The 144,179-nt window shown below is 39.1% G+C and overlaps 1 pseudogene and 7 gene segments (V, D, J or C); all 8 read right to left on the bottom strand.

Annotated features, from left to right (window-relative positions):
• Positions 1–3,191: 3,191 nt before the first annotated feature.
• LOC130884671 (T cell receptor alpha variable 9-2-like) lies at positions 3,192–5,905 on the bottom strand (annotated as a pseudogene).
• Positions 5,906–10,826: 4,921 nt separating this feature from the next.
• LOC130885277 (T-cell receptor alpha chain V region CTL-F3-like) lies at positions 10,827–11,370 on the bottom strand. The segment is given in 2 exon segments: positions 10,827–11,173; positions 11,325–11,370. Coding segments are annotated over 2 exon segments (393 nt in total).
• A 55,555-nt stretch (positions 11,371–66,925) lies between these two features.
• Positions 66,926–67,511, bottom strand: LOC130884670 (T cell receptor delta variable 1-like). The segment is given in 2 exon segments: positions 66,926–67,242; positions 67,463–67,511. Coding segments are annotated over 2 exon segments (366 nt in total).
• Positions 67,512–74,464: 6,953 nt separating this feature from the next.
• Positions 74,465–74,982, bottom strand: LOC130885300 (T cell receptor alpha variable 23/delta variable 6-like). The segment is given in 2 exon segments: positions 74,465–74,781; positions 74,929–74,982. Coding segments are annotated over 2 exon segments (369 nt in total).
• A 467-nt stretch (positions 74,983–75,449) lies between these two features.
• Positions 75,450–107,299, bottom strand: LOC130884669 (T-cell receptor alpha chain V region 2B4-like). The segment is given in 3 exon segments: positions 75,450–75,587; positions 106,637–107,055; positions 107,251–107,299. Coding segments are annotated over 3 exon segments (606 nt in total).
• An 8,797-nt stretch (positions 107,300–116,096) lies between these two features.
• Positions 116,097–116,627, bottom strand: LOC130884668 (T cell receptor alpha variable 9-2-like). The segment is given in 2 exon segments: positions 116,097–116,443; positions 116,570–116,627. Coding segments are annotated over 2 exon segments (405 nt in total).
• A 3,171-nt stretch (positions 116,628–119,798) lies between these two features.
• On the bottom strand, positions 119,799–120,459 carry LOC130884667 (T cell receptor alpha variable 13-1-like). The segment is given in 2 exon segments: positions 119,799–120,244; positions 120,408–120,459. Coding segments are annotated over 2 exon segments (498 nt in total).
• Positions 120,460–127,909: 7,450 nt separating this feature from the next.
• On the bottom strand, positions 127,910–128,746 carry LOC130884666 (T cell receptor alpha variable 26-2-like). The segment is given in 2 exon segments: positions 127,910–128,292; positions 128,707–128,746. Coding segments are annotated over 2 exon segments (423 nt in total).
• Positions 128,747–144,179: the final 15,433 nt, after the last annotated feature.

Genomic DNA, 144,179 nt, shown 5'->3' with positions numbered 1-144,179 from the left:
TAGTTAGCCAATAAGAAGCTAGAGCTAATGGGCTAAGCAGTGATTTAATGAATACAGTTTCTGTGCGATTATTTTGGTTCTGGGCAGCCAGGACAAAAAAGCAGCTCCCTGCAAAAGGTAGATTCATAGCTTTTTGAGAATCCTAGATACTGTGTTTTTAGCAATAGGGCCTCAACCCTGAGAAGCAATCAAGGGATAAATCAATAATCTATAATGTTTTGGGAGTCACTTAGCCTAACTACTGTGATCATTCATTGTAAAGGAGGTTCTTCATGCATGGTACTGTTGTTTTTGATAGACTATGGTTTTTGTGGAAAACATTGTTAGTCCAAGTAGCTTAACTTTCTTCAAGATAAGGATATGTTTATATTTAAAAGAATATATATCATGTTCTTTTATTGAGATTTATATATTTTTATATTAAGATAGATATTCTTATTGCTATATATCTTATTAAGATAATATGTATTCTTACAAGATAAATGTATCTTAAAATGTATATATAATAAATATAACACATGTGTATACATAAACATTATAATATATAATTTATACATACAATTTTAGATAATATGGAATGATATAATTACTTGCGCCATTATCAAGCAACCCTAGTATTCATCATTTCTAGTTCATTTTTGAATTAAGTTTTTATATTCTGAATAGTCCACATTACTTTGTTAAGCCATTTATTTATGTCTTCTTGGATAAAAAAGGATTTAATTTTTGTTCATTATTAGCTTTTTTGGTGAGTTTTTGGGGATTCATGAATTCTTTTGCCATATTCATAGTTATTTTTTGGTCTAAATTTTATGGTTTCAATTAAATTGCCTCACTGGGAACCACTACAACATGTTGGATTTTTTGGAGAGGGTTTTGTACTGTCTTGGGTTTTGTTATTAATCTGTTTTTCCTAGGAGACCTTCCATGTAGAGTTAGGTCATTCATTGTATCTTTGATATGAGATTTTAATCCACTGATCCTGCGTCCCATGTTGAAGCTTAAAGGCAATGGGCTGGAGGGATTCAGAAGGAGCAGAGTCACACTGGAGCTGGGCTAATTTTTTGAGTGAGACCATGGGGACTGAGACCTTGCAGATGGGGTTTCTGGAGGGGGGGAAGTAGTAGACTTGTGTGGAGTTTGACTTTCTTATACTGAGTCCAACCCAAAGGGTTGGGCCCTGGCAGAAAAGGTTCAGTGGCTTGAGCAGGAAGACACATCAGGAACTTTGAATTGCTATTGAAAGAGTTAGAATTTACAAAAGTGGTCTGTTTGGTCTTTTCATGAACCTTAGAAAATGTATTTATTTATGGGCATTAATTACTTCTATTGGCACACATGAACAAGTCTATGATGTACTTCAACAGTAATAACCTTCATGAAATTGGTCTTGCACACCCAGATGACTAGTGAGTGTGGGAAGAACCTTACAGTCACAGCAGAAAGAGTAATGTGAAGATGGTTTTACTGGTCCACTAGTCACTGCAGTAACCTTCAGCCATACATTTTTAAAATAAAATCTTCCAAGTGAGGTTTTCTCTCATCTCTAGGAGACACAATTTCACAGCAACTTTCCTTATTCTCTGTCTCCTTCACTCTTCCCACTCTCTCTTCCTTCTTGTTCTCTGAGCCTTAACTGATTAAGACCCTACTGGGGCTGGGTACCTAACTTGTTCTCTGTATATAAACAAGACCTGAAGAAGTACACTGATAGACTTGCTAACATGGAAATGGAAAATCTCATGAGGCAATACCTGCAGAGAAACAACTATAGTAAACCAGGAAATGCTGAGACTAGGAACAGTCCTTCACAGGTAGAACCTCCTAACTGGTTACCAAGGCCAAATGACCAGTTCTGAAACTATACCTATGAGTGACACTCAACAGACTGAGAAGACTATATTTATATATTTAGGCAAGAGTGTGTATGTAAGCACTCATGTGTGTGTCTGTGTTTGTCTGTTTGTGTAATAATGTCAGATAAAAAGACACCATGATTTTAGGGGAGCAAAGGGACATCCATGACAGGGGTTTGAAGAAGGAAAAGAAAGGGGGAAGTGAAGTAATTATGTTTAGTGTTTAAAATAAAATAAATAAATATAATATAAAAAGAAGGAATCAAATATCCTATAAAATTTCTCCTCTTGTCATTACTTTAATTCTCTATTCTTATATTTAATTCTCAATACTTTGGTTTGTAGTAAAATTAAAACGTGCTCATCGTTTCCCACCTTAGAGCTATTTTATAGTTTCTCGCATCTTTTAATCATGTCTTCTTTTACTTTACGAGGTTTCTACATTGGGTTACTTCTAGGAGGACTATGATAGGAGGACTTTGACAGAGTCAGGGGCATGCAACTTTACATGGCAAGGCCAGGATGATCTGTGGGTTTCCCTACAAAAGTTACACGTGAGCTGACACTTAAGGATAGATGGTACAGAGTCTGGTTCATGAAGTTTTGGATGGAGCGAGTTTCCTGTTTAGAAAGGCTAGTAAGCACATCTGGGATGTTCAGCAAATTGAACGGAGACCAGCATTGCTATGCAGAGAGCTGCGACCTCCCCCCCCCCAACGCTGATGCTGAACAGTTTAGGTCTGCACAAATCCTGTGGAACATTGTATACCACAGTCTGAACTTTGTATTGTATTCCAGAAGTAACAGAAAATGATTTAAACGTTTTGGGAGAGTGTAGACAGTGCATGGTTTATGCTGCATGTATTTTATTTGACAGGCTTTAAGTTGTATGTTTGCCCTCTCACAAGCACTGAAACTACTCTTTCGAGAACTGCTATGGAGGTACTTGGAGTTCTCAAAAGTTCCACCTTGGCCCTCAACTTTGTGTTTTAGAGTTAACCTGATCTTACTAACTGCACAAGTTTTCCTTTTTTTTTTTTTTTTCTCCATGCAGTTGAAGTCCCTTTCCGCCTCTGTGTTTGTCTGACAGCCCTGGCTCTGTTCTCCTCTCTTTCCCTTCGTTCTCTAGAGGAATCCTATGATTGGAGACTCTGAACTACCCTGTCACCTCTCTCTATACTTTCAGAAGACTTTATGCTGAGGTCCCTTTTCCCGGAGCGCCCTGTTCCCTGCAATTATATAATTCAGCTAGCTCTACCAGAGAGCTGTGGAAGAAAATGTGGAGGACAGACTCCATCTCCTATGACAGGCAGAAAACTTCCTAACCACATGACTTTACTGGGGCATCTCATTCTCTGTACGGGGCACGTTTGCATCAGATTTTGCTTTAGTCTCAGTCAGGAGCTGAGAATGGAAGACTCTACTTCTTGTTGTACCCAGAAGCAGGAGCTCAGCAGTCAGGTCGCTGGTACTGAGTTTGTGCTCAGCTTCCCCTATGGTTTTCCCTACTGTGTCAGTCAGAGCACAGTAGTACACAGCCGAGTCTGACTCCTGGACCGAGGCTTTCTGCAAGTGGAAGGAGCTGGATCCTTTATCATACGTACCTTCAAAACCTCTGCCACTTTTCTTCTCGTTGTTCTTCGAGGCTCTGAAGAGGAGCTGTAGACCTTCTCCGGGGTACTGCATGAACCAGAACAGGGCTGGGTACCCTGAGACTGAATAGGTGCAGTGTATACTAAGAAAGTCCTCTTCTGAGAGGGTCACTTGACCTTCTGTCTGTGTCACTGATTCCCCATGGGTCCTTGCTAGAGGAAAAAACAAAAATGAAACAGATATGTATGACACCTTAAAGACAAAGCTCTTGGATGAATTCAGGGTTCAAATTTTTTTGACATAAAAGTGTGAAAATTTTAAATTACTTTACTTACCGAGTACAAGGAGTATAGCAGTCACGAAGCCTGGAGAAGAGTCCATCCTTCACGCCACCTAGATAAAAAATCTGGTACAATTTTGAGATCTCTAATGTATACTATCACATCATGTGCAAATATGGATAGTTTGACTTCTTCTTTCCCTTTTTGTATTCCTTAAATTTCTTTCTTTTGATTTATTGCTTCAACTAGTACTTCAAGATCAATGTGGAAAGGAATGGGGCTAGTGGAAATCCCTCTCTCATTCCTGACACCGAAGGGAATTATTCAAGCTTTTCTCCATCTATGATGATATTGGCTGTGGGTTTCTCATGTATAGTTTTTATTGTGTTGAGGTATGTTCCTTCTAGCCCTACATTCTCCAGGACTTTTATCATGAGGACATGTTGGATTTTGTTAAAGTCTTTTCTGTGTTTATCAGATGATTAAGTATTTTTTTTGTCTTTAAGTCCATTTGTGTATTGACTTGTCTATTTTGAACCATACCTGCATCCAGAGATACAGCCAGTGTGGTCATAGTTTCAAGTATACTGGCAGTGTCACTGGGATTTATCTCTACTGCATGTACTGGCTTCTTGGGATCCTATTCTCTTTGGATGTATACTTTGCTCAGTCTAGATGTAGTAAGGGGGCCTTGGACCTTCCACAAGGCAATGTGCCTTACCCTCTCTTAGGTTTACAGGGCGTGGGGTGGGAGGGTGTATGGAGGGAATGGGAGGAGAGGGAGGAGTGGGAATTTGGATAGTATTTTTTAAAGAATCTAATAAATAAAAAATGTAATTTTAAGCCTATCTTCATCAGGGATATTGTCTTGTAGTTTTATTTTTTACTGTTGTATCTTTGCCTAATTTGGGTATCAGAAAAATAGTGGCTTCAAGAAAGGAGTTTAAGAATGCTTTTTTTTCATTGTATTTTCCTTAGTTGTTTAATAAAGATCAGCTATAGATCTTCTTTGATTGTCCGATGGAATTCTGCTATCAGTATATCTGTTCTGAAGATCTTTTTAAAGCTTAACAGTATAAGTATTTAAAATATTCCCTCATAATATTTTTAATTTCTTTGGTATCTGTTGTCATGTTTTCCTGTTCACTTTTGATACTGATAAATTGGGTCGCCTCTTTTTTTTCTTTTGTTGAGTTGGGCTAGAGATTATGTTCATCTGTCAGTCTTCTTAAAGAACAAACTTTTAGATACATTGACTCTTTTTTTGTTTGCTTTGTTTCTATCTCATTGATTTCTGCTCTTGTTTTTTATTATTTATTGTCATCAACTGGTTGTGGATTTTCCTTATTCTTTTCAAAATTTTTGAGTTTAATAATTAAGCCATTTATTTATGCTTTTTCTTAATTTTAATGTAGGTAAATAGAGCTGTAAATTCTCTCTTAGTACTACTTTCAATGTGTCTCAAAATGTTTTGTTGTATTTTTTGTAGTTTTATTTAGCTCAAAGAAATTTTTTGTTTCTTAATTTCTTCTCTGATTTCTTCATTATTTAATAATGAGTTGCTTAATATCCATGTATTTGTCTATTTACTGGAGTATTTTATTTTGTGGGGTGAATTGGATTGAAACTTAACAGTTTATTTACTTATTTATTTTAGTTTTTACTTAATTATATTTTTACTCATATAAAAACAAAGATTATAAAATACATTTTTATATTGTTCTATTCCATTGAACATATATGTATCTCCTCAAATATTTCTCATCTCTTTATGGTAAAAAAATTAAAAATCCTTTCTTCTGTACTTTTGAAGTACGTAAAACATGCTTGACAACTTTAGTCATCTTACAGTGCAGTGGCTCACCAGAACTCCTTACTCTAGTGCTCACAGCTGTACTCTGTCTGCCTCATCTCCTCATCCTTCTGCTCTCTCAGGACTCTGGTAACTACCATTCTATTTTCAACTTCAGTAATATCAATATTCTATTCTACTTATGAAAGAGATTATGCAGTATTGTCTTTTTGTGATTGGCTTATTTCATTTAACATAATGTCTGTAGTTCATGCTGCTGCCAGAAGTCTGTGATCTGTGCTGCCGCTGGCTGTTACCGGCAAGGAAGCTTCTTTTGCTGTAGTTTCTACAGCTACTGAATCATAATTGAGAATGAGAGACATTGATGGCTTCTGTGACAATCTCTCCCTACCCTCTACCCTAAAAAGAAAGAAGGAAGCTTTTGAAGAGAGTTCTTAATAATTGCGATAAAGATGTTGAAGTTATCTCTTCACAGTTGATAGTTTCTGGAGGTTGGAGGCAGAACTCAACTATCATTAAGGGGCTGGTCAGTGGGAGATTGACCATGCTGCAATGAGTATATGAGCAACACAATTTAAATTTGGTGTATTTTTTACTTTTGGGAGCAGGATACAGGGTGAGAGGGTGAATTTGGAAGGAATGGGTATCAGGTGTGATTGGGGTGCATTGTATGGGGGAAAAAGAAGTAGAAGAAATATACACAATAGGACTCTCTTCAGATATAAAAAATAATGAAATTCTGTCATATATAAAGACATACATATTTTATATATATTATATGTATATATATATATATATATTTGTATGTGTTATTGAATTGTTGTCAGATAGAATACAAGGAATGATTTAAGATTTTTTTAAGTCCCAGAATGTGGTCCATTCTAGAATGAATAGATTACGCATTCTCTGTCATTTGGGTAGAGTATTTGCTAGTATTTATTCAGTCCACTTGGTGTAGAATTTCAATTTATTCTGATGTTTTCTCTTTTAATATTTTGTCCAGGTGAACTCTTTACCCAAGAAAGTAGGGTAATGAAATTGCCAGTTATTAATAGATTAATATTAATTTCTGTTTTTAAATGTGACCTATGATTTTTTTCTTGGCCAGTTTCCATTATACTTTCTGTTCTATGTATAATTAATGTTTTAATTATTATATGCTGTGTAGCATTTCTCTTTTGGTCTTGTCTATTTCACGTTCTGAGTGTTTTTGTATGGATATAGGTGTTTTATTTCTTATTTCTGTGAAGGATGTTGTGGGGTTCAATTGGAAATGAACTAAATCTTTAAATCACTTTCAAAGATTTAAATTTCCACAACATTAATTCTATTAATTCATGAACAGGAGAGAATTTTCCATTTTCTAGTGTTTCTTCAGCCTTTCTCTTCAGAGATTTAAAGTTTTTCTTGTAGAAGTATTAAAATTCCCTTATTAGATTTATCCCTAGATATTTTAATATGAAGCTGTAGTGAATGGGTATCAGTGGATGATCTCTTTCTCAGCATGTTTACTGGTAACATACAGAAAGTCTCCTGATGTTTGTAAGTGTATTTGGTATCCTACTATGTAGCAGAACTCATTGATAATTTCTAGAAAATTTCTGGTAGAGTGTATGGGATCCCTTAGCTAGAATATCATATCACCTGATAATAATTTGATTTATTTTTCCTATTTGTATCCCTTTGATATTCATCTCCTATCTTGCTGCTTAAGTCTCATGGTGGCCCAATTTCTAGACAAAAACTACACACAATTTATGGAAAGAGAATTTTTCATCCCTGAGGATAATCCCCCTAATTGGCTATTCAATATCAAGTTGTCAGTTCTAAAATTATATACATACAAACAACAATAAACAAATACAGCTAATTACATTTGCACACACACATAATAATAGTTAAAAAGATAAGTTAATTTTAAAATAATAACTTAATATAAAATTAATAGTAGTTAAAAAGACTATGCATTTTAGAGGGGTTGAGGAGAGGGATATATAGAAGGGGCTGGAGGGAAGAAAGGGAAAGGAAGATCATAACACTGCAACTGAATTTTTTTTAATTAAAAATGAAAGGAGAAAACTCTTCTAAATTGTTTTGAGTGACCTGAAGCTAACTTTATTATTTGGGGTTTTTAATATCTATACTGCAGTTGTCGCTTACAAACTAACAACTGGCACGTGCTGCACTGGAAGGCCTGTTACACAGGATGTGGATGGGGCTCCAGGCCTGTGGCAGGTTTTAGAACAGGCTGCAAGTGCCTGGGGAGCAGTGTGCACTTGCAGCACAGAAGTACATGGCAGAGTCTCCAGGCTGGGTGTCTGTGATGTGCAGAGAAAATTGTTTGGTTTTCTTATCATGTGAAATGATCAATCTTTGGTCCTGCTTTCTTTCCACATTTGAACGAATGTCAATAATCTGCTTAGGATGCTTTCCAGGTTCTTGCTTATACCAAGGGAAGTAAGACGAGGCACTGTCTACATATGTGCAGTTGATGACAGCTCTGGCTCCCTCCTGGACTCTCAGGGTGGAAGGACGCTGCTCCACCTGCTCACCTTGGCTCACCCCTAGGCAGAAAGATGGAGAGAAAGGAGAACGGTTGTCAGGTCATCACTTTCCAGAATTCTCTTTTTCTACACTCAGTAGAGAAATGTTGAACAAAATATAGTTCCTCCTGGATATCTGAGAAATACCCACTGAGTATTCAGAGGTCTTAAAATCTTAACTCACCATCTAGTTGCAGCCACAAGAATATGAATAAAGTACGGACATATGTCTTCATTGTTCTTCTAATTAAATTAAGATCCAGGGTATAATTGTGATGTCTAGGAGGTCAACTACAGCTATTGGGGTATTGTTCTTTCTTAAGAACAATTTTACCTCTTGAGTCATCAACTCAGTCACTGAGAAAAAGGCTGTGCTTCTGCCCTAAGCCTGCACAATAAGCATACAAGGAAGTGAGTCCTCTGCATGCGCCCCAGATGTTGAGATCTACTCCCACCTTGTGGTTGCACTCTTAACCAGAGAAGCCTCTGCTTTAGTGTTCTCTGACCTATGAGGGACTCAGACACACAAAACAGAAATTTCTTTTCAAATCAGTTTTAATAAATTCTTCTAAAGATTGAAATCTGTCACCACTTTCTGTAGGGTCTGAACCTCCTGAACAGTGAATAATTCCAGTGATTTCACTAGACAACCAGTTTCTTGTTTTCATCATTCACATATGATTTTAACTATTTCATTTTATCCTTTAATGATACCTTTTCGTCCTTAGAGATTATCTCTATTACATGCAGATTTCCTTCTGAAAGCAATGTTCTATCTGCCTGTTTTTCATAACCATTTGACATGGAATGAATTTTGTCTGCTAATTTATCATTTCCATGGTCCATGGAATGAATTTTGCCTATGAATTTATTATTATCAAATCAATGAAATGAATCCTTCACCTAATCTCTCATTTCCACCTATACAGTCTCTATCATTTCAATAAATTTCTTATTCTTGGCACTGTTATCAAACCATTTTTCTAATGATAAGATATGAATTATCAGACTCAGAGTAACTATACCTAAAAGTGTGTAAGTTCCATCCTTCACCTAATCTCTCATTTCCACTCTGTAAAGTCTGTATCATTTCAATTAGTTTTTCATTTTTGAAATTGTTATCAAACCATTTTCTTTTTTATTTCTTATTGCTTTATAAATAACACCATTCAAAAGTTCCACTTTCTCCCTTCCTCCCATTTCCTTCCTCCTCCTCCCCTTCCAGTCCAAATAGAGGGCAGGGTACCCTGCCCTGTGGGAAGTACAAGGCCCTCCCCCTCCATCCAGGCTTAGGAAGCTACACATCCAAATAGACTAGGATCCCAAAAAGCCAGTATATGAAGCAGAGAAAATCCCAGTGCCATTATCATTGGCTTCTCAGTCTGCCCAATTGTGTGCAGCCACTTTGGAAATAAGTGTGGCAGTTTATCAGAAAATTGGGAGTCAACCTACCTCAGGATTCAACAATACCACTCTTGGGAATATACCCAAGAGTTGACCAATCATACTACAAAAGCATTTGTTCAACTATGTTCATAGCAGCATTATTTGTAATAGCCGGAACCTGGAAACAACCCAGATGCCCCTCAATAGAAGAATGGATAAAGAAAGTGTGGCACACCTACACATTAGAGTACTACTCAGTGGGTAAAAAGCAATGACATCTTGAATTTTGCATGCAAATGGATGGAAATAGAAAACACTATCCGGAATGAGATAACCCAGAGCCCCCAAATGAATAAGGTATGTACTCACTCATTAATGGACTCTAGCCATAAACAAAAGACATTGAGCCTATAGTTCATGAGCCTAGAGAAGCCAAATAATAAGGTGAACCCAAAGAAAAACATATATAGATCCTCCTGGAAACTGGAAGCAGACAAGATCACCAGGCAAGCCAGGCGGTGGTGGCGCACACCTTTAATCCCAGCACTTGGGAGGCAGAGGCAGGCGGATCTCTGTGACTCATATATCTTTACATTTGGTTCCAGTTTGTGGATTGTTTAGGAAGGTGAGGAAGTGTGACCTTGTCAGAGGAGGTGTGTCATTACTGGTGGTCTTTGGAATCCCAAAGCCAAAGCCAGTCCCAGGCTCTCCCTCTCTCTGGCCTTCCTTGTGATTAGATGTAAGACTTCAGCTAGTTCTCCAGGGACATGCCTGCCAGTCTGCTGCTCTGCTCCCCACAATGATGGTAAAGGGCACACCCTCTGAAACTTAGTCAAGCCCCCAATTAAATGCTTTCTTTTATAAGTTCTCTTGGTTATGGTTTCTCTTCACAGTGATAAAACAGCAGCTGAGACCGGAAGTCCGCCTGAACTTTCTGTTATGTGGACCAATGAGCAGAAGAATCTGAAATACGTATGAAGTGAGACTGAAGGTTATTTTTAAAGACTAGAGTCTATGTTCCTCTTTTGGTCGTAAATTTGTAGGGGTAATAACAGAAGATGCTGGAGAATTTAAATCACTAAATTTTGTAAGACATCTTGGTAAAGATAAATTCTGTCAGGGTTTTTTTCTGGAGATGTTTTCTATAAGAGGTGCTCTAATTTTGGAGAGAACAGTATTTCGGGGATAAAAGTGTCGGTTGTTTCCAGCAATGACTTCCATCCTGTCCTGTCAGAAAAATCCACAGATTCCTAGGTCTTTAGGACTTTGATTTGAAATTTGTTGCTGTATTTCAGGAGGCTGAGCAAAACCCACTTAGAGACATACACAGCTCTCCCTCACAGGGCCACTCCCCTCAGCCCTCCTGCCTCCTTGGTTTGTGTGCAGCTTCCCCTGCAGTCTCCTTCACTGTGTCACTCACAGCACAGTAGTACAGGGCAGAGTCCCACAGCTGCACTGAGGACTTCTGCAGGTGGAAGGAGCTGTTGGTCTTATGGAGAGTGGCGTGGAACCCTTGGTGCTCTGTCCTCTTGTCTGTGGAGCCCTTCAGGAGTAGTTGAGGGGCTTTGTTGACATATTGCACATACCAGAAAGCAAAAGCTGAATAAGTAGTCTGATAGGTGCAGTTCAGCATCACAGGTGACCCCTCTGTGACAGTAACCAGGCCTTCTGTCTGGTTCACTGAGTCTCCATTGCTCCTCCCTGAAAATAAATAAATAAACAAATGAATGAGAAAATGAATGAATAAACAGATAAATAAGGAGGAATTACATTACTATGTGAGACTGTAAGTTAAGACTTTCTTAACTGTAAGAAAATGACATCATCACTACTTAGGGTAAATGTAACTTACTGAACATTAAGAGGAACAGCAGAACTGAACAGGTGTCAGGAAGCATGACTGTAGAAGTAAATGACACTTGGTTCTTGAGTTCACCAAACTTACAGGGCAAGTCTCACAGGGACCTTAGTGAAACTCATAAATAAGAACCTCCTTCCGCACAGTGACAGTCTGACATGCGAAGCCACCACCTAGATGAGATGTTAACCACATCTGAAGAGGCAGCGCCCTCCATTGTTTTCTGTTCAAAGTACCAGAGATGTCTGCACAATACATTGTGAACAATTTGAAACCTCACCCCAAGGAGGCAGGTCTCAAGTCCCCAGTGGGTGGCTGAAACCACCAGTGTTACTGAACTGTATGTAGCCTGTGGTATTGAATTTCATTATACTAACCTGCTCCCTCCTCTCCTGCCAGATCCATCCACTCTTCCTTACCAACACAGTTTTGTGTCCCCTGACCCTGACATAAAATAAAAATCCATCAAGGCTCACACTACAGTTGGTCCTGTGCGTATACTCTTTGATGTGTAGCCTTCAGTGAAAAGCAGTCTATGCCCTTGGGGCTGCATCAATAAGGCAATCTAATTCTCTCTCCCAGCAGCTACCAACTGTCCAAAACTCCTTATCTAAGTGTGGGAATGCCCACCTTTTCTCTGCTTGCTGGGATTGTATCCTATCTGATCCTTTGAAAGTCTTATGTGTGCTGTAAACCTCTGTGAGTTCATGTGTGCAGCTACCCTGCTGTATCCAGATAACACTGTCTCCTTGTAGTCACCCACCATCTATAGCTCTGACATTCTTTTCACCCTTTCTTAGTGACCTCTTACGTCCAAGGAGGGTTGGGATGGAGAAGTGCCTCCTGGGGCTGAATGTCTTGCACTCTTTTCATCTGTACAGCACAGTGAGTTCTGGTTCTCTGTGACAATTACCATGTACTGCAAACAGGGAAAGGGAAAGATGAAATAGTACTTCAATGTTTATAATTATTTTTAAAAGTTAAGCAAGGAGAAAACTATCCAATAAGATTTTGAGTGATTTGAAGCTCACTTTCTTATCCTGTGTTTTTAATGTCTATACTATAGTTGGCACTTGCAAACTATCAACTATAAATTAGTTTAGTACAGAGAGATATATTAATTCTGCAGGTTATTAAGCTAAACCAAAATATATACTTTAAAGGTATCTTGACATCAAAATTTGGGTCTAAGGATATGTTGCTTTGGAAATGAGTTTCTGCTCTTGTTTCCATAGAGGAACCTTCTAGACTAACATGGTTTTATGGATCAAGACCCCCCAAAGTCTCCATAAACCCCAGAAAATACTTCACCCAACAACAACAAAAAAAGGTTAAGAAAAACTAGGCCCAAATTTACAAATATCGTTTATCAGTGTTTGTTTACATTTAAAGGCGGAATATGATAGAGAGATTAATACTTTACATTTTTGTTGATCTTGGTCTATTGATTTAAATTTAAGGTCAATTTTGTTATATGTATTTCTGCTCTTATTTAAGGTATTTGGTTTGTGCAGCTCATTTAAAAATGTAATGTATAGTTAATAGATACAGATCAATAAATAGTCATTTATAATAGTCAAACTTGTAGTCGTGTTAATTAGGTTTTCATAATGTACAGAGATATATTTCAGACAGATAGGTATTCTTCAAATTTTTCAAAGATGTACAGAATATTGCATTTGAAATATCTTAAAAACTTGGGAAGTTTCATGACAGTAAGACATGTCTGAATCTGGCAGTACCAATTACTTCAGAGAGGTTGATGGGCATTAAAAAAGCTCATTATAAAATTTTCCTTCAGTGTGACAAGGCTAGTCATTTGGACAAGAAATTGCCCTTTCCCAAACCCTCCTATCCCTCTGCAACCTCAGTTGAACACTGAAACATAGTCTGATACTATACAGAGAGGACCAAGAGGTAAGTGACCAACCACCTGGGGGGACACCCCACTCTCTAGACCTCCATACCATAGGCAAAACCTTGGGCCCCTCCCTTATCCACCTTGACTTCTCTAGCCACCCAGCAGGTGTGCTTTCTGCAGGTAGGCTGCTCCAATACTTCCATCCCATCTATTAGACCCTGCAAGCTACAAGTCTCTCTCTGCCCCCAAACCCTCCTATCCTTCCCCTGTAAACTCAGTGAAACTCCAAAAGACAGCCTGCTACTATGCAGGGAGGACCAAGAGGAGAGAGATTGCCCACCTGGTGGGACACCTCACTCTCTAGGCCCTATATATCGGGACAAAACTCTGGGCCCCTCCCCCACATGCCTCATCTTCTCTAACCAGCCAGCAGGAAAGTTCCCAGCAGGTAGGCTGCTCCAACACTGACATCCCATTCATCAGACCCTGAAAGCTGTAAGTCTCAATCTTCCCCCAACCCTCCTTTCCCACCACTTGCAACCTCAGAGGAATGTTGAAACACAAGCTGCAACTACAGAGAGAGGACCAAGAGAGAAGACCAAGAGAGAAACTCTGAAGCACAAGCTATGAAGCACAGAGTGGACCAAGAAAGCAAACCAAGAGAGCAGATCACAAGAGCAGGCCAAGAGAGAGGGCTGAGTGAGACCTCAGTGACTCCCTGTGACACAGACAGAGTACAGAACATACCAAGAACAGTTCCCAAAGACACAGACAGTAACTGAAAGGATTGGACCAAGAGACAAAGACATTGTAGGCAACAATTGAAGGTAGAGATAAGTATGCAAGAATTCATTCAACAACCTAAATATCAACATGATAACAACAGAATCTAGTGCTCATCTGACAGGAAGACTTGATCATCCTAACCCAAAAGACGCAGAAGAAAATGATTTTAAATGTAACTTTATGAGGATGATTGATAACTTTAAAGAGGAATTGAGAAATTCCCATAAAAAATGGAAGAAAAAAAGTTGGAAGAAATAAATTATTCTCTCAATGAAAACCAGGAGAAAACAATCAAACAGGGGAAGCAAACAGTTCAAACAGTTCAAGACTTGAAGAATGAAATAGAGGCAATAAAGAAAACACAAACTGAGGGAATTCTGAATATAGAAAATCTGAGTAAGTGGACAGGAGCTACAGAGACAAGCCTAACCAACAGAATACAAGAGATTGAAGAGAGAATCTCAGGTGCTAAAGATATTATAGATGAAATAGAGTCATTGGTCAAAGAAAGCATTAAAACTAACAAATTCTTAACATAAAACATCTAAGAAATCTGAGTCACTATGAAAAGACCATATCTAAAAATAAAAGGGTTAAAAGAAGGAGAAGTCCAGCTAATGGCACAGAGAATATATTCAACAAAATCATAGAAGAAAACTTTCACAATCTAAAGAAGCATATTCTTATGGAGGTATAAGAAACTTACAGAACACCAAATAGACTGGATCAAAAGATGTACTCTCACAATATAACAGTTAAATAGCAAAACATACAGAATAAAGAAAGAATATTAAGAACTGCAAAGGAAAAAGGTTAAGGAACGTATAAAGGCAAACCTATCAGAATAACACCTGACTTCTCAATGAAAACCATGAAAACCAGAAGGTCCTGGAGAGATGTGTTGTAGACACTATGGTATCATGGATGCAAGCCCAGACTACTATACCTTGTAAGGCTTTCAATCACCATCAATGGAGAAGACAAGATATTCCAAGGCAAAATCAGAGTTAAACAATACCTATCCAGAAATACAGCCCTACAGAATGTACTAGAAGGAAAACTCCAACCAAAGGAAGCTAACTACACCAACCAAACAACAGGCAATAGATAAGCATCTTCAACAAATGGTGCTGTCATAACTGGATACCAACATATACAAGGATGCAAAGAGATCCATGTCTGTTCCCATGCACAAAATATAAGTCCAGATGGATTAAATACCTCAGTATAAATTTGACCACACTGAACCTGATAAAAAGAGAAAGTGGGAAGTAGCCTTCAAAGTATGGGCACAGGAGACCATTTCCTAAATATAACACCAGTAGCACAGACACTGAGAGCAATAATAAATAAATGGGACCTCCTGAAACAGAAACTTTTGTAAAGCAAAGGACACAGTCAATAAGACAAAACAGCAGCCTACTGAATGTTTAAAAAAATGTTAACAAACCCCACATCAGACAGTAGACTGATCTCCAAAATATATAAAGATCTCAAGAAATTAGACATCAGAATTCCAAATTAAAACATGGGGTACAGAACTAAACAGAGAAGTCTCAACAGAAGAATCTCAAATGGCTGAAAGAACCTGAAGGGAATGTTCAACATCCTTAGCCATCAGGGGAATGCAAATCAAAATGACTCTGAGATATCATCTCAAAACGACTAAGATCAAAAATACTAACGATAACTTATGCCTGGTAGGATGTGGAGTAAGGGGAACACTCCTCCATTGCTGGTGGGAATGCAAAATTGTGCAACCACTCTGGAAATCAGTATTGCAGTTTCTCAGAAAATTGAGACTCAAACTACCTCAGAATCCAGCAAGATCACTCTTGGGCATATAACCAAAAGATGGCTAAACATACTACAAGGATATTTGTTCAACTATGTTCAAAGCATCATTTGTAAAGCCAGAACCTGGAAACTACCTACATGCCCGTCAACCAAAGAATGGATAAAGGAAATTTTTACATTGAAATACTACTCCGTGGTAAAGAAAGCAATGGTATCTTGAAATTTGCATGCAAATGGATGGAACTAGAAAAAAAAAACATCATGAGTGAGGTATCCAGAAAGAACCAGACCCAGAAAGATGAACATGGTATATACTCACTCATAAGTGGATTCTAGTTGTAAAGCAAAGGCTATCGAGCCTATAGTTCATTATCCAAGAGAAGCTAAATAGCAAGGTGAAACCTAAGAAAACAATACATAGATACACCAGCAAAGGGGGAATAGACAAGACCTCCTGACAAAATTGGGAGTATGGGGGTGGGGGAAAAGGATGGGTGGAAGTGGAAGAAAAGGGGAGAAGGGGAAGGTTGAGCAGAACTTGAAGGAATGGAATAGTGAAGATGGAGGAAGAACAGAGATGAGAGCAAGGAAAGAGTTATTTTGATTGTGGGAAACATTATAAGGTTAGCAAGAATTTGGACACTAGAAAAATTCCCAGGAATCCACAAGGATGTCACCAGCTAAGACCCTAAGCAATAGAGGATATGTTGCCCAAACTGGCCTTGCCCTGTAGTCATACTGATAAATATGTTAAATGTCAGCACAGAAACTTCATTCAGCAAATGATGGAAATGGAGGTAGAAACCACCAGCAGACCACTGGACTGGGCTCCCAAAGTCCAGCTGAAGAGTGGGAGGTGTGAGAATATGCACAAAGAGGTCAAGACCATGATGGGTACACCCATTGAAACAGTTTACCTGAGCTAATGGGAACTCACCAACTCCAGCTGGACAGGGAAGGGACCAGCTTAGGTCCAAACTAGTTCCTCTGAATGTGGGTGAAAGTTTTATGGCTGGGGCAGAATGCAGGGCCACTGGCAGTGGCAACAGGATTTATACCTACTGCTACTGGCTTTTTGAAACCCATTCTCTTTGGAGGGATACCTTGCTTAGCCTAGAAAAGGGCCTTGGATATTCCCCAAAGCATGGTGCCTTACTCTCTCTGAGAAATGGATGGGGAGTCAGGTAGGCAAAAGGAATTTGAGGAGAAAAGGGAGTGGGAACTGGGATTGGTTTATATAATTTAAAAAGTTAGTTTGTTTTCTTTTTTAAAATAAATAACATAAATTAAATTAAAAAAAGAAACTGTTCTTACTTGAACTACATGATGATATGCTGTATAAAATAGACAGGGAAGACCTACAAAAAATGACTACGAAAGTTGCCTAAAAAAGGTGAGATAGTCCTTCAGGGTTCTTGCTTCATCAAAGAGTCTGCTAGACATTCTGCATGACACAGTAGAAAGTGACTGACAAACTGCTGATGTTGGCAAAATTGTTTTTATAATTTCATGCTTCATGGAAAAGTCTGATAGATACTATGGACCTATAGGCTAAATATGAATGCCTCAATGTTACAAAAGTATTTTGGGTGACTGTCCAGGCAACTAGATGTCGCTGTCAATTCTAAAGTTTTGGAAGTTGCTTACAATGCAACTTACTGTTTGTTTAGGTAATATTATATCCTCTGATGTCTTTGATGGAGTTGAAGAAGAATAGTTATACTTACATAAATAGATTAAATATAAAACCTTAGACTCACAAATATAAGATAGACGATAGAATATTTTCCTTAATTTGCCAAATGTAGTTGGACTAAATATTTTAACTATAATTCTTGCTTAATAACTGTTTTGTTGTATATAATCTTGCTGTGTTAAAGTTAAAACCTTCCTTTTATTTAGACAGAAAAGGGGAGTTGATATGAGATTCACCCCTGTATGTTGTGAATTTGTTTTATTACCATTGGTTAATAAAGAAGCTGCTTTAGGCCTATGGCAGTGCAAAATATAGCAAGGGGAAATTCCAAGCAGAGATAGAGGAGAAAAGTAGGCAGAGTCGAAGAATCTGAAGGATAAAGATGCTGGATGGAAACTTACCAGTAGACCACAGCAATTTGGCAATAAACAGGTTAATAAAGATGGGTTAATTTAAGATAAAAGAGTCAAACCAAAGCCTCAGAAGCAAACTTCACCAGTAAAACCCAAGACATAGAAGACAGAATTTCAGGTACTACAGACAAGGTAAAAGAAAGGGACACGTCATGGAAAAAAAACCCTACTAAATCTAAAAAGACCAGAAAGAGTTAGGGAAACACCTATCACAATAATCTCAAAAATAACAAAATATCTTGGATAAGCTCTGACCATGCAAGTGAAAAACTTATGTATTAGCACTTTTAAAACACCAAAGAAAGAAACAGAAGGTATCAAACAATGCAAACCCCTCCCATGGGGGAATGGTAGAATTAATGTGGTGAAAGCAACCGTCCTACCTAAAGCAATTAACAGATTCAATGCAATCTCTGTCAAAATTCCAACATGATTCTTCACTTAAATAGAAAATAAAACAGTTTTCTGCTTCATGTGAAAGCACAAATCTCAGGATAACTAAAATAACTACAAATAAAAGAACTGCTTCAAGTATTACCGTGCTAGATTTCAAGTTGTACTACATAGTGGTAGTCAGAAAAAGAATGTGGTATTAGCAAGAAAAGGGACATGCTGAACAATGGAAAGGAACTAAAGACCCAAACATAAGTTGACACACTTAGGAACACCTCATTTGATAAGAAAGCTAAAAAATGCAAACCAGAAAAATACAGAATCTTCAACAAGTAGTGTTAGTCAAACTGAACGGCTGTTGTGAAAAAATACAGAAGGAATAACTTTCATCACCCTGTAGAGAACTCAGATACAAACGGATCAAGGACCTGAACACGTACTCTGAATCTAATAGAAGAAAAGTGTGAAACAGTATTGAACTTATTTGCACAGGAAAAACCTTTCTGAACAGGACACTAATAACACTGTCACTGGAAACAATAACTGATAAGTGGAACTTCATGAAACTGAAAAGCTTATGAATGGGCAAAGGACATCGTCATTGGAACAAAGTTGTAGTTTTCAGAAAGGGAAAATTTAACTACTATCTATATATCTGATAAAGGGCTTATTTCTAAAATATATAAAGAACTAAAATAACTAAACTTCAAGAAAAGGAATAACTCAATTAAAAGGGGGTACAGATCTCAGCAGAGAGTTCTTAAAAGATTAAACACAAATGGCTGAGAAACACTTAAACTATATTCAACATCCTTAATCAACAGTTAAATGTAAATTAAAACCATTATGAGATTTTATTTTATGCCTGTCAGAATGACCATAATCAATAAAACTAAAGATATTCTAGGCTGCTGAGGATATTGTGTAAGGGGAAAACTCATTCTTTGCTGTTGTGAGTGAAAACTTTAATAGCCACCATGGAAGTGAGTGTTGTGACTCTTCAGGATGATGGGAATAGATTTATCTAAAGATTCAGCTATACCAGTTTTGGCCTTATACTCATGTGGCTCTGTACCCTTCTACAGAGAAACTTGCTCATTGATTTTCATTGAAGTTCTATTCATAACAGCAAGAAACTATAAACAGCCTAGATTCTCATCAAGATATAGAAAGATAATAAAAAGTGGTAATTTATATAATTACTCAGCTATTAAGTCATGAAATTCCCAGGTAAATTGATGGAACTAAGAAAAAAAATCCTGAGTGAGATAGCCAAGACCCAAAAAGACAAATATAGTATTTATTCTCTTATATATAGATATTAGCTTTTAAGCCTTAAAAGGGATTTCCACAATCTGTATTTCTATTCAAGTTAAAAATAGAGTAGTAGGTGAAGGGATAGGTAAGGACTTCCTGAATAGGGGAAAGTAGAAGAGATAGTAAAAGAGAGAAGGTGGCCTGTGTAACGGGAGGGTTAAACAGAGAAGAGAAGGGAAGAGAGGATAAGGAAGGGAATATAGGAGAGACAGCTAAAACTCAACTCCATCTTAGATCAATGAAAAACTCCTGCAGTAAAAGCTTATTTTTTATATGTACATGTATATATGTGTATATGATATGTACATGTATATGTATATATGTATACACAAATGAGAGAAATCTAGATGAGATTACCAAATAATAGGGAGAAAGTTATCAGCTAGATGTCTTGTATCAAAATTGAACCCATCAGTGCCAAGAATGGATGTCATCTAACTGAGCTGTTGGTAAAAGGGTCCCCATGTAAATAAACAAATCAGGCTATTGCCAAGAATGTTGGTTGCTCTCCATAAATTGATGGAACGCCACTGTTGAGGAAGACAACACCAGCATGTCTCATTGAACATAGAGAAGTAAAGCTGGCTAACTAGAACTCTCATCCCTATGGACTAGTGTTCTTGATATAGGAAGGTTTTCTGAGAGCTACCAGAGGAGAAAAGTAAACACCAACCCAACTATAAATACTGGTGTGAAAATGTCACAAATGGTACGCTGTAAACCTCAAATTACCTCAAATGTATTTTTAGAGTTTTTTTTGTCTCATAATGTTTTATCTTGGCATTATTTAACACATTGTTGTTTGCTTATATACATGGTTACCAATATTGTGGTTTTATGATTTTTTTGTGTGTACATGTGGCTTTCCATGTACATGTGCTTCTCATGATTTTTGTTTTTTCTATTTATTCATCTTATTCTAATTTGTTTACTTATTTATTTGCTTATTTTTTAAAAAGAGAGAGAAGAAGGTGTAGAATTAGATATGTGGGGATGTGGAGACGAGCTGGAAGGAGATGTAGGAAAGAAAACAATGATCAGAATATATTCCATGAAAAAAAATCTATTTTCAAGTAGAAAAAAAAAGAATAGCAATGGATCAACCAAGCCTTTCTTGCTCCAAGTTGCCTAGGTTTAAAACTATTGTTTCTTGTTGTAGAGAGATTGGACCATATCCTTTCGTGATCCAACATGCAGAGCTGAAAATGGTTGATTTTCAACGAGTCAAATATTCCTGCATGGATAAGATGGAGACATAATGTTAAGGGAGAAATGTGTAAGCAGCCAGTGTTCTTAACCACTGAGCCGTCTTCTGAGCTCCTCATCTAATCATTTTATAATGGCATTTTGTACATAGTTTATGGCTTGTAATGGGATTGGATAAAGGACTTTCTGCATTCTTCTGACTTTGAAATTCTTTCATGCAACTGAACACAGAAAATACTTGTAGAGAGCAGTGTCAGGTATATAGTGTTAAGGGGCTGGGGAGAAATAGTCTCATAGTATGACAACCTAAGGGCATCCACATTCTCAGGCATCTAACATGTGTGCCATTTACCTGACAGGTCCCTGAAAAATAAGATAAGGTCCTATCTGGGTTTCCGACCTCCTACATCATAAATGTATTGATAGTAAAACATGGGGAGATTAAATTTATATTCAAATAAAATAAAATCAGACTTTGTTAAATACAATGATCATATGTGGTATGATAAGGTGGTGGACTGGATATCTAATACATAGATAAGCATGATGCTTCTTTATAAGGTTCTGTTTTTCATTAAATCTAATACACCTTTCTTGTAAAAACACATACATCCTGTAACTTGGAGAACCTGAGAATGACAGATAGTTTATTAATATGTGAAGCAAAAGTCACATTGACAGCCTCATCTTGATGACTTTCTGGAGTTAAGTTCCCTATTTCCAGAGATACCTGGAAAACTCAAATTCTCAACAGAGGTACTGATACAGTTTTTGGGACTTGATGTAACACAGAAAATTGTTTTCTCTTTCCAGATGCAGAAAAGTGACTTATATTATTATAATACATGATAAAATTTATATTGAGGTAAAACTAGTCTACAGTGTGTTGTAATTTATATAAAAATATCAGGCAGGGCATGGTATCACCCAACAGCTACTGTACCTTGTCTAGTTCAGGTAGAGTTGGTGGAACCTGAGAATGCAAGTCTGGCTCTAGGAAGAGAGAGGTTTGGCCATCACTGAACCAGGAGTGGTGGTGGCTATAGATAAGTGATTGCCCCTGGATGCAAGGTTTGGTTTAGGAAGGAAAGACAGTGAAAGAATTCAAGACATTACCTAATATTAACTGGAAAGAATTAGTCAGTGTTGATCCAGATGACCTGCTACTGCAAGAAGAGTTGGTAGATAATTCATCGATCACCTCGGTGAAGGTAGAAGTAAATGAACTAAAAGATGAAGATGACGCAAATGTGACATATCTATTCAGATCTGCTCAGTCACTGATGAAGGCGACATCTCAATAAGCAGAGTTGACTTTGGAGATGTTAAACAGGCTAGAGAAGGACAAGCAAAATTTGAAATCAACTAATGATAAAGAAATGAAATTGAAAAATGAACTGGAGATGGCTCAGCAGTCTGCAAATGGCCATGATACTCAGTTTTTATGTGATAAAGTTCATCAACTTGAAAAAAGATAGAAAGTTAAAGAATGGGGAAAGAGAATTGGCTAAAGAAAAAATTTAGTGAACCATTGGCACTCTGAAATGAAGAGGCAGAAAATGGAAATAATAAATTATGATAAGAGAATGAACAGCTACTCAGGATATCACTGATGACCAGAAACAAATAGATTCACAAAAGGAATCCTTTTGATCAGGAAGAAGAGAGAACAGTGGCAACTGATCACAGTCATCTATAAGTAAATAAATAAGTAAATAGATAGATAGATTGATGAATAAATAAATCTGTGAACTTGTTTAGTATCTGGGTGAAATTTATGCCTTGGTGGATGCTAATGAGAAAATTGAAGTTCAGAACAAAGAAAGGAGGAAAAATCTCGAGGAGTCAGTACAGGAAAAGGAGATGATGAAAGACTCTAACAGGATGGAAGCTCTTGGGCATCAGGCAGACACTACTGAGGACCAGATAGAAGACAGAATGGGCACTGTCAACTGCAAGTGCAAGAGATCACAGGTCTTCTGAGAGCATGGAATGAACAGGATGGATGATACAGTCGTGATGCCATCGGTGCAAACATAGAAGAATGGAAGGTGCCTTTCTCAACTGATACAATTTTTCTCATTTTATGTCTTGATTTTACTTTAATTTTGATTTTAAGGATTTACAATAGAAAATAATGTTTATATTGCTTTTTAAAAAGTTTATTGTAGGTCTTGTCTAGAAAACTTCTAGAATTTTTGTCTTTAGTCCTCAAGCACCTTTGTTTATTATGCTTTCAAGTCATGATTAATCAGGAATGAGATTAGGAAAAAGGTCTATCAAGGTCAGTTGGAAAGCCTTTTCCGAGCATCCTCTTTCTGTGCCTGATTACCATATTCTAATCTCACCTAACTCTGTACCATACACTATCAAGAAACTAGGATTATAATGGTTGCTATTTGTGAACTCTCTGAGGTGACTGAATTGTTAATTCTAATTGTAGAAGCTGTCGCTTGTAGTGTCACCACTTCTAGCCATGCTCACACAACCTTATTGACAATTGGGAATTGTTTGTTATCTGGGAAGATCGGGTAATCTATATATGAAACAAATGTAGCTGCAATGGGGATGAAGGTGAATGAATCACAAGGGAGGGTTCAGTTAATTTGTGCAGCTGTGGAAAGTAAATGTTTTAGCCAATCTAGTTGCTGTTGTAACTACTCAGCTGCTGTTCCAACATGAACACAGCAATGGAGAGACAGTTGGGGAATGAATGAGTATGCCTGCTTTCCAGTTCCTTACAGAGACAGTGGCAGGCCAGAGTTTTTCAACTGTGGAATATAAGCTGCCAACCCTTGGCAATCAGCAGCGTTTGGATTACATTTAATTATTGTATAATGATTTATTCCCCTACTGCGTGACCTTTAGTAATTTTCCAGTTTTTCTTTTGAAAGCAGTGTTTTAATGAGAAGTATTGCATGTATATCACATTGCAGATATGTAAATATTTTGTAGAATCAATTGTTGCAAGTATTATTGTGATTATAGATTGCAAATATATCTCTTCAGTTTTTCATTTATCTTTTGGCTCTCATAATTTTTGACGTGAAATGTTCATTTTATATTGCATAATTAAATGTATTATATATTTCAAAATATCAAGATGTATTGAAACCATGTCGTGATTTAATAATCTGATTTGTTTACTTATTATGTATAGAGTGTTCTCACTACATGTATGCCTGCAGGCTACAAAAGAATACCAAATCTCATTACAGATGGTTGTGAGCCACCAAGCAATTGCTGGGAACTAAACTCAGGACATCTTGAAAAACAGCCAGTGCTCTTAACCACTGAGATATCTCTACAATCCCATGAGGAGTGAATTGGTGGTGGGGTTCGGGAGCGAAGGTAGAGGGTACAGGAGGAGGGTAGGGAGTGGGAACTGGGATTGGTATGTAAAATGAGAAAAGAGACAGCTTTTTAAATAAAATAAAATTAATAAGATTTGTTTGTCATGCCTTTCTACCACTTAATTTATTAGATCTTCAAAATTAATTCTTTTTTCAACTTCCTATTTAACAGATTAGTGGGAAATTTCCCATGCACTCTAAACACAGGATGGAAACGGTTGCTCTTACTTTTCAATTTTGAGAAAAGACTGAAATAATTCTGGAGTGTAAGATGGGTTTATATTTTATGACATTATCACAAGAATTTAATAAAATAAAGTATAAGTTTTGGCCATGTTGGCTGATATTTCTGAGCTTTTATCTTTCCACAAGATAGTATCATATCAGTCTAGTTAAAGTGTGAACTACTGCAGTGGTATTTTTCTGTTTCCTCACACCATCTTTGTAATTGGTGGAGATCTGATAAAGCCACAGCTGGGCAAATTCTCCTGCAGAGTCTGCCTGTGGCAGGGCTGTGAGCTGCACACCCACAGTTTGGGGCCAGGCTGCAGGCTTGCTGGAAGCACTGTGCCATTGGTGCACAGAGATAGGTGCCAGAGTCCTCCAGCTGGGCACCCCTGATGTGAAGGGTGCTCTTGCCCTCCTTATTATTGAAGGTTGAGTTTAACCTCCCATTCTGCTTTGTTCCCGGAGACAGATAGAAAAGATTGATGAGGCTGCCCCTGGAATTCTGCCGTAACCACTGCACATTTCTCATGATTATAGAAAAGTTGCATGTGAGAACATAACTGGTTCCCTCTTGGAGACTCAGGGCTGAAGGATTCTGCTCCACCTCAACTCCTCTCACCCCTGCTTGGAAAGAGAAAAGTAATACAGAATTAATGAAGGTTTTTATCAAATATCCCAGGAGACATCATGAGGATGAGTGCAGGGAGCTCTGTGTTGACTCATTTCCCCTCCTCCACTGATAACTCTGCAGAATCCCTAAAGCAACATAGGTGAGCACAACTCACAGCAAATCCACACCGACAGAATCCCCAGCACAGCTCCCAGTTTCCTCTCCATGGCCCCTGTCCAATTGCTGGGGTGTCTTCTCTCCAGCTGTGAGGGTGTCAAGTCTTGTGCGCAGACACCCTTGTGTTTACACACAACAGTTCTCTCTTAATCACTGAGTTTCCTCTTTCATCTGAACAAGAAACTCCACCCACCTCCACTGAAGGATTGTGGAGGACAATGATTAGAGCCCAGGACACTCTATTTCTAATGTAACACTTCTTTTACAGGAGCTTGGGGAAAGATTGTGAGGAAGAGGAATTCATAAATGCAGAATATTGGTGTGAGAACTAATAGCTCCAATGGGTTAGTAGAGCCATGCAGAATCCTAACATGAGTTTTTGACTTTTTTTTGGAAATTTTCAACAGTATAGACTGCTCAGTGTCTCCCCTCCTCCATCATCTCCAAGAGCTTCTATCCATTCTCCCCCACTGAACTCCATGATTCTTCTTTTCCTCTCTTTGTAGAAAGCAAAGAGGCAGAAAAAAAATCCAAACATAACAAGTTAAAAAAAGAAGAAACTCACACACTCTTATAAGAACAAAATACATAAACAGACAAAGAACCCAACAAGGAAGTCCTGGCAGGACTCTTAAATTACACTGTCATATCAGCATGCAATGCACTGAACAGAATAAAAGGAATTTCTTGCTATTAAGATCATCATGTACATAGAAAGTGTTTTCAGCAGAGATTTGGTGGTTATATGAAAAACAAGGCATACCCGCCCATGTTACTACCCTAATTTATTTTCCATCTCTTGGCTTTTGTCAACTCTTCCACTGTGCTGTGTTTAGCTCAGTTGTGCCTGCTCCAGTTTAGCAAGACCCTGCTCCTCTATTCTTTTATACCTTGTAAGTTTTTCTTCTCAAGTAATTATTTCTCTTCTTTCTAGTTTAAAGTCTGTGTGTATACATACATATGTGCATGCATGTATTATACTTATATTATATGTGATATGATGGTATTGGACTAATTTCTATTTCTTTGGAGAAAATTTGAGCATAAAACTAAAGAAGGAAAGCAGTGGAGATGTTTTCTCTTGAATGTCCATTCTCACAATGCCCAGAGAGATTTTATTTTGCTTACATCTGTTCAGAGAATTGTTCTTAAAATAGATTGATAGAATGTGGATCCATTCAACAGATTCTAGATGTTTGTGATTTTTTTACAGAGTGATTGAGAGATAAAGATTCGGGTGATCTCTACAGCATCGCCTCTACTCTTCGCTTTGTGAGTGGATTGTCCTATGTCCTTATGTCTGTTCTCAGGTCTTCAAATCTCTAGGCAACTTAAGAAAAAGTAATTTTTAGGAATCCTGCAGCGCCCCCTAGTGTATGAACATCACCAACAAAAATGACTTCAGGCTGTCTCCACAAGTCTCATTAAAACAGCTCTTTTCACCCCATCCCTTCCTGGTGAAGGAAAAGCAGGTAGTCAGAAGACAAAACTGTCTACATGGAGTTCTCAATAATAATAATAATAATGGCCAAGTAATATCTCAATATTGCTCAGCATCCTTATCAATTAAGTGAAATGCAAATTAAAATATCTTTGATATTTCATCTCACACTAGTTAGAGTATCTAAAATCAACAAAACAACTAACAACAAATATTGGTGGGGGTTAGTGGAGTAAAAGGTACCTGCATTCACTGTTGGGGGAATAAAAATTGGTACAGTTACTCTGGAAATAGATATGGAGAGTTATCAAAAGACTAAAGATAAATCTACCAAACAACCCAATTATTCCACTTCATGATATATGTCTAAAGAACTCTTTATCCTACTGCACAGATAATCACTTAGCCATATTCATTGCTTCTCTATTCACAGTAACTAAGAAATGGAAATAATTTAAATGTCCTTCAACTTATGAATGAGTAATAAAAATGTGGCACCTATGTATTATGACTTAGTCTTCTCTTTAAAGAAAAATGGCATCATAAATTTGCCTATAGATGGATATAACTAGAAAAGAAGGTTGTTTTAAATGATTTGACAGAGACCCTGAAAGACAAATGCCACATGTTCTGCCACTGAACTCCAAATCCAATGGAAATTGTGGAAGCTCCTAGCTCCAAATCTTCAGATGGAAATATATAACTTGGAGTAGCCATAGACGTCAGGAATATCCAAAAGGGAACACATGGTTGACGAGAAGCACCAGAAATGGGAATAGCAAGGTAAACATAATTTGGGGCATAGAGGTTCATGAATTAAGATGTCATCTTGGTGGATTTTTCCTTTGATGTGTATGAAGTATCTTTGCCCCTCTCTTTTGATTAATTTTGGTTGGAATTCTATTTTGCTAAAATTTGAATGGGCACACTATTTTGCTTCATAAATCAATTCGCTTGGAAAATCTTTTTCAAATCCTTTAATATGAATTAATATCTGTCTTTTTTTTTCAATTTAGAAAAGGATTTATTTGTTTTTCCCCCCAACATAATTTTTTTATTAATTATTTGGAATTTCATACAATGCACCCTGGTCATATTTGCTTCCCATTCCTCCAAAGTCCACCCTCCCACCCCACCCCTAACCTCCACCAAAAAAGAAAAAGAAAAAAAAAACTGTTGCCCATATACTCAATGAAACATGGTCAAACTTCCAGTGGTCAGTTCCTTAATAAAAACTGAGTGCTTCCCCATCCCCACCCCTGCCTGAAGCCATTACCTGTGAAGAATTACACTTCAGCATCCCAATCACATTTTTAAAGGACTCTTGCCAATAATTTCCTGCCCAGACTGTTCCTTTTTTGGGGTCGGAGGGTGAGGAGAGGTTGTCATAGAAGCCGTCAGGGTCTCTCATTCTCTCAGTCATTGACGCCACTGCTAAATAAGCCAGAGCAACATGGATCATGGAATCCCACATGGGGAAGTAGAGTTTCTTCGCGGACCCCAAGGACTGACCGGAGGTTCTCTCTGTACCCCAAGGGCTCTAGTCTGTAAAGTGGAGGTTGTATGACATGCAGTGTCACCCCTGTATTCTGGTGTTCAGAGGTGGCCCAGCTCAAGGGGATATCTGTCTTTGATGTTGAGATGTGTTGCTTGTATGCAGCAAAAGGATGAATCTTGTTTTCACATCCATTCTGTTAGCCTGTGTCTTTTATTAGGAATTGAGTCCATTGATATTGAGAGATGTTAATCACCAATGATGGTTAATTACTGTTATTTTAGTGGTGGTGATGGTGGTGTGTGCATTCCTTTTTGGGGGGGTTTTAGTGGTATGAAATTATTCACTTGCTGTGTTTTCTTCACAGTTTTCCTTCTTGTACCTTCTGTCCATGTGGATTTGTGGATATCTAAGGATTAAATTTGACTTTGTCATAAAATATCTTCTTTTCTCCATCTATGATGATTGAGAGCTTTGCTGGGGGTAGTAGTCTGGGCTGGCATCTATAACCTCTTAGAGCCACAGTGTCTCTGGATTAATACTTGAGGAGCAGTTGCAGTCCCTGCCCTGGGTGCTAGACATACCAGAGCAGGTAAGATGCCACACTGCAGGAATAGTTGCATCTCAGCTGCATAGAGGATTCTTCAGAGACAGTGACATTCATTTCACATTGAGTCGCTGACTGTGCTCTGGGGTCTCCTAGAAGGGAATCTTAGGTCAGTAACTGCAGTGCAGATTTTACTGAGGACAGTCATAATCTCAGGATATGGAGACCGTGAGGAAGCTATACTCACTCAAGAGAAAGTGTACCCCCAGCACTAGGAGCAGCACAAGGAGCATGACTGAATACTGGGAAGGCTGTAGCTCTGTGTTGGGAGAAGTCTCTTGAACAGGACAGGCAGGAAGTGGTTTAAGAAAATAGGAGTTTGAAAATAGGTGTGAGGAAGGGTCTGCTGGAGAAGTGTCCTATTCAGCTAAAAACAGTGACACTGTTGACACGAGGCTGGAAGAATCTTATTCTTGTCACACATCTTGGCTAAAAACAACCAGCTGCAAGAGGGATGAGGTGTGAGCGGGTGGGGAAGCTCTCAACTGAAGTAAAAACGCTGGTGAGTGCAGCAGCGCCCTCTGGAGGTCAAATGAGAGGTCAAATGTCCTGAGGCTCCAGCTCTGTCCCTTTTTCAGAGACAAAGCAAAACTTTCAAAGTACAGCTGCTTATTTTCTAATCTGTGATGAGGTATTAGTTCTGGCATCCACTGGAAGTGGAATGGATTGTTAATATTCACAATGAAAGCAGATTACGAAATAACCCAGACTTGAGATACAATAGTTTCAGGTTGAGTTTGAATGGTCACCACAGCTAGCGTGGTGATGTGTGATGGTAGAGATATCGCCCTTGGTGAATGCTCTGCAGCACAGAAGCAACAGGAAAACACACAAAGAAAGAGTCTCTGCAGGACAAGTTGTGACTCTAGATGGGAATGTTTTCTTGCTAGGGTCAGAGGAACTACAATCCTGAGACCTCCATGGCTGATGAAATTATTGTCCTCCAGTAAAGAACTTGAGATAAAAAGCTTGTATCTTTTTCTGAGTCAAAGGACTACATTGACTAAGTCATAATATGTGTTTTCTTTGATTCCAGGAACAAGGAAGTTCTTCCCTCTGTTCTTCTATCATCTATTTCTTCCTGTAAGCATGGTCTTTCCTGGAGATAGTTCACCTCTCTGCCCTGGCTTCCCTTGATGATGGACTGTAATCTTCAAGCCAACTGAACCATTTACTCTTCTAGTTATTTTGAGGATTTTATCACAGCAGTAGAAAGAACAACAGGGTGGTGTATAAACACTACTGTCTAAAGACAGTGTTCCAGGAAGGACAGAAGGTGGGGTCTAATGAACAGGCTGAGAAAGCTCCAGAGAGGAGACATTGGGTGTTGCAACTGATATGACAGAAACAAAATAGGCAGGGTCTTAATAGGCTCAAAAGGTAGAGCTTTATTTTTACTTCCTGAATGTCTACTATCAGAATTAAAGTTTCTCAGTTTGTTAGAACTTTGTATTGTGGATGCTCTATTGAAATACCATTCAGGCACGGTACCATTCAGTCATTTAAAGTGTATTCAGTGATCAGCATTTTACTCACGGAACTATGTCAGCATCATTATAGATTTTAAAAAATTGTTTTTTATTTATTTTAAATTCATTTTACATTCCAATCACAGTTCTCCCTCCCCTCCCCCGTACCCCCTGCCTCTCCACTGGTCCACCCCCAATCACTCCTCTCAAAGGATATGGGCTCCCATGAGGAGTCAATGAAGCCTGGCCCATTAAGTTGAGGCAGGACCAGGCCCCTCCCTGGTGCACTAAGGCTGATCATGGTATCTCACCATAGGGAACAGACTCCAACAAGGTAGCTCATTCACCAGGGATAGATCTTGGTCCTACTGTCAGGGGCTCTCAGATAGACCAAGCTACAAAACTGTCTCCCATATGCGGAGACATGCCTAGCTCAGTCCTATTGAGGTACCACAGCTATCAGTCTAGAGTTCATGAGTTCACAGGAACTAGATCTAACAAAGTTCCCAAGTACAAAACTAAACTACATATCTTGAACAGTTGCCCTCATCCCCATCCCTCCAATCCTGCTATGAACAGAGTTTTCTATAACAGCAATTACATAGAAATAGACATTTGTTCCATGTGGTCTGACGCAAGTGGCATATCTCAATTGATTTTGTGTGTTTTGTATCATGAATCAATATGTCGTTTCTTTCCATTGCTTACAACATTGCATTCCTCCTCTAGGCTACCTTTTTCCACTCATCAGTTGTCACACACTGTTTTGTCCCACTCTGAAATCTTATAAATATGCATATATGAGCACTTATATTCTACTTATGTGATACACACTTTCCTTTCTCTTTAGATGTTATGAGGAAATGAATTGCTGTTTTTCAAAGCAGCTCCAATATTTTTCCTTTCCATGAACACTGCACAAGGATTCTACTTTTCTCACAGTTTAGACAAAACTTGTTTTGTTATTTCTATTTTATATTTTCTGTTTTAGTGGAGTGGTGTGGTACCCATTGCAGTTTTTTTTTTTTGAATCTTTAGCCATGCTTATATTTGGATTCACAATGTTATTGTGAATGCCTGACACATCACTTTTTTTTAATTAATTAATTAATTTATTTATTAAAGATTTCTGCCTCCTCCCCACCATCGCCTGCCATTTCCTTCCCCCTCCCCAAATCAAGTCCCCCTCCCTTGTCAGGTCAGCCCGAAGAGCAATCAGGGTTCCCTGCCCTGTGGGAAGTCCAAGGACCACCCACCTCCGTCCAGGTCTAGTAAGGTGAGCATCCAAACTGCCTAGGCTCCCACCAAGCCAGTACGTGCAGCAGGATCAAAAACCCATTGCCATTGTTCTTGAATTCTCAGTAGTCCCCAATGTAGTTTTATTCTTTTCTAAAATCTCATTGTGTTCAGTGTTCTTTTATGTGACTATTGAGCATTACTGTATCATACTAGGAAGACTGTCTATCCATGTTTCTCTCTTTTAACCATGTTTATTTGTCTTTTTAATCACTGCAGTACAGAGCTGCTTCTACATTGTGGTTGGGAGCATGTTATCAAATAAGCAATTTGCAAATACATTTTCTCATTGCGGGGATCATTTTCATGTTATTGATGATCTATATTGTACAATAAAAATAATTTTATCTATCTTAATTTTCCCTTTGCTTTCTAGTATAACATCTAAGAATAATTTTTCTAATCCATTTCAAGAGGATCTATACCCCCATATTCCATTCACAAGTTTTATAGCTTAGTTATTGAATGTAGAATTTTAATGTAGCATCCATTTAGATTCAAGTTTTATGAGCTGCATAAAAAGGAGGTATGAGAAATACTTTCACATAAGACATCAAAATCTGTCCCTGCTTTTCATCTCATGCAATGGCTTGTGAAATGTCAATAACCTGAATTATTCACTCAAAAGTCACACTTTCATTCTCATGCTCTTGAAACAGTTCAGGGCGGATCAGACCTCTCTTCTCATACCTGAGTGTAACCAGGAACACATCTGAGTAGAAATTGCCCATACTTGAATGGGGCACTGGCCACAGTCATATATATTCAGATTGTGAGCCTGGATCATTTCTATTTTAACAAAAAAATTAATGTTATAAAAGGGATAGTAAATCTACACTGGCTGCCTTTGAAGTGAACATTGGTTGTGCTTGAAATGTTGCTGCTCAGCTGGTGAGAAGCATTAACCAGGCTAAAAAGACCCCCTTCTTTATCATGGCCTCATAATTTTCCTGGATTTTTATCCTACTTTAGTTTTATCCTGTGTAAATCCATTTGGTATATTATCTATCTATCTATCTATCTATCTATCTATCTATCTATTTTTCTAATATGGTACTGACAGTGGTTTTGGTATATGATAATCATATATAAAAGATAAGCTATTTTTGAAATGGTAATAAGTAGTCATTTTAATTTAATCTTGTATGTAATATGCAGCAATTGTAAAATTTAATTTGATTTCTAAAGAAAAAAATTCATTTGTCATAATTCTTTAATTGGGGCTGGAGGTATGCCTCAGTTCAGAAAGTGCTTGTGAAAACATGGGATCTGAGTTGCGTCTTCAAATTAGAACCCCCCAAAGCACAAAAAAACCAACATCAACAAACCCCTAAAATATAGGTTATAATATACACTTAAACTTCCAGCACTGGAAAGATAGAGACATGTGGATTCCTGGCCTTGCTGTCAAGTGTAGCTTAGTCAATGAGTTCCAGACCCCTTAGAGACCATTACACATGAGAGACAGTTACTCATGAAGTAAAAGTGGACCCTGATTGCAGATCCTAACAGCTCAGCTCACCTAACTTTACCCTGTCCATACAACATCCAAAATTCATTCCTTTCCCAGACCACTCATCACGTGCCTGGTCGACTGTCACCCAGATTAATGAAATCTGTGCACAAATCCAGCCTGCGGAGTCACTAGAACCTGCCTGCCCATGCTATCTCCCATCTCCAGGCTTTGCGTTAACTATACACCCTGTTTGCTGGCCTATCCTGGTGATTTCCTAAGGCCTCAAGCTCCCAGGTGTCACTCAGGTGTCACAGGCGCCCATGAGGTGGAGCATATCTGTTCATTCTCAATCTTTCCTGCTTACTGCTGAATTGCAATCACCTTCATTCTTACAACCCAATTCCAAAATAAACACTGAGTGTGGAACCTGATCTATGGACTCTATAAACTTGATCTAAAACCAACAAATGTTGGACAACAACAGAAACAAAACAAAACTTTCACTCCACAGAGGCAGCCAAATTAAAACATAACAAATAAAACCAACAATAGAAGTGCACATACCCACTCTCCAGAAAAACACAGAATATATAAAAGGCAAGTCTGTAAATCTTCCCCTCAACCAAAGTCCACTCTGGCCTTCTTGTCTATGCCTGGATGTGTGTAATGTGGACAGCATATCCCACAATAATAATAAAAAAAAAACATTAACTCACTATATTAGAAACACAAATTTCCTTCGCAAAGATGAGGAGGCGGGAAAATCATGAGAAAGGTGAAAATTCCAGCACCCCATGGTGGGGAATATTATGCTAAGATGTGTGGCTTTTATTTATGTTGCATTTGTTTAACTCTGTGAATCTGTGATACTGTGCCTGTCTAGAACACCTGATGGTCTAATAGAGATCTGAATGGCCAATAGTAAGGTGGTAGAAAGGATAAGTGGGGCTGGCATGTAGAGAAAATATATAGAAGGAAAATCTGAAAGAAAACAGGGAAGGAGCCAGAGAAGGAGGAGTACATCAGAGGCCAGTCATCCAGTTACACAGCTGTAGGAGGTTCTTATGTTCATGTGTTGCTTTCATTGGTTAATGAATAAAGAAACTGCTTTGGGCCTGATAGGGAAGAACTTAGTAGGCAGAGAAAACAGAACTGAATGCTGGGAGGAAAAAAGCAGAGTCAGAGAGAAGCCATGGATCCTCTGCCAGAGATGGATGCTGGTTAGACTCTCCAGTAAGCCACTGCCACATGACGACACACAGATTAATGGATATGGGTTAAACTAATATGCAAGAGTTAGCCAATAAGAAGTTAGAGCTAATGGCCAAGCAGTGTTTTAATTAATACAGTTTCTGTGTGGTTATTTCAAGTGTAAGCTAGCCGGGCAGCCGGGACAAACAAGTGGCCCCCTCCTCTGCAACACACATCAATCCACGGGGTAGGAGTAAGTAAGATATACTGAAGTGTGCACTCTGGTGGGTTAGGCATGGTATTGTGGCACTCTCCAAGGTGGCAGCACTTTGTGGTTTCCTCACATCATGGTGGACCAAGAAGCAGACAACTAGACTGGAGTTAAGTATATGCAGTAACTTTCAAGTCCTACCTTAGTGTCCTCTACACACAAGCAAAGTTTACATAACCTCCCAAATAGTGCTAACAGCTGAGAACCTAGTGTTCAAACTGGGAGGTCTCTGGTTAGGAGTGGAAACAGTTCAACTCAAAACATTACACTCTATTAATTACTCTGTTATCTCTCTAATCTTCCTACCTCTTCTCTCCTGTGATTACCGCTCTTTTCAAACCAAATAAAACAGCAAAAGTTTCACAAAACTTAAACCTTCCAACTTGTTTTATTGATACAAAGTTATTACATGCTGTGTTTCACTGCACTTCTCCAGAAGATCTGAGCATTTTTTTATTGGTTTTGTCATTTAAATAAGATGTAAACTTGAAACTCTGTGCTTTGTTTTGCTGTTTGTCAGTAATTAATTTAACTCTAAGGCCTCAATGCTGGAAGCAGGAAGTCAAGCCTCAGAAGCAGTTGGGTCCTCTCTTTTCCCCTCCATGCTCTCCTCTCTGATATTAGCCCTTTGCAGAGTTTTTCACAAATAAATTTGTTCCCACTTCTGTGGGAAAAAAAGATATACTGAAGTAAGAAAAAGAAAAGCTCAGAGGCAAAAATAATTTAAGTTAAGAAAAGCTGGTGAGAAACAAACCAAACTAAGACTAGTCATTTCCAAGTAAGAATAAGCCTCCAAGTAGTTCATATGGGAACTGGGTGGCAGGATCCCCCAAAGAGTCAAAAACCTAAAAAACATTACACTACAATGCCCCAATGAATAAGAGAGCTCTATATAAATGGGGTAGGGGAGAGGATGAAAAACTTTTTTTAGAGAAACTTAAAAGTATTAATAACCAATATATCTGTACACAAGGTAATATCACACTTCAAGTGCTGTCTTTCAGCTCAGAGGAAAGGTGATTACCACAAGAATAAAAGAGTGCTGTACAAACATGTCATAAAATTGAAAGAAATCTGTTGTGATTGCCAATTCTGAAATGGAAGTCCAAACTGATATGCATGGTGTTAATTGTTAGGACTGTTTGGAGTCCTAGCCTCCAGCTGCTTTTCCCCTCTAGTGATCTTTTCTTGCCCTTTTGATTTGAGCTTCTGAGAGCTGTGTCAAAGTTGCTTACCAACCCTGCTTCCTGAGCACAAATTGCCCTGGCCTTGACCGAGGATCAGGCTATTAGGTTTTTACTTGTTGGCTCACCTGGCTGTGTTAGATATAAAACCTCTGTGGTGCTGTTCAATAAAGGGCGGCTTCTACCAGCAGCTTGAGAGGTGTATGCGTGTTCAGTCCTGATGGTCTTCCTCGGTTTCAGTTCCAGGCTGTGCAGGCATGGCAGTTAATTTTAGTAACACTTTCCCCCAACATAATATTTCTATTGATTATTTTGGAATTTCACAAAATGCACCCCAGTCCCACTCAGGTTCATGTGATTTCACTCACCTTCCAGGTCCTATCTCCTACCCTGGTGACTTGCCTCCCAAAACAAAAAAAAAAAAAAAAATACACCAAATTCAATTTGTACTGTCCATATGCTCATTGGAGCACGGCCAAACTCCCAGTGGCCAGCACCTAAAAGAAAACTGAGTCCTTCCCCATCTTACACCCTACCCCCAACAGAAGTCATCAGCTGTGAAGAGCTACACTTCAACATCCTTATCACAATTTTTAAGAGTTCTCTTCAATGGCTTCCTGTCTAGACTGTTTCTTTGGGAGAGCTGTAGGGAGAGAGAAGATGTTGTCAAAGAAGCCTTCTATCTTTGTCATTCTCAACTGTGAGGCTGTAGTCATCACTACTACTGCAAAAGCCACTTCCTTTTCCTTCACAGTCAGCAGCAATACCAACCACGGACATGTACATGATCTTTAGTGGGAGAAGAGACCACAGACATCAACTGGTTGTAAAATGGTCAGTTGACACCATCATGGCATTTGGTGGCAGTACAGGCCATGTACACCAACATGGTCTTTAGCTGGAGCATAAGCCATTGAAATCCATATGGCCTCCTACAGCAGTATATAGTACCACAGACATCAGCACGGCCTCATGTGGCAACCCAGGCTTCAGACATCCATTTGTCCTCCAGCACTCAAACATTAAAATGGTCTCAGGTGGCAACCCATACCACAGATACCAGTGGTGGCATGAACCACATGAATCACAGTGGCCCCAGGAAAACAGGCATCCACATGGCCTCCAGCAGCAGCATGGATCACCGATGCTAACGTAGCCTCCTGTGGTAGCACAGACTACAGACATTCACATGGACCATGGGCATCAACATGGTCTGTGGCAGCAGCATGGACCACAGACAACAACATGGCCTCTGGGAGCACCACAGATCATTGAGGTATTTGGAAGAGGCCCAATTCAAAAAATGAACCATCCTGCCTCTCATTCATTTTGCCATTGCTAATAGTCAAGGTGATGGTGCAGCTGGGCATCACTTTATGGGGCCAGAGCCTGCCCAAGTTCTTTGTCACACCCTGTGTCCCTACATGGCAAGGACATACATCCTTCTCCCACAGGTTTTAGGACTGACAAATCTCTAGTTCCATCTTTTTCCTTCACTCATTTGGTGGTTCATTCCTCCATCTTTTCTGTTTCTCCATTGCATATTTAATAGGTGAAGGAGTATTGCAAACTGCAATATGTAATGTAACACACACACAAACACACAAACACACAAATGTGCGTGTATGCCAAAGCAGCTTTACATGCAAATATTCATTGCAACATGATATTTTTCTGGTCTAAGGTTTTTAATTTTTAAGCACCATAAATACTGGATCATCACCAAGACTTGGATCCTGATGTTGCCCAGAGTCAGTGTGCTCTTTTAGCTAGGACTTACCAGGGCAGAATCCTCCAGGTTGCCACATACCTCCTTGTCTTCAGTACCAGCTACCCTGGGGCTCACTGGGTACAACTGCTTTGCTTGCAGCCTACAGGTATCCATGGGCCTGAAGATCTCCTTCTCTCAGCAAGGTGAACAGCAGCAACAGCAGCTCTGTGCTGTAGGCAGGACTGTGGGCCAAGGATGGACCTTATTCATAACGACATGGTCTTTATCTGCTGTGACCACACTCTGCCATAACCTTCACCACCATGTTTCTAGTTTGCCTTCTTCTGTCACATTAATGACTATCCTCTGCCATATTTCTTTCAAATTTCATGAGTCCACTTTTTAAAACCATCTTCCCATGAGACCTGACTTTTGTCAGTTGTTCCAGATATCCTGAAGGCTCTGCAGACTCCTCCTATGCATCCCCTTCCAGGCTCCATGTGTCTCTCAGGCTCTTTGGAGCATTTCTGCAGTAAAGCAAATGCTAGAGGCTAAAGTGGGGTTCCTGCACAGCAGGGGCTTCCTATCAAACCCCAGATTAGGCATAATTTACATCCAAATACCTACTTTCACAGAGATCCTTTATTAAGCAGGGGGAAAAAAGCTAAAATGGATGCTTTTTGACTCAGGCAAAAAAACACAGCAAATGACCTTGCAGCTGTTATTTTTAAGAAGAGGAAGAGTGTGCATCTTTGTTAGAAGGGTCTAGGATGCTGTGGTAAATGAGAGAGGGGATGAGGGTGAAGGAAAAGGGGTGTTTGTCCCAGAGGGATAATGGACTGCCTCTGAAAAGAAAGGAGACAGATGTGGTACATAGGCACATGGTGGTTTATAAAGGTAAAGTGGGGAACCCCGTGTTAGGATGAGGTGTTTAATTTTATCGACATGTCAGTTAGGTGAGCCAGAGAGGGCTTTTGATTGCTGTACTTTGGTAGTCAGCCTCAGGAGTAGGAAGTGTCCAAATAAGGGAATAGACCTTGGTGGCTAGCTTTTGGAATGTAATCTAAAGATTTTCAGCAAGGCAGAGGGAACGGCATAGAAGAGCAAGGCCTGCCAGAGCCACATGCTTGGGTGGGCTAGTGTCTCTTCATAGCTTGGAGAGATAGCTTAGAAATCAAGAACAGGTACTTTCATGGGACATTATGGTGCATGCTTTGATTTCATCACTTTGGAAGCAGAGGCAGGAGGAACCAGGTGCCTTCTGGAGAGGATGCAGGAGCACTTGTCTTCCCTTTGCTATGCAAATGACCCTGCACCACCCACAGACCTGGCCCACAGCAGGACATCACAGACACATGGATCTTACATGCTTCTCTCAACACTCCATAGAGAGCGGCCAGGGTACAGGACTCTGTCACTCTCTGATTTTAGTAATACATTAAGGGAGCATTTTGCTGTGTATTATAAAGGTTTTCATGTCCTCTCCCATAATAGTCTTCTAATAAATACATCAAGTATTTTATTAAAAATTAAGAGCCTTTCCATCATGAGTATTCTCTACCAGTGACACAGTGCTGTCTTTGAAGTGGGGGCAATCTAAATGGCATCTGACAGTCAACTAGCTCTTGACATATAATTATTCTCATTATGCGATCACTCAAGAGGCTCTGGCAATTGAACGTTTTAGAAACAGAACTTCAAGATGTTTTAGACTATCCTTCTATGAAACATAAAATGCAGGAAATTCATGGTGTCTACAATGGAAAATGTATTTGTCTCCAGCCATGGTGTCAGGTTTGTGTGCAGGCAGCAGGTGCCTGGGGAGCACTGTGCACTTGCTGCACAGAAGTATGTGGCTGAGTCCTCAAGGTGAGCAGCTGTGATGTTCAGGGAGAGATGTTTGTCCTCCTTATTCAGTAGGACAGTGAGTCCTTGTTCTTCTTTCCTGTCCACATTTGAAAGAATATTTAAAAGGAACTGGAGACCTGCCCCAGGCTCTTGCTTGTACCAGGAGAAGAAGGAAGGAAGAGTGGCTGTGTAGGTGCAGTTGATAACGGCACTGCCTCCCTCCTGGACACTCAGGAGAGAAGGCTGCTGCTCTACCTGCTCTCCTCTGCTCACACCTGTGCAAAAGGAAACAGCGGGAAGACCATCAGGACACCATTCCTCAGACTTTGTTTTTCTTCCCATGGTGATTTCAGGAACCCTGGAGGAACCAGTCTGCTCCTCAGACTGATAATGAACATTGCCAAATGCCTTGTTTCCCCAAAGCTCTCACTCACAGTTCAGCTGCAGAAACAAGCACAGGACAAAAGGTCCAGTCAGTGTCTTCATTGCTGTCCTTGGGTACTGTGACCTTCAGCCAGGCAAGATGGTTCTGTGGTCAGCTCCCCTCCTCTGTCCTCCACAGCACTGCAGGTTCTTCAGTTGTCTGCAGATGACTGCTGACTACAGCTGCTCTCCAAGAAGTCAATCAAAATGTTCCTAAGTTTGCAGCAAGAAAGATGCTCTGCCACCTGTTGGACAGTATCTACCTGCTGCACCAGCTGTTCCAATTCTCTTTTATATTGTTACATTTTTCATGCATTTATTTTCTGCTTTTACTCAATATTTGTTCTTAAGAATATAGAATGCATAACTGAGAACTGATTCGATATTGTCTACCTTAACATGCAGTTTAATATATTGTAATAATCTTAGAATAATTATTTCTGAGACACTCCTGACAGCCTCATCCATGGTTTTTATTACTAAGTAGAATTAGAAAACATTGAGATGGATTCTCCAGGAACAGATTTCAGTGCTCTCCTGCCTCCTCAACACCAAACATGCTCAGGAGACATTACCTGGTTTAGACTTTAGAAACCCCGAGGTCTACAATTTGGGGAACTTCTGAAGCTAGTGAGAACCTGCCTAATGGACAGATTGTAAAACTGACAGGGATCAGAAACAAGTCTGGTCCATAGAAAGGGGAATCACCTTAAGTTATCACAGTGCATTTGAGCAACTGATCCTTGGCTAACAAGCACACAAACAGAAACACCCACCTCTCTCTCTCTCTCTCTCTCTCTCTCTCTCTCTCTCTCTCTCTGTGTGTGTGTGTGTGTGTGTGTGTGTGTGAGAGAGAGAGAGAGAGAGAGAGAGAGAGAGAGAGAGAGAGAGAGAGAGAGAGAGAGAAACACCCTCCCAACACACCAGGACATGTAAGGATATGTTCTGGTGCTTAATACTTAGTGACTGCAATGGGACCTTACTCATTGTACGGTAGCTATGCTCCCCTTTACATCTTCATCACCCAATAATCAGGAATGAAATTTCAGAATTAAAAGGCACCAGGAATCAAATGGCTTTATAAACATTCACATAACATTTCACACAAAGCTCCTGGGTATACTTTCTCCTCAACAGCACATGGAACTCTCTCTAAAATAGATTACATTGTTGATCATAATTTAATTCTCTGCTGCTTTGAAAACCCTTAGGAGGCTTTCCTCTGGGTCCCCTTGTGCAGGAAACCATGTAACTTCTGAGAGACACCCATCTTCCTATAAAAAGAAGGGAGAACTGACATCCACAAACAGGGAAACACAAGTCTAATCTTTTAGAACCTGATAGGGTAAAGTCCCACTTGTCAGTTACTTCCCGAGCATCCTTCAGTGTGTCAGGTTTGACTGAGATGAGGTGCTGTCCTTTGATTTCTAGAATTGGGTATTACTGAGGTATCTAACCTGTCAGTGTATCTAACCATCTGAATGTACATGGTTTTTCCCACATCACTCATTTGTTCTAGAGTCCATCAGTACAATTATGAATCAACAGTCAAGACTTCTGATCAGTTTTCAATCCTGACTGAACATGGTACTAGCTCTTCATTTCAGGACTGCCAGTAAATTCAAAAGTGTGAAGTGGGGCTCTGGGAGAGGTCTAGGCCAAAGAACCCCAATTATCTCTCCTTTTGTGTCCATTTCTAGCCTTCTCATGCTCTGATGAACATTGTAATTTACGCTGGTTGTTTTCCCTTTCCTAAGGTCATGTGCATTGTCACAGGTGGCTCCAGATCAAGGAATTTGACTTTTGTGTAGCTCTAGGTGAAGCACCATAGCAGTGACACACTACATACTCTCCTCATGATGATGCAAAATTTGAGTTTCAGGAAATGCCTTTGCATATCTGTGTGTGGTCCCTCAATAGCCATTCATCTTTCCTTAAACAGAAGTGAAGGAATCACTCTTAATGGGAGTGTTTGCTCTTGTGTCAAGGACTAACCTGGGCATCCACAGTTTCTAGTATCTCTAGCCTGACCTGTCATAAGTTGACAACATTTTACTAACTTATAACCACTAGGATGAATTCTGCTGAAGTTTGGGGTTAATTTCAACAACTATAGGACTTATCTTTGTTCTGACAGGAGACCCACAAATTTCCAATCACAACAATGTATTGTATCAACCTTGTGAAGCCTCCATGACATGCTGTTGCCTTCAGGGAACTGACTTTTCTCCCCACCTTCCTGACTTAATTTCCTAGAAACTTTCATTCCTCATGTTATAGATCAGAGAACTCAAGATGAAATTCCTGGAATGTGTTTAGAAGTGAGTCTTCAAATTTCAATACATGAAGTAATGAATATATTCTAATGAAGCAGAGAGAGATCTTGGGCTTTGTAATGAGAAGGTAATGAAGATCTTCCCTTGTACTTCTGGGAATAGCAGTTTGGCTTCCAGTGAATTGCAGAAGATCTAATTACTTGGTAGGTAAGGGCTGCTGCTGGTAACTATATGATTGCCTTCTCTGGATATTCTATTGTATTCTGGAGCCCTTGTCATTCCCTGTGAAGTCACCAGTGTTCTGTTCTGGGAACATCAAGTGACTGTGGGAAATTCTTTTAGTGCCCCGACATGTTGGCAAGACTGATCAGGCTGCTTGAGGGAGAGAATAGAGAAGATGGGGAGACCAGATAGGTGCAGAAGGAAGTTAGCCTTTGATGCCCATGCAAAATATGGAGAAATAAATGGTTCTGGGTAAGGCATAGTGAGTCCTGGGCAGGAGATGGGGAGGTTTCTGGACAAGGTGGAGCTTGAGTTGGGCCCTCTAGTGGTGGAGCTTGGCATATAGGAGCTTCTGAGAAGCATTGAACTTATCCTGCTTCTCTGGGTATCCCAACAGCACGCAGACAGTAAACAGTTTCTGATGGTTAGGTTGAGAGAACCATGAATTGTCAACCCTGCAGCTGCTTTTATGGGAGATCCTTAATCTCATTCTGAATGGGAAGGAAGGCAAGCAGGAGCAAAGGAGTGACTAGTTAGGTGTCCCTCTGAGATAAAAGTGTTTCTGCACTTCATCATAATGGGTTCCTTCAGTTTCCCTGGGAATCTGATGCTAATAAGAAGAGAGGGAAACGCCCCTGGTCATGTACCGAAGTCTCAGACATTCAGATGCATTGGTCCTGGATACAAGTTATTAGGAATTTGTGCTGCTAAACTCTAGGGACAACAGGACTTACCTGCATCATATCAGAAATGAAATGACACTGTCCTCCAAATCTACATGGTCAGGCTAGCTTATGCTTTCCAGGGCCAGAGAACTACATTAGGTGGTGGGGCCCATGCCTAGCCATGGTGGTTAGGAGAGAGACAGCTCATGGACACAGATTTGCCCTGTTCATTGCATTCTTAGCATTTCCTTTTCCTTGGCCTTCTTCTTGGGTCTCATTGTGGACTTTCCTCACCTTATGCTATTCAAGTATACAAGTTCATTTGTCTTTAACTACCTGTAAGCACTTCTGGGAATGTACCATTCCATCTCTCCACCTTCAGTAAGCAGGGACAGAAGATGACAAAGGTTGAGAAACTCACCATTGAGCTACAGAGTAAAACATATAAGCGAACTGAGCTGTATGGATTCATGGCCAATTGTTACTACAAGAATTTGAACAACAGGTAGTCATTATGCCCAGTTCTCTGCTGACCATCTTGACCCCACAGTGTCAAACCAAACTTTCCTGAGGAACAGGAGGCTGAACCTCAGGGTGTGCTAAACTATTTCCTGAGTGCATTGCATAGGCAGACCTATGGAACCTGGATAGCTGGGAGATTAGGACACAGGTTATTCTTTTTCTCCAAATGAAAACAGAGCCTGTGGCCTGAATCTCAGTCTGGAGATAGGGACAGTAGTGTGTGAGCTCTCAACATGCATTGAAAGAGGTCATTACGGGTGTTGGCTTGTGGGACATGCTAGGTACTGTGAGCTTGTGGTGAGTCTTTGTACTTGACCAGCAGATGATTGTGTGCCCAAATTTCCTGGCAGTAGATGGAAGGGCCTGGTCCCATTCATCCATTTCAGTGTGTCGCTGGAAGACCTGGAGCTCATCACTGCTACTTTCTCATCTTTTTCTTTGTACTCTGAGACAGTGCGAACTCCCTGTATTTTATGGGCATCCTGATCATACATGGTATGTGTGATGGGGGTAGAGGGAATCTGGGTACGTGTGTACTCCTGGGAGCCTGGCATCTCTGGCAGGGCCTGAGGATTTGTCATTCTCACAGTTTTCAGGGGATGCCAGTGCTGAAGCCTGGGAGCCACCCTTTCACCAGCACACCTCTTGGCCACTGTGCTAACCTTGGTGGAATGTTGTAATCCCCTCTGGAGTTTACAAATCATCCTGAAGTTGGGTCTGCTCCCTGGAAATACTGGTTGTGTGCTCTGGTCTCTGTGTAGCAATAGGCAGGCACCCAGGAATGAGAATCCCTGCTCTGAAGACAGAAAAAATGTCTTCATGGTTTCCTGGTGTGTTCAGATATGTGGCACAGATTTTTAGGACTTCATAGAGAATGAATCTATATGTCAGAGTCCACTGAGGGTGTTCATGCAACCCTGGATAACTTCCTTTGGACCTCCTCCATCTTCTGGCCTGGGGAGAGAATAGTAACTTTAGTAAGCTTAATAAGTAAGTTTAATAAGCACCAGGATGTCCCAGTGTATAGGTGCCAGGCTGCGGCACCCACTGAGCAGGGGTAGTCCAGGACACAGCCTGACTTAATATGATGCTTGAGCTGTGTTCATAGGGTTCTTTTCTCCTGGGGCCATGCCCTACCACAGGCTGAATTCTCTTGAGATGCGGGAAAAGGAGCATAAGCAGGTGATGTTGGACCTGCAGAAATGGTCCATTGAGATCAGTGATGCCTTGGACAAGTGCAAGCGGCTGGGAAAGGTGAACAAAACCTACAGACAGGCAAGTGCCTAATTTAGCTTGGGAGGGACTGAGCATGGCCCTTTTTTTTCTTTGATGCAAAAGGAGGGTTCTCACTCTTGTCTACCTCTTAGCAAGCAGCCTGTTTTGTAGCACTTGGACTTGTGCCTCTTGGACTCAGTTTTGCTAAGTGTGAAAATACAGTGAACTCCTCCTAGTGGCTTCCTGGATAGGAGCCCCTAGATAGAAAAATGGTTTGCACCACAAAGTGGATATCAGGTAGCCCAAGGCCTCTGGGTCTCTGGTAGTGGCTTCACAGAGCTGGTTTCCGTGGAACTTGTAGAAAGAATGTATTCCTGTTGGTACTTCTGTCCTCCTTCAGAGAATGTTGGCCCTCTACCTGCTAATGCCTTCCTAATACCATGAACAGTTAAGCACAGGTGTGGGCTGCATCCTGTTTTCAGGGTACAGCATTGCTTTTGGTGCCAGGGTTTCCAGAAGCAGTTTAAATCTTTCTGGAATTTAGTTATTCTCTGGATTTGGCCTGCCTCTGAGTAATATTGGCTTGGCTACTGTGAGCTCCATTCCTGGGCTGTCTGGTGGCCTGGGACTTTTCAGGGTTGGTGGTATGTCGAGGTAGGGATGGTAAATGGAGGCTGTGTGGGGCTCATCATTTTAAGTGGAGTTTCAGTTACCTCCACAGCTGGGTCCTATGATATTTGACTGAGCTGAAAAAAATATTCATGTGTTGAGAGTCAAGAAAAGAAGTCAAGAGGAGAAAGCTGTAGAAGGAGCAGATTGCACCTCAAGAGTCCTGTGAGGAGGTGAAGAAGCTCTTGAAGGAGGTCTGTGAAAAGAGCTGTAACCCCTTTGTTGAGCAGCATCAGGTAGACATGAGGGACATGCTGCTCACCTGACCAGCCATAAAGAGAGACACCCATGTAACCATCCACCGACCTATCCAGACTCCCACCTACATACCATCCAGTTTTTTATTTCTGTGATCATTCACAAGTATCTCTGGAGAGTTATTCTCTTGCAAAAAACTGGATGATTGACAAGGGAACCCTCCTGCTCTGCTAGAAGTCCATTGAAATAAATGAATCAGTCACATATCACACATCTGCATGTCGTCATGGTCAGAGGGCTGCTATACTTGGAGAACAGAACAGAGCTTTCATCCATGAGGTCAGTGACCTATGGTTCATTAGCTTTGCAGGGGTCACATAGGATCACACGTAGAAAGCAGTTTGCAAAGACTAGAGCCCAGTGCCAACGTCAAGAGAGTGGTTCCCTTTGTCAAATTTGGTGGGCAGAGCATGTGGCCTTATTATTTCTTCCTGTATTTAATATGTTCTCTTCCCTTTATTCATCTCTTGGTTCACACTGACAGAAGTCTGAGTATTGACTTGACAATGCAGTTTTCTGTGGGTACTGATGGACAGTCCTCCCATGCTGGAGCTTCCCATCTGGAGCTGACTTGACGTCCATAGATGTGGGAAGACTTTGACAGGTTGAGATTTAGGAGTTGAAAAGTTTAACCCAGGCACATTTCTCTGTTGTAGGAATAATTAGAACCTTCAATGTTTCTATTTTATAGGCTCCTGTCTACATTCAGTTTCCCGAGGTTTCTCACACTTACCTGGTATCTAATCAAGGTCATGAATATCTGCCATGAATTGCTACTCAGACATTGCTACGCTGTTGCTATTTTCCAAAATAATGTATCCAGTCAACTGGAGAAATGTGCTGTAATTTTTGTGTGGTTCTCAGTTCATCTTCTAGCAGATTTTAAAAGCTGAGAAAAAATATCCAGGCCCAGGTGCACTCTGACCCAGCTGAAAGGTCATGCTGGATTGTCCAGCTGAATAGAGCTGGTTCAGGCTCATTAGTTAACATAGCAGGTTCCCACCAGGCCAGTCCCCTAACTGCCTTCCTCCTCTAAGTCAGAAAATCTTCAGTCTGGGTTCAAACAGGACATAGACCAGGATGAAAGCCTTGTTCAGACCAAGCTGTAGCAGCAGGAGCACTAAGTTTCAAGCAAGTGAGCCACCATTTCATCCCATATACAGCAAAAGTGGCATTGGCGGGGGACTGAGGGATCTTGACCTTGGCTTCCAGTGTGAATGGACCCTGATGTTTTCTAGCTTGTGATTCAACCAGGCTGCTTATTGGTCTGATTGTTTTTTCATTCTCAAATAGCAGATCTTGAGAGAAATGAGGAGTGCAAAGAAGCCACAGACACCTTGAATTGTTGACATTCTACACCCTTGGATCAAGGTTTGCTCAGAAGAAGACACCCATTATAGCTGTGAACTCAGTAGTGATCCAAATACCAACTGACCCCCAGGGGATCCAGCAACTATCAAATCCATAGGTCTGTTGACATCGGTACTCCTGAAGAAAAGAAAGCATAAAAAGTGAGATTAAGATACAAAAAAACCTGTGACAAGAAGTACTGAGAACCCAGCTATTCGACATCTAGTGGTCCCTGTGAGGGGTACAAGAACATGGAGGGTAGATATTATTGTTGAGCAAGACTCTTTCTGACAGTTTAATATTGATGGCTTTGGCAAGCTGACTGAGCCCATAGAACTCACTATGCAGTGAGCAATCTGTCATAAAAGACCGTGTTGATGCCAAGCTGCTCCAGACAGACCACACCCAAAAGCACCATATTTCATTTTTTAGTCCAGTGTTGAAGCTGACTCCATGTCATCCCCATGTGTTGCTGAAGATGATGTACTACAGAGATGCTGGCAGTTCCTTATTCTTCGTCTTAGTATTAGTCTTTTATTCATACATATGTAAAATGAATGGATATTCTTTAGTTTCACAGCCTGGACTGAAGTGACTGGTCCTGAGAGAAGATTTATAGAAGACATCTGAGGCAATTTTGATGTTGTTGGACACTCAGATGCTGCATGCGGATTTGTTGGATCTCTAGTAAGCATACAAATGTCTGGTGACTGAAAGAATCAAATAGTGGCCAAGACATTGCAGGATTGGCCATGGGTGATAATTTATCAAGATCTCTGCCTAGGGCCACAAAGAAAGCCCTCAGAACATGTCTCAACCTGAGTTGGTGACGGCTACTACAAAGCCCCAAGTATGTCTGGCTAACCTCACTTTAAAAAGGCTTTTGACATTCAGTCACTGTCTTTCTACCATCTTTCCCTGGCCAGACACAGGCTGTACGACTGTGCTGCTTAATCTGCAGCAAGAGAATGATGCCAGATTAATTTTTGTTTGAGCTTTGTTTGCTTTGGTTTTGTTGGTGTTCCGTGTTATATGTTGAAGTTTGACTATTGTTCTTTTATTGGTTCTTGTTGTTTTGGTATTTTGCTAAGGCTATTCACTATTTATATTGGCTTCTTCCTTTAAGCCCCTTTGAATAAACTGATTTTATCTTTATTATAAAAATGTTTTCCAGCTCATCTCTCCTAAAACAATTTTTTTTTCATCAGGTGTGATGTCTCATTCCAGTAAAGCCAGAACCTCCTCTAAGACCAAAAGTCTTGTGTGTCAACCAACCTTGGGCTATATAGTGAGTTCCCAGCCAGTCATGTCTACTCAGAGCTTTGGATGTGGATGGTGTTGCCAACTCCATGGATATCCATTGCATTATGGAAAAACTATCCATGCAGTATCCTTGTGTACATATATTTAAATCCTTAAAATATAGCATTTTGTATACACATTTAATGGAATGATCATGTGCACCAAATTAATGAGAAACACATCGATACTGGTCTGTGAGGTCTTGGGAAATGAAAACATTTACTAAGGGATTATGAAAAAGATACAAGGCTCACTTGCCACATGAGGCTATGATGATGTCCCTGCCTGGGCAACAGCTGGGTCTGTATTGATATCCTTAACTCCTCTTACTGGTGAGGGCCTTGCAGCTACTTACAGTCTGATCCACTTCCTGTGACCATGTTTTTGTCAAAGGGATATACTCCAACAGGGACATGTGTGGTCTAGAAGCCTTGGCTGCCACCTAGGACCATAACCGCATCTGGGCAGGGACTGATGATGAGTGTTATGGCTGGATACATGGCCCTGCTACAGTCAGGGTTCACATTGATATCTCAGGCTCCTGTTGCCATCAAAGACAGTGGAGATGCCTAGAATCTAGGCCACCACCTGAGGACATTGTGCTGCTGGGTCCACACCAATCTGAGGGACTTTTACTGCCAACTAGGTCCTTGGTAACATCCAGGCCTGGGCTGTAGCCTCAGGTCATGTCTGTGTTCATATTGCATCAAGATCTGTTTTTGTGTCTATAGACTGTGTTGGCACTGAGGGCCACACAGAAGTAGGTAGTGGTTTGGACTGGCAGTTAGGAGGGTGTTAATGTCCAAGGGTTTTGCTTCTGCCTGGGTCATAAAGATCTGAGTGGCCAGTGCTGTCACTAAGGGCCTTGGTGTCCTCCAGGCCTAAGAGCTTTCAAAAGCCATGTCTGGATCCATTGCTCTGCCACAGCCTCGGTCCATGTTGATGTCAGTGGCTCCTGTTACAACTGAAACAGGATACAGAGTTAGCCCTACCCTTCACAGTCTGAAGCAATAAGGAGAACTGGACCTGCCCCTCACCAATGGCAGCATTAGAGAGAGTGGTTCCTGTACCTGGACTGAACAGAAGAGTAGAACTGATCCTGTTAGGGGTGGTCCAGGTGAGCTGGCCCTGAGTATGTGAGAGCAGAAGAGCTGTGTCTACACCCTTCATCTACTTTGTATTGGCAAAGGTGAGGAAAAAATGCCTGCCTCACCTGAGCATATGCCACCTGGAGCTTGTGGGAAAAATGGCCTCTTGGACATTGGAACAGAAGACCTGGGACAGACTCTCACCAACTGCAACAGTTGGAATTGCGGGGCTTGCACCTCACCTGGGCAGAATAATTAAACTACCCCTTCTGGTCTGAGTATGCATAAGTATGCATAAGTCAGATGGAAGGGCATGAGAATAGTTGAACTGGCTCCTCTCCATTCTGCCTGCTGTATTGGGTGAACTAGCTGGAGCAGTGCTGGAGAGCTGGCCTGGGTGGTGAGATGAGGAAAGGTGGTGGGCTAAGCAAACTGCTATCACCCATGCCCAGAGCCAGGGCTAGGAGTTATCCACATTAATATCCTCTTAATCTAGAAACTGCTAGAACATGTGAAGGGCACAGATTGACAGATCCAAAGCTGCAGGATCTCCATGGCACAAGACATCAACAGGATATCCAAGAAAAGTATAAGTGAAGGTCTATTATCTATAGTGTGGAGAAGCCAGAGACATAGAAGACTTAACAGAAAAGAAGTATGAACTAAAGAGTATACTGTATGACTCACTGGGCAACACTACATTCTCCTTGGCAAGATGTTTGCTTGTTTGTTTTTAATTTTTGGAAATGGGTTTTCTACTGAAAGCAATCTAATGATTCAATAATATCACTATCAAAATCCCAATACTATAATTCAAAGGGATAAAAAAGCATTAATAACATATGGGACCACAACATACCCAGACAGTCAAAGTACTAAGAGGAAATAGTAAGGTATGAGATATGACAGTTTCTGATATCTATTTATAGGACAGCATCATAGGAGCAAAATAATATTTTACTCTAATGAAAGAGACACATAGACAAATGAAATTATACTTGAGGACTCAAAGCAATAAACCTGCAGCAAATTTAATGGTGAAAGACCATTAATGCAGTAAATGGTACTGGGAAAAATAGATATCTCTATGTAAAGAATAAATCATACCTTTGTTATTCCAAGAAAAATTAATTAAAAATTAATCCAATAGCTCAATGCAACACCTTAAACACTAATACTGTTAGAAAAGAAAAGGGAAACTGCTTTAAGAATATACCAGAAATTTTTATTGTGATTGCATTGTATCTACATTCTGCTTTTTGGTAGCAGAACCATTTTTACAAGATTAATTCATGTGATCAGCTGGGCAATGGTGGCGCACGCCTTTAATCCCGGCACTCAGGAGGCAGAGGCAGGCGGATCTCTGTGAGTTCGAGACCAGCCTGGTCTACAGAGGACAGGTTCCAAAGCCACAGAGAAACCCTGTCTCGAAAAACCAAAAAAAGAAAAAAGAAAAAAATTTCAACAATATTTTTCACAGACATAAAAAGTAAAATAATCTAAAAATGTTTAAGGAGGTACAAAAGACAAAAGAGGAAAAAGAAACACCCAAAAATCTGAATACTAAGAGAGCTATCACCATTACAGATTTTTAAACAGACTACAAAATCCTTCAATGGCTCCCTCAATCAAGATATCTATTTTCTTTATTTCCTTTAGTGTCCTCCCCATTCTTGTGCATTCCATTCCCTCCTTTTCTCCCCTTCTTTTCTCCCCTCCTTTTTCCCTTATATCCTCCCTTCTTTTTCCTCTTAATTTTTTCAGGAGATCTTGTCTGTTTCCTATTCCCAGGGAAATACATGTATGTCTCTCTTAGAGTTGTCCTTGTTAACTAGTTTCTCTGGGATCATGGACTATAGGCTGGCTATCCATTGCTTTACAGATAGTATCCACTTATGAGTGAGTACATACCACATTTGTCTATCTGGGTCTGGATTACCTCACTCAGGATGTTTTTTCTAGTTTCATCCATTTACTTGCAAATTTCAAGATGTCATTGTATTTTTACCACTGAATAGTACTCCATTGTGTAAATGTGCCACTTTATTTTTATCTGTTCTGTTGGAGGAAGGCCACTTGTTGGTTCCTGGATGTTCAGCAGCTCAGACCCAAAATAATCACACAGAAATTATATTATTTAAAACACTGCTTGGCCCATTAGCTCTAGCTTCTTATTGGATAACTCTTACATTTTAATTTAACCCATTTCTACTAATCTGTGTATCGCCACATGGCTGTGGTTTACTGGCCAAAGTTCCATCATCTGTCTCTGGTGGGGCTACATGGCTTCTCCTGACTCTGCCTTCTTCCTCCCAGAATTCAGCTTAGTTTTCCTTGCCTAACTAATTTCTGTCCTATCAACAGGCCAAGGCAGTTTTTTTATTCATTAACCAATAAAAGCAACACATAGACAGAAGGACCTCCCACATCATTTCCCCTTTTCTGTTTAAATAAAAAGTAAAGCTTTAACTTTTTTCTTTTTTTATTACTTAAAAAATACCAATTCAAATTCCCACTTCCTACCCTCCTCCCTCTCTTCTCCCACTCCCTCCATATACCCATTTCACCACCAAGGCACCATGCCCTGTGGAAAGTAAAAGGTCCTACCCACTACATTTAGGCTGAGCAAGGTATACATCCAAAGAGAATAGGATCCCCAAAAGCAAAATCATGCAGTAGAGACAAATCCCAGTGCCTTTGTCATTTGCCACACCGTCTGTCCCAACTGTTAACCACATTCAGAGGGACTATCTTGATCCCATAATCATTCATTCCCAGTCCAGCTGGCATTGGTGAGTTCCCATTAGCTCAGGCACATTGTCTCAGTGGATGAACCCTCATGATCTTGACCTCCTTATTCATAATCTCGCTCCTTCCACTCTTCAACTGGACCTTGGGAGCTCAGCACAGTACTCTGATGTGGGTCTCTGCCTCTGTTTTCATCTGTTGTTGGATGAAGGTTCTATGGTGATATTTAAGATATCTGACTACAGGGCAAGGCCATTTCAGGCATCCTCTCTTCTATTGCTTAGGGTCTTAGCTTGGGTCATTTTTGTGGATTCCTGGAAATTTTTCTAGAGCCAGGTTTCTTGCTAATGCCAAAATGGCTCACTCAATCAAGATATCTCTTTTCTTGCTCTTATATCTGTCCTTCCTCCATCTCAACTATCACATTCCCCCAAGCTCTCCCCAACCCTCCCCTTCTCCTTTCCTCTTCCCCTTTTCCCCTTCCTTCTATCCCCTGACCCCATGCTCCCAAAATTTGTCAGGTGATCTTGTCTGCTTCCAATTTCCAGGTGAATCTATATATGTTTTTCTTTGGGCTCACCTAATTAGTTAGCTTCCCTAGGATCATGAACTATAGGCTTAATGTCCTTTGTTTATGGCTACAATCCACTTATGAGTGAGTACACACCATATTCATTTGGGGGGAGGTATGAGTTACCTCACTAAGGATGATGTTTTCTAATTCCATTAATTTGCATGCAAAATTCAAGATGTCATTTTTTTTAAGCACTGAGTAGTACTAATGTGTAGATATGCCACAATTTCTTTATCCATTTTTCTGCTGAGGGGCATCTAGGTTGTTTCCAAGTTCTGGCTATTACAAATAATGCTACTATGAACATAGTTGAACAAATGCTTTGGTAGTATAATTGAGCATCTTTTGGGTATATACCCAAGAGTGTTATTGCTGGATCCTGAGGTAGATTGACTCACAATTTTCAGAGAAACCACTTCACTGATTTCTTAAGTGGTTGTACAAATTTGCATTCCCACCAGCAATGAATGAGTGTTCCCCTTACTCCACATTCTCTCTAGGATAAGCTATTATTAGTGCTTTTGATTTTAGCCATCCTGACAGATATAAGATGGTATCTCAAAGTTTTTTTAATTTTCATTTCCCTGATATCTAAGGAAGTTGAACATGTATTTAAGTATTTTTGACCATTTGAAATTCTTCTGTTGAGAAGTCTCTGTTTAATTCAGTACACCATTTTTAATCAGATAATTTAGATTTTAACGTCTAATTTATTGAGTTCTTTATATACTTTGGAGATCAGTCCCTTGTCTAATGTCGGGTTGATGAAGATCTTCTCTCATTCCGCAGGTTAACTTTTTATCTTATTGACTATGTCCTTTGTTTTACAGAAGCTTCTCAGTTTCAGGAGGTCCCATTTATGCATTGTTGCTCTTATTGTCTCTGCTACTGGGGTTATACTTAGCAAGTGGTCTCCTGTGCCCATGCATTGAAGTTCTACTTCCCACTTTCTCTTCTATCATGTTCAGTGTGGTCAGGTTTATATTGAAGTCTTTAATCTGTTAGGACTTGAGTTTTGTGCATGGTGATAGATATGGATATATTTTCATGCAAGATAGGTTTCTCTAGAAATGACAAGGAAAACACACCTGTAAATCTCAAAAATATGGTTGACTGAGCAAAGTTAACATCATGATAATACCAGTTAGCATATCAATGTGGACAAGGGAGAGTACACATACTTCAACTAGTAGATAAGAACATTGGGTTGTCAAACCTGTAGACAGAGGTAGAATCAGTTTCTTCCAGCTACAACCTCCCACATAGGTTTTGCAATCCCACACTCTCAGGCCTGAACACATGTGCATATATGGTGTAACTAAATGAATTCAGTAGGTTGTTTATAAATAATCTATGTATAATGTAGAGTTGGAATATTTGGAGGAAGAGAAGACTGACAGAAGTGGGATTGGAACAAGAGATGATAGTGACATAAATATGATCAAACAATGATATGTTTGGATGAAAATGTTATAATGAAACATTTTGTGTATATTGACTAAAAATGAGATGTTCTTAGTAATTTTAATCTTTTGTGGGAATTCTACTAAACAGATAATTAAACAGAAATTCAGACAAGCATGTGGGTGTCATTCATTGAGACAGTAAACTCAGTTTCCAGTGAGAGTTGACAACGGGCTCTCAATAGGAGTGTAGGTGGAGACTGCACTTTCATTTCCTGGTCATCCATGCCTGAATAATCACACAAAACTATAAAAATTACAACAGTGTTTGGCCAATGGCTCAGGCTTATTTCTAGCTAGCTCTTACATCTTAAGCCATTTCTGTTCTTTTATATTTTACCACAAGGATCATTGTTTTTTTTACCTCACATCTTGCTTCTTGGGTGGCTACATGACATCTTTTTTATTCTGCCTTCTTTCTCTCTCTTCATTCAGTTTTGTTTCACCGTCTCATTATAGGCTAAAGTGGCTTCTTTATTCAATGGTAATAAAATATATTAATAGTATACAGAAGGGAATCCCACATAATAGGACTGCAGGAAAACTCTGGTGTGACAGGCACTTTGTGACACTAGGCAGGTATTCATTCCCTAACACATACAATTTCCATTTCTGTAAATAACCTGTACAATATTTTGGCATGGACTAATAATAAACATTGGCATTCATCATTTTATTTACCCATTGTAGTGAACATTTCAGTAGATATTACCTTCAATCATATGTAGGAATGCAGAAATCAAACACAAAATTGTAAAGCAATCTGCCACTTTCCCCTCCATTAATAAATGATAGGTCCTGAACTTCAACTCAAGTCTTGGTCTCTGAAATGTTGCTTTGCTGTTCAAGGAGGGGAGATTCAAGAATTTTAGCATGTCAAATAAGTACTGAACAAGAAAACACATAGAAATCACACAGCACAGTACCCCCCCCACCTCAGACACTTGCTGAGTCTTCTTTCTGTGTCTTCCATTGAAGAGAAGCAGGCACACTCTGTGATTGCAGTGTCTACCTACATGAGAAACCTCAGAGAGTCTTTTGATGTCTACTTGGAAGTCCATCCTAATGACAACTTTCATGGCTCCTCCCAGATATATGTAGTCTATAACATGTCTTAGTGCCCAGGGGAAAACCTTGCATTATCATAAAAGGGTGGAGACAGAATGGATGATAACGAGAGCTCTCTATGCCTTCTTTCCTTCAGTGGTTTCTTCTCCATCAATGATTTCTTTTAACCTCCCAGGATTTTTATGGAGTATAAAAAGGGGCAACATAAAAACACAAATTTTACTTATGAAAAAAAGCACCCTATCTTGGGTTACAAGGCATATTTTAAGCAGATTTCTGCTCTCTAGCCTAGAACACCCAAGAATCATTTGGCACTTCTCCCTGAATCATAGTCACATCTGACAGCTGTAGATCAAGCACCACAACCTTTTATCTGAATTCTGCCTGCCATGAATGTCACAAAATTGGAACTTCAAAAAAGATAGCTGCTGTTGCAGTCTCACAATTTAACTCAAAAGCACTAGAGGGCAGCAAGGAGCTCAGCTCAAATATCAAAATACTTCAGACCTCTGGCAGCAGATGTTCAGTCAAAAACTTCCTCCTTTTGAATTTTAGAGAGACAATATAGCATGTTTTTCTCATATTCTGGATATTAATGTTTACACATACACAGATATGTAGAGGAGTTTCACTGTTTTCACTGAAATAGAAATATAAAAGGACATGGGAGAGAAAAGAGATTTAGCAGAGGTCTGAAAAAAAAGAAATAGAAAATTATACAGTAAGACAATACAGGTGACATGAAACCAGAGGGGAAATATAAGAGAAAGTCAAAGAACCATTAAAAGGGGACTAGAGAAGCAGATTTAGCAGTACTGCTGGGGGTCATCTAGGGATTTACAGAGCACATTCCCATGAACAGACAAAAGACTGGATTTCAGGGAAAGACAGAAGATGAGCCTCAGGAGGAGAGAGCAAAGCTTGATCTTTTAGGGATGGGAGATACCCTCAGACCAGGAGATACCCTCAGTTCAGTTCACTAAACTGATTCTGACCTGAGTCTTTTGTAGCTCTCTGGATCCTCCTCTTTTCTCTGTTGGTCCAGTTTAGATAACAACACCTTTACCTTCCAACCACTTCTATTCACCCGTCTTCTAGGAATGAGAAGCGAAGCTTCCACCTCAGGGGCTGCTTATGCTTTCCTATCCACAAATAGCCCTCTCTCTAACTCTTTCAGAAGTTCATTATATTTGGTCCTAATTTTTGAGACTGATCAACGGATTTAAGATATAAATAAAATTTCAAAATTTAATACTTCCCTTTTCCACATTTGAGGTAAGCTAGAGCCTGATTTTCAGGAGGAAAATGGAAAGACTGAGACAGTCTTCACAGGCAGCTGCATTTGAGCCAGTATTTATAGCAAGTGCAGAGCATCACCACATTGGGACTTGATGGGACCAACACTATGGGCAGGCAAGGCAAAGGCTCAGAGTAGAGAATACGAATTTCATATGTGTTAGCAAGATTGCATTGTTTGCATTTAGTTAGTTCTCTAAGTGTCTATTGCCTTACCTTGCCTTCCTGGGATTCTCTGAACAAAATAAGAGTTGTGGCCTTGCAGAATACATAAACTCTGAAGATTCTTCACTGGGTTTTAGTTTGGGAGAGCTTGCTAAAGTCACAGTGAACCATTGAAGTCTCAGATCATTACTGATTAGAGCTCCATGTGACATTTTATGTGATTTAGTGTTTATCTTGTTGAACTCCACAGCTCCATGAAATCACATGCACAATGCTTACCCTCTATGTCTATGTAGTGGCCGTCCTCATCTCTCTGACTAGCTTTGGCCTGAAGTCCACTTTCTCAGACATGAGGCTTGCTGAGCCACACTTACAGCCTTCACTTACTTGACCTGCTGATCCCCATCCTCTGAGTGTCAGTTTTTGATGTTCTTGTTTATGAGAAGTGTTTGATGGAGACACAGATAGTTGGTATTGTTTGTTGACACAGCCTGTTAGCCTGTGGCTTTTAGTTGTTGGCTGAAGCCATTTACATTTTTTATTGTACATAAATTATTTAATATATTAATGCTGTTTGGAGATAGTGCCTGAACATTATGCTGTAGAATGTGCCGGCCATGTTTGTCCCAAGGCCCCTGTGCTCATGTTGCATTGGTGGTATCCCATAACTGCTAGTGGTTCCTGGGATTAATGCCAGAGCAGGACTGGTGTCTATTCTTCTGTGCAGTCAGGGAGAAAATTCCAGCATGTTTTCGCTTCTTAATTCTGCCCTCCTCCCAACATAAAAAGACAGATTTCATAGATACTTATACATAATCACTCTACAGTAGTACTTGTTAATAAAGTGTCTGCGTGGAGTTTTAATTAGTAAATGTCTCCACTTTCTATATCACATTGGCTCATTCATACAACATCCTGCTGCTCATATAGTTCTCTATCCTCAGAGATTTAGAGTGGATTAATCAGGCCAATATACTTTAATTTACTAAGAATTCATATACTTTTCACTTTATTATTGATAGTGACTTGCTGTTTGCCATGATTTTGTTGGTTGATATTTTAGTTCTGTGGCTCATTGGTGTTATTTCCTTCTGTGTTCATCTTAGTGATTTTTTGGTTGATTGTGTTGGACATGAGCTATTTCTTCCTGGCTTTCCTCCTTTTATGCATTTCTCTCATGAAATGTATTATTTTGTGTCCTTGTGAATGAGACTACCTTTCTTTTTACATTTATGGTATTGCTCTAAGTATTTTCTGCAGTGTTGACTGGGCTGTTATGCATTGTTTTGGTTTGTGCTTTTGCTGAAGTGTTTTTATTTCTCTATTGAATTGAAAAGATCAATTACCAACTGTAGCAATCTTTGTTGATAGTTATTTAGTCTCAGGCTTTAAATTATATCATGGCATACTTTCTTGGCTTCTAGAGTGATCTAGTCTTTTCTGACATTTCTGATGCGAATGTGGAATGGTGCTTTTCCTTTGTAATTCTTTGTAATTTTGAGATTTTGTTTGTTTGTTTGTTTGTTTTGAGATAGGGTTTATCTGTGTAGACCCAACTGTCCTGAAACTCACTCAGTAGGCCAGACAGGCCAAAATTTGGTGGTTTACCTGTTTCTGCTTCCAGAGTGTAGGAATTAAAGGCAAACACTACCACAGTTTTGTTTTTGTTGTTGTTGGTTTTTGTTTGATTTGGTTTGGTTTTTTAAGACATGGTTTCTCTGTGTAGAACCAGCTATACTAGAACTCAATCTGTAGCCCAGTCTGGCCTCAAAGTCAGAGATCTGCCTGTTTCTGTCTTAAGTACTGATATTAAAGGCATGCACAGCCCAATTTTCCTTATGCTTCCTAATTATTTCCTTACTTGTTAAGGGGTAGTTCTTCTTTGGTCATGTCTGTTTAAGATAAATTCTCTTTAGTTTGGATCTCCACTTTTTAAAAATACAATCTTCTGATTTGACACAGCTATCCCCATTCCCACTCCCTACTCTCCTCTGTCCCATGCTTACTCTCACCCCACTCCCCATCCACTCCACAGACAGGGTAAGGTTTCCCATTGGGAATCAAGAAATCTGACTCATCACTTCGAGGCAGGACCAAGGTGTCTGCCCCATATCTAGGCTGAGCAAGGGAATCCTTCCAAAGAGAATGTGCTTCAAGGTGCCAGTTCAAGCACTAGGGATTTAGGTCCCACTTCCAGTGGCCCCACAGACTGCCCAAACCTCACAACTATCCCCACATTCAGTGGGTCTAGTATGGTCCTATGCAGATTCCCCTGCTATTAGTCCAGAGTCAGTGAGCTCTCACTAGCTCAGGTTAACTGTTTTTGTAGGTATCATCATTGTGGTCTTGCATCCACTTGCATGCAAATTTCAAGATTTCATTGTTTTTTACTGCTGAGTAGTACTCCATTGTGCAAATATACCACATTTTCTTTAATTTTTCTTCAGTTGAGGGGTACCTAGGTTGTTTCCAAGTTCTGGATGTTATGAAGAATGCTGCTATGAACACAGTTGAGCAAATGTCCTTGTGGTATGACTGTATCAGTGTCTGTGCGACTGTGTTGTATTTAGGAAGTGTACATCCTTTGGGTATATGCCAAAGATGGCATTACTTGGTCTTAAGGTAGGTTGATTCCTAATTTTCTGAGAAACTGCCACACTGATTTCCAAAGTGGCTGTAAAACTTGCACTCCCACCAGCAATGGAGGAGTGTTCCCATTACTCTACATCCTCTCCGCATAAGCAATCATTGGTGATTTTGATTTTAGCCATTCTGACTGGTTTAAGATGATATCTCAGTCATTTTGATTTGCCTTTCTCTGATTGCTAAGGATGTTGAGCAATTCTTTAAGATTCTTTTGGCCATTTGCAATTTTTCTTTTGAGAATTCTCTGTTTAGATCTGTCTCCATTTTTTGATGGATTGTTTGATAATTTGATGTTAGAGTTTCTTGAGTTCTTTATGAATTTTGGAGATCAGTCCTCTGTCTCATGTGGGGTTATTGAAGATCTTTTTTTTCCATTCTGTAGGCTTAGTGAATATGTCCTTTACCTTACAGAAGTTGTTGTAACCAAGTTAATTGTTGGTCTCAGTGTCTGTGCTACTGGTGTTATATTTAGGAAGTAGTCCCATGTGCCAATGCATTCAAGGCTACTTCCTACTTTCTCTTCAACAAGGTTCAGTGTGGCTACATTTATGTTGAGGTTTTTGATCCATTTGGACTTATGTTTTATGCATGCAGATAGATATGGATCTATTTGCATTCTTCTACATATTCGTATCCAGTTTGTTCGTGATGCTTTCTTTTTTTCATTGTATAATTTTAGATTCTTTGTCAAAAATCAGGTGTTCATAGGTGTATGGATTAATATCAGTATCTTTGATTGGAGTCCATTGGTCCACCTCTTTGTTTTTATGCCAATACCAAGTTGTTTTTATTACTGTAGCTCTATAATAGAGCTTGATGTCAGGGATGGTGATGTATCAAGAAGTTCCTTTATTATGCAGGATTGTTTTGACTATTCTGGGGTTTTTGCTTGTTTGTTTTTCCAAATGAAGTTAAGTATTGTTTTCTGAGGTCTATGAAGAATTGTGTTGGGATTTTGAAGGGTTTGCACTGAATCTCTAGATTTCTTTCTGTAGAATTGTCACTTTTGCTATGTTGATCCTGCCTATTCAAGGGTGTGGGAGATCTTTCCATTTTCTGATATTTTCCTCATTTTTTTCTTCAAAGACATAAAGTTCTTGTTGTATAGCTCTTTTGCTTCTTTTGTTAGTGTTACCCCAAGATATTTTATATTATCTGTGAGTATTTTGAAGGGTGGTGTCTCTCTGATTTCTTTCTCAGCTTCTTTATCATTTGTATATAGGAGGGCTACTGATTTTTTTTTTTGAGTTCATGTCTGAATCTGCCACATTATTGAAGGTGTTTATCAGTTGTAGAATTTTCGGAGTCATTTAAGTATAATATCATATCATCTGCAAATAGTGAAAATTTGACTTCTTCCTTTCCAATTTGTATCCTTTTGATCCCCTTTTGTTGTCTTATTGCCCTAGCTAGAACTGTGAGTACTATGCCAAATATATATGGAGAGAGTGGACAGCCTTGTCTTGTTCCTGATTTTAGTAGAACTGCTTTGATTTTTCTCTCCATATAATTTGATGTTGGCTTTTGGCTTCCAGTATATTGCTTTTATTATGTTTAGAAACATTCCTTGTATCCTTGATCTCTCCAACACCTGTATCATGAAGGCATACTGGTTTTGATTGAATGCTTCTCAAGCATCAATGAGATGATCTTGTGTTTTTTACTTTCAGTTTATTTATATGGTGGATTGCATAGATATATTTTCATATGTTAAACCATGCATCTCTGGAATGAAGGTCTATTTAAATTGTTTATCTGTTCTTAATTTAATTCTGGTATATGTTACCTATCCAGAGAATTGTCCATTTCTTTTAAATTATCCAATTTAGTGAAGTATAGGTTTTTGACCTGATGATTCTCTGAGTTTCCTCTGTGTTTGTTGTTATGTTCCTCTTTTCATTTCTGATTTTGTTAATTTGCATATTTCCTCTCTGCCTTTTAGCTAGTTTGTATAAGGTTTTGCCTATCTTGTTGATTTTCTCAAAGAACCAACCCTTTGTCTCATTGATTCTTTATATTGCTTTCTTTGTTTCTATTTTATTGAAGTCAGCCCTCAATTTGATTATTTCCTGGTATCTACTCTTCCTGGGTGAGTTTACTTCTTTTTGTTCTAGAGCTTTTAGAAGTGCTGTTAAGTCACCTGTTTGAGATTTTTTCCAGGTTCTTTATGTAGGCACTTATTGCTATGAACTTTTCTCTTAGCACCACTTTCAAAGTGCCCCATAAGTTTGGGATGGCTGTGCAATCATTTTCATTGAATGTTAAGAAGTCCTTAAATTCTTTCTTTATTTCTTTTTGACTCACGGGTGATTCAGTTGAGCATTGTTCAATTTCCATGAGTTTGTAGGCTTTCTGCAATTAGTATTGTTGTAGAATTCTAACTTTAAGCTACTGTGATATGATAAGACACAGGGTTTACTGTATCTGTTGAGGTTTGCTTTGTGAACAAGTACAGTACATATTTAATTTTAAAAAAGGTTCCATGAGATGTTGAGAAGAAGATATATTATTCTGTGTTTGAGTGAAATGTGTTGTAAATATTTAAGTCCACTTGAGTCATGATATTTGCTAGTTCTCTTATTTTTCTGCTAAGTTTATGTCTTGGGAAAGTGGGGTGTTGAAATATCCTACTATTTGTGTATAGTGTTTGATTTGTAATTTAAGCTTTGTAATGTTTCTTTTACATATGTGGGTACTCTTGTATTTGGGACATAGATTTTCAGAATTGAGACTTCATCTTGATGTATTTTTCCTGTGATAGGTATGAAGTGTCCTTCTCAATCTCTTTTGATTGATTTTAGTATGAAGACTATTTTGTTAGTTATTAGGAAAACCACACCTGCTTGTTTCTTAGGGACATTTGTTTGGAATATTTTTTACCAATCCCTTTTTCCTTTCCTTTTCTTTATTTTAGTATTAATTATTTTATTGCTTTATAAATAATACCATTCAAAATTTCCACCTCCTCCCCTCCTCCCATTTCCCTCCCACTTCCCCATTCCCCCTACTCCCTCCCCCTCCAGTCCTAAGAGAGGGCAGGGTAAGGGGAGAGGAGGAAAGAGAAGGGAGAAGGGGAGGATTGGGGAGAGCTTGGGGGGTAGGATGGTGGAGATGAAGGAAGGGCAGATATGGGAGCAGGGAAGAAGATATCTTTATTAAGGGAGCCATTTTAGGGTTAGCAAGAGACTTGGCTCTAGAGGGGTTCCCAGGTATCCCAGGTGCTAGGTCCTTGGGCAGTAGAGGAGAGGGTGCCTGAGCTGGCCTTATCCCATAGCCACACTGATGAATATCTTACATATCACCTTAGAACCTTCATCTGGCGATGGATGGAGATAGAGACAGAAGGAACCAATCAGAGCCCAGGGCAAGAATTCAGAGCCAGGAACTGAATCAGAGACCAGGGAAAAATGCATTAGGACTGTTAAATTTTCTCTCTGTGGCTCCCATGCAGACGATACAGGCAGAGACTTCAATGCTGGCTACAGCTGTTAGTAACTGGTGTAAGCAGCATGTTACAGCTCTGTTGCTTGACTAGTTCTTTGTGGAGAAAGTCTTATCTCATCTCTGTTTCTTTAGTGCTTTCTCTTAAAAAACTTACTGTGCTTTTAGGTTTTACCTTAGCTGTTTTCATGAAAACTAGAAACCAACATCTAATCTGACAACTTCTCCAGAAGTTTTGTAGTCTCAATGTGAACAATCTGGAAATAGGGACTAGAACATTAATTCAGTAGTTAAAAGCATTTGCAGCTCCATCACAGTACTCAGATTCAGTTCCTAACACTCACATGGCAACTCATATTCTTCAGTAATCCCAATTACAGAAAATATAATGCCCTCCTCTGTTGTGATAAGACCACTAGTAAGTTCCTGGTTGCTTACCCCCAAAATAATTACATAGAAACTATATTAATTAGATCACTGTTTGGCCTATTAGCTCTAACTTCTTTTTGGCTAGCATTTACTTCTTAATTTAACCCATTTTCATCATTTTATATTTTACCATGAGGCTTGTGGCCTACTGGCAAGGTTTCAGTGTGTCTGTCTCTGGTGATGGTTCCATGGCTTCTCTCTGACTCCACCCCATTTCTTCCAGCATTCAGTTTAGTTTTTCCTGCCTTGCTAAGTTTTGCCCTGCTATAGGTCTAAAACAGTTTCTTTATTCATTAATGGTAATCACAGCATAGAGAGGGGAATCCCACATCACCTCCCCTTTCTGTTTAAATAAAATAGGGAGGTTTTAACTTTAACATAGTGAATTACATAACACAGTTATCAAGCAAGAATTAGTTACAATATTTATATGTATTTTACCTTTTATCATAAGTAAGGAAAACTATACTATTACTATCTATTCTTCAACTCCATCAGTGACCCCAGAAGAATATAATGTTACTTAAGAAAACAGGAAGTGCATTGTAAGCTACTTCCAGAACTCTAGAATTTACAGAGACATTTTGCTTCCTGGACAGTCACCCAAAGTTCTTCTGTATTGTTGGGGCATCCATCTTCAGCCTATGGGACCATAGCATCCAGCAGACATTTTCATGAAGCAGGAAAATTCAAAGATACTTTGTCAGTCACTTTCTTCTGTGTCCTATAGAATGTCTTTCAGACTGTTTCAGGAAACAGGAGCCCTGAAGGACCATCTCACCCTTAGGCAAGTTCAGCAGTCATTTCTCAGTGGGTCCTGCATGTCCAGTTCATACAGCATAGCATCAAGAAGTTCAGGCAAGAGCAGTTTCTTTCCCAGATGGCTAACCTACTTTGTAAGGATCCTCTTTGATGCCCATCTTTCTCTTGAAGTAGATTCACACTGCCAGAAGCAGGTGTGTCTCATTGTCATGATAAGTCCTAAATTTTTAAGCATTTTAAATGCCATGTTCTGTAGTCTTTGAAAGGTTTGAAGAATGCTTATCCATCTGAAAGACATCTCTGTACATCTAGAAAACCTAACTAACATGGCTAAAACCTTGACTATTATAGATGATTATCTATTAAGCTATATTTCTTAATTATACATTGCATTTTTTGAATGAACTGCACAAACAAAATGCCTTAATCAAGAGGAGAAATATACATATAACAAAACTGACCTTAATAGACCAAGATCCATACCAAGGCAAATCTCTATAGCTTTAAATGTAAACAAACATTTACAAACAACATTTTGTTTGTAATATGGAAATATAGGCTTAGTTCTCTCCAAACTCCTTCCTGCTGTTTATTGGGTGAAGTAATTTTTGAGGGGTGTTCAAGGTGACCCATCAGACCACATTAGTCTGGAAGGATTTCACAGGTTCTCATCCTCTGTGGAAATAAATGCAGAACCTCTTTTCCAAAGCAAAAAATCCATAGACCCAAATTTGGAAGTCAAGATACCTTTAAAGTATATACGATGGCTCAGTGGTTAAGAGCACTGACTGCTCTTCCAAAGGTCTTGAGTTCAATGCCCAGCAACCACATGGTGGTTCACAACCATCTGTAATGAGGTCTGGTGCCCTCTTCTGGCCTGCAGGCATACACACAGACAGAATATTGTATACATAATAAATAAATAAATATTTTAAAAAGTATATACGTTGGTAACTTAGCACCTTCACAGTCAAAAAATTCTAAGAAAACATAATAACTTAAATAATCCAGATTCTCTGTGAATTTTCCATCTTTATGTGGCTTGTTTTTATACTATTACTTTTTAGTATTTATTTTTTATCTTTATTCCTTAAATATATGACACTCTGTACTCTGCCTCTTTAAAGACTGTTTTTTTAAATAAACCATTTCCTTCTTTTTATAACTCTTTATATTCTTTTTCTTTTTCTCCCAAGCTCACATACATTTTTGTAAACATATTGTGTCTTGTTTAGAGGTTTTTTATGTCTGAATCTGTCCTATTGTATATCTGAAATTCTTTTCTGACCAGGCTGGCTTCTTAAAATGCTAGGTGCTTCTTGTTAACTTAAGTAGCATCACTGCTAGGGGAAATATGGCCCTGCCTGCTTGCTTTGCCCAGTCTAGCATGGCGGAGCTGTTTCCTGCCTCTGAGAGCCATGTACATTACCCCATTTTTAGACACACAGTGGGTCTATGTTGCCATTAAGTAAGTTGTAGCACTCTGCTCACAGAACCCATTTAAATGCTCCATAGCCAGATCTCTCAAAAGAGTCAGAGTTTGAAAGCCACATTTTCAAAGCAGCATGGTGTACCAGCATGCCTTTTTTTTCTGTAGCATTTTTCCCCTGCTACCACTGAGTCAGGAAACCCTCTGTTAAAGGAGCCATGCCTCTGATTGCTTTTAGGAAACAGAGCCTACCCAAGAAAATGTTGACACCAAACCATGCTTAACTCTGTTCTTTTGTGTTTAGAATTCCTTTTCAAGCTTTCTCATATTTTACGCAGATTTAGTTGACCTGGCTGGGGTTGGGTGACAATTTGTTGTAATAAGGCCTCTAGTTAGCTCCCAGATGCTTAGCCCCAAAATAATAACACAGAAACTGCATTACTTAAACCACTGTTTGGCCTATTAGCTCTAACTTCTTATTGGCTAGCTTTTACATCTTAATTTAACCCATTTTCATTATTTTATAATTTAGCATGAGGCTCATGGCCTACTGGCAAGGTTTCAGCATATCTGTTTCCAGCGGTGGCTCCATGGTTTCTCTCTGACACCACTGCCTTTCTTCCAGCATTCAGTTTAGTTTTTCCCACCTAGCTAAGTTCTGCCCTGCTATATGTCCAAAGAAGTTACTTTACTTATTAATGGTAATCACAGCATACAGAGGGGAACAACATCACTCCTCTGGCTTCCATGGGCAACAGTCATGTACACAGTACACACACATACATGCAGGAAAAAGAATTACACACAGATCATGAAATAAAAATAAATTTTTGAAAATATATCTGGAAACACATTTCATGGAATTTTGTTTCCCGTGTTGTTCTGCTTGTAGGATGGATATGGAAAAAGAAACTGTGAAAAAGTTGAAAAAAAATGTATGATATTTTATATATATACCTCAGCAGATCCAGGCCCAGGCACACATGATTTCAGTGAGGTTTCAGCTCAATTTACCATTACCTCTCTACTCCTCACTTCTAGAGCTTTCCTTCATCTTGGGTCAAGTCTGAGTATAAAATGTTGGAAAATACCTTGACTTCTTCTGAATTTCTCTCGAACAAGACAGATTGAGGAGATGAGGGAAGTTTTTCTTTCTAGATTCCAACTAGATTATGAGCCTCACTGTATTTTCTAAAGTATCAATACAATCAGGTGCTGCCTTCACGCAACTGTCCTTCTCTACTGTGGTCTAGCTGACCTTCAGTATCTCAGACTCAGTACCAGATGCAAAGACAATGATATGGAGGGACTCTCCAGGAACCACCATAAGTTACCTGGGTGAACTCCTCATAATGTATCTCTTACTACTTCACTGACAATGGCTCTGCTTCTCTAAGTTTCACAAGGAAATTTTGTTCTTTGTTCTTCCAGATGCCTAGGCTGAGGTATGTGCTGTTACAAACGTCAAGGAAATTAATACTTTAAATCATTCTGGTGCAAGATTGCCAAGTAAAGATAAATGCTACACGTGGTCTCTGTGGTTTTTTTAAAGCTAAATTCTTTCAAGACAAAATATTAAAAGAAAGCACTCACCAAGACTGTTACTAAATTGCATAATATGAGGTTTTACTTAGAAACGCACTTCTGAGCAGACCACAGACGAAGGAGTCATGGTTTGGACATTCTGGCCTGGGTGTGCAGATGTTCTTCTCATCAGGGCTCCCTGAGAGATGTTATGCTCAAGGAACTCCAGTTTTTGTTCAGCTTGTGCTATCTTTTCAAACACTGTGAGTCTGTTCCCAGAGTGCACAGAAATACTTCCCTGAATCTTCCACCTGCGAGGCTGAAATGACAAGGCTGATGGACTTGGCTGATCTCTGGAAGGTGACAGAGTAGCGGTTGCTCTTCTCAGTCCGAGTAGAATAAGACATTTGGCTGAGAAGAAAAATCATTTCTCCACTAAAATGCTGCTTGTACCAAAAAAGATAGTATAAGCTCCGACTTGTCTCATATGAACAGTCTATGGTGACTTCTTGTCCCTCCTGCGTGCTTACGGCTGATTGGAGCTGAGTCACTTCCTGGCCCAAACTGGATCCTGCAGAACAATTGAAAGAAAGAAAAAAGTTTATTCTGTGAGTGTTTGAACAAAACACTGTTGAAATTTGGTGCCTCGAGACACAAGACAACCCTAACTGAAAATATATGTTGCTTGTTTTTTCTTAGTTCCTGTTCCCCATCATGTCAATGTGAACTGCCATATTCCTGGGGCAATGCTTCCTGCTTAATGTACTTGACTATATGTGAAACATACATACCAGAGAAGGCCAAGGCCACCAACACAGAGAGCAGGCTGTGGAGAGGCATGGGGTGCATGTCTGTGTGTTTCCTTGTCCTTAGATCAGTGTTAAGTGTCTCAGTGTGTGAAACTGAATATCTGCTGGCTCCTTTTCCTTCATCACCTCAAGCAGGAAATGGGGTTTTGTATAATCATAGGCCACAAGTTCCTTGTACAGAGAGAAAAAAAAATGTAGCTCACCACAGACTTTTACTTGCTTCTTGTCTTTCTTGGTAGTTAAAAGAGGCAGTACTTAAAAGGAAGAATGGGAAAATCTGCCCCTGCTAAGGGTGATTCTGCTTTTCACTCATGGTTGTTAGTCAGTGGGAATATTTGGGTGACCCAAAGTCAGATTCATGATGAGCTATGAACAATATGTATAAAATACTTAAAGATGATTGTTATATGTTTACTTCTCTACATCTATTGTCTAATGAAGCTTAATTAAAATAAACAATGATGAGTCCATGTATTTCCTGTGACATACTGGCATCTGAAAGAATCTTCCTCCTTTACTGAGTGCTAGGGTACCTATAAATTCACCGATTAACAGAGCTACTTTCAAATCACATGATGAAGGGCAGTCCATCAGAATCCCAGAGGATCCCCATTTGCTCATGTTCTGTGAAACTGTAACAGGAATAAAATAATGGTATTCAGAGACTGAGGAGATGCTCATGTGACAATTCCTACTGTGGATCATGAGGACCTATGTGTTGATCTCCAGACACATAAGAATTCAGTGAATGTGGGTGCAGCTGAAGTCATAGCTCTGGGAAACAGAGATTGGGAATCTGGGGTTTTCCTAGTCAGTCAGTCTAATTCAATTGGTGAGCTTCAGTTTCAGTGAGAACCACTACCATATAAATATGAAAATAGAGAAATAAATAAACAAATACATGAATGAATGAATGTGGAGAGCAATAGAGGAAGATATTCAATGTTGATCACTGGATTATATGCACACAGAAGGAGAGAGAGAGAGATGAGAGAGAGAAATAGAGAGAGGGGGAGAGAAAGAGAGAAACAGAGACACATAAAAGTATCACTAATTTGAAAATACACTTTTACAAAGCCTGATTAACTGTAAAAGTCTAACATCATGGTTTATTCAGAAGATGTCCTGTTTTCTCCACACAAAGAACTCTACTTATTACAAGTCCTAGAAGCTTCTATACCATGCCCTGAAGTATTCAGTTTCACTTGTTAAATTCTGTGTATTTTTAAATGTACAAGATGGGATAATGATAGTATTGCTAGGCCTCTCCTTGACTCAAGCCTATTACATGTACATAACACATATAACCAGAAAGCACGTAGGACCTTGCTAATGCCTCATAAATTGTTGGTTGAACTTTTGTGTACTGTTGTAATACCAATTAGACTGTACCTCTTAATCTTTCATTTGCTCTCTTTATCCCAATGGAAGAAATGAACCAAAGGCATCAAAAGAGAAAAGTACAAACAAGGTCTCTGAAATAGTCCCATGTTCCTACAAGTCCACAAGAGTATACAGTGAAAGCACAGCTGAAAGATCAATAGACTAACTCATGGGAGTATAGTCTAGTGAGGAACGCGATTTGCAGAGCTTCAGGAACACCTGTCTTTTGAATAGTCTCTATCCTTTCTGTTAAAACCTTGTGAAGCCATAGCGTTCTCTTTTTCCACAGTGGGATTCATCCTGAAATATCTCAGCAGTGTATTTCTCATTTACTGAGCATGTCTTTCTTCTGTACTGGCACTGGATGACCTTTTTCCACACTGTGGGACCCTGGTGTGAAAGTATTCACTCAGTCAAAGAAACCACTGTCCTCATAGTCAGATCTACATGAAGCTACCCACCCCCTTGCATGCACACACACTCTTATCCTTAATGCAGGATATCCAACAAGGGAAGGAGGTTTGTGAATAGACCACATAAGAACCTCAAGAGGTAGCCGTTGAGAAGGAGAGATAGCATGTCTGCCCTTACTGGAAAACAGGTCTGGGTGGCTTTGAACTCTCAGGAGAGTGTAACATAATGGTTTTTGCTCTACCCTAACATAATATTAATATTCTATATTTACCTTCACCCTGGTTTCAATTGTCACAGGATCTTAATCTAGGAAATTTACTGTTTGTGCCTTTACTTCTAGAGGTACAGGAAAAATTGCTTGGACCACTAAACCAGGTCCAGAGAAAGAAGTTCAATCAGGCAGGCACCCTGCTGCTTAGCCAGGGGTTGGTAATGGCAGTTTCCAAAGAAATTCCCTTAGCAAGGAATTTAATTCAGTTAGCAAGATGCCAAAACAAATCAAACACCATAGCTTTCCTCCACTGGCTTATGCTGGTTGTCATGGTTACCACAATGCTGTGTTCCCAGCTGCCAGGGAAAGAAGGGGGAGTGCTCAGAACATGCAACAGCGCTGCTGCATTTTTCTCCCCTCTTTTCTACATTTACTACAAACTTCTAGCTTAACTAGTCACTAGAAATGTAGTTAGAACACTAAAGGCCCCTGTTTTCCTCTTCTTAGAATTCTGCTCTGATTTAAAGTCCCATCCTTAATTAATCCTCCCAGTATTGGCTGGGGAACTTCATAACCACGCCCTCTTAGAGACAGTAGTAAGCTATTAGATGCCTGCTTTTTCAGACTTACTGATTTTTGTGGCTCTGTGTAATACTTGTTTGGTATCATTGTTAGTGCATATGGAATTGGCAATTGTATCTATATGTGTATATAAACTGAAAGGCTTGTGGGGAATGGAAACTTTTTTGAAGTACAAGGAGAAAACATAAATAAGAAACATATTTGAGTTGATTTGTTCACCCTCAAACAATTTTAGTCAGTTTTTGCAAGCTATAAGCATTCTGTTCTGAACCCTGAGGGGTTGTTGAGGCTAGAGTTTAGAGGCCCCCAATGCCAGGTCTTACTATGAGTTTAAACAACCAGTCAACATGTACATAGAGGAGAAGTTTCTAGTATCTGAGATACATACCTCTGCCCATCTCACTGCTGAGGGCTGACAGTCAACACATGTCCTGGACTGCTGCAGTCTCTGTGGCTAAGCAGTCGACCATGGGAGTCACAGCCTGAGGAGCTCAGGATGGCAGGGCTTTGCCCTGCTCTAGTTCTCCACAGAGCAGCTGGATGCTCTCCATGCTGCACAACTCTCCTTGTGATATAATTGACAAACAATAATTCCTAGTGAAGATAAAGGTTCAAGTTGGTGGAGAAATGGCTCAGTAGTGGAAAGCACTTTCTGCTAATCATAAAGATGGATGTTCAGAACCCACTTAACAGGCTGAGTGCCCCATAAAGTCTGCAACTTCAGGTTTTGAGTGATTGGATGACATCTTCTGGCCTTCACATGCACACAGGTGTGTGTACTCATGTATACACACTCTACTATTCCAAAAATAACCCCAAACATTTAATTAGGGGATTTCTTACAGTTTCAGAGGTTTAGTCCATTGTTGTTGGAACATCACTGTCTAAGTTTGGGTTTATGCCACTTTGAAGAGTCACCAGGACCACGGCAACTCTTATAAGAAAACCTTTAATTGGAATTGCTCACTTGCAGTTTTAAAGGTTCAGTCCATTATCATCATGGGGAACATCAAGATGTAGACATGGTGCTGGCTGCATCTTGATCAGAAGGCAAGCGGAAAATGATCCATGACTCTGGGAGAACCTTGAGTTTTGAAGTCACCCACACAGTGATACACTTCTTCCAAAACAAGGCCAAACCTGCTTCAACAAAAAGACACTACCCAATAGTGCCACTCACTTTGGGGGGACATTTTCTTCCAAACTACTAAAGAATGATGCATGGTAAACAATATCTTGGATAACTATATTAAAAAAAAAAACTCTAGGAAACAAGACAGAGGGACTTTTACCTCAAGTGTGCTGTGCCCCCTGGATTGATCTTGGACATGATTTCATGTCTCCTATGCTAAACATTTACGTTCAATTTATACATGTTTACTCTTGTTAGCTGTCAGACCATAGATATAGAACCCAGTGTGGTCAGTGTACTCTGTATCTCAATATGGTCTTCTACCTCACTTTTGTGATTTTCTAGATATAATATTTAGTACATCCCAGGCAATATGTTTAAGTTGTTCTGTTCTGAAAAAGTTCAAGGAAAGAGCATCTCTGCTAACATTTAGTATAAATAAACTAGGGTTTATTTATGTTTTTCCAATTATGTGTTTTTGTGTTGCTATTTTTTTGTATCATTGCTGTCTTTGTTATATTCACGAATAAAAATCACTGAAACTGAAGTAAGTTTGTCTACAGCATTAGACTGTTGCTGGCCTCATTCTTTCAGGTCCTTAGATCCCTTGTCTATCAGATAAACCCCACAGGTCAGTGAAAGCCAACAAATCGTCATGATGGGGAACTTGGTGGCATGTAAGCAAGTACTAGGGCAGTAGCTGGGACCTATGTCCTTATGTGAAGACAGAAAGAGAAGGCCACTCACTCTATTGGCTTGACATAGAATTTTGAAACTGCAACCCCGTACCCCCTCCCCAGTGGCAAACTTCCACCAATAAGGTTACACATCCTAATTCTTATAATCCTTTTAAATATTGTCACTTCTTGATGGCTAAGAATTTAGATGTATGAGCCTGTAGGAGCATTGCTTTTCAAATCACCACATTCTTCTTCCTGGTCCCCACAGGCGTGTAAACATGTCATAATGCAAAAATGCTTATCTTCAAAAATCCTGATTTTATATCACAGTCTCAACATGTTCAAAAGTCCAAAGTTCAGAGTCTCTTCTGACTCAAGGCAATCCCTTAACTGTAATTTTTTATAATATCAAAGTTAAAAAACAGATTACACACTTCCAACATAAAACACCAAAGAATATATATTACCATTAAAAAGAGGAAAGGGAGCATAGTAAGGAAATGTTGGAACAAAACAAGACTGAAAACACGCTGGGCAAACTGCAAACTCTGCACTTCTATGTCTGATGTCAAAATTCTCTTCAGATCTCCACATCCTTTCAGCCTTCTTGACTGCAGCACACTTCTTGCCCTTGGGCTCATTCTGCTACCTGTTAACTCCTTTCCTTAGTAGATTTATTTAGTAGACTCTGGGATTCTAACAACTTGGTTTCTCTAAGGCATGCAGGTTTAAACTTCATAGTTTCACAGACTTGCCTATCTGGATTCTCTTTCAAGGACACCCCTGAAGCATGCCTGGGCTCAGTGGCTTTCCTTAGTTCCAGAGAGAGATTCCAAGTGTTCATCCTTGACTCTAAAGTCAGAACACATGGCCGAAGTTGCCAAGTTCTGCTGCTTACTGGGATTGGAACATAGCCTCCTTGTTGAACTAGAGCTTCACAACTTTCTGATTTCAATTGTCTCCTTCACTGCCTAAGCTTGACTACCCTGGCACTCACTCTGTAGACAAGATTGGCTTCTAACTCAGAGATCAGTCTTAAGTGTCACACGAAGATTCCCAAGTGGTGATGATTATGTTATTATAAACTAACCTGTCTTCACTGTCTCTCATCTCTCTTTAAATACATCCCAACTACTCAATACCTAGGAAGCTGAGGGTTTTATCTTGAGGTACCCAGAATTTTCCAGTTCTCTCTTCTGCATCCTCAAGGATGCCTTTTCTCTCTTGCTGATGTATAAGTTAGGTGTTTGTATTCAGTAAAGCATATTCCAATCTGATATAAATACTGCTCCTAATTTCTGCCTCAAGTTTAAACTTGACAAGGACATAATACTTTTGAGGACATGGGGAGTTCACCTACTGATATTGTGAGATATATTGCCTACTGCTAAGAGCCAACTAGCATATTTCCTTCTTAACTTTTCTTTTTACATACTGAAAACTATTCACTGTGGATAAGGAAAGCTTGCAGAATTTAATTTAATATCTTCCACATTGATTCTGTTATTTCTGGTCTTCTTTTTTGTTTGGTTTTGGTTTTCTAAAAGAGAGTTGCTTAATCTAGACTCTCAGTCCTAGACTCAAGCATTGTGCCTGTTTTGACTTCCTAGGTAGTTACAGTTAACACAACCATCAATTATATGGCGTAAAACATTTAAATTTATAAACTAAAGTTTTTCCAGTGGAAATCTTAGTATTTTTGCAGAATTAAGTGAGTAAACACACAAAGTATTAGACAAGGAGGTCCTTTTTCTATTTTGTGTACTTCAGCTGCTTTTATGAGCTAAAACTTACATTCAAAACTATATTTTTCATCTATGAAATGCACATTTGAAATTATTTCTTTAGTTAAAGTTATGCATTTTCACTATATGAGGAAATTCCATTATTCCCCCAATGATATCATTTCTCTATTGTAGACACACCTACAGTCTTGGGAGTTTAAGTTAACACACCTGAATTTCTTGAGGTACTTGGGTATATAAATGACAAAATAAGAGGAATTAGAAGTGGAAAATGGTCATGTAAATCACTGCTTCCCTTGTCATCAGAGGAAAGTAAGGCAAAAGACTATTCTATGTGATTTCCAGCACAGACGTCACAATGAAAGCCTTGGGGTGTAATAACCACACACTAACAACACTGTTGACAGGAGTATAGGGAGATGGCGACTTTATAAATTCCATTTGGTAAAAACCAAGTACGTGTCCAGGACAGGCTCCAAAGCTACAGAGAAACCAAATCTCAAAAACAAACAAACAAAAAATAAAACAAACTACAAACTCAACTAAACTAAAAACCAAACACACAGAGAACTATTTGTATTCGCCTAAACTAGTTAAGTAAATACATGTAAAACTTCAGTGGTACGTGGGTAGCAAAGGGAGACTGGAGAAAAGCAAGCTATGATTTCACCTGGGTCTGTATGTGGCCTGAATGAGTCTAATCCTTAAGTTCACTGAGTCACCAGGCACTTCCTGCAAAGGAAAACTCCTCTGCACCTTTGCCAGATTCAAACCCCACAGCAGGGCTTTGCTGGAGCACAGCTGCAGGTTTTGGTGTGGGCTGCAGATGCCTGGAGATCACTGTGCACTTGCTGCACAGAAGTAGGTGGCTGAGTCTCCAGGCTGAGAATCTCTGATGTGCAAGGAGAGCTGTTTATCACTTTTACTGAAGAAGACTGTGAATCTTCCATCTTCATTTTTGTTTGACACTGAACGTATGTCCATCAGTAATGCAGGGCCTTCACCAGCGAACTGCTGGTACCATAGGAAGTAGTTAAATGTGCTGTCCTCATAAGTGCAGTTTAGAACTGAAGTCTCTCCTTCCCAGACTGTCAGAGATTGGGGGCTTTGTCTCACCTGCTGCTGGTCAGGTTTCTCCTGCTGGCCACTCACCCCTGTGTAGAGAAATAACAGTTGTCATTAGGTTTCCTTGTATGTCCTACCTGATTATGGTTTCATCGTTCATGATTTTGTCCGGTTTCCCAGTTATTTCATGCCTCCAAATTAATCCTGTATCCTGGAGATTCTCTTCCATGACTCACAGGCTAGGTGAAGGGTTAGAACTAATAATGATGCTTTCAGGATCTTGTCCATTCTTCCTAGACTGTAGCTTGTGTAGTACTCTGGTGGCCTTTTATCTCCCTCGGAACACAGACTCCAACTTCACAGTGATTAAGTACTTTCAACAGGCTCCGCCTCTTACAAACACTTTGTCTAAAGCTAACTCTGATGTAGGAAGCACTTCCCCATTTTGCCCAAATTCATTATCACTGAAAATGCAGACACTGAGAATCAGAAATCCTCTTATTGTAACTCTACCAATATACAGTGATGGTGGAAAGGTGAGCTCATCTAGCCACCAAGAATAACACTGTGGATTTTCTGAAATATACAAAGAAAGAAAAAAAGGAAAAAAGATAAGAGCAAGAGAAGAAAAGAAAATAAAAAAGAAAAGAAAGGAGAGAAAGAAAGAAAGAAAGAAAGAAAGAAAGAAAGAAAGAAAAGAAAAGAAGAAAAAAGAAAAAGAAAGAACAGTGATCCATTTAAGACCAGGAATAGGCATTTATCCAGGAGAACTGAGGTCATCATATAAGAGAGAAACCTGCATATGCGTGTTCATGACAGCACCATTCACTATAGCCAAGATGCAGATGCAGCCTAGGTACCACCTGTCAACTGACGAATGCAGAAAATACTGTACCTGAAACAACAGAGAAATATTCAGTCACAGGGAATAATGAACTGGCGCCATCTATAGAAAAATGGTGATATTGAAGGACATCATGTAAAGCAAAATAAAGCTTTTTTGTCTAGAGACAAGTGACACATATGTGTTCTCATATGTGAAAACTAATAAAAAGAAGGAAAAAAGAAACTAAAGATGATCTGAGACTAGAAGTTATACAAATGAGTAAGATGTGTGGGAGAGGGGACAGGGGAAGGGAGAGGACCACAGAGGGAGAGGCAAGATGACTATGAGGAAATCACTGCAAATGCATATACTAAAATTTTACAACAAACCCACTGTCGTGTACAATTATTGTGTTCTGATGATTATGGCGATTATATAATTAAAGGAAGGATTGATTTAAATTTTTCTTCATTCTAGAAGCTTATACACACGCACATACATAAAGTTAAAATGCATGTATGCTGCCGGGCGGTGGTGGCGCATGCCTTTAATCCCAGCACTGGGGAGGCAGAGGCAGGTGGATCTCTGTGAGTTCGAGGCCAGCCTGGTCTACAAAAGCTAGTTCCAGGATAGGAACCAAAAGCTACAGAGAAACCCTGTCTCGAAAAATCAAAAAAAAAAAAATGCATTTATGCTGGAACAAGAATATATCTATCAGATGCCACGGGCTAACAAATAAGAATGCCTTTACCAGGAATGGGTTACCTTTTCTGGTGTCTGAATTAGTTTGCTTTCTATTGCTAAGATAAATAAATATAATGACCAGAAGCCACTGAGGGAGGAAAAGTTTTGCTTGGTTTACATTTCTGATCATATTCCATCACTGAAGTAAGCCAGTCAGGAATTTAAGCTGGAACAGTGATAAGAGACATAGAGGAAAGCTACTTACTGGCTTGCTTCCTGCTTGCTCATCTTGTTTTGGTTGCTGTTTCTATTTTATTTTAAACTTTTTATTTATTTTATAGACCAGTCACAGTTTCCCTCCCTCCTCTCCTCCCATTTTCTCCCCCACTTCCATTCTATACCCTTCCCATCCACTCCTCAGAAAAAATAAGGCCTCCCATAGTGAGTCAACAAAGCCTGGCATATCAGTTTGAAGAAGGACCAGGCTCCTACCCCAGCATCAAGGCTGAGAAAGGCATCCTGCCATAAGGAGTGGGTTCCAAAATGCCAGATTATGCACCAGGAGCAGATCTTGGTCCCATTGCTAGGGGCCACAAAAGCAGACCAAGCTAAGCAATTGTCACCTGCATGCAGAAGTCCTAGGTCAGTCCTACGCAGGCTCCCTATAGAACCCAGAACCTTCTCCCCAGACATGATATTGTCCACAAAGGGGCCAGAGCCTCCCATACAAATTGTTAATGAAGAAAATGCCCACAAACCCGCCCACAAAGAAGTGTAACAAATAACATCATTTGACTGAAGTTCCTTCCTCCTGGGAATCTCTAGTTTGTGTCAAGCTGACAAGAATTAACCACAACTGACCCCTTGTCAACCTGACACATAAAAACAGTGTTATTTAACCATGATCTTCCCTTTCTTGTTGAGTTCCAAGATCTCATTTTAGTATCACAATATAAACCGTAGTACAAATTTAAATAGCCATTTTTTCTTATTTACACAATGAAGTAGCAGTCTTCTGTTAAAAATATGACATCATGAAATTTGCTGGCAAATGGATGTGACTAGTAAAGACCATCCTGAGTGTGGTGACCCACACCCATAAAGACAAACATGGTATGCACTCATTTATAAGTGAATATTAGCAGTAAAGTAAATGATAATCATGCTAGTATCCACAGACCCAGAGAAGCTATGTAACAAGGAAGGATCAAGGGGGTACCTATGAACCTCACAGTGAAGGGGAAATAGAATAGACATTGCCAGTGGAGTGATGGGAAAATCCATAGGAGGATTTGGGATGGGAACAGGATAAATCACGTGGAGGGAGGATGGAGGGAGAGAGTACTTGGAAAGACAAATGGCATCTGGAGGAGGGTATCTCTGAGATGAATTAGAGACCTAGCACAATGGAAACTCCCAGGATTCTATGAGGGTGACTCTAGCAATGGGGGATACATACAGAACTTGAACTGTCCATCTCTTTTAATCAGACAAGACTTCCAGTGAAGGGATTGGGAGACCAATCAAGCCCGCAAGGCCTTTGACCTACAATCTATCCTGCTTCAAGGAATAAAGGTGGCACAGAAATTGTGGGGGTGGCCAATTAATAGTGGTCCAGCTTGAAACCTGTACTATGAGAGGGAGGCATCCCTGACACTGTCTGAAGGGCCACAGCCCAGGAGTTTAACAACCCAGCAACCTGGGATATACCCAAATGGGAGTGGCAAAAAAAATTAATGAAATTATTCCTAATAATATTCTGTGGTATTCATAGATTGGTGCCTAGCCTAATTGTCGTCAGAGAGGCTTCACCCAGCTACTGATAGAAACAGACAGAAACCCACAGCCAAACATTAGATGGAGATTGGAGACTACCTCAGAAGTTGCCAAGTTGGATTTCCAGATTGACATGAAGCCCTGACCTCCCCAGACAATAGCTTCTGTGTCCTGAATGTTAGGAGATAATTCCCAGAAGATTTTCCTAAGTTTAGTTAATCCCTTATTAATTAAAGCTGATTTGAAAGTGCCAACTATTCAGGATCTATTGGCTCAATAAAACAAAAGATTCATTTCCATAGATTCTTAACCCAAAATATCTCATTACAGTCTTGATAGCAGTTTTTGCTACTCCCTTATACTTCTTAGCCAAGCATCCATTGTCCGTGCCTTTCATAACATTATGTTCTAACATTCCAGAGGAGTTTATTAAAATCTGAGCACTCAATGGCCTTTCCTAGCCCAAAGTTCAAAAACACTTCCACAATCTTTTCCAAAGGCAACATGGTCAGGTTCACTATAGCAACCCCTCATGCTCCTAATATCAAGTTCTGTTTAAATTGTTGTCTGCTGCTGTGGTAAAACTCTGACCGAAAACAACTTGGGGAATAAAGGGTTTTTTATATCTTGACAGGTTACCATCAATCACTGACAGAAGTCAGGACAGGAACTTAAGCAGAGAAACTGGAGGAACATGAATTAATGGCTCACAATTCATGGGCTGCTCAAATTAATTTCTAATACAGCCAAGGACCACCTACCCAGGATGGCGCTGCCCAAAGTGGGCTGGGCTCTCACATATCAAGCATGAAGAAAATGCCTCCATAAAATGCTCACATGACAATCTGAGGGGAATAATTCCTCAACTTGTGTTACCTCTTCCTGAACATCTCAGTTTGCACTTATTTGACAAAAAAATAAATAAATAACCAGAACACCCACCATTATTGGCTAGTGTAGTCCCACAGACAACCCCTGTTGAACATTACAGGACATTAAAAATGCTCTTGGTTGCCCTCCAGAATTTGATACTAATCACCTATTGCCGAAGATATCGTATATCTGCATCATAGAACATGAATAAAGTAAGTTAGTATGTACCTGGAAACTTCATTCCTACTAGATGGCTTCCATATTGCTGAATGTGTTATGCATGCTACCAGGGAGAAAAACAATTGTCTGTCTGGTAACAGTTGTGAACACTGTTAGTCCAAATAAGAACTGGCGTGGTGGAAAGAGATGCCCACCTGTGCAGTAGTTGCACAAAAATCTTTCTGTAGCAACTGGTTTGTATCAACCAGTCTCTGATAATACTTCATAAGGTGACACCCATACCTGACACCATTCTAAAGTGGAGAATCTCTGGCTAAATATATCATATGTCCTAGGAGAGAACTTACTACAAGTACTCTACTAAATGGACAGAGTATGAATCCAACTCCTAGTGACAGCATTTTACACATAGATTGATGGAAATCTCAGCCCTCATTAGAGAAACTTGTCACAGTAGTTGATGACTAACACTGTGCCTCATATTAACCAATATGCAGAGAATAAGAGGTAGTGGAATGGACAGCCCTAATGGGATATTTATATCGCATATCTGATTCCTCCTCCCAAGGTCCAGGGATCAGTGGGGAAGAAAAAAACAGAAAGTGTGCTGGAGTCAGCGGTGGTGAACAACTACGAGGAAATGATGTTTTCTGGATCCAACAGGGCAGCTGCACATATAAAGCCATGGTTTTGTGATAGTTTGTACAAGGTCTGTGCAACCTTAAGTCAAACAAAACCATGGCATAGACAGGCAAGGTGAGCATCAATACACCAAGTTCGCTTGACCTTGTAGCCATCTGTTCAGGCCCAGAGCATTTGAGTTTTACTGCAAATATTAGTAAGATATACCAAGATACACAATGGATATAATATTCCACTATGAGATAAGGTCATGAACAAGTAAAGTATAGAGAATATATGCTCCATTCACTTAAAAGAAAATCAATTTTATTATAATTGTTCATGCTTCCATGACCTTACAAATGATAGATTTGAATTAATTGAAACTGCATACTTTTATAAAATAAATACCAGGTAAACTAAAAGTATCTAAAAATAATACCGTGTAAAATAAAATAAAAGTCAGTAGAATGATCTACTCTGGAAAGGCTTTGATCTTCAGATGAGTGAGAGAGGACAGATAACATTCTGCAACCTTCCCAGGACACACACCTTCAGGAATGCAGCATTTTTGGCTACTCTCATCTTCAAATTTGAAAAAGCATTTTATATCATTTTAATTCCATAGATACACAATTCCATAGATATGCAATTCCATAGATAAAATACAAATATTAAAAACAGTTTGGCTTTATATGTTGATATCAACAAAACATATAGGTATCAAGTCTTGTTAATAAAACAGTATCTGCTAAAGCAGAGAGCCTCTGTAGTATATATAATAAGATTTGGGAGACCATGAGGAAGCCACAGAACAGAGAGGATTATATTGTATATGTGGTGTCATTAAAGGTCCAATCACAGCCCAACAGCAGGCAATGTTTCATTTTCTACAGTCTCCAGAAAGGACTTAGGATGTTGTTCAGTCAGAAGAGTGCATCTCCATGACTCTGGTTTGGCTGCCATCACGTATAAATTGGTCATCATGTTCACACCTGTAAATCAAGCACTTGAGGTTGGAGGCAGGAAGATCAGACATAGAAAGAAAGACATGACGGGGGGGGGGGAGGAAGAGGAAGAAGAAACAAATTATACTGCAGCATCCTAGGGTTTTTTTGTTTTGTTTTTTGTTTTACATTTCAGTGTCTTCTCTCTTTTCTTTACTCCCTTTAAACAGACATCTATCCTACATATACTATATTCATCATCTGTGGAGAATACATTCCATGAAGCCCTTCAGCATCAAATCACAAATATTGCTGAACCACACATTTTTTTTCTCCTGTACATACATATGTACCTCTGAAAAGTTTTAACCCTTTCACTGAAATGAAGAACATGTGCCTTTTCTTTTGCATATCTAAATTGCAGCACTGATGGGTAACCTCTTTCAGCCAATGGCCTTTGAGAGGCTACACAATATTGAGGCATGGCTTTGGATATGTGTCTAAGGAAAGAAACAGGTTTTTTTGCTTATTATAATATAAAGCATATTACAGATATACCAAACAATCCTACAAATTAGGCAGTTATAGAAAGATCAAATTGAACTATAAAGGACAAGTTAAACAAACAGAAAAGGATGGAAAATAACCCCAGAAGTAGATTGCATGATGCTTTATTAACCATGAATTTTCTTAATGCTAATGAGAAAGCATCAATGGTATCAGAGAGACAATGGATAATAGAAAATACTTTTGAATTAAATCAGCTAGTGGGTTTCAAGGATGTGTTGACCTCACAATGCAAATAAAAAATGTGCCATGTTGGGGAAGGAGTTTTGCTCTTGTTTACATGGGAGAAGAAAAAATATGGATACCATCAAAATTAATAAAGATATGATTTGAAAAAGAGAAACCTCTTGGGCCAGAGACATGACAGCTTATTCACAGAGGTGACAATTATACAGGTGGTAAGGAAACCTCATAAGGCTTGGGACAGGGTTCTGTTCTTGTTGTTGCAGGAAAATACACATATTCAAAAAGTCAAAAGACCTGGATGTTTGGATACCGTATTAAAGAGAAAAAAAAAACCTATCCAGTAAGGATCACTAAGCAAAGACCAATATGACTTATGAGGACCCATCATCTAATGGTAAAAGATATATATATATATATATATATATATATATATATATATATATATATATATATATATATATGGTCTTAGAGTTTGACAATGACTATCCTCTAAGTCCAAGTATGTTTGTTAAAAGAAAAATTCAGAGTTTCCGTTTTGTTTGGAAGAGGAAAAAGAAAGATTTTAGGAAATATTTTGCTATTCTCCATGCCTATTTTGTCTATATCATATCTTTTTGTAGATATGATTATATGAATAATATTTACATTTTCAACAATGAGCTGTAGATTTTCCTGCAGTAATCTTTGAAATTTCCTAGAAGATAGGGTTCCACCACAATGACTCCACTGGGTTGATATAACTACCAATAAACCTACTTTAAAACCCTATCAACTATTAAGAGACTATTTGCAATTATACCAGACAGTAATCTGGAAACTTAACTATAATTTTCTTTAAAAGGATTCCATAAAAAGAACATTGCCCCCATGACAGCTGGAAGTAATTCTAGAAGATGATGCGCCCTCTCCCAAAGAAGTTTGTCCTTAGGGATAAGGAAATCATTTAGGGGTTGATTATAACTGGTATTGGGGTTGGGGTGGAAATTATGTAGGCCCAGAGATCTCCTTGAAAAAACAAACAGGGAAATTAAATGGGATAATAAGTAGATTAGTGTTAGCTTACTCACACTAATAATAATAATGGTGAGTAATAGAGTGAATACTTTCGATCTATTATTTACGAACAATTTACATTGGTATAGATTATTGCATATTGAACAAGTTCAAATTATATTTGTTATATTGAATATGCTCCTATTTTTGTTTACAATATTTGTACACCTATGAGAAGTTATTTTTTCAGATTGTATGTGTTCATGTTTCTACCGCCATTTAAGACATTTTGTATATTGAATATGAATTTTGGGATATATTTATTATATTGCATTATACATTTCTACCTCAATCAAGATATTTATACATTGTTTATACTTTGAGGTCATTGTTCACATTTACTGAACAGTTGTTTAAAATTTGTTGTAATAAGAGCGGCGGGGCTGCGTCCCCAGCACCCGGCCGCCCACATGGCTAGCTTATGCCCCAAAATAATTACATGGAAACTGTATTCTTTTAATCACTGCCTGGCCCATTAGTTCCAGCCTCTTATTGGCTAGCTCTTACATATTGATCTAACCCATTTCTAATATTCTGTGTAGTACCACGAGCTGGCTTACCAGGAAAGATCTTAACCTGTGTCTGTCTGGAGTGGGAGAATCATGGCGACTCGCTCACTCGGCTTCTTTCTCCCAGCATTCTGTCTGTTTACTCCACCCACCTAAGGGCTGGCCTATAAATGGGCCAAGGCAGTTTCTTTATTAAATGAAAGTAAATCCTCCATCATTTCCCCTTTTTCTGTTTAAACAAAAAAGAAAGGCTTTCACTTTAACATAGTAAGATTACATATAGCAAAACAGTTATCAAGCAAGAATTACAGTTATAATATTTATATCTATTTTATCATAACTAAGGAAAACTATAACTATCTATCCATTCTTCAACTCCATCAAAGACTCCAGAAGGATATAATATTACCTAAGTAAACAAGAAATAAGAAAATTCTAGAAATGACAGAGACATCTCGCTGCCTGGACAGTCATCCAAAGTTTCTCTGTACCGTTGGGGCATCTGTCTTCAGCCTACAGGCCCATAGTATCCAGCAGACATTTTCATCAAGCAGGAAATTCCAAAGACAGTTCAGTCACTTTTTGCTGTGTCCTGCAGAATGTCTTGCAGACTCTTTCATGAGTCAGGAACCCCGAAAGACCATCTCACCTTTAGGCAAGTTTAGCAGTCCTCTCTCTGCGGGTTCTTTGTGTCCAGTTTATGCATCAGTCCATGCAAGAGCAGTTTCTTGCCCAAATGGCTACCAAACTCCATAAGGAGCCTCTTCAATGCCCATCTTCCTCTTGAAGTAGCTGGTGCTGCCAGAAGCAGACATGTCTCATTGTCATGAAAAACCCTAAGTTATTAAAATATTTTAAATGCCATATTCTGCAATCTTTGAAAGATATGAAGAATGCCTATGTAGCTGAAATATATCTATGCACATCTAGAAAATCTAACTAACATGACTAAAAGCTTGACAATTATTGATGATTATCTATTAACAACCTATATTCATTACATTTTTAAATGAACTATACAATCACAATACCTTAATCAAGATTAGAAATACATATACATATAACAAAATTGACCTTAAAATCCACACCAAAGCAAATTATTCATATCTATATCATATCCCCCTTTAAATGTAAAAGAACATTTATAAACAATATTTGGGAACATGGGCGCAGTTTTTTCTCTCCAAACTGCTTCCTGCTGTATGGGGGCGCTGTTATTCAGGTCTTTTATGGGATAACCTGTGTGCCAGGGTCATCTCAGTTGGCAGTGGAGTGAAGTAATTTTTTGAGGGTGTTCACAGTAACCTTTCAGGAGGGCGTGGTCTATCATACCATATTGGGATAGAAGAAATCCACAGGGTCGCATCCTCTGTGAAAACAAAAGAAGACCCTCTCCAAAGCATCATATCCTTAGACCCATATTCTGAAATCATAATACCCTTGTATCCATTCTGGTTTAGTTTGGCAGCCCATATAATGAAATGTCTCTCTGCACTTAGCTCCTTTACAGTCAAAAATTTTAAAGAAAACACAATAATACAAAGAATCCAGACTCTCTGTGAATTTTCCATTTTTACGTGGCTTATTTTTCTTTATTTCTTTTAACCTATAATTATCTGTACTCTGTCTCTTTAAAGACTTTACCCTTTTTTTAAGACATTAACTTTATTCTTTATATATATTTTTTCTCTCTCTCAAGCCTACGTATATTCATCCAACAGTGTCTGAATCAGTTCTATTGTGAATCTGTAATTTTTTTAGTATCCAGGAGCACTTTGTTTTGTGCTTTTAAGTCGCTAAGCGCTTAAGAATCTAAGCTGTGACATTCCTAGGTCAAAAACAGGTACTGCCTGCTTGCCCCGCCCAGTCCAACATGGCGGAGCTGCTCGTGCCTCTGATCCTTGCACATTTCACCAGTAGCGTGGTGGAGCTGTTTGTGCCTCTGAGCCGCAGCACAAAATGACTTCCTTTTAGGCACACAGTGAGTCTAGTTGCCATCAAACAAATCGTAGCATTTTACTCCAAATGCTCCATTCAAAAGCTCTGTCTCCCACAGGAGCCAGACAGAGATCGTAATGGCGGCACAGCCCAGAAAGCCGGCATTTTAAAACAGCCAGTTTTTTCCTGTTGCTGAGTCAGGACAATTTCTTTGCCGCACGCAACCCACAAACAGCAAAAATCTGTCTTAAATTCTCTCTGTATCCTTTTTAAGCCCTCTCAGGTTTTATGTGGAGTTCATTAGCACGTTGGGTGCCACTCTGTTGTAATAAGAGCGGCAGGGCTGCGTCCCCAGCACCCGGCCGCCCACATGGCTAGCTTATGCCCCGAAATAATTATACGGAAACTGTATTCTTTTAATCACTGCCTGGCCCATTAGTTCCAGCCTCTTATTGGCTAGCTCTTACATATTGATCTAACCCATTTCTAATATTCTGTGTAGTACCACGAGCTGGCTTACCAGGAAAGATCTTAACCTGTGTCTGTCTGGAGTGGGAGAATCATGGCGACTCGCTCACTCGGCTTCTTTCTCCCAGCATTCTGTCTGTTTACTCCACCCACCTAAGGGCTGGCCTATAAATGGGCCAAGGCAGTTTCTTTATTAAATGAAAGTAAATCCTCCATCAAAAATTGGTTAATAATCTAATATGAAGTCTTAATGTTTAAGTTATATAGGTATTAACTTTTGTAGGTAAATAGCCATTCATACTTGTCATACTTATAGTAATACTAATCAGGTTCTTTAGATACACAGAGATTGTATCCTACATGGATAGGTAATCTTCAACCACTGTGAAGAACTGTAGAATATGCCATTTAAGTAATCTAGGTTTCTGTTGATGTGAGACACAATTGTTCCTGGCAACAGTGATCTATTACTGAGAAAATGTTGAGCACCAAAGACACTTGGAGCTTGTTTTCTTCTTGGCAAAACTGGCCTTGGGGCAAGGAACTGCCCATGCTTTGATCACTGACAAAATGCATGTCATCTGGAATCGAAAAGCAGGATATAAGATAAAAGACTGCCATACCTTGTCAAGATGGTGTAAGACAGTTTGAAATTTTTTCCTGCCTCTGAAAATGGTCTGTCAGTTACTCTAGGCCTTAGCCAAAGTTGGTTCCTTCAACATTGCAAATAAAACTTGTGTGATTGTCCAGGAAGCCAGTTGTCTCTGTCACTTACTGCACTATTTGGAAACTGCTTAATTACACTTCCTGCCTACTCAAGTAATATTATCTCCTTTATCGGGCCTTCAATGAGGCTGAAGATTAGATTAGATAGTTGTGGTTACTTTCCTCTTATGATTTAGTTAAGCCATTTCTAAGACAAGACTTAGACTACTTAGGATAGAATGATTATTGAAATATTTAGCATATGTCCGTTGCTTGTTATTGTCTAAGCTGGTTGTAATTCTAAATTTTATACTTGATATCTGTTCTTATTGTATATAGTTTTGCATTAGGTTTGGAACTCTCTTATTTAGACAAAAGGGGAAAGTGATAAGGAACCTCCTTCAGCCAATGACTGTTGAGAGGCTGGACCGCATTGAGGCATGTCTTTGGATACCAAAAATATTTGGTCCTGCATTTTCCCTTCTTTCTCTCAGTCACACCTAGATGTTGGACCCCCTTCTTACTTCCTCTTTGTGATCCATGAGTTCCCTTTTAAAAACGAAAGACCTTAATATACCCTATTTTGAGTTAGTGTTGGATTTCTTTATTTTCATCACACACCACGCAGCACTATAATATTTTAAGAGTCATTCTGAGGACTCAGAGGGCTTCTCGGTGAAAACACAATAAGTTCATGAATAGCCAAGAGATGCCAGACAAAAATGCTCACAGTTACTGGTGGAGATCTCTGATACTACCAAAAAGAACAGGTGCTTTAAAATGAACAGGCTTCTTATTTCTCAAGATTTTATTTGATATTAAAATGTCAAATGATTGAGGACTGAAAAAGTCAAACAAGGCTGCAGTTCTGAGTGTTGAGTGCCTAACTCCTACTGTGTGAACAGTGCTCAGGTGTCTTTCATGACACAGACTGTTCTAATCTTCATTCTGAAAACCATCACTCAAGAACAGAAAACTGAAGCCTACAGAGAACACCTGTGTGTCTAGTCAAGACAATGAAGAAAAGGGTGTAGACACTGATTCCTGATCCAGCCAGAGAAGATTCTGATGGAGGAGAAGATTGAACTATCTTGAGATGTGAACAGAACATCTAACATAATTCTAGGCACAAGTTATATAAATTTGACTGGATATTGACGCAAGTGTGGCTGACAACCTTAGAAATGTACAATAGAGAAGTTAATGTGGCCTAGGCCTTCAAGGACAGAAAGCATCTTCATGGGGTTCACTTGCAAATTCTTATTTGTCAAAACTATGGACGCAGGGTAAACAGATAACATATAGGTAAATAAAGTCTAGACAGATATATGCATTTATTTTATACTGAAATGTAAGCAACATAGGAGATAATTTACTTCATTAAGCAATCATATATAGATTATTGAGAAGTATGAGGAGGAGCCACACCTTCATCTGCTCTGAAGCAGCACTGTTTCTCCAAGGACAAATAAGAAGCTCTTCACATTCAACATTGTCCTGAGGTTAGAAGTCTACATCCTGAAGAAAGAAAGGCATCAAATCTTTCTCTGGTGCAATATTTTTGATATGGAATTGATTGTGTTTATATTGAGATCATCTATAGCATTGTTTTCTCTCTTCCCCCTTCCAGTCTTTTCTCCATGCATTCTCATGATTTTCTATCATTCTGTTGTACCTAAACTACTTCATTTTGGAGAATGAGAGAAACCATTCATAAGACAAAAAGAAATAGCAATGCTGATTATTTACAATGAAGATTATAAAATAGGCAAATGTTTGGATTTCACATAAGTTATATTTTATTGACCCCTACATAGACTGTAGACATGCCAATTATTAAACCATAAAGTTTATTTTTCTTTCACTCAATTTTATCATTTTTTTCAATTATAATGTAGTCATATCAATCCTTCCTTCCAAAACTTCCTATCTTTCTCTCTTTGATCTCTTTAAACCTTATAACCTCTTCTCTCTTTAATGGTTGTTACACATGCAAATATATAAAAAACATATTTATTTACAAGTATAAATAAGACCTGCAAACTTAAATACTGTTACTTGTATGCATGTTTTCAGGCGTGACCAGTAAGTATTAGATAATCAATTGGTACACTCTTCTCTGGGAATAACTATGCCTCCCACTATCAGCACTGCCTAGCTTCCAGGAGCTCATGAGCTGGAACTGATGCTTTCTGTCCTTTCTATATGAACCTTAACATGTCTATTGTTATCCTTTTTCAGCTCATGTTTAGATAATAATGTTGGTGAGTCTTCATGAGTGTAGCTTCTGACATGCTCAGGAGACACAAATTCAGAGCCAACTCCCTGATCCTCTGGCTCTTATCATATTTTCTCCCCTCTTCTCCAGTGTTTCCAGATTCTTAAGTACAATAGTTATATTGTAGACCCATCTGTAATGAGACTCCACTACTCTGCATTGCTACTCATTGTATTTTCTACAATGCCTCCATCTGCTCGTAAAGTCATGGATCATGGAGGAGAGCCTACAACCACCACTTACTAATCCAGCACAGTCACTAACTACATCCTAATCAATTGTCCTTACCACATACTCATTCCTTTGCACAGGGTCTGCTCATTTGGTTCATTTTAGAATGAGTCATTCATTTTCTTTTACTGAATTGTAAGACTTTTTAGACATTACCTTTAAGCCTATTTGAACAAGATATATGTTTGAACATTTTCCCATAGTTGGTGTTCTCTTTATTTTCTTAAAGATATTAAGATCTCTGTCTGGAAAAACTTCAAAGCAATTATGAGTAAAATTAAGTATTTGAAAAGGTAACTTAAAATAATAAATTAGAAGATTAAATACTTTCAATATTTTCAACATCTTCTATAAATTCAATAAAAGTGCACTAAAACACCAAGCACCATTTTTTTAACTGATGAATTGAATGGAGACCAGTGCACTGTGGGTGGCACCATTCTGTGGGAAAGTGACCTGGGTCTTATTAGGAAGCTAGATAAGTGTGAGCCTGTGAGAGAGTTAGCAATAGTTTCCTCAGGGTTTTTGTTTGAATCTCTTGTTTGAGTTACTGACTGAATAACCACCAATGATGAACTATAAACTGGAAGTGAAAACTAAATAAATACTTCCACCTTCTAAGTTGCTTTTTCTCAGACAGCTTTATCACAGCAACAGAAAGAAAGCAAGAGCATCCAGCTCTCGGTACATTATGAATCTTCTATATATTGATGGTCTTGCTGTTGCTGCAGTTCCTTTTCTCATCATAACCCCAGCCCTGTTCACAGCAGGTTGCCTGACATTGGTTCAGTCCTCCCTTCAGCTTCTCTGTTACTTCTAAGGTGGACATTTATGCACCCGGAAGAAGTGTATAGGGGAATTTAAGGACCTAAATCCTTAACTTACACGGCCCAAAGTTTACCTGAGGTTAAAACTCAAAACTCTGACTATACCAAAAAGGGATATTAAGTCAAGCAGATGTTCTATAGTGGAATTCTAATGTCTTATGACAGGGGATGGCCACACCTACTCAACTGAAGATTTGTGTGCTGGCTGCAGGTGTGTGGGGAGCACTGTGGATCCACAGCACAGAAATAAGTGCCTGAGTCTGTGGTCTGCGAAGAGGAAATGTGCAAAAAGCTCCGACGTTCCTTACTGACTGTTGTGGAGTTCAGTCTTCCACTCTGTTTTGTTCCAGAAGGATTGGAAAATAGACTGATGAGGTGTCCCCCAGGACTTTGATAAAACCACTGCATTTGGTATATATTGGTGGAAAAGTTGCACTGTATCTCTGCATTCTCTCCTTCCTTTAGAATCAAAGACACAGGACTCTGCTTCACTTGTTGCCCTTTCACCCCTGAATAGAAACAGAGAAAGAGAGACAGATGCTGATTAATGTAGTGTCTTTAAAACTCTGAACACACCCCCATGTTCTTTGAAAAAGTGGGAGCTCCACAGAATTCCTGAGCTGCTTTCCCACCCCTCCATGTGCTCAATCGAATCCTCTCTGTTCCCTGAATGTGGACAGCCAGACTCACAGCAAACCTGTGTGCACAGCAGCCCCAGCAGAGAGCACAGCAGCTTCTTCATGGTGCTTGTCTGGATAATGAAAACAGAAGCAAGTAACCAACACCTAGACTGTGGTGTCAGAATGGCTGTTAAAGTGTCCCACCTCCTTCGCCAATCATCTCCACCCAGGAAGTCGGTCAGGTCAAACACTGCTGTGTTCCCTCCCAGTCTTCTGAGCCTGAAGATCTTCCCAAACCAGACCTGGCTGAGAGTCTGGGTGGAGTACAGTGGGGAGGGCTGTGGCATATTTTGAGACGACCCTGAATTGATAGGTAGTGTGGGTGAACTTTGAGGAAAAAGAGGATGTATTTCCTCTTAATGAGAAAATATCCCAACTGTATATCAAGTGAGTGGAGAACATTTTTAAAAAGGAACAACTAAACAATCATGCCATGAAACAGTTGAATGTTCTGAGTAAAGAATCTTTATTGGCCGTGCTGTGGTGGCACATATCTTTAATCCCAGCACTCGGGAGGCAGAGGCAGGTGGAGCACTGAGAGTTTGAGGCCAGCCTGGTCTGCAAAGTGAGTTTCAGGAAAGTCATGGTTACACTGTCTCAAAACACTCCCCCAGCCTGAAAAGAACCTTTGTTAAGTAAAGAGAGAGGCCCTCCAATCATGTAAAGTAAAAATCATCTAACTGTTTTTTAATGATTTCCTAATCTTGGAATATATAAAATATGTTTTATGCCAAATACATCATTATAAAATTATCTCATACACTCTAAGGGAAGAGAAATTTTGTTGGACCTCAGAAAATAATTATTAACATGACTTAGGGTTCCCTAAGACTTCAGGCTGCTCTCCCAGAGTATACTCAGCCTGTTTATTTAACCTTCTTTTAAAAGAACGGTGCAACGACCAACCTTGCTTGCTGTGGGTTCCACTGCAATCAAGTTATATAACCTAAGTCAATGTATAGACTTAATCCTAAATTCTGCATATTTCTTGCATATGTTATGGTAGTAATTGCTAGAAACAGCAAACATAGGTTTATCAATCTTATAGAATATCTGCCACACATCTACACATTAGAGTACTACTCAGTGATAAAAAACAATGACATCTTGAATTTTGCATGCTAATGAATAGAATTAGAAAACACTATCCTGAGTAAGATAACCCAGGCCCAAAAATATGAATATGGTATGTACTCTCTCATTAGAGGATACTAGCCATAAACAAAGGACATTGAGCCTATAGTTCATGATCCTAGAGAAGCTAAGTAATAAGTTGAACCCAAAGAAAAACATATAGATCCACCTGAAAACTGGAAGCAGAAAAGATTGACTGACAAAATTTGGGAGCATTGGGGCAGGGGGTAGAAGCAAGGAGAGAAGGGGAAGAGTGGTGTAGGAGGTCCTTCTGCATTTGTGTTGCTTTCATCGGTTAATAAAGAAACTGCTTTGGGCCTGGTGATAGGGAAGAACTTAGGTAGGTGGAGAAGACAGAACTGAATTCTAGGAGGAAAAAAGCAGAGTCAGAGATCCACCATGGAGATTTCAGGTCAGACATGCTAAATCTTTCCTGGTAAGCCACAACCTCATGGTAAACACAGATTAATAGAAATGAGTTAAATCAAGATGTGAGAGTTAGCCAATAGAAGACTAATGCTAATGGCCAAGCAGTGTTTTAATTAATACAGTTTCTGTGTGGTTATTTTGAGTGTAAGATAGCTGGGCAGCCTGAACAAGGGCCCCCACTCTCCATACAATAGAAGAGGAGGGGAGAAGGGGAGGGTTGGGGAGAGCTTGAAGGAATGGGATAGTTGAGATGGAGGAAGGACAGATGTGAGAGCAAGGAAAAGGATATTTTGATTGAGGGAACCATTTGGGCTTACCTGGCTCTAAAAACATTCCCAGAAATCTACAAGGATGACCCCAGCTAAGACCCTAAGCAATGGAGAAGAGGGTGCCTGAAATGGCCTTGCCCTGTAATCAGACTGATGATTATCTTAAATATCACCATAGAACATCCAACAACAGATGGAAACAGAGGCAGAGACCCACATTGGAGCAATGGACTGAGCTCCCAAGGTCCAGTTGAAGAGTGGAAGGAGGGATAGTATGAGCAAGTAAGTCAAGACCATGAAGGGTTCACCCACTGAGACAATTTGCCTGAGCTAATGGGAGCTCACCAACTCCAACTGGACTGGGAGTAAATGAGAATGAGACCAAACTAGTCCTTCTGAATGTGGTTGACAGTTGGGGCAGACTGAGGGCCCAATGACAATGGCACTGGAATTTGTTTCTACTGGCCTTTTGAGACCCTATTCTCTTTGGATGTATACCTTGCTCAACCTGGATGTAGTGGGGAGGGCCTTGGACTTTCCACGGGGCAGGGTGTCTTCGTGGGGGGAAGGGTGTGTGGAGGGAGTGAGAGGGGAGTGGGAAGAGGGGAGGAAGTGGGAATTTGGACTGGTATTTTTTAAAGTAATAAAATAAAAAAACAACAATAATAAATACCTGCCACAAATGTTAAAGACATTATATAGAGTGTTTAGTAATGGTTGTTTGCTTATTATCTGAACCATTTGGTGTCATCTGGAGTCAATGACTTATTCTTTTGTACAACTTTGTTAAAGATTTATGTAAACTCCCCCCATTCCTTTCCCATGTGATGATTTCTGTGCTATTCAATAAATATATATCAGAGTCTTTTGTTGGAAACAAACCTACACAGATATGGAAACAAACAACACAAGAGAGCATTCAGGGAGACACAGATTTAGACATAGACAACAGACAAATGCAGACATAGAACTATGGAAGTCATGGTAAAGGAGAAACAGAATTCAAATCCAGGCTTGGTCTCAAATTAAACCAAAGGGAGTGTTTTTTAACTTCTTTTTCTTAAGATGACACTGAAACATTTTGGGTACTCTGAGGCTATCATTTAATTCATACAAAGGTAATGTTTATTTTAATAGACATTCCAATTATAACAAAGGTTTGGGATAAATTTGTTTGATTGTTAAATGACCACATAAGAAGGAAGTGGATTGAAGAAGTTAAGGTAGTTGTGCTGCATGCCGAGTGATAGGGACAGCGGAGCTGCTGTGCTTTTGCATATGGTGAATGCAATGGACAATGCACTCGAGTTCATAACAATGAGGAATACATTTTAAAGGATTCATCATAAAGTTTACTGCTTGAGAAATGAGACTTGCAATGAAAAGTAAACATACATCTCCTCAAAAAAAAAAAAAAATCCAGCCCCAACTTTACACCATCTCAGCCCATCACTGTCCCAAATGGTCTTAAAGCAACTAATGTCCTCCTGTTTGAAGAGAATCCTGAGGATGATTGAGGAAGGATTTTGACTTGGGTAAAAATGCTGTCCTTCTGGAATAAGATCTTTCCTTTGCAAGATGAGAAACAAATCCATGGCAGCTCAGATCTATCCCATAGGAATGTAGCACTTGCCAAGATTCTACTTTCTTTACTGTTGCCTTCACAGAAACCACCAACTCCCTGAGTGTCTGAGGCTGGGACCCTGGTCTCTTACTCTGCACATTTCAAGTGGTTTATGTCCAGCTCTGCACATGTGACTCAGGACAGAGGAGCACCCAGCTCCTTCAGTCTCATCTTCAGAGGATCTTCAGGTGGAAGGAATTTCCATCCTTCTGCACTCTGTCTGAAAGCTCTTCATGCCTGAGACAGGCTGGCTTCCCGGTGTGAGCTTCAGGAGGCACTGGAGTCAGCTGAGTGTGTTGCATATGCAGGTGAGGACCCTGAGGACAAGAGGTGAGTAGCTGCCCCTCAGCCCCAGAGCAGCTGCTGCAGATGCACAGATGCAGCCATCAGGCTGGGGCACCAACTGGGCTCTGCATCCTCCTGTAGCAACAGTGCTACAGCTGAAAGGAGGTCTCTGGTCAGAGTGAAACAGCACAGTGTTCTTTCTGGGGATGAGGCTCTGAAGCAGAGTGACAGTGAGCAGCAGGGCTGCTCTGAGCCTCAGGATGCACAGCAAGGTCATGGAGGAGAACAAGAAGCAGCTCACTAATGCCTGGAGATTCCTGGGAAGTAAATACAGCCTAGGGAGTGGAGAGGTAGACAGTGAGATTTAGAAACCTTCTCCACAGCAACCCTGACTGAACTATTGTCTGTCTTGGCAATAGCCCTGTGTCTGAGATTCTTTCTGTCATTACCTAATCTATGTTCAGTCAAAACCAGTATTAAAATAGTGGATAAATTAAGTTTTATTGTCTTTGATCTAATCTGCATCTAAGTCCTTTCCTGTTAGAGAGCAGTGCCCCCTACGGGCCAAACAGAAATACAATTTCACAGTCTGAATGTGTTGATTTTTCACACCATCTTTCCTGCCTTTCTAGGATTGACCTTCAAAGCTTGATAATCATATACAAAGAAAGACCCATGCTTTCTAAGTCATGAAATTTGTCAATTTTATAAAAATAAGAGTATAAAGATATAAGCAAAAGTGGACACAAAATGTTTTAGTTTGAGACATTTACCCTTTACATATTTTAAAGGAAACTGTTAGAAACCACAGAAAGTCACATGCTACTTCACTGCTAAAATCTGAATGACATAATCAAACGGCACCATGACTGCACAGTTGGATGGATGCTGTGAGGAATAAAGACCACATTTCCTTATTCTCTCCACAGCAAACATGACAAATGTGTTGTTGTAAGAAGAGTCAGCTAGGGAGTACTGGGCCAAATCAATTGTAAAAATCCCTCAAGAAAATAACAAGCTTAGATGACCTGCTACAGATAATCATTTCAATAAACTCAAAGTCAAAGTCATCGTGTGTCAGACTGATTAGAAGTAATTACTTATGCAGAATTGTGTTGTCTTTCTTATGAACTGTAACCTAATCCCAGGGGTAGCACCTGTCGTATTCTAGGATCTTCCATCAGGAGACCATGCCCTGCACGCCCACCAGGGGGCAGGCATTCTGAACATCACTTTATAATTCCACTACTGAACTTAACGTCCTTATTCTTGAGAGGTAGTTTGAATGTTGTATTATGGCAACAATGTATGTATTTTGTGCCCTATAAAAAGGTGGCATCCTAAGCCTTAACACATAGCATTCAATGTGACAATCTTGCGCCAAAGTAAGAACACAAAGCACAGAGTCCTCTTTAGACAGATCAGACTACACAGTGCGGCAGCAGTGAGAGTGGAAAAGAACACGGAAGCAGTTAGAGAGGAGACACAGATTCCAACACTGTCAACTGGCTGGAAATAGACCATGTCACTAGGAGCCACAGTGTAAAATAGCTGTAGCTAAAGACTCTAGGGTTCCTCCTAGAGAAACTCACAGCCTTTTTTTTTTTTTTTCACTTCTAATTTAAGAGGGCATCCTGAAGTCTGAGGGGCTGTCACAGTGAAACCAAGGAACAGAACATCTTGGCCACCTTCAGTCAATGTTACTCCAACAAGTAGCCAGCCCCAAGTAGGAGTTACTGGCTGAAGCTTAGTGTGTTTTTGTTTTCTTGTCCTTGTTTGCTTACACTAATACCAAGAGACTTCTCCTGAACATTTGATACTTTATGTTGTTTGCAAAAAAAAAAAAAATCTGGCTATTGTAGTAAGCAAGATAAACACTTCTGCAAAATACCTGTCTGTTTATTGGTACTTGTGTTTATTTGATTGCATATACTGAATACAAACAATGGACATGACACTACATCAACAGGAAGACAATAGTGACATTATTATTGAAGATACCTTAGCATTGTCTCTGTTGTAGGCCATAACTTAGTCATACTCACGCTGTTTCGAAAACTTCACCAACAGAAACATTTGTGATGCATGGATTTGTGGAATGTTATTGTCCCTCTTGTCCTTAGTTTGCTTAAAACTTTACTGAAAAAAAAATCACTAAATCAAGGAGGATGTTATGTTATAAGTTAGTCATCCAGGGAATCTGAAATATGATTTCATGCAAAAAACGAAGAATGAGATTATATCAAATTAAAAACAATGGAGATAGAAATAAAATAATCTGTAAATAAAGAGAAAACCTATAGATAGAAGAAATTATTTTCCAATTATTTTTCTGTCAAGGGTTAATTTGAAAACCATAAAATGAAGTTAATTGATGAAAGACAGATGATCTGAACAGAATAGAGAAGATACACAAATAACCAAGAAGCACATGAGGAATGTTCACTGTCATTAATTGTTGGTGGAATGTAAAACACAAATAACCAAGAAGCACATGAGGAATGTTCACTGTCATTAATTGTTGGTGGAATGTAAAACAAGCCACGGTTAGACACCACATAACTCCCCATGTCAAAGATGTAAGTGCTGATGAAGATGCATGTAAAGGGATTCAGGAATGCTCATGGGGAGGAATATAAATAGAGTCACCTTGGAGAGAGTGTGAAATGCTTCAGAGAACCAAAAGCAGAACCAATGTTTATCCTACTTCTCGATATATACTAGAGAAGATAAAATTGGCATGCCAAAGGGAGACACACACACACACCATGTTTATGCTTCTCTATTCAGAGTAGATGTGTGGTCAAGAGGACTAGTTTCAACCAAAAGATGAACAAAATTTAATAATTTTCAGCAAAAATAAAAGTTAGAAGAGACAGATTGCCCGACAATAAACAAATATCCATATTCTTCTGATTGATGTTAAAAATGATTCCTGTGGAAACATCTAAAAGTTGCTAAAGTCCTAGAAGGCTTTGTGTTGGGTGTTTGTATCAGGGCAATGATATCTTACCAGTGCCTACTATCTACATATATGAAATCACCTCAATGAACCTTAATAACACATAAAACTAATGTGCTAATAAAATAATAAATAAAAGAAAAAACCTTCTTGTTATTCTTTGGTCAAAAAGAAAAACTCAGTATCTCAAAACACTTCAGTTTTGTAAAACTTGTCTACAGAAAGCCAAATACAGCCAATAGGTTGGTTTCTGAGGCAAGCACTGAGTTCACCACACTAGCATGAACTTGGTTGTTCAGTGTCTACTTGAGAGGACTCAGCTGCTCTCCACTAAAGCTCAATTCATGACGATAGAAGGCTCACTGTTCTTTTTTACTTCTGCTGGTAAGTTGATAACTCCTGTCACACTCCCGCCATCTACCCACACAATTCCAGAAACATGGGGACTAAAGTCTGTATTGGTGCAATTTTTAAGTTTGTTCTTCATTGCAACATTATCATAATTTACTGGAGAGAAGGAAAGAATCAAATAAGTTACTAAATTAGAGAGAAGAAAGAAGGAGGGTTGATGGTCTTTAGGCTTCTAGTACTGTAACACTAAAGATTCACAGATGAGCTATCCAGATAATTATTTAACTTACATGAAAATTAACAAATAATCCAATCACAATTGTTTACTTAATTCAATTCACTTTGAACGTCATTAGAAAAGACGAAGATGAAGAAAATGAACAACCCACTGCATAGAATCAGGTGATTTCCACTGACATTGAAAGTACTAGAGGAACACTTGCCATGGCGAACATCTGTGGTCCTGGGGATGGACTCAGACATCTGCTGATCAGATACAACCTGAAGCCTATGTATGCTCATCTACCTAATGGTGCCATTAATGCAACTGCAGGCATGCTTGTTCAGCCAGCTACAGTGATCTGACCAGGGAGTAATTTTCATGTTCTTCATATAGACAGTTACTAAATGCTTGTAGAAGGAAACCACGGTTGCTTAAAGATGTTCTCAAGTAGGACTAGTGAAACAGCTCGCTGGAGGAAAGGCCCTGCTATGTAAGTGTGATGCCTTGATCATCCCAAGGTACCACTCGGGAAGGAAAGCTGTGCTCTGACCACACTTGTTGTGGTCACACATCCATACCCACTCACACATAATTCACACCCATACCAACCCCACAACTTGATAATGGCAAAAAATTAAAAGGTCCTTAATGAATAAGGAAAATTATTAATAGAAAGCTATCCTTTTCCTTAGAGGAAAACTGATAAAAGACGCAAGTGACCCCTGTGTAGTATGCCATGTGTTGAATTGATGGAGGTGGGTCTTGCATTTATCTGTTGCTTTCATTGGTTAATTAATAAAGAAAACTGCTTGGCCCTGATAGGACAGAAAATTAGGCGGAGTAAACAGAACAGAATGCTGGAAGAAAGAAGCCAAGTCAGTGAGTTGCCATGATTCTCCCACTCGAGACAGATGCAGGTTAAGATCTTTCCCGGTAAGCCAGCTCATGGTGCTACACAGAATATTAGAAATGGGTTAGATCAATATGTAAGAGCTAGCCATAAGAGGCTGGAACTAATGGGCTAGGCAGTGTTCAAAAGAATACAGTTTCCGTGTAATTATTTCAGGTAAAGCTAGCTGGGTGGCGGTGGGAAGCAGCCCCGCCGCTCCCATTTTCAACATTGAATTAGGAAGTGGGATGAAAAACCTCAAGAGTACACTGAGTGTGTAGGGCATCAAAGACAAGAGTGGGACTCTGTTAGTGGTGTGAGCTGCACAGCAGTCTGTTTATAGACACACGAATTGCCATGGTTTTCAAGCAGGTTTCAGACCACACAGAGCAAGGTCACAGAAGGGGCATAGTGGGGAAGCAGCAGGGGAGGGAGATTGCACTGCTGAGGTCTGGATGGATAGATAATAATTCTATGCTTTGCTGTGTAGATTTTATCTTAAAATTTTTTCTTTGCTGACTCATACAGAAATATGCTTTTAGGGGTGATAAAGGGGAGGGAATGGGAGATGAGAACATCTTTTGAAATTAAAAAAATTATAGAAGGTAATGAGAGTATTTCTGGATAATTTGTGAAAGCTATTCTGAAAGTGCCATCACAGAGGGAAAATAAGGAGCAGTTCCAGAGGAAGAAAGAAGCCCCATTGTGTCTACCAGTGCTACAGCCAATGCAGCAAAACCTGAAACTTGGAGTTCCAGAAGAGAAGAGCGGTGATCTCGTACAAAAAGACACATAGACCCTCTGTGTTCCATTTATGGAGAAAATAGAACAACTTTATTTTCCAGTTTGGTTTACTTAAAGAGCAGAGTGGTGTTACTGGAAGTGTCAGGCTTCATCTAGAGGAGCATTTTTTAACCTGTGAGTCACAAACCTTTAAAGTAGAACAACATTTTCCCAAGGGGTTGCATATCAGATAATCTGAATTTCAGATATTTGCATTGTGTTTGGTAACATTAGCAAAATTATACTTAGGAAGTACCAATGAAATTAATTTTATGGTTGCAGGATCTCCAAAATATAAGGATCTGTATTAAAGGGTTGCATCATGATCGAGTAGGCTTTTATCCAACAAATTCAGTAATGGTTCAACATACAAGAATCAATAAACATAATCACATACAGAAACTAGAAGACAAAAACCACATGGTTATTTCATTTGACTCAGAAAAGGCCTTTGACAAAATCCAATACTCCATGATGAAAGTTCTAGAGAAGATAGGGATACAAGGGACCTACTGCAACACAATCAAGGTTGTTTACCACAAGCCTATTGGCAATATCAACATAAAAGAGAAAAACTCGAAACATTTCTACTAAAATCAGGAACAAGACAAAGATATTTCATGCTGTTTGTACTTATTCAATATCACTATACTTAAGCCTTAGCTAGAGCAACAAGACAACAGAAGGATACCAAGGAGGTCCAAATAATATCAAAAAAGATATCCAAGTACCTTTACTTGAAAAGGACCCTAAGAGCTCCACAAGCAAAGCAGTAAGATACAAAATTAACACAAAAATTCAGAATGTTTTCTGTATACAAATGGCAAATGGATTGATAAAGAAATCAAGGAAATGGTACCTTTTACATTAACCTCAAAAATAAAAAATAAACTATCCTGTGATAGCCTTAAACAAGTACATAAAATTTTTATATGATGAATATATAGGACATTGAAGAAAGGAACTGAAGAAACAATTGATAGTGCATGCTGGCAAGGATACAAGTTATGGAGGATAAGCATCCATTGCTGGTAGAAGTACAGACATTTTTAGTCATGTTGGAAATCAGTGTGCTGGTTCTTCAGGAAGCTGGGAACAAATCTAACTCACGATCTGGCTATCCCACTCTTGCTCAAGTAGTATATATCCTACTATAGGGAAGCTTGTTTATATCTTAACATAAGTTCAGAGCTGGTGTTGTCATAATGGTCAAAAACTCGAAACAGCCTAGATGTCAACATCAACAGATGTGTGGATAATGAAAATGTGGTACATTTACACAGTGGAACATTATTCAGTTCTTAAAAAGCAATGAAATTATTAAATTTGTAGCTAAATGTATGGAAGTAGAAAAATTATCCTGAGTGAAGTAAAGACAAATATTGGATATATTTTCTCATGTGTGACTATTAGCTCTTAAGCTTTTGATATAATTCATATAACCAGATGTTAGATATAAAGTAAGGGGCTAATATATAGGGAAGATCTTCCAAAAAAGGAGAATTAGAACATACAGTTATGGAGATATGGGGTGGGAATTGGAATGGGAGAATTAAAAGGGGAGGGAAATGAAAGACATGGCTAAGGGAGGGAATATAGGTGGGGACAACTATTCCTAGGGCCAATTGAAGAGTCCTATGGGAACCTATTGTATAAGCTTCTTAAAAGGCATGCATATACAAAAGAAATCTAAATGCAGTCACTAAAAAGGAGAGAAACAACACTATAGCTACACATTTTTCATCACCAAGTAAAGCCTCTAGTACTAGAAATAGGTTGCATCTAGATGAGTTGTTGAACAAAGGGGCCCCATAGAAACCCCCAAATACTTTTGGCTATTGCCAAAGCAATCAGTTTCTCTACACAAAATGATAGCAAGACCCCAATGCTGAAGACGACTACATATTTTATTGAACATGAAGAAGTTGAGCAGTTGTCTAAATAGAGCCTTCATCTCTAGTTAGTTAGTGTTCATGATACTGGCAGGCACTCTGAATACTACTAGAAGAGAAAAATAACCACTAACCCAGCTATAAACCCATTGTCTACATGGTATACTGGTGCAATAGTGGCACTAAAGTTGTGGGAGTAACCAAACATGATCTTAATTTCTAGTGGACTCTGGAATTAAGGCCCACTCCATTAGATGAAACCCATGTCAGACACTGCTCCTTCAGTGAACCTTAGGTCAGATAGGCCATGGGCCAAGGGGAAAACCAAATACTGTTATTCTGGTAAAGCAGTGGTTCTCAAGTTTCTTAATGCTGCAGCCCTTTAATACAGTCCCTCATGTTGTGATGACCTCCAACAAAAATTTTATTTTCACTGCTACTTCATAACTGTGATTTTTTTTTGCTGTGAATCACAATGTAAATATTTATGTTTTCTGATGGTGTTATGCAAGCCTTGTAAAAGGGTAATTTGGTCCACAAAGGATATATGACTCACAGGTTGAGAACCAATTTGATAAAGGAACATAGCAATGAAATGACTCCTAATGACATTCTGCTATTCCCAAGAATCCATATCTCACTCACCACAGAAACTTCCTCTTGTTGTGCATGGGAACTAATACAGAGACCCACAGCTGGACAATGTTCAGAGTGAGAGATTTTGGAATGCTTAGTCATAAATGAGAGATCTTCATCAAATCATGTCCATCGGTACACAGGGTACCTTATGAAAGAAGAGGTGAAAAGAGTATAAGAGCCATAAGTGGTGGATGACACCAGAACTTATTTATGCATGAACTCATGGAGATTGTGATAGCATGTTTAGAGTCTGCACAGGTTCAAGCCAGATATGGTTCTGCTGGGGAACAATGGTCTGTACCCTGTCACTTGTATTTTAAATAAACACTGATTGGCCAATAGCCAGGCAGGAAGTATAGGAGGGGTGACCACACAAGAAGAATAGGTGGGGTAATGAGAATTCTGGGAAGAGGGAATTTTCAGTCTGAAGTCGTCACCCAAACCTGGAAGATGCCAGACACAGAGGAAGCAAAATGTGACTGCCTTGCTGAAAAAGGTACCAAGCCTCGTGGCTAACACAGACAAGAATTATGGGCTAATATAAGTTATAAGAGTTAATAAGAAGCCTGAGATAAAAGGCCAATCAGTTTATAATTAATGTAGGCCTCTGTGTATTTTTTTGGAACTGAATGACTGTGGGACTGTGGGACAAAAACCTCAGTCAACATGGTTCCAATGTTGAGAAAGGGAAGTGGACACAGATTCCCATCCCTAACTAAGAAGATATTTCCAATTCAGAGAATCATTAGATCTTACTACAAAAGCCTGTATGCCAAAAAAATTGAAAAAATGTGAAAGAAATGGACACTGTTTTAGATAAGTACCATATACCAAAATTAAATCAAGACCAGGTGAACAGTTTAAATAGACTTGTAAGTCGCAAGGAATTGGAAGCTGTCATCAGAAACCTCCCTACCAAAAAAAGCCCTGGACCAGATGGTTTCAATGCAGAATTCTACCAGAACTTCCAAGAAGAGCTAATACCTATACTCCTTAATGTATTTCACAAAATAGAAACAGAAGAGTCTTTGCCAAACTCCTTTTATGAAGCTACAGTCACCCTGATACCAAAACCACACAAAGACTTAACCAAGAAAGAGAATTACAGACCAATCTCACTCATGAACATCGATACAAAAATTCTCAATAAAATACAGGCAAACCGAATCCAAGAACACATCCAAAAAATTATACATTATGATCAAGTAGGCTTCATCCCATAGAGGCAGGGCTGGTTCAACATACAAAAATCTATCAGTGTAATCCACCATATAAATAAACAGAAGGAAAAAAAACCATAAGATCATTTCTTTAGAGGCTTAGAAAGCATTTGACAAAATTCAACACCCCTTTATGATAAAGGTCTTGGAGAGACTACGGATGCAAGGTTCATTCCTAAATATAATAAAAGCAATATACAGCAAGTCGACAGCTAACACCAAATTAAATGGAGAGAAACTCAAAGTCATCCCACTAAAATCAGGAACAAGACAAGGCTGTCCACTCTCTCCATACCTCTTCAATATAGTGCTTGAAGTTCTAGCAATAGCAATAAGACAACATAAGGAGATCAAGGGGATTCGAATTGGAAAGGAAGAAGTCGAACTTTAGTTATTTGCAGATGATATGATAAGCGAGCCCAAAAACTCTACCAAAGAACTCCTACAGCTGATAAACACCTTTAGTGATGTGGCTGGATACAAGATCAACTCCAAAAAATCAGTTGCCCTTCTATACACAAAGGATAAAGAAGCAGAAAGGGAAATCAGAGAAGCATCACCTTTCACGATAGCCACAAATAGCATAAAATATTTTGGGGTAACTCTAACCAAGGAAGTGAAAGATTTATTTGACAAGAACTTTAAATCTTAAGAAAGAAATTGAAGAGGACACCAGAAAATGGAAGGATCTCCCTTGCTCTTGGATTGGGAGGATCAACACAGTAAAAATGGCAATTTTACCAAAAGCAATCTATAGATTCAATGCAATCCCCATCAAAATCCCAACAAATTTTTTACAGACCTTGAGAGAACAATAATCAACTTTATATGGAAAAAAAAATCCAGGATAGCCAAAACAATCCTAAAAAATAAAGTGACTAGCAGAGGCATTACCATCCCTGACTTCAAACTCTATTGCAGAGCTACAGTAATGAAAACAGCTTGGTATTGGCACAAAAACAGAGATGTTGAACAATGGAATCAAATAGAAGACCCAGATTTGAACCCACAAACCTATGAACACCTCATTTTTGACAAAGGAGCTAAAAGTATACAATGGAAGAAAGAAAGCATCTTCAACAAATGGTACTGGCGTAACTGGATGTCAACCTGTAAAAGAATGAAAATAGATCCATATCTATCACCATGAGCAAAACTCAAGTCCAAATGAATTAAAGACCTCAATATCAGTCTGAACACAATGAACCTAATAGAAGAGAAAGTGGGAAGTAGTCTACAACACATGGGCACAGGAGACCACTTCCTACATATAATCCCAGTAGCACAGACAATAAGGACAACATTGAATAAATCGGATCTCCTAAAACTGAGAAGCTTTTGTAAAACAAAGAACACTGTCATTAAGACAAAAGGCAACCTACTGACTGGGAGAAGATCTTCACCAACCCTGCAACAGACAAAGGTCTGATTTCCAAAATATATAAAGAACTCAAGAAACTAGACCTTAAAATGCTAATTAACCCAATGAACTGAACAGAGATTTCTCAACAGAAGAAGTTCAAATGGCCAAAAGACACTTAAGGTCATGCTCAACCTCCTTAGCGATCAGGGAAATGCAAATCAAAACAACTTTGAGACACCATCTTACACCTGTCAGAATGGCTAAAATTAAAATCACCAATGATAGCCTCTGCTGGAGAGGATGTGGAGTAAGGGGAACACTCATCAATTGCTGGTGAGAATGCAAACTTGTGCAATCACTTTGGAAATCAGTGTGGCGGTTTCTTAGGAAATTCAGGATCAACCTACCCCAGGATTCAGCAATACCACTCTTGGTGAAATACCCAAGAGATGCTCTATCATACTAAAAAAGCATTTGTTCAACTATGTTCATAGCAGCATTATTTGTAATAGCAAGAACTTGGAAACAACCTAGATGTCCCTCAATGGAAGAATGGATAAAGAAATTGTGGAATATGTACACATTAGAGTATTACTCAGTGGTAAAAAACAATGACATCTTGAATTTTGCATGCAAATGGATGGAAATAGAAAACACTATCCTGAGTGAGGTAACCCAGACCCAAAAAGATGAATATGGTATGTACTCACTCATAAGCAGATTCTAGCCATAAATAAAGGACATTGAGCATATAATCCATGATCCTAGAGAAGCTAAATAAGAAGGTGAACCCAAAGAAAAATATATAGTTATCCTCCTGGATATTGGAAGGAGACAATATTGCCAGGCAAAAATTGGAAACTTGGGGGGTAGGGGGGTAACAGGATATGGGGAGAAAAAAGTAAGAAGGGGGATAGGGAAATCTTGGGGAAATGGGACGGTTGGGATGGAGGAAGGGTGGATACAAGGGCAGGGAAGTATATATCTTAATTAAGGGAGCCATTTTAGGGTTGGCAAGAGACTGGACTCTAGAGGTGTCCCCAGGTGTCCATGGAGATATCCCTAGCTAGATCCTTGGACAGCTGAGGAGAGGGAGCCTGAAATGGCCCTATCCTATAGTCATACTGATGAATATCTTGCATATCACCATAGACCCTTCATCTGGGGATGGATGAAGCTAAAGACAGAGACCCACACTGGAGCATTGGACTGAGCTCCCAAGGCCCAAATGAGGAGCAGAAGGAGGGAGAACATGAGCAAGGAATTCAGGACCGTGAGGGGTGCGCCCACCCCCTGAGATGGTGGGGCTGATCTAACCGGAGCTCACCAAAGCAAGCTGGACTGGGACTGATGGAGCATGTGATCAAACCGGACTCTCTGAACATGTCAGACAAGGAGGGCTGACTGAGAAGCCAAGGACAATGGCACTGGGTTTTGATCCTACTGCATGTACTGGCATTGTGGAAGCCTAGTCTGTTTGGATGCTCACCCTTTTAGACCTGGATGGAGGGGGAGGACCTTGGACTTCCCACAGGGCAGGGAACCCTGACTGCTCTTAGGACTGGAGAGAGAGGGGGAAGGGGATGGGGGAGGAAAATGGGGGAAGGTTCATGGGGGAGGGGAAGGGAAATGGGAGGAGGGGAGGAGGTGGAAATTTTTAAGTAAAAATAAAAAAAATAATGAAAAAGAAGATATTTCCAATGGACATGTGCTTGTGAAGGAAAAATTAGTTTTTTCCAATAGTGTCTCACTACATTTACAAACCATAGTCAAAGACATGTTCCATTCCTAGCAATAGATGGCCAACACAAGTAACTCACTGGTACTTTTGTATAAATTTATTTTATATTTTTTGTTTTGATATTACTGGACTGCTTATATATTATTTCCAGATTTCTGTTTTCACAGATTTTGTTTTAATGTGTGTTGGAAAACTCCACGCTCCCCAAGTTCACCTTCATTAACACATTTCCACTATGGTCACATATTCCCCCTATGCAAACACACTATACACTTTATAAAGAGCCAGGGCCTTCACAGTCTGTCCTCCTTTCCCCTTCCACCCTTGGTCAGAGGCACCCTCTGTTTACCCCCTCCCCACCACAGTAAATCTCTCTTTTGTGAGTCCTATATCATGGTATGACTTTGTGGAATTCCCTGCATCCAATACGCCAAGGTACTGTTCCTTCCTCCTTGAACCCTAACAACAATATACCTCTGTATGTGTATTTCTTGTGTTTTCTTTCTTTTGTTTTTTGTTTCTTTAATTTTGCCCATTTGTGTGCTAAAGAGAGCAATAAAAGAGAAAGTAGGAAAAAAAAAAAAGAGAAAGTAGGTGTGATGTTGTTATGTGGAGGTGCAGAGGATCTGAAAAGAAATCATGGATGTTAAATCTTAATTGAAATATAATGTATTTTTTTCAATTAAAATAAAGTGGAAAATATTTGAGCCACACCAATATGTGTTACATTCATTGCCAGGATAATAAAGTATTTTCCATGTAAGTTAAACCAACCCTCCTGTGGCTCTTACCTTCCATTTCATATGGGATAGAAGGAGAATAATCAAAATTTCTCCACCTTGTTCTCTGTACTCTAGCTCAGCCTTTGCTGGGGGCCCTGTAGGTTTGGGTGTAGGCTGCAGGTGTACTGGGGAGCACTGTGTGCTCACTGCACAGAGGTAGATAGCCGAGTCACTGGGTTGGGAGTCTCTGATGTTCAAGGAAACAAGCAGGCTGGATTTATTGAGCTGAACTGTGAATCTGCCTTTTTTCTTTTCACCATCGGAGAAGATGGACATCAGAGCCTTGGGTTCTTTCCCAGGATTCTGTCTGTACCACCAGAAGGACTGAGAAGTACTATCACTGAAAGTGCAGTTGAGAGAGGCCATGGAACCATCTGAGACACTGAGGAATTCTGGGTTCTGCTGCACCTTCTGCTGGCTCCTCACCCCTGTGCAGAAAGACAAAGGTCAGATAAACAGGACTGAATGCATATGGATGCAGACACCCAAGAATGGCTTTTCCATGGGCCTCCCACCTACTTTTTTTCAGCAGGAGAATATTTCTACTCTCCATCCTAAAACATGTGAAGGTTATAGCCTCACATATTGTATTTTTATGTGCCCATAGGAATGGTCAAACTCACCCATCAGTTGAAGCCAGAGTACCACTAGCAAAACACTTAGGAGATGCATCCTTGTTTTCACTGAAGATTCACACTTCAACCATAACAAAAGGACTGGCACTTAGGAAGTTCGAATTCTTCTGCTGTAAGTTGCATAAAAAAAGAAAAACCCCATGCTGTTCATCCAATAAGAAAGAAGGTCATAGTTTTCACTGCTATCTCAGATGCCCTTCTCTTCCCTCTCACCACCCCCACAACACACAGACACAAAGGACCATGTGAGAAATTGCATCTGGGTCTCTAAGAAGATGCTGCCATCTGGTGGATTCACCTTAGAGTCAAAAAGTAATTTAAGTGTGAACTATTACAACAAGATAGTCAGATGAGAAGTTTGAGACTTTGCTCAAGTTTATGTATGTGTGTCCTTATTTAAACATTTTCACCAAATAGTGACTTATTTTCAGCAAATGAAAGTTATTTCACTAGTCACTTTATTGTAATATTTCTGAAGAACCTCTCACAATCAAATAAAAGTTTATGTTCTTTATCTCTTCTCTGTATAAGCCTATACATCCCTATATTGTTCCTTCATCAGTTTAATAAAAACTTTCTATAATTAAAAAATCTGTTAAAAATAAAATACCTTCATTTATCTATAAGAGCCACTATCTCTTATCCTCTCTTTTTCAAGCCTATGAATATTTATCAAACACATTGTGACCCATTTAGAGGTTTTTTTTGTCTGAATTTGTCTTTAGTATATTTTTGAAATCATTTTCTGACAAGGAGAGTATTTAAAATGCTAAGTGGCTTTGTCTTTTGGCTCCATCCCGTCCAGTATGACAGAGGTATGTTCACCGACAGCTTGTGTGAGCCATGTTAACCACCCCATTTCCAGGGATGCAGCAGGTCTATGTAACGATTAAGCAGCTTGTGCACTCTACCCACAAACCCCATTTCAGTCCTCTGTAGCTGAACCTCCTGAAAGAGCCAGAGTAGTTCCTACAACCAGGAAGTCATCTTTACTGAGGCCACACCTCTGCTTTCAGGTCACAAACAGAGCCTATCTGAAAAATTGTGGCTGGAGGAGCGGAAGGACCTCCCGCAACACCCATTGGCTCCTGTTTTTGTGGTTCTAAAAGCCCTCTTTTTAAGCTTCCTTAGGTTTTATGAGGATGCACATTGCCGAACATTGGGTGCCAGATGTAGTTACAAATATTCTCTGACCTGCTGGTGGGCCCAGACCAAAATTTCTCCGCTTGCCTGTTCCAGAAGCTGCATATAAAATAACCAGTCTGAGGCTTAATATCAATTACATACTCTTTGGTCTATTAGTTCAGGTATCTTATTACCTAACATCTTAAATTAACCCATTTTTATTATTTTATATTTTACCACAAGGCTCGAGGTTTATTAACTCACATCTTGCTCCTTGGGTGTTTACATGGCGTCTGAATGACTCTGCCTTTTTCCTCCCTGCATTCAGTTTAGTTTTCCCATCTACCTCTATTCTGCCCTGCCATAGGCCAAAAAAGTTTCTTTATTAACCAATCATAATAAATCATATTCACAGCATACAGAGGGAAATTCCACATCATCCTTTAAATATGAAATACAATATATAACTTGAGCTCACAGCCTGGCTACATTTTCTTTATGTATTTGTCTATTTATTCATACATTTATTTTTGTATGTATTATGTGTGTGCTTGTTTTCGTGTGCATGTATGTGTGAACACATCCATGCGAGTGGGTGTATGTTGGGGGAGGCCACCCATTCATTTTTTGCCACTTAGATACAAAATAATCACACAGGACTCTGCATTAATTACAATACTGTTTGGTCAATAGCATAAGTGTAATTCTGGCTAACTCTTATATCTTATACTAACCATTCTCCATTAATCTGTGTGTCACCATGTGTCTGTGGCTTACTAAGTAAAGTTCCATCCAGTATCTGCCTCTGGTGGGGCTATACGGTTTCTACATGACTCTGACTGCTCTCTCTATATCTTTTCCAGTCTGGCTATATTCTGTTAAGCTCTTGGCCAAAAGCAATTTCTTTATTCATTAACCAATAAAAGCAATACATATACATAAGGACTTCCTGCACCACTTCCCGCTTTTCTGTTCAAATAAAAAGGAAGATTTTAACTTAAACATAGTAAAATCACATATAACAAAACAGTTATCAACAAAAAATTACAATTACAATATTTATATCTACTTTATCTTTTATCATACCTAAGGAAAACTATAATTATAACTATTTATTCTTCAACACGATCAAAAACCCCAGAAGGATATAATATTACCTAAGTTAAGAGGAAGTGTATTGTAAATAACTTCCAAATGTCTAGAAATGACAAAAACATCTCATTGCCTGGACCCAACGTTCTTCTGTATCTTTGGAGCATCTGTCTTCAGCCTAAAGACCCGTAGTATCTGGCAGACATTTCCATGAAGCAGGAAATTTCAAAGACAGTATCATCTATATTGGCAGTTTTTCAGTCACTTTCTTCTGTGTCCTGCAGAATGGTTGGCAGACTCTTTCATGAAGCAGGAACCTTAAATATGGTCTCACCTTCTTTAGGCAGCTTCAGCAGTCATTTTTCTGTGGGCCCTGCAAGTCCAGGCAAGTAGTTCAGGCAAGAGCAGTTTCTTGCCCCGTGGCTAATAAACTCCATGAGGAGCCTTTTCAATGCCCATCATCCACTTGAAGAAGGTTGGTGCTGCCAGGGACAGATGTGTCTCAATGTCATGAAAAGTCCTGAAAAATGTGTACATGTGTACAAGTCAGAGGTCAACATCTTCATCTTGTTTTGTTATTTAAGATGTATCAAAAAACTCTATTCAACCAATTATAAAAAATTTGTCCTAGATTTCACTGCTTTATCAACACGCCCTTCTCTTCTCTGCTCATCCTCTCTCATACAAACACAAAGGGACATAGCAGAAATTGCCTCTTGTTCTCTCAATGAATCCAGCTGATCATCCCAGGCTGCCTTGTCAGTGACCTCCATAGACTGAACTTGCAATGACCTCAACAGTGCTAGGGCTAGAGATGTGGGTGCATTATTGGATAATACATGTGTTCTGGGGATCTGGACACAGTTCTTCATGCTAGTGAGAAGGGCACTTCACTCATTGAGCCTTCTCTCCAGTCCCTATTTATTTTTATTAGTAGTACTAATTATATAAATTATTGTTTATTGTAACATTTCAATACACACATATCAGATATATTACTCATTTTCACTCCCCATTTCCCTCTTTTGCACTTGCTAAAAGACAGTTGAGCTAATTTCATAATTTGGTTAATACAAATAGTACCAAAACATCATGATGTGCAAATAACCTTATTGTATACTGAGTTTGATTCCTTCAGGAACACAGTTAGGAGTACTAAAGATGGGTTATGTGAAATTTATATTTTGTTGGGATTTCTATCAAGGAAATATCACATGAAATTTAATAATTGTTGCAGTAATTTATATTCTGATCAACTACACATAAATGTTCATTTTTCATCATATTTACACCATTGCCTTTTATTTTCTTGATGATAGCCATTAGTTGGGTGTAAGATATATCCTCAGTATAGATTTTATTTGTTTATCTGTTTCTTTAGCACGGTGGTGCTAGAAGTGCTTAGAATTCTCCATATACCAGTAACAAACATTCACAGCAGGGATGCTGGTGATCATCTAGGGGAGTTACGAGCTCCATCCCTAAGACAGACAATAAACAGAACATCCTAGAAAGACAGAATATGGAACTGTGGAGAAAGCAAAAGTATAAGCTTTATCTACCGAAATGGGAGGGCCTATAAAGCTAATCAGCTACTTGGACTTTGGCTATAGAGTTTTATTGAGCTTATGTGTCTTCTCCTTTCCACTATTAGTCCTGTTTAGGTCCCCACCCATGCCTTTCCACCAGTTCAACTTAAGTTGTCTTCTGGGAACAAGAAGTTGCAGTTTCCAGGAGCTCACTTTTGCTTTCCCATCTGTATGTGCTCTTCTCTTTCTCAGCCCCACTCACTCAGAGATCAATGACAACTGATGTCAAGGATGGAGCCATGATTTCTCTAGCTAGTTAATTCGAAGATGGGCTGGATCTGAGAAGGCATCACCCTTAGATGAGCTCTGGGGTTTGTCCAGGGGACTATGGTCCCACATCCTGAAGAGCATCCCAGATGCTTTCAGTGTATTTACTCAGAGCTTGTACCTTTTTCCCTCAGGTATCATCTCCAAGTTTGTGAATCAAGATTGTCACAACTAAACATTTTTTACCTAAAAACTTTATCCCCACATGGCTGGAAAGTTAAGGGGGAAACTCAGTTTCTGAGAAAGTCTCTACTCAGATGCCCCACAGAATAACAGGACCTGTACATGTTGAAGAAAATTTTTATGAGTATTTTATCAGTCCATGATATACTGAGCCAAGGACAGTCATAATGAACAGGGCTATGTGTAAATATTTGATGTAGAGAGCCATATATATAAAAAACAGGTGGACATTAGCTCATTAGCCCATCCCAGAAAACAATTTTGAATTATTTCATTATCAGTCACAGCTGACAGGTAGGGTAGACTTTCCTTCACAGGTTTATCTCTGGTGCCCAAAATGCTTTCATGTGGTTCCCAGATGAGCATTTGGGGGATATAAACTTCACAGTTGTGACTTGGTTCTGAGTCTACGGTCACCAAACTGGAAGAGGTCACAAACCACTTAACTTTCAGGCTCACTCAGCAAGATTTCAGACACTCACTTGGCCTGCATTCAGTCCACTATGCTTTGTCCACTATACACCTGTCTTTCAGCAGGAGCTAGACATTCATATCTACCTTCTCAATTACACATAGGACGCAGTCTCAGACAGGTGACTCCTGACTTGGGAGAAAGGTAAAGCCATCCCTGGTGAGATGAAGGTATTCAACTGAGAGGAAAAGTGCTCATAGTCCCAGGACAGAGGGTTCCACAGTGAATCCAGTGGACATCTACAGTGACATCCGAGGCCACTAGGATACAATACCCTCTGAGCCCCTGAGATCTCTGCCAATCAGAAGAGGCAGGCTAAGGGTGTGGCATCTGAGGTAGAAAAGTAGCACTGGGTACAGCAGAGGAAGTGAAATTATTATTATTATTATATATCTCATTAAAATAAAACATATTTCTTTAAAATATATGTATCTTAAAATGTATGTATATATTATAAATATTAATAAGTGAGCATGTGTAAACTTTTAATATATTATATGTATATATAAATTTTAGGTGATATAGAATAATATAATTAATGAGTTTATCAAACAACCCTAATATTCAGCATTTATAGTTTCTAATTGAATTAAGTTTTTTTTATTCTGAATAGTCCACATTATTTCATTAAATCATTTATTTATGTTTTCATGACCAATCAGGATTTCATTTCTGTCCACCATTAGCTTTTTGGAAAGCTTTTTGGGAATTCAAAAATTGTTTTGCCATATTCATAGCTATTTTTTGATTCAATTCTCCAGTTTCATTTAACTCATTGGGTACCACTAGAATATGTTGGAATTTTTTGGATGGGCACATATTTTCTTGGATTTTATTATTCTGTTTTTCCTATGGGACTATCCATCTAGAGCTATGTTGGTTGTGTCTTTGATATGAGATTTTAACCCACTGATCCTGAGTCTTGAGTTGAATCTGTAAGGTGAAAGATTGAAGTTGTTCAGAAAGGGCAGAACCATACTGGAACTGAGTCAATCTGGCTGAGTAAGGCAATGGATACTGAGAACTTGCAGACAGAGTTCCTGGGGGAAATATGGTAGACTTACATGGGTTCTGGTTCTTTTATACTGAGTCCAACCCAATGGGCTAGGGTCCTGGCAGAGAAGTCCAGTGGCATGAACAAGAAGATGCACCATGAACTTTGAATTATTCTTGAATGAGTTAGCATTCCCAAAAGCAGTCTGCTTGGCCTTTCCATGAATGTTAGAAAATATATTTATTCATGGATATTAAATGCTTCTTCTATTGACACACATGTACAAGTCTATGATGTACTTCAACAGTAAGAACTACTGTAAAATTAGTGCTGAATACTGAGGTAGCTAGTGAGTTTGGAAAGAATCTTCTAGTCTCAGCAGAGAGAGCAATGGGAAGATGGTTTTACTGGTTCACTGGCAACTACAGTAACCTTTAACCATATGTTTTAAAAATAAAATTTCCTGAGTGTGTTTTCCTCTCATTTCTAGGAGACACAATTTCACAGCAACTTTCCTGGTCCTCTGTCTCCTTCACTCTTCCCATTTTCTCTTTCTTGCTGTGCCCTGAGCCTTAAGTTAAGGAGGTATGTGGTGAATGTATCAGTTGGGACTGGGTATCTCACTTGTTCTCTGTATCTAAACGAGACCTGAAGAAGTACAACACTAATAGAATAGACTTGCTAACATGGAAATAGGAAATCTCATGAAGCCCTACTGATAGAGAAACAACTACAGTCAACTAAGAAGTGCTGAGACTAGAAACAGATTGAACCCTGTAACAGCTTACCAAGATCAAATGACCAGTCCTGAAATTATATACCTATGAGTAACACTCAACAGACTGAGCAGACTATATTTATATATTTAGGCAGGTGTGTGCATGTGAGTATTTGAGGGTGTGTGTGTGTGTGTGTGTACATGTGTGTGCCTCTCTATGTGTCTGTGTTTGTCTGTTTGTCTAGTAGTGACAGACAAAAAGACACTATGATTTTAAGGGAGCAAAGGGACATCCATGACAGGGGTTTGAGGAAAGAAAAAGAAGGGAAAATGATGTAATTATATTGTTTAAAAGAAAATAAATAAATACAATATAAAAGAAAAATCAAATCTCCTATAAAATGTTTCCCAAGGTCATTACTTTAATTCTCTGGGATCTTTTTAGCTTGCTTTGGTTTGAAGTAAAATTTAAATTGTGCTCGTCATTTCCTGACTTGAGAGCTATTTAAAGTTTCTCATTTCTTTTAATCATGTCTTCTTTTACTCTTTGAGTTTCCCCATTATGATATTTGCATTAGGGTTTGATTCATCCTTTCTGGCTATAGCTGCTACAGAGAGCTGAGTTATGTGAGGGAAGGCAAGGCCACTGAGAAGCTATAATTATCAGACAGATGTCCCCAAGAACAGGAAAGCTAGATCTGAGTGTGGAAGGAAAGTTCCTAGAGAATCATAGGATACCATGCAACCAAACAGACAGCACATAGTAAGTCAGAGATGCTCAGGTAGGAATAAGGAAAAGAAGAAAAGGACAAAGAAGAGTCAAGTGCCATTTGCTTGTTTGCCTCCTAACTCATGCATTCAGGGGATATTTCTGAACTGATTAGAGTGAATCATTTACAAGTCTTTATGATAAGAATAACACTGCTATGAATCTAAGGACCAGCACCTTGACATCTTAAAATTTTTATTCTAATTGGTAAAATTGACAGTGAACACACTGTCACACAAATGAACAGCATAGTTCAATTTTATTAGTCTCAACATAAGAGAGATGACCAGAGTGTTACAACAGCATAAGTAGAATAATGAATAACAATGATAGAGCAAGGGAGTATGTTACAGTAAGTGGGAGCTATGGCAGTTTAGGGGAAGGACTGTGGTAGAGATGAAGGAGGACTATGTTAATGGAAAAAAGAATTAAGTAAGGGCTATAATGAAGATAGTAATGGCATATGATTGAATAAGTGGTGGGCTATGTTAGGATATGAGGAGGACTATGAAAGAGTAGGAAGTCCTATGACAGAGTAACAGAAGGACTCTGATAGAGTAACAGGAGGACTATGATAGAGTAACAGGAGGACCATGATAGAGTAACAGGAGTACTATGATAGAGTATCAGGAATACTGTGATAGAGTAACAGGAGGACTATAATAGAGTAACAGGAGGACTATCATAGAGTAACAGGAGGACTATGATAGAGTAACAGGAGGACTATGATAGAGTAACAGGAGGACTATGATAGAGTAACAGGAGGACTGTGATAGAGTAACAGGAGGACTATGATAGAGTAACAGGAAGGCTATGACAGAGTAACAGGAGGACTGTGATAGAGTAACAGGAGGACTATGATAGAGTAATGGGAGGACTATGACAGAGTAACAGGAGGACTCTGATAGAGTAACAGGAGAATTATAATAGAGCTGGCACATTTTCCCACAAAAAGCTTATGTTGACAGGTCAGATCTGTACAAATACTGTGGAACATTGTAAAGATCCTTCTGAGGATCTTTAGACAGCCAGGTGATATGTAGCCACTTGGAGTTCTCAAAACTTTCACTCTTGCTCCTCAAACTGTGTTTGAGTTTCAGTCTGAACTTACTAACAGCAAAGGGGAAAGTTCTCCGTGCAGTTGAAGTTCCTTTCCCCTCTGTGCTTGTGTGACAGGGCCAGTTCTGTCCTCCTACCATCTTCCTCTTCCTTCTCCATAGGAATCCTAGGACTGGGGACCCTGGGCTCTTCTGTCACCTCTCCCTCCATACTTTCTGAAGACATTATATGGATGTCCCTTTTCCCAGAGCACCCTGTTCCCTGCAATTACATAATGCAGCCAGCTCTACCAGAGAGCTGTGGAAGAAAAAGTGGAGGACAGACTTCATCTCCTAGAACAAGCAGACAACTTTCTTAGTCACACAGCTTTACTGGGGGGTCTCATACTCCGCCTGAGGCAGTTTTGCATCAGAAATTACTTTAGTTCCAGCCAAGAATCAAAGACAGAAAACTCTACTTCTTTTTCTCCCACTGTGGCTGTCCACATGATTTTGAGCAAACCAGAGAAATGGAAAGGCACACAACGCAGAGGAACCGAAGCAATCCCAGAGGCAGGAGCTCAGCAGTCAGGCCCTGGTGATGAGTTTGTGCTCAGCTCCCCCTGTGGTTTCCACTACTGTGTCACCCAGAGCACAGTAGTACACAGCCGAGTCTGACTCCTGGACCGAGGCTTTCTGCAAGTGGAAGGAGCTGGATCCTTTATCATAAGTAGCTTCAAAACCTCTGTTGCTTCCCTTCTCGTTGTCCTTCGAGACTCTGAAGAGGAGCTGTGGACCTTCTCCTGGGTACTGCATGTACCAGAACAGGGCTGGGTACCCTGAGGCTGAATAGTTGCAGTGTATAGTAAGAAAATCCTCTTCTGAAAGGGTCACTTGACCTTCTGTCTGTGTCACTGAGTCTCCATGGGTCCTTGCTGGAGGAAAAAAACAAAAATAAAACAGATATGTATGTTACCTTAAAGACAAAGCTCTTGGTTGAATTTAGAGCTCAAGGCTTTTCTTACATAAAAAGAGTAAAAAGTTTAAATCACTTTACTTACTGAGTATGAGGAGTATCGTAGTAACGAAGCCTGGGGAATATTCCATCTTTAGTGGCATCTAGACGATGTTCTTGATTCTTAGCATGTTGAAATCAGAGAAACAATGAGTCTAAACTTAGATTCACACAGGAAATACTATAGTGTTAGGATGCGATGCCACCTGGTGACCAGAAAGTAACAGTTAAATGTGGCAATATTCACTGAAAGACATGGAAATAATGAACTCTTAGATTGGGTTTAGGATCACTGCTACTTCAAAGGTTGTATTTTCTCCCTTCTAAGGAATAGGGCTAGTGGATATCCCTCTCTTATCCCTCTCTCATTCCTGACAACAAAGAAAATGATTCAAGCTTTTCTTTATTTACTATTGTGTTGGCTATGGGTTTCTCATAAATAGTTTTTTATTGTTGAGGAATGTTCCTTCTAGCCCTACATTCTCTAGGATTTTTATCATGAGAACATGTTGAATTTTGTCAAAGGTCTTTCCTGTGTCTTTGAGATAATCATGTGATTTTTGTCCTTATGTCCATTTGTGCATTTTACTGCCTTGATTGACTTGTGTATTTTGAATCATTCCTGCATTTCAGAGATAAAACCAATGTGGTTATGTATGGCATACAACATTTTTAAGTGCATATCTTTTTTCTTTTGGAAAGTATTTTATTGAGTAATTTTGAGTTTGTGTTCTTCAAGGATATTGGCTTGTAGCTTTATTTTTTGTTGTTGCATCTCTGCCTTGTTTGGGCATTAGAACAATAGCAGCTGCAAAAACTCTCAGGAATCCTCCTTCTTGTATTTTTCTTTTATTGCTTAAGAAAGACTAGCTGTAGATTTTCTTTGAATGCCTGTGTGTTGTAGGAGGCCACTTGTTAGTTCCTTGCTGCTCAGCCCTGAAATAACCACACCAAAACTGTATTAATTAAATCACTGTTTGTCCTATTAGCTGTAGCTTCTTATTGGCTATCTCTTACATCTTAATTTAATCCATTTTTATTAAGATGTGTATAGCCACGTTTCTGTGGCTTACTACCAAGGTTCCATCCAGCTTCTGTCTCTGGCAGTGCTACATGGCTTCTCCTAGGATTCAGTTTTGTTTTTCCTGCCTAGTCCTGTTCTGTCTGTTATAGGCACAAAACAGTTTCTTTATTCATTAACCAATAAAAGTAACACATATACAGAAGGACTTCCTCCATCATCTCCCCTTTTCTGTATAAATAAAAAGGAAGATTTTGACATTAACACAGAAAAATTACATATAACAAATAAGTATCAAACAAGAATTCCAGTTACAATATTTATTTCTAGTTTATCTTTTATCATAACTAAGAAAAATCATAACTGTTAATTCTTCAACTCCATCAAAGACTCCAAAAGGATATAATTTTACTTAAGTAAACAGGAAGTACATTGAAAGCAACTTCCAAAACTCTAGAAATGACAGTTCCACCTATATTGGCAGTTTGTCAGTCTCTTCTGTGTCCTGCAGAATGTCTGGCAGGTTCTTTCATGAAACAGAAACCCTGAAGGACCATCTCACCTTTAGGCAAGTTCAGTAGTCATTTCTCTGTGAGTCTTTCATATCCAGTTCATACAGCATAACATCAAGCAGTCCAGGCAAGAACATTTATAAAAGAGGTTATATAATACATGCATATATTTTAATATTCATTATCTTTTTATGGTAAAAGATTAAAATTCTTTCTTTTGTATTTTTGAAATACTTAGCATATGCTTGACATCTGTAGTTACCTTACAGTACACGGCACACCAGAACTCCTTTGTCTTAGTCCCTACACCCTTATAATCTGTTGTCTTCATCTCCTCGTCCTTCTGCTCCCCCAGGACTCTGGTTACTGTCATTCTATTTTCAACTGCAGTGAGATCAACATTCTACTCTACATATGAAAAAGATTATGCAGTATTGTCTTTCTGTGTTTAGCTTATTTTATTTAACACAATGTCTGTGGTCTGTGTTATTTCTGGACACCATTTACAAGTCCATGATCTATGTTAAGACTAGCAGTTATAGGCAAGGAATCTTCTTTTGCAGTGATATCTAAGACTGTAGACAATAATTAAGAATGAGAAACATTAAAGGCTTCTGTTACATTCTGTCCCTATCCCCCACCCTCAAAAAGAAAGAAGAAGACCAGACAGGAAGCTATTGAAGAGAGTCCTTAAAAATTGTGATAAAGATGCTGAAGTGTAGCTCTTTACACTTGGGGGCTTCTGGACACTGTGGCGGTGGGCTCAGACAGAACTCAGTTATCTTTAAAAGGCTGGTCAATGGGATATTCACTATCTTCCCATGAGTATATGGGCAACACAAATTAAACTTTTTTTTCTTTTTGGGGGGTAAGGCACAGGGTGGAAGGGTGGATCTCAGAGAGATGGGAATCAAGTATGATTGGGGTGCATTATATGAGGCAAAAAAGTAAAAGAAGTATGCACAATAGAACCCTATTAAGATTTAGAAAAGAAGAAAATTCTGTCATTTATTTATTTATTTGTGTGTGTGTATATGCTACTGCATTGTGGTTAGATAAGCAATAAGCAGTAATTTCAATACTTTTGAATTTGCAAATATTTTTTATGTCTTAGAATGTGGTACATTTTAGAAAATCTTCAATGTGCTGCTGAGTGGAATGTGCATTCTTTGCCATTTAGATAGAATATTTGTTAATATCTCTTAAGTCTACTTGCTGTAGGATTTCAATTAATTCTGATGTTTCTCTTTTGATATTTTGTACAGGTAATCTGTTTACCTGAGAAAGTGGGGTGTTAAAATTGCCAACTATTACTAGATTGATATTAATTTCTGTTTTTAAATGTGACTTATGTTTTTTTCTTGGTCAGTTTTTATTACACTTTCTTTTCTGTGCATACTTAATGTTTTAACTACAGACAATTAAGGAAGAGAGGGATATTTCCATCCATGAGGCCCTGAGATAACCCCCTAATTGGCTATCCAATACCAAGTGGTCAGCCCTAACAATATACATATGAGCAACACTAATCACACACAGCCAATTATATTTATATACACATTTAATAATAATAGTTAAAGGAAAAATCATGAATTTGAGAGTGATCTAGGAAAGGGATATAAAAGTGGCTGGAGGGAGGAAAGCAGAAGGGAAATGATGAAATAGTATTTTAATTTTTAAATAACTTTTTAAGAAAAAGGAGAAAATGTCATAAATTGTTTTGAATGACTTGAAGGTAGCTTTTAGCTAGATTTTTTTATGTCTACACTATAGTTGGCACTTGCAACTAACAACTGACAAGTGCTACACTGGAAAGCTTGTGACACAGGATGTGGATGGGGCTCCAGGCCCTGTGGCAGGTTTGAGGACAGGATACAGGTGCCTGGGGAGTAGTGTGTATCTGTGGCACAGAAGTACATTGCTGAATCTCCAGGCTGGGTGTTCGTCATGTGCAGGGAGAACTGTTTGCCTTTTTTATCCAGTAAAACTATTAGTCTTTGGTTTTGCTTTTTTTCCATGTTTGAACGAATGTCAATAATGAGCTCAGGATGTTTTCCATGTCCTTGTTTATACCAAAGGAAGTAGGATGAGGCACTGTCTACATATGTGCAGTTGATGACAGTGCTGGCTCCCTCTTGGATGGTCAGGATTGAAGGACGCTGTTCCACCTGATCACCGTAGCTCGCCTCTATGCATAAAAATGAAGAGAAAAGAGAATGGTTGTCAGGTCATAATTTTCCAGAATTCTCTTGTTCTATACTAACCAGAGAAGAGCTGAATAAAATAGAATTCCTCCTAGATGCCTCAGAAATGCCCACAGAATATTCTGTGACTTTAAAATCTTAACTCACCATTCCACTGCAGCCAGAGAAACAGGAATGAAGTAGGAACATATGTCTTCATTGTTCTCTCAATGAAATTATGATCCAGTATAGACTCTGAGGCTGAGCAGGTCAGTTACAGCTATCGGGGTGTTGTTCTTTCCAAATAACAATTCTACCACATGATTCAGCCTCTCAGTCACTGAGAAAAAAAAGCTGTGCTTCCGCCCTAAGCTTGTACAATGAGCATACAGGAAAGAGAGTCCTCTGTATACTCCCTAGCAACTGAGATCTACTATCACCTTGTGGTTGCATCCTTAATCAGTGAGGCCTTTTCTTAAGTGTTCTCTGACCTATGAGGGACTCAGACACATGAAACATCAATGTATTTTATAAAATAGTTTCTAGTACTGAGACATCAGGAATAGTAATTGTACACACTAGCGAAGCTGTCTCTTATCTTTAAATCTAACACAACACATGTGTAGTTCTTCATATATACATGTATATATGTGATATTTATATATATAAATATTTGTGAGATGTGTTCTGTTTGTGTGTGTTGTGTCTGTAATTTTTTCTGTTTAGAACTGTAGTTATTAACCCACTCCCATATCACAGAATGCTTAGCTCATTCATCAAGCAACTCTTCTTTTTCTTGGAGACAGATACTTAAATCAATATTTGTCTTTATTTAATAGTTATGGAATCCAGGAAAAGGCTTTTCCAGGTCTCTCATGGATTTTTAGTTGCATATGGGCGATCTTTATTCTATTTCAGTGAGTTCTTGCTGACAATACAGATGTGATGTTTTTGTACTTGCATCTTACCTTCCAGAGAAGTCTGCCTGGAATCACAAATACACATAGCTACTTTTAGGAAAGTTCTTGGGCATAATTTGGTACTAAGCATGGCAACATCCATTTGGTTTACTCTCATAGCATCCAGTGATTTACTGATAGAATAGCTGTGGTGAATTCCCACTTGTGAAGTCTTGCAATAAAACCAGCATTCCTCCTTCCCATGGATCCTCCAAGATCCCCTGCTTCTAGCACATTTCCTTTGCTTAGTCTCAGCTGCAAATACATACATACAAACACTGTCTATCTGTCAGCCCTGTATACACACAGGCTTGGGAAGCAGGTAGTCCAGATTCACTGACTTCCTGCTCTCCATTTCATATCACCTGATATCATCCCTAGCCCCGCACAGGCCAGTTACCTGTCCTATCACTCTTCCTCCATTCACAGAGAATCTTGCTGCATTTTCTTTCCTCCATCACACCCATTCCTTTGTGTCAAATGCCAGTAGAGACACTCGCTCTGCAAACCTGGTGCCTGCTCCTGTCTTGGAAGCAGGTGGTCCATCCTCACTCGTCTTGCTGTCCTTCATTGCAGTTTTCCCAGTTTCATCCCAACCCTGTGGTGAGCCACTTGTATGAGTCTGTCTTTCCTCTCTGCTTCTATTCCCCAGGGATTCTACTATATACTGGAGAAGACTCAGCTTTTGTCCTTCCTGTGGATCCTCTCAGCAACCTCTCTAGTTCATTCCCTTTCCTTCCTGCCACCCTCCAATACATAAAAAACAGTTTCTATCCCATTGACCACATTGGCAAGGAATCAAGTAGGTTATTCACATTATTCTTCCTGTCCTCCACTACGAAATCTGTATTCTCATGCTCAACCTGATAACAGCCTGCTTACAGGTCTCTTCCTCCCTCAACATCATTCACTGCAACTCTTGGTTCAGTTCAGGGTCCCTAACCATTCCAATCCCATCTCTCTACATAATTACACAATTATTTGTCTTACTGCAACCTACTTAAGGATGCCCTCTTCCCACCACACCCCAAATCCCTATGAATCCCACCTATAGGTGTTAAGAAGATCAACTTAGCTTGTTACTTAAACCTCTCTCAAACTTTTATTTCAGGCCACATCTTCTCCTTTATGTCATACACTGGCCCATAGAAGCATCCTCTACCAGGCAATCACTAACAACAATAATTCACTAAGATCTAGGGACTTCAACAGAATCCAAGGAAGGAAACACCCACTAAACAAAGGCAATACAAGATATCAAAACATAGAAACACCATCATCCCAATCCAAGGTGATGGAGGAAGGTCATTGGCTAATAAAGAAAGTGCCTTGGCCCATTTGATTGGCCAGCCTTTAGGTGGGTGGAGTAAACAGAATAGAATGCTGGGAAGAAGGGAAATGAGCTCAGACACCATGCTTCTGCTCTCCAGGGCAGACGCGATGAAGTAAGCCGCCAGTCAGACATGCTGAATCTTTCCCGGTAAAACTGGTGCTACACAGATTATTAGAGATGGGTTGATCGGGATATGAGAATTAGCCAGTAAGGGCTAGAGCTAATGGGCTAGGCAGTGTTTAAATGAATATAATTTGTGTGTTGTTATTTCGGGGCATAAGCTAACCAGGCGACCAGGAGCTGGGGCGGCAGGAACACAGCCCGCAGCTCCCACTACAAAAGGCATCTATACAAAATTACAAATATTAATAGCCAAGACAATATATCTTCACCAGAACCCAGTAACCTTAGTACAATAGACCCTGAAAATGCAATGAAACTGAACAACAAGCTAAGGTTATCAAATATACATCTTTTGAATTTGCCCAAGATCACAAAAGATTTAACTAAATCCCTTAATGAAATCTTTGAAACACACAAACAGTGAAATAAAATGAAAACAAAAAAACTGTTCAAGACATGCAAGTAGAAATAGAATCACTAAAGAAAACACAAAGGGAAATAAAACTGGAAATAAAAAATTTAGGGAGTCAAACCAAAACCGCAGATGTAAGCTTCACCAACAGGGCAGAAGACATAGAAGAGGGAATTTTAGGCATTGAAGAAAAGGTGAAAGAAATGGACACATCAGTCAAACAAATTCTTAAATTTTCAAAAACCTTAGGAGAAAATATCCAGGAAATCAGGGACACCATGAAAAGGCAGAATCTACAAATGATATAAATAGCGGAAAAAGAAAAATTCCAAGTCAAAGGCACATAAAATATTTTCAACAAAATCAAAGAAGAAAATTTCTCTAACCTAAAAAATATAGATTCCTATCAAATTACAAGAAACATACAGAGCACCAGATAAACCAGACCAGAAAAATTTTTTTCTGGTGATTCATAATAATCAAAAAAAATACTTTATAGGACACAGAATTAATATTTAAAATAAAAGAGAAAAACACAAAGTAACATATGAAGGCAAACAGAGTATAATAATAACTAACACCTCAATGGAAACTATAAAGGCCAGAAGAGCTGGGGTAGATGTAACACAAAATTTGAGAGAAAAACAGCAGCCCATGCTACTAAAACTAGTAAAACTATCCATCACAATTGGTAAAGAAACAAAAACAGTCCAAGATGAAGTCAAATTTAAGCAGTATTCACTTAGCTATCCTGCTCTATAGAAGATGATAGAAGGAACTCTGAAGAGATTAACTACAACCAAGAAAAGCACAAAGAATAAATAATCTCAGAGGAGCAAATCAAAGGAGGATGGAAATATACACCATAGCAACGAGTATCAGGGATTAATTATCACTGTTCATGATAACTCTCATTGTTAATGGGTTTATTTCCTTGACTTTAAAAAAAGATGCTAAAAGATAAGAATAAAACACAGAATCAATGTATATCCAAAAATAACAGAAATTATACAAAGAGTACAAATTCATGAAAGGTGAACAACTCATTACTAACCCTAACTCCAAATTATTCCAAAAACAGAAGCAGAAGATCACTGTCTAATCCAATTTATGTGAACCTAATTACCCTGATATCTAAACCCATAAAGATCTAGGAAAGACAGAAAATTACAGGCTGATATCTTTTCTGAATCTAGATGAAAGAATTCTTGAAAATACATGCAAACTGAATACATGACACATTTAAAAAGAATCATCCACTGTGATGAAGTAGGTTTCATTTCAGAAATACAAGGATAGTTCTATGGATATAAATCAATAATGTAATCCAACATATAAACTGACTGAAAGACAAGAAAGACATGATGACCTAATTTGATGCAGTAAAAGCCTTTGTAAAATCCAAATTTCCTTCAGCCTAAAAGTCCTGGAGAGACTAGAGGTTCAAGGAACACACCCCAACACAATAAAGTACCAATATACAGCAAGCCCACAGGCAACATCAACCCAAATAGGGAGAAATTAAAGACATTTCCCTAAAATTGGTAGCCAGGTAAGGTCATCTATGTTCTTCATACCATTTCCTCTTAGTGCTTGAAGTCCTAGCTGGAGGAGTAAGACAACTGAAAGACATTAAGAAGACACAAATAGTTTCATTCCATTTAATTTGATGTTGACTGTCAGCTTGCTGTATATTGCTGTTATTAAGTTTAGATATGTTCCTTGTATACCTGATCTCTCCCAGAACTTTCTTATGAAGGGGTGTCGACTTTTACCTAATGCTTTTTCAGCATCTAATGAGATAATCATATGATCTTTTTCTTTCAGTTTATTTATATAGTGGATCATAATGATAGATTCTTATGTTGAACCATCCCTGCATCTCTGAAATGAAGCCAACTTGATCAGAGTGGATGATTTTTTGACGTGTTCTTGAATTCTTATTGCTAGAAATGATTCCACTAAAATCAGCAACAAGACAAGGTTTTCTACTCTCACCATATCTCTTCAGCATAGTTCTTGATGTTCTAACTAGAGCAATAAAATACCAAGGAGATCAAAGAGTTACAAATCTGAAAGGAAGAAGTCAAATATTCAATATTCACAGATGATATGATAGCATACATAAGTAACCTCAAGAATTCTACCAGGGAATTTCTACAGCTGATAAACAACTTCAGGAATGTGGCAGGATTCAAGATCCATTCAAAAAAATCAGTAGTTCTATGAACACCAGATTTTTGACAAAGAAGTTAAAATTAAACCATGGAAAAAAGAAAACATCTTCAACAGATGGTACTGGCATAACTGGATGTGAGTATGTGGAAGAATGCAAATAGATTAATTCCTATTCCCATGCATAAAACTCAACTCCAAATGGATCAAAGTCCTCAATATAAATCAGACCACTCTTGTTGGCAGAGGCCGCTTGCTTGTTCCTGACCGCCCAGGGTCTACATAACCAAACAGAAGCTGTATTAAATAAAACCCGGATTGCCCAATCACTTAAGTGTATTTCTACATAGCTCTTACATCTAGCATTAACCCATTTCCATTATTTTATATTTTACCACAAGGCTTGTGGCCTTCCAGCAAGTTTCCAGCTGGCAACTCACATCTTTCCCCTCTGGTTTCCTAATTCCACCTACTTTTTCCCAGCATTAAGTTTAGTTGTCCACACCTAGCTCTACTTTGCCCTATCACAGACCAAGGAAACTTCTTTATTCATTAACCAATAAAAGCAACACATATACAGAAGGACCACCTTCACCATTTCGGCTTTCCTGTTTTAACAAAAGGAAGGTTTTAACTTTAACATTGTAAAATTACATATAACAAAACAGGTATCAAGCAAGAATTACAGTCACAGCATTCATATCTATTTTATCTTTTATCATAGCTAAGGAAAACTATAACAATTTATTCCTCAACTCCATCAAAGACTCCAGAAGAATATTATATTACCAAAGTAAAAGGGAATACATTATAAGTAACTTCAAAAGCTCTAAAATTGAGAGACATCTCACTGACTGAACAGTCACCCAAAGTTCTTCTGTAGCATGGCAGGCACCCATCATCAGCCTACTGGCCCATAGTATCTGGTTGACTTTTTCACAAATCAGAAAATTTTAAAGACAGTTCTGCTTATATTGTCAATTTGTCAGTCACTTTCTTCTGTGTCCTGCAGATTGTCTGACAGACTCTTTCATGAAGCAGGATCCCCGAAGGACCATCTCACCTTTAGGCAACAGTAGCAGTCATTTTTCTGTGGGTCCTGAAAATCCAGTCAAGCGGTCCATGTGAGTGCAGCTGCTTTTTTTTTTTTTTTTTTTTACCTAAATGGCCAACAAACTCCATAAGGTGCCTCTTCAATGCCCATCATCCTCTCTAAGTAGATTGGTGTTGCCAGGAGCAGATGTGTCTCATGTTATGAAAAGTCTGTAGTCTTTGGAAGAGCTGAATAATATCTATCCATCTGAAATATATCTCTGTACATCTATAAAACCTAACTAACATGACTACAAGCTTGACTATTATAGATGACTCTCTATTAACCTATATTTCTTAATTTTATATTACATTTTAAATGAGTTACACAAACACAATACCTTAATCAAGAGTGTATATATATATATATATATAACAAAATTTATCTTAAATTTGCATCAAAAGGACAAGATCCATACCAAAGTAAAGTCTTGATCTCTATGTAATATCCCTCTTTAAATGTAAACAAACATTTATAAACCATATTTGGGAATTTGGGCATATTTATCTCCAAATTGTTTCTTGCTTTTTGTTGAGTGAAGTAATTTTGGGGGGTGTTCATGGTCACCTTTCAGGGAGTCTTAGTCCATCAAAACACATTAGTCTGGAAGGATTCCACAGGTTCTCACTTTCTGTGGAAACAAAAGATAAACATCTTTTCAAAAGCAACAAATCCTTAAACCCAAATTCTGATGTCATGATACTTTTAAAAGTTGTACGTTGGTTTATGAAATGTCTCTGTGTACCTAGCTCCTTCATAGTTTAAATATTAATAGAAAACACAATAATATACATAATCCAGACTGTCTGTGTGTATATTCCATTTTTACATAGTTTATTTATTAAAAGTGAACTATTTGTTCCTTCAAAAACTGATTATTTGGACTATATGTCACAGGAAGAAAGAGAAGAAAACTAATGACATTGTGATTATGATGTGTCCCAGAGCTTGAACTCTTCCCTGGCTCCAAAAGGATTTTTGTTGACCAAGATTTCTTTCCCACCAGGTCCCACATCTGTTTAGTCCCAAATAATCACACAGAGGCCTACATTAATTATAAACTGATTGGCCTATTAGCTCGGGATTCTTATTAACTCTTATGCCTTATATTAGTCCATAATTTTTGCCTGTGTTGGCGATGTGGCTTGTTACTTTTTTCAGCAAGGCAGTCACATATTGCTTCTTCTGTGTCTGGATGACTATAGACTGAAACTTCCCTCTTCCCAGAGTTCTTGTTGCCCTGCCTTTACTTCCTGCCTGACTACAGGCCAATCAGCATTTATTTAAAATACAAGTGAAAGGGTAAAGACCATTGTCCCACAGCAGATTTTTTCATCAGTTTTTACTCCGGTTTACACAGAAATAAACTTTTTTTTTTTTTTTTTTTTTTTTAAGAAGAAGAAGAAGAGTCACAAGTTCTCATTCCCTTCTCTCTAAGGAACTGGAAGTTGTGCCATCAGCTGCCCTGCAGGCACGTCTGTCTATCTGCTGTCAGCTGTTCTTGCCCAGGCTCAGCATTCCTTTCCCATCCCTGCTGGGCTCCTCAGTCTTCTCTTTCCCCTGTAGGGCTTCTGCTCATTCCTGTGCAGAGTCCTCTTTAGAGGATGCCGCTGTTCCCCTCCCCCACCAGGCAGATATTGCACAGGTGCAGCCCTGTCTGTCACAGTGTGCAACTCTCAGGATACAGTGATACACAGCAGCATCGCTCAGGCTGACCCGAGGCAGGATCAAGGTACTTGACTTTCTGTCGGAGGGAATAGACAGAAAGGCCATTCTATTGCTTGTGTTTTGTTGTAGACCGTGAATCACGTATTCTGGACCACGAAGAGGAACCTGTCGGTACCAGTAAATGTACTCGCTCCCACTGATGGCGGAGTGGTTACAAGGCAAGTGTACAGTTTCTTCTTCAGTACTTTCCATTGAATCTGGCTGTGTAGTTTTAGCATCACCCGCAATACCTAAGGAGTTAAGAGGCAACAGATCAACTTTGTACCATTCAGGTTCGGAGGGTCTATGTGAGGCTCACAGATGCCCCAGAACTCTCCTTCCGAGCTCTGCTGTTGAGCGCTGTATGTTGCTCAGGATCAGGGGACACTGCTGAAATCACTCCGCGGCTGTGCAGAGTCACACAGACAAAGATAAGTTGCCCACGCACCGCTTTCCTCAACCTTAATCCACCTGGGACTTCTTGTATATAAGTCTGCGAGTGGGATACGCAGCTGCTCACGCTGATGACCCCCAGACTAAAGAATCTCAGACACCAATTCTCTCCAGCACTTTGGAAAATCACAGAGAGAGAAATAGAGACAGCAGACGCATCTTCTTGGTCTTTAGGCACAAAAGTCATTCTTCTGTAGGTCCAGAACACTTACCCAAAGTCAGGAGAATGGCAATTCCACTCACAAACCTCATAGTTAAGAACAGGTTCTAGGGTTCTGAGCTCAGAATCTGTGTCTGATGGGAGGATGTGAGGCCTCAAGCCACAAACCAGCTCTTGCCAGCGTTGCCCCTCCTCAAGAAGCCTTCTTTGTGGGTGGCTCCAGTCAAGTGCCTCTTGATTGGGTCTATTTCTACCTCCCGAGTTTAAATACAACGTTTAAAAGAAGATGAAAATATTTTTCTTACATAATTCCCAGTTGGAGTTTCTGCTGTGATCATTTCAAGGCTCACACTCAACAAGACTGTGTCTGAATGTATAAAACCTTTCAAAGGAAACCATACATCCCTTGCTGATGAGACAGGCAAACTCAGGGTGAATTGATAGTTTAGCGTATTGAGCTGATAGGAATTGCTCTTTATTTCATGAAATCCTATCGAGCTCTGTGCTGTAAGGGTAAGAAAGACTTCCTATTTATATTGATAATATGCAAGTCTTAGGAGCAGAAATAAATTAGCTCTTAAAAATACCAACTTCTTTTTCCCATCAAAATTATGATAAACCAAGTTAAAAATTAAAAAAAAAACACCGTAGAAGAAACTATTTTGCAATGTACAAAATGAAAATAGTTTAAGTGCCTAACAGTGCATGATCAGTATGGCAGAAAAAATAATGATAAAAGTCAAGTTCTCTGGTGTTCAAACCTCCTAGGTGGACTTCCGCAAAAGATTCTGTCTCCTACTTCTAACTGGAATTACTGTCTAGACATCAATGACTTGCTTGCCCATGACAATCTTCTGTGGACTCTACTCTAACACAAATCTCCTCATCTCTAGCCTCACCTGGCAGTGGTATGCCTTGAAGATAATAAATAGGAAAGAAAAAATAAGGGGCAGGAAAACAAAATTTGGAGAAGAAAATGAAATGATGCCATTTGACAAGGGAGGTAGAAATACATTCTCTAGTTTATCAAAAGTGATTACTGGAAATATGGGAAGGAATAAAACTTCAATCATTCCTTCCTCTCTGCTACAAAAACAACTTGTTGTTACTCTGTAACAGGAAATTATTTATTTAGTTATTATTTATTTAAATAATTTAAATAGTTATTTAAAATTGACCTCTCTATTACTTACCTGTCTTATTGGCTCCTGGTTAAACTAGAGATTGAACCATGGCTTTGCTGAATGTTAGACAAATGCTCTACCCCTGAAGACTACTCCATCTCCAATCCACGTAGACTTCTCTCTCTCTTTCTTTCTCTCTTTCCTTCCTTCCTTTCTTAATTTCTTTCTTTCTTTTTTCTTCCTTCCTTCCCTCCCTCCCTCCCTCCTTCCTTCCTTTTTCCTTCCTTCTTTCCTTCCTTCCTTCCTTCTTTTCTTTTTTGAGACTGTGCCTCACTCTATCGCTCAGGCTTTCTCAAATTCTTGGTGTACATGCTCCCTACTCCACACCCACTTTTCTGAAGAGCTGTTACTGTTAGTGGTCACTTAGGGGTGTCATTTTCTTCAGCAGTGTAGCCAGTGGGGGCTAATTGGGGAGAAAATCCAGAGGAAAACAAAGGGGCTAACAGAGGGTAATGGAGGAGGTGGTGAATATAATCACAACATAGTGTGATTACATAGTATACCTAGTGTACATAGTGAAACTGCCAAAAATCAAACAGATAAGAAAAGAAAGATGATCTATAATAAAAATTCATGGCCTCAAGGGACCAGCACCTCAGTTTCCAAGTAGCTGAGGCTGCATTGCCATGCCTAGCTCCACTTTCCCTGGGTAAGGGCTGGGCTCATCTATCTGCTTTGCCGTTTACAATGAGCTTCCTCATGTGTTTGAATCTATCAATGCATTCACAAAGTGCTTATAAAAAGATAAGGTGACAGAAGGGATGAAATCCTCTGTACACCCACTGACAGCCTTGGCTCAGCCTGGAAGGAGCTTAGGTTTGTAGCCCCCTCTGGTGACTGTTCATGGGAACTCCTTTCCTGAGGACTAGAACCCAAGATGGAGTTTTTGATATAGTCCCTCCTTCTACTGAAGAGGTTCAATGGAGAGTCTCTTGTCACTTTCTTCAAAGAAAGACTGAATTATTTGCCGGTATTGGGAAACTGGAATTGCTTCTCTGATGTTTTCAGGCAGATTAAAATCCATGCACTTTGTCACAAGGCGTAGGATTTGACAGTCTGAAAACTGAGCGAAAATCCAACAGGTGGATGCAGTAGTTAATGCTTATTCTTCACAGGACCAAGAGAAGTTATGTGTGATGATTCAAAATGACTCCAATTTAATGTTTCTACTTTCCTAGAGGGTATTTTGAATAAATCACTTCAACACTAAAGGTATATGTAAAATTCAAATGCCACACTGACTCTCATTCTTCATCATCCAAAATCACAAATTTAGAACAGGGAAAGCCTGCTTGTGACAGTGTAACAATGTATGACATGAAAACTATGTATTCATACTTAATATATTTTCACTGTGCTCCCACTGTGTGCCGGCTAGTCAGGTGATGACAGTCATTAAGTGCCAGTCCATAAGAAAAGAAAAGGCTGTGATTGAGAACAGAGATCAGACCAATGTTAGACCCTTTCATCTAGAGTCCATTACTGTTGTGCTCAAATGGTGTAGATAATCAAGACTGATTTAAAAGAACAATAAATATTCCAGTATCATTTGTTATTGTCTGTTTTATGTGATAGTTCTGTTGAGATAGGAATCATGTCCTACATATTTTTCCAGATAAGATATTATTCCAGAGCTTTATTGTGTTTACAGAAGTATGCAACCATCTTCACAATTACTCATAGAATATTTTTATGATCCCTCTAGAGAAGTGGTTCTCAACCTTTCTAATGCTGTGACCCTTTAATATTGTACCTCATTTTGTGGTGACCCACAAGCATAAAATTTTCATTGATACTTCATAACTGTAATTTTGCTAATGTTATAAATTGTAATGTAAATAGATGTATTATCTGGTGGTCTTAGGAGACCTCTGTGAAATGGTCATTCGACCCCCCCCCACCCACAAAGAAGTCGTGTCCCACAGGTTGAGAACCATTGCTCTAAAGGAGGTTTTGCTCATGAGCAGTCACAGATGATTTCTCCCATGCAATGCCCTCTAGGCAACCCCTCATCTACTTTTTATCTCTGCAGAATTTCTGAGCAGTTCATAGAAATGATGTTACATAATACATGCCCTGAGACAGTAGGTCTCTGCTCATTGTCTCAGCTGCTCATAGTAAAAGATGTGGACACATGAGCAAACAAGTAAAGGCAGGCTTTATTAAGGAAATTTAAGGACAAGAGAGAAATTAAGGAAAAGTTAGAGGAACTCTCAGAAGTGGGAGGGGTGTTGAAAGGAAAATCTGTAGAACAGCCCATCTGGGCATCTTTATGACACACTTCAGGCACTGGACAAAGGCTGAGGTCATTTCTACTGAGACTGGCTTTTCCTCTGTGTTTACTGTGGGCTGAGACAGTTAGGGACTTCCACACTGGGTTCCTCCTCTTCTGACCCAACTGGGGAGATGACAACAATGCTCTGTTCACATGCTGTTCACCTAATTAGGGAACAGTCACATTTTGAAGGTCTCTCTCTTTCTCTGTGTCTATTTACTTTGTCAGGTGTTCCCCTTGGCTATTTATTGACTACTAGCCTGGGCCTCTAATGTAGGTTGTCAATCTTACAAGTGAAGCTAGTCTCCATTCTTGAGAAGGAGGTATCCAGTAGCCACACATTAATAATATATGCTTCGTCTTTGGTTCATGTGACTTGCATATAGGGGTTTTTTTATATAAATATAGCTAATAACATGTGGCTGGATTTCTCTTGGTCTCCCCTGTAAAGGCCCCTGACTCTTCCATGGTCTGCAGTAGTCCACTTTCTGGATAGGTGAAAGCTATATAGAAGTTTTTAGTCTGCTTTAATTAGTCACATTAGAAGGAGAAACAAGTGAAAAGCAATATTCTTATTTGCCTATGTTTTGGGGGTAGAATCCAACTGACTGCTCATAGTTTTCTAGGAATCCTGTATTTTCTCTCACCTGCTCATCTTGGCTGTCTTACACCCAGCTACGTAGTAAGAAGGGTCACTTGTTTGTTCCTGACTGCCCGGCTAGCTTAGCTCCTAAATAATAACACATAAACTCTATTATAATAATTAAAATACTACTTGGCCCGTTAGCTGTAACTTTTTATTGGCTAACTCTTACATATTAGTTTAACCCATCTTCATTAATCTGTGTATCACCATGAGGTTGTGGCCTACCAGCAAAGATTTGTCATATCTGACTCTGGCAGCTCAATGGTGTCTCTCTGACTCTGTCTTCTTCCTCCCAGCATTTAGTCCATTTTTCCATTATCTAAGTTCTGCCTTGCTATAAGTCCAAAACAGTTTCTTTATTCATTAATGCTAATCACAGCACACAGAGGGGACTTCCACATCACCTTCCATTTTCTGTTTAAATAAAAAGGAAGGCTTTAGCTTTAACATAATAAAATTACATATAACAAAAACAGTTATCAAGCAAGAATTATATTTACAATATTTATATCTATTTTATCTTTTATCATAACTAAGGAAAACTATAACTATATGTTCATTAACTCCATCAAAGACTTCAGAAGGATAAGATATTATCTAAGTAAACAGGAAGCACATTGTAAGCAACTTTCAAATCTCTAGAATTGACAGAGACGTCTCGCTGCCTGGACAGTCATCCAAAGTTTTTTTGTACCATTGAGGCATCCATTTTCAGCCCACAGCCCATAGTATTCAACAGAATTTTTCATTAAGCAGAAATTTCAAAAGACAGGTCTGACTATATTGGCAGTTTGTAGGTCTTTTTTTTTTTTTTGGTTGTTGTTGTTGTTGTTGTATCTTGCAGAATGTCTTGTAGACTCTTTTATGAAGCAGGAACCCTGAAGGATCATCTCACCTTTAGACAAGCTCAGCAGTCATTTTTTTTTGTGTGTGTCCAGTTAAACATTGCAGGCAAGAGCAGTTTCTTGCACAAAGGCCAATGGGGCAAAGAAAAACAAGCTCTGAGTGAAGTGTCTTTGGTGTTCAACATTCTCTCAGGAATAGCACAGTGCTGTTAAGAGCAATCATGTCTCATGTCAATAGAACCCTAAGTTATTTAAACGTCATGTTTTACAGATCCTTGAAGTGGTTGAAGATTACCTATATAGACAGAATGCAATCTCTACGTATGTAAAGAACCTAATTGATCTGACTGTATGTACAACAAACATGAACAACCATTATACTGACATATAATTTTTAATAGGTGTATAACTTAAAGACTAAAACTTCATGTCAGAATATTAAATAATCTGTAAACAAATGTGCAGCAAATGAGGACAATGACCTCAAAATATAAGCAATCTATAAGTATCTTGATCAGAGGTAGGAGTAATATATAATGCAATATGAAAATATATCCTAAAAGTTGTATCAATATACAAAATGTCCTAAACAGAGGTAGAAGCAGGCATATATACAACCTAACAGAATAACTTTGCATAGGTGTTCAAATAATGTAAACAAAATAACAAATATTATTTGAACTTGTGTCAATATACAAAAACTATAACTATGCAAATTATATATAAATAATAGCTCACAAGTATTTACTCTGTTACCCACCATTATTATCATTTTTTGAACAAACATAGTTTTCACCACAACCCTCTATCTAGTACAAGTAATAATCAACAGACTTTGAATGATTGCTCAGGTAGCTAATTGTCTCTGTCATATTTTGCTCACTTTGGAAACTGTCTGATTACACTTCTTGCCTACTCAAGTAATATTCCTTCCCTCTCAGGCCTTCGATGGGTTTGAAGATTAGATAATTGTAGCTACATTTCTCCTATGATTTAGCCAAGCTTATTTCCGATATAATATTTAGGCCCTTTAAAATAAAATGCTCATTAAAACAATTGTCATGTGTTCCTTGCTTAATATTGATCAGGTTGTTTATAATTTAATACTTGATATCTGTTCCTATTGAATATAGCTTTGTATTGGATTTGGATCGCTCTTGTTTAGACATAGGGGGAAGATGATGGGGAAAGCCTTGTTAACCAATAATCTTTAAGAGGTGGAGCATAGTTCAGGCATGGCTTTCTGGGACCAGGATATAAAAACCTGTGCACCACCCAGGTGCTCTCTCTGTGTAGTTTTCCCCGTGGTCAAGCAGAGCCAGGACCTTCCATGCTTGTGGCATGAGTTTTTCCCCTTAAAATAAATAAAATATATTTGTCTATCTTTAAGTTAGCCTGGTTATTTCCATATCTAGTTAACAGTGACACAGCTGTGAGCCCTTCATGTCAAATTTTGTGCTTTTATGGATTTTTGTGTATGCATATGACTTTCAATGAATATGTGTTTCTCATGTCTTTTGTTTATTTTTTCTGTTTGCTTTGTTTTTTTCTGGTTTGCTTGTTTATTTGCTTGTGTGTTTTCTACAGAGATGGAGAAAGAAGGTGTGATGTTAGATAAGTGGGGAGGTGGGAGGATCTGGAAGGAGATGAAGAAGGGAAAACTGATCAGAATATATTCCTTGAAAAAAATGTATTTTCAATTAAAACAAAACAAAAGAAAAGAATAATAGTGGTACAGACTGAGTCTTTCATGCTCAAAGAGCCCCAGGTTTACACAGAATGGAGTTATTTATTCTCATTATTAGATAGATTGGATCACGTCCTTTTGAGATCCAACATGCAGAGCTGAAAATAGTTGATTGTCCATGAGGTGACTGCTTCTCCAGGATTCAAGTGGAGACACAATGCTTGGGGGAAATGTAACAGCAGAGTTTCTTCTTATTCATGTTCACTTATTATCTCATCATATATAATAACACTTTTCTTGTCACTTCTGCCTTGTAATGGAATTGGACAAGGGGCTTCCATGAATTCTTCTACCTTAAAATTCTTTTATGTTACTGAAAAAAGAAAATACCTATGAATAGTGTCAGGCATAGAATGGCACTGAACTGGGAAGAAATTTTCTCATAGTATGGAAACCTAAGACCATTCACTTCCTCAGGCATCTAACATACATGCCATTTCCATGACAGGTCCCTGAAAAATTAGAAAGATTTTTTTGGGGTTTACAAACTCCCATAATATAAATGAATTGATATTGGATCATGGGGAGATAAATTTATAGTCAAATAAAATAAAATAAAATTGAACTTTGTTAAATATCATGATCATATGTGGTGTGACAAGGTGGTGAACTGGATAACCAAGGCAGAAATAAGCAGGATGTTCCTTTTTGAGGTCCTGTTTTATCATTAAACCTAAACCACTCTTCTTGTACCCTGCAACTTAGAGAACCTGAGAATGACAGTTTATTAGTATATGAAGCAAAGGTCACGCTGACAACTTTTTTGATGGCTTTCTGGAGTTAAATATCCTCTTTACAGAGGTAACTGGAAGGTTCAAATTCTCAACAGACGTAGTATAAAGTTTGTGGGACCCGATGTAAAACAGAAAATTGTTTTCTCTTTTTAGATGCAGTAAAAAATTACTTATTATTACAGTTTGTTCTGAGTTAATATTAGCTTAGCAACTGAAAAGAGTTGTAACTTATATGAAAATATTAAGGTAGGGAGTGATGTCACCTAGCAGGCACTGTTCTTTGCTTTGTTCAGGTAGAGTTGTTGGGAGCCTGAGTGTGTGAGGATGGCTCAAGGAAGAGAGAGCATTGGCTGGGGCTGAACCAGGAATAGTGGTTGCTGTAGAGGGTCTGCAGCTGGTTACAAGTCTTCATTTAGGAGGAAAAGACAGTGGAAAAATTCAAAATGCCACCTAATACAAACCGAAAAGAATTAGTGAAAGTCGATCTAGATGACCTGCCACTGCAAGAAAAATTGGCAAATAACTCATCTATTGCCTCAGTGAAGGTGGAAGTAAATGAACTAAAAGATAAAATGCGGCACATCTATTCAGAACTACTGCTGCTGGTGACAGCACAAGAGGTAGACCTGACTTTGAAGAAGTTGAACAAGCTGGAGAAGGACAAGCAAAATTTGAAAATCAGCTAAACACCAAGGTAGTGGAACTGGAAAATGAACTGGAGATAGTTCAGCATGATGATGGGATACTTGGTTTATACATGACAAAATTCACCGTCTTGAAAACCAGTCAGAATAAAAAGACAATTAAAGATTGTGGAAAAGTGTTGGATAAAGAAAGCTAATGATCAATTGGTTCTTTGACTGGAGAGGCATAAAATGGAAACAGCAAATTAAAAAGAGAATGAACAGTTTAAGAGATTCACAAACTGAATCATTTTAACCAGGAAGAGAAGACAGCAACAACTGAACATAGTTGCCTAAAAAGAACTTTGAACTTATCTGGATGGGATTCTGACTGTAACAGAAGCTAATGAGAAAATTGAAGCTAAGAAGCAACAGATAAGAAAAAAAAAATCTTGAAGAGTCAGCGCAGGAAATGAAGATGATGAATGACTATAACAGGGTGAAAGCTGTTGTGCAATCGACAGATACTACTGTAGAGCAGATTTAGATGAGAGGATGGCCATTGGCAATTCAAGTGCAAGAGCTCACAGACCTTCTAACAGCATGGGATGAAGAGGATATTCAAGAATGATGACTGTGGGTGTTTTTCTCAATTGCTACAACTCTTCTGCATTTTATATTTTGATTTAACTTAAATTTTGAATTTGACTTTAAGAATTTGTAGCAGAAAATGACATTTATATTCTTTTTAAAAAGGTTATTGTATGTCTTATCTAGAAAGCTTCTAAAACTACTTTTCATAGTTTTCAAGCTCATTTTTTTTATTAAACAAGCACTTTCAAGTCAAGATTAATCAGGAATGAGATTAGGAAAAATCAGTCAAGATCAGTTAGAAAGCCTTTTCAGAGCACCCTCTTTCTGGACCTGATTGCTATATTCCAATCTCAAGTAATTCTGTACCATCCACTATCAAGAAGCTAGGATTATGATAGTTGCTGTTTGTGAAATCTCTAAAATGACTAATATAGTAATTTTTATTTTAGAACCTGTCATAAATGCCCAGTGAGATTCTACTTTGCTTACATGTGTTCAAACATTTTTTTCTTTCTTTTATTTATTTTCATTAAAAAGAAAACAAACTATTTTCTTCATACATACCAATCCAAGTTTCAACTCCCTCCCTTCCTCCCATTCTCTCCACTTTTCCCCCATCAATCCCCTCCCACTACCCCCCCCCCGCCATCCACTCCCACATTGTTTTGGGAAAAGTCTAAGGCCCTTCCTACTATATCTAGGCTGAACAAGGTATCTATTCAGAGAGAATAGGTTTCCAAAAGCCAGTACATGCAGTAGGGATAAATCCTCGTACCACTATCAGAGGCCCTTTATTCTGCTACAGCCATGCAATCGTCAACCACATTCAGAGGGACTAGTTTGGACCTATGCTTGATTCTTCCCTGTCCTGATAGAGCTGGTGAGCTCCCATTAACTCAGGTAGAGTGTTTCAGTGGGCGTACCCATCAGGGTCTTGACCTTTTTGCTCATATTCTCACTCCTCCCACTTTTCAACTGGACGTCTGGAGCTCAGTCCAGTGCTCTGATGCGGGCCTCTGCCTCTGCTTCTGCTTCCATCAGTTGCTTGATGAAGGTTCTATGGTGATATTTGGAATATTCATCACTCTGACTACAGGGCAAGGTAAGTTCGGGCACCCTCTCTTCTATTACTTAGGGTTTTAGCTGGGATAACCTTTGTGAATTCCTGGGAATTTCTCTGGAGCCTGGTTTCTTGATAGCCCCACTAGGCTCCCTCAGTCAAGATATCTCTTTCCTTGCTTTCATCTCTCTCCTTACTCCATCTTGACTATCCGGCTCCCTCAAGTTCTCCTCCCCCTTCCCTTCCCCTCTCCCCTTCCCCTTATACCCTCTCTTGCCCCCCCACCCCCATGCTCCCAATTTTTTTCAGACGATCTTGTGTATTTCAACTGTCTACGTGAGTCTATATATGTTTTTCTTGGGGTTCACCTTGTTACTTAGCTTCAGAGAATTGTTTGTAAAATAGATTGGTAGACAAAATGGGATCCAGTGAACAGGCTCTGGATATCTGTGGTCTCCTGTAGAATGACTGAGAGCAAAAGATAGGTGTGATCTCTATACCATTACCCCTGCTTCTTGCTATGTGATTGGATTGCCTTATGTCCTTAAGTCCCTTCTGGGATCTTCAAACTAAGATTTGTAATTTCTAGGGACACTGCAGTGCCCCCTAGTGGACAGACACCACCAACAAAAGTGACTTCAGGCCATCTTCACAAGTCTTATTAAACCAGCACTTTTTACCCCACCACTTCCTGGTGAAGGAAATGCAGATGGGCAGAAGACAAGACTGTCTAGACGGAGTTCTCGAAAGAAGAAATAAAAATGTACAAGAAATATCTTGAAATTTTTCATCATCTTTAGCAATTAGGGAAATGCAAATTGAAATAACTTTGAGATTTCATCGTGCCCCGGTTAGATTATATAAATCAATAAAACAACTGACAACAAATGTTGGTGGGGGGGTATGTGGGGGAAAGGAACCTGCATTCACTGTTGGGGAATGAAAATAGCATTCCTCTGGAAATCGGTAAGAAGAATCTTCAAAAATTTAAAGATAAATCTACGCACAATCCAGTTATGCCACTTCTCGGTTTATGTCCAAAGATCTCTACATCCTACCCCACAGTTGCTTAGCTATATTCACTGCTGCTCTATTATAGTAACCAGGAAGTATAAACCATTTAAATGACCCTCAACTGATGAATGGATAATAAAAAATACTGACTATTCTTCAATGTAAAGACAAGTGGCATCATAAACATTTCAGGAAGATGGATGTAACTAGAAAAGGTTATTTAAGATGAGCTGACAGAGAACAAAAAAGACAAATGCCACATGTTCTGCCTCTGAAGTCCAAGTCTAGAGGAAATGTGGAGGCTCCTAACTCCAAATCTTCACATGGAAATATATAACCTGGAGTAACCACACAAGTCAGAACATGTAGTTCTAAAAGGAACACTAGAAATGGGAATAGCAATGTAAGCATAATTTGAGGTATAGAAATTCAAAATTGTGACATCATCTTGGGAATTTTTTCTTTGATGAGTATGAAGTGTCCTTCCCCTCCCTTTTGATTAATTTTTGTTGGAAGTATGTTTTGTTAAATATTAGAATGGCCATACTAGCTTGCCTCATGGGTTGATTTGCTTGGAAAACTTCTTCAAATCCTTTCATTTGAATTAATTTTTGTTTTTGATATTGAGACGAGTTCCTTGTATGCAGCAAAAGGATGAATCCTATTTTCTTTTAGCCTGTGTCTTTTTATTGGGTAATTGATAAAGGATGTTAATTACCAATGATTGCTAATTACTGTTAGTTGGTGGTGGTGGTGGCAATGGTGGTAGTGTGTGAGGGTCTGTGTGTATTTCTCTTTTTGTTTTGATAGTGTGAAATTATATGTTTATTGGGTTTTCTTGGGTGTAGTTAAACTTAGGGTGCAGTTTTCCTTCTGTAAGGGTGGATTTGTGAACAGTTAATATTAAATTTGACTTTTTCATTAAATAGCTTGTTTTATCCTATTATTGAAAGCTTTGTTGGGTATAGTAGTCTGGGTTGGCATCTGTGGCCTCTTAGAGCTTAAGGTCCTTCTGTATTTTAGAGTCTCCACTGAAAAGTTGGGTGTAATTCTTATAACTCTATCTTTATATGTTAGTTGACCTTTTCCCCTCTCAGCTTTTAATATTCTTTTTTATTCTGTATGCTTAGTGTTTTGGTTATTATGTGGCAGGGGGCCTTTCTTTTCTGTTCTAATCCTATTGGTATTCTGAAAGCTCCTTGCACTTTTATGGATTCTTCTTCTTTAGGTTAAGAAAATTTTCTATGATTTTTTTTGAAAATATTTCCTGAGCCTTTGAGCTGGGAATCTTCTTCTATTTCTATTATTCTCAGGTTTGGTCTTTTCATATTGTCTCAGATTTTCTTGATGTTTTGAGTCAAGAACTTTTAGATTTAAAATTCTGTTAGCCTGATGTATTAATTCTTCCCTTGTACCTTCTATGTCTGAGAGTCTCTTTTCCGCCTCTTATATTCTGCTGGTGATGCTTGCTTCTGTAGTTCCTGTTCATTTTTCTGCTATCTTAGTCGGGGTTTCTTTTTCTGTGATGAGACACCATGACAATGGCAACTATTATAAAGGAAAAATATTTAATTGGGATGACTTGCTTACAGTTTCTGAGGTTCAAGCCATTTTGATCATGGTGGAGAGCATGGTAGCATGCAGACAGATGTGGTGCTAGCTACATCTTGATCACAAGGCAACAGCAATCAGACTGTCTTACTGAGCATGGCTGTAGCATATAGGAATCCTCAAAGCCTGTCTCAACAGTGACAGACTTCGTCCAACAAGAACATTCCTACAAACATACCATATTAAAGATCCATGCCTCCTAATGATACCACTTCATTTGGGGGACATTTTCTTTCAAACTATCACACAAAGATTTTCCATTTCCGGGATTCCCTTGATTTATATCTTCTTTAATTATTTCTAGTTCAGTTATCAGGTCTTGAACGCTTTTATTCATTTCCTTTTCCTGTTTGTGTTTTCCTCAATTTTTTAAAGGATTCATCTATCTCCGTCATAAGATTAGGTTTAAGGTCATTCTCTTTCTTTTATTTTTAAATTATATTTTTTATTACATATACAGTGTTCTGTCTGTGTATATACCTGCAGGCCAGAAGAGGGTGCCAGATCTCATTACAGGTGGTTGTGAGTCACCATGTGGTTTCTGGGAATTGAACTCAGGACTGTTGGAAGGGCAGCCAGTGCTCTGAACTGCTGAGCCATCTCTCTAGACCTCTAAGGTCATTTTCTTGTGTTTCAAATGGGTTGGAATATTCAGGGCTTACATAGGAAAGCTTCACTCTGGTGGTGACAAAATAGCCATCTGTGTTTGGGGTTATTTTAGGTTTATTTGCCAATTTCTGAGTTTATTTTTGTTGGATAGATGTTTTTGATGTTTTTCCTCTTGGTTTCTATTTCTCACTGGTCTTCTGGCCTAAGTGGCCTGTTGATTTGGTGACCAGTGAGTCTTCAGGTCTAGTACGTTATCTCTGTGGGGGTTTTAGTGGCCTGTATGGCATCTGGGGTTGAGGTCTCTGAAATTCCTAGCACTAGAGTGGTCTCCAGTAGAGTAGGAACCTTCTGCTGTAATTGTGGGCCTAGGTATGAAGTCCAGGGCTTGGTACTGTTGGGGACTACTGGGTGGGTTTTATGGGGTGTTAACAAGCAGTGGATGGTGTTTCACCTGGGGTTCCTAGTACTGGTGAGGCCTCTAGGAGAGGAGTATTCTGCTGGGGTGAGGATGACTTTATAGGAGAGGTTGAAGCAAGAAAAGGGAAAGAGAGGAAATAAGAAATACATTTTAATTCAAAACATATTTTTTAAAGAAAGCAAAAGTGGTATAAGACATCCAAGATAATGGCAAATAAGTGAACTTCAACTATAGTTTTCTAGCAAGGCTTTAGATATTTTAAATTTTAGTGCTTATATCAAAGCCTACTACATCTTAAGTTTGCTTGGAATATATACAGAGAAGGGGTAAATTCCAAGGCATGGACCTTCAGCATTTGAGGCAATTTCTAAAACTTGTTTGTGGAACATGTACATTTTAACCAATAAATAATAGTAAACAGGTACAATTGTGCACATGCTAAGTTAAAGTTAAATCACTGCAGCTCCGATGTGAGATACTGCATGTGTGCTACTGAAGTAACTCTCAGTGGAAAGAGGCAGTGAATTCTGCCAAGAATGCACTCCTCCATGGTTGCTAGCTGCAATTTTAGATGAAGTGCATGACAGAGGACACTGAAATTCTGTTTTCAACAATGTGATAAATACATAAAGTCTCACCATGTTTCATGGGCAATATCACAGAGTAGGGTTCAATAGCAAGAGCCCAAGAGCAGTGCCATGTTACATAGTATGGCCAAACAGAAAAAGACCTTTTAAATAAGGGACTTAGATTAGTGATTTGTCTAAAAAATTTTAGATACACACCTTTCTCCAAATGAACATGGTATAATAATCTAGATTAGTCTTTACCTTGACCCACTAATAACCAAATACTTAATTCCTAAAAATTCCTTGTCTTGCCACCGTGGGACATGAAGAAACGGAGCGTGTTCTATCTGTATGTTAGGTAGTGTTTAGTAATAACAGGCAGGAAGTGGCTGAGGAAAGACAGAGTTTGTTTTTTATTTATTTATTTTTTTTACTATTTTTTTTTATTTTTATTCTTTTTTAATTAAAATTTCCACCTGCTCCCCGTTTCCCATTTCCCTCCCCTCCTCCCAAATATTGCCCCCTCCCCCCAGTCCCCTCCCCATATCCCCACTCCTCTTCTCCTCCCCCCACACCATTCCCCCTCCCTCTCGATACTGAAGAGCAGTCCAAATTCTCTGCCCTGCGGGAAGACGAAGGTCTTCTATCTATGTCCAGGAAGGTGAGCGTCTAAACAGGCTAAGCGCCCACAAAGCCAGTTCATGTATTAGGATCGAAACCATTGTCCTTGGCTTCAACCTCCTTAGCGATAAGGGAAATGCAAATTAAAACAACTTTGAGATACCATCTTACACCTTTCAGAATGGCTAAAATCAAAAACAGCAATGATAGCCTTTGCTGGAGAGGTTGTGGAGAAAGGGGCACACTCATTCATTGCTGGTGGGAATGCAAACTTGTGCAACCACTTTGGAAATCAGTGTGGCGATTTCTCAGGAAATTTGGGATCAACCTACCCCAAGATCCAGTAATACCACTATTGGGAATATACCCAAGAGATGCCCCATCAAATGACAAAAGTATCTGTTCAACTATGTTCATAGCAGCATTGTTTGTAATAGCCAAAACCTGGAAACAACCTAGATGCCTTTCAATGGAGGAATGGATGAAGAAAGTGTGGAATATATACATATTAGAGTACTACTCAGCGGTAAAAAACAATGACTTCTCGAATTTTGCGTGCAAATGGATGGAAATAGAAAACACTATCCTGAGTGAGGTGAGCCAGACCCAAAAAGAGGAACATGGGATGTACTCACTCATAATCGGTTTCTAGCCATAAATAAAGGACATTGAGCATATAATTTGTGATCCTAGAAAGACAGAGTTTGAAAATAAGTTGAGGGTCTGCTGGAGAAGTGTCCTATTCAGGTAAAAAAAGTGATGCTGCTGACGCGAGGCTGGAAGAATCTGCTTCTTGTCACACACCTTTCCTATAAGCAAGCAGGGACAAGAAGGATGAGCAGGTGGGGAAGATCTCAACTGAAGTAAGAACGCTGGTGAGTGCGGCAGTACAGCAGCGCCCTCTGGAGGTCAAATGAGAAAAAATGTCCTGAGGGTCCCCAACCAGTCACCAGCTCTGTCCCCTTTTCACAGAAA

This window comes from Chionomys nivalis, chromosome 12 (genome assembly GCF_950005125.1).
Source record: "Chionomys nivalis chromosome 12, mChiNiv1.1, whole genome shotgun sequence".
NCBI classification, from domain to species: Eukaryota; Metazoa; Chordata; class Mammalia; order Rodentia; family Cricetidae; genus Chionomys; species Chionomys nivalis.
This window is presented reverse-complemented; position numbering and strand designations above follow the sequence as displayed.